The 144,179-nt window shown below is 46.5% G+C and overlaps 1 protein-coding gene across 4 annotated transcripts; it reads right to left on the bottom strand.

Moving 5' to 3' along the window:
* Positions 1–55,038: 55,038 nt before the first annotated feature.
* On the bottom strand, positions 55,039–120,770 carry MRPL39 (mitochondrial ribosomal protein L39). Of its 4 annotated transcripts, none has more exons than XM_029578638.1 (10): positions 120,403–120,770; positions 119,540–119,737; positions 118,613–118,752; positions 118,177–118,276; positions 90,420–90,487; positions 89,555–89,667; positions 70,631–70,696; positions 69,943–70,096; positions 56,232–56,279; positions 55,039–55,172 (listed from the first exon to the last, which is right to left on the bottom strand). In XM_029578638.1, the coding sequence occupies exons 1-10, from the start codon at positions 120,452–120,454 to the stop codon at positions 55,143–55,145; spliced, it is 969 nt and encodes a 322-aa protein (XP_029434498.1). In that variant the 5' UTR covers positions 120,455–120,770; the 3' UTR covers positions 55,039–55,142. The 4 variants fall into 4 exon arrangements, with proteins under 4 accessions (XP_029434498.1, XP_029434500.1, XP_029434499.1 ...); XM_029578640.1 differs by having other exon boundaries at positions 120,338–120,468; XM_029578639.1 differs by lacking the exon at positions 120,403–120,770 and adding an exon at positions 120,212–120,350.
* Between the last annotated feature and the right edge of the window lie 23,409 nt (positions 120,771–144,179).

Raw genomic sequence — 144,179 nt, 5'->3', positions numbered from 1 at the left:
GTGCTATACCGGGATACAAATTATATCGCAATGACAGAGAGGAGCACCCGGGAGGCGGTGTGGTGCTTTATGTCCGGGATGGCATAGAGTCCAACAGGATAAACATCCTGCACGAGACTAAATGCACAATTGTAATAAGTCACTGTTATGAACCACGGAGTTGCCAATATAATAATTTTGACACATTGAACACGTTTGGAATAAAATACTATTTACTGAAACTGTTGGTGGTAGTAAGATTTGTCCCTGCACCAGTGTTTCCTAGTACTTGCGGATGTGCAAGGGTTTCGCTTCTCTTTAACTTTAGACTTCAATTACCCCAATATTGACAGGGTAAATGGATCATCGGGACACGCTAGAGAGATAACGTTCCTGGATGGAATAAATGATAGCTTTATGGAGCAATTGGTTCAGGAACCGACGAGAGAGGGAGCAATTTTAGATTTAATTCTCAGTGGAGCACAGGACTTGGTGAGAGAGGTAACGGTGGTGGGGCCGCTTGGCAATAGTGATCATAATATGATCAAATTTGAATTAATGACTGGAAGAGGAACAGTATACAAATCCACGGCTCTCGTGCTAAACTTTCAAAAGGGAAAAATTGATAAAATGAGAAAAATTGTTAGAAAAAAACTGAAAAGAGCAGCTACAAAAGTAAAAAATGTGCAAGTGGCGTGGTCATTGTTAAAAAATACCATTCTAGAAGCACAGTCCAGATGTATTCCACACATTAAGAAAGGTGGAAAGAAGGCAAAATGATTACCGGCATGGTTAAAAGGGGAGGTGAAAGAAACTATTTTAGCCAAAAGATCTTCATTCAAAAATTGGAAGAAGGATGCAACAGAAGAAAATAGGATAATGCATAAACGTTGGCAAGTTAAATATAAGACATTGATAAGACAGGCTAAGAGAGAATTTGAAAAGAAGTTGGCCGTAGAGGCAAAAACTCACAGTAAAAACTTTTTAAAATATATCCGAAGCAGAAAGCCTGTGGAGTCAGTTGGACCGTTAGATGATCGAGAGGTTAAAAGGGCACTTAGAGAAGATAAGGTCATCGCGGAAAGATTAAATGATTTCTTTGCTTCAGTGTTTACTGAAGAGGATGTCGGGGAGGTACCCATACTGGAGAAGGTTTTCATGGGCAATGAGTCATATGGACTGAATCAAATCACGGTGAATCTAGAAGATGTGGTAGACCTGATTGACAAACTGAAGAGTAGTAAATCACCTGGACCGGATGGTATACACCCCAGAGTTCTGAAGGAGCTAAAAAATGAAATTTCAGACCTATTAGTAAAAATTTGTAACCTATCATTAAAATCATCCATTGTACCTGAAGACTGGAGGATAGCTAATGTAACCCCAATATTTAAAAAGGGCTCCAGGGGTGATCCGGTAAACTACAGATCGGTTAGCCTGACTTCAGTGCCAGGAAAAATAGTGGAAAGTGTTCTAAACATCAAAATCACAGAACATATAGAAAGACATGGTTTAATGGAACAAAGTCAGCATGGCTTTACCCAAGGCAAGTTTTGCCTCACAAATCTGCTTCACTTTTTTGAAGGAGTTAATAAACATGTGGATAAAGGTGAACCGGTAGATGTAGTATACTTGGATTTTCAGAAGGTGTTTGACAAAGTTCCTCATGAGAGGCTTCTAGGAAAAGTAAAAAGTCATGGGATAGGTGGCAATGTCCTTTCGTGGATTACAAACTGGCTAAAAGACAGGAAACAGAGAGTAAGATTAAATGGACAATTTTCTCAGTGGAAGGGAATGGGCAGTGGAGTGCCTCAGGGATCTGTATTGGGACCCTTACTTTTCAATATATTTATAAATGATCTGGAAAGAAATACGACGAGTGAGATAATCAGATTTGCAGATGATACAAAATTGTTCAGAGTAGTTAAATCACAAGCAGATTGTGATAAATTGCAGGAAGACCTTGTGAGACTGGAAAATTGGGCATCAAAATGGCAGATGAAATTTAATGTGGATAAGTGCAAGGTGATGCATATAGGGAAAAATAATCCATGCTATAGTTAGTTACTCAATGTTATGTTCCATATTAGGTGCTACAACCGAAGAAAGAGATCTAGACGTCATAGTGGATACATTGAAATCGTCGGTTCAGTGTGCTGCGGCAGTCAAAAAAGCAAACAGAATGTTGGGAATTATTAGAAAGGGAATGGTAAATAAAACGGAAAATGTCATAATGCTTCTATATCGCTCCATGGTGAGACCGCACCTTGAATACTGTGTACAATTCTGGTCACCGCATCTCAAAAAAGATATAATTGTGATGGAGAAGGTACAGAGAAGGCTACCAAAATGATAAGGGGAATGGAACAGCTCCCCTATGAAGAAAGACTAAAGAGTTTAGGACTTTTCAGCTTGAAGAAGAGACGGCTGAGGGGGGATATGATAGAGGTGTTTAAAATCATGAGAGGTCTAGAATGGGTAGATGTGAATCGGTTATTTACTCTTTCGGATAATAGAAAGACTAGGGGGCACTCCATGAAGTTAGCATGTGGCACATTTAAACCTAATCGGAGAAAGTTCTTTTTTACTCAACGCACAATTAAACTCTGGAATTTGTTGCCAGAGGATGTGGTTAGTGCCGTTAGTATAGGTGTGTTTAAAAAAGGATTGGATAAGTTCTTGGAGGAGAAGTCCATTACCTGCTCTTAATTAAGTTGATTAGAAAATAGCCACTGCTATTACTAGCAACGGTAACATGGAATAGACTTAGTTTTTGGGTACTTGCCAGGTTCTTATGGCCTGGATTGGCCACTGTTGGAAACAGGATGCCGGGCTTGATGGACTCTTGGTCTGATCCAGTATGGCACGTTCTTATGTTCTTATGTAAGTCTCTGGTCGACAACACCCATTCCCCTGGATCCAGACTCTCCCTTCTGAGAAAGTCTGCTCTGACATTGTCTTTTCCTGTGACATGGGAGGCCGAGATCCCTTGTAGATTTAACTCCACCCATTTCATAAGGCGGTCTATCTCCAGAGACACTTGGTGGCTTTTGGTTCCTCCCTGGCAGTTGATGTAGGCTAATTTTGCTGCCTGTCCCTGGAGCCTGTGGCTGAAGTGCAGACATGCTAATCTGACCTCTCGTGCTTCCAGGCAGTTTATGTTTCAGTGCGCCTCTTCCTTGGTCCATCGCCCCTGGGTAGTCAATTCCTAACAGTGAACTTCCCACCCTCGAAGACTCGTGTTCATCGTGAGGATGATCCAGTGGGGACAGGCTTACACCCTTGCTTAGGTGAACTTCCTGTAGCCATCACTGGAGCCGACAACATACTTCCATTGGTAAGTGGAAGTGAATCAAATAGTCTTGAGACAGTGGGTTCCAAAGTGACAGCAGGGAGCGTTGGAGTGGCCGCATGTGTGCCCTCTCCCATGGTACTACTTCCAGGGTTGACGCCATCAAGCCAAGGATCTGGAGATAGATCTACACCCTGGGGCGCATTATGGTTGTCAACTGATGCACTTGGTACATCAGTTTCCTTATCCTCAAGGGAGGGAGGAAGACCTTGTCCCACTTGGTATCGAACCGGACTTCCAGGTACTCTAAAGACTGGGAGGGCTTGAGGCTGCTCTTGTCCATGTTCACGACCCAACTGGGTTCCTGTAGGAGGGACCTGACCCTGCTGGTTACCTGGAGGCTCTCTTCCAAGACTTCCCCCGGATCAGCCACTTGTCTAAGTAATGTCTTCCCCAGAGAACTCACAATCACAGTGGCCAGGTTGATCTTAGTGGGATCCAAGATGTATTGAGGACGTTCCTCCTCCTCTAACTCAGAAGTACGGGACAAAGCATCCGCACGGATATTTTTGGATGCTGGCCGGTAGCAAAGGGTAAAATCAAAACGGTTAAAAAAAAGAGACCACCTGGCTTGTCTGGGGTTCAGCCTCTGTGCTTGACACAAGAATTCCAAGTTTTTATGATCAGTGTAGACTGTGACAGGATGGATTGCACCTTCTAGCCACTGCCTCCATTCCTCGAAGGCCAACTTAATTGCTAAAAGCTCTTTGCCCCCTATACTGTAGTTGTACTCGGCTGGTGATAATTTTTTGGAGAAATAGGAGCATGGAAGCAACTTGCCTGTGTCTGAGTGCTGACTGAGTATCGCTCCTACTGCGATGCTGGACGCGTCTACCTCCACAATAAAAGGACGTTGTGGATCCGGATGATACAAACAAGTATCCATAAGGAATGCCTGTTTTAAATCCTCAAAGGCTCAACAAGCTGTTTCGGACCATTCCGTGGCATCCGCCCCTTTATGAGTCAGTGCAGTGAGGGGTGCAACTCTCAGTGCAAGCCTTTCACCCCCACAGGACGGGGCTAGTTTGTGATTGCTGATACTTTCTCTGGATCCATTTGAAAACCAGTAGATGACACGATGTACCCCAAGAAGGGTACATTTGTATATTTGTTTAATTGTTCAATCTGTTTGATGTAATTTTCTGTTCCTTGTTCTGTGTAAACCGAAGTGGTATGCACAAGTGCATGAACTCCGGTATATAAAAGCCTTTAAATAAATAAATAAATAAAGAAGGGAAGCGACTCACATTCGAACATACATTTCTCAAGTTTGGCATACAGGTGATTGTCTTTCAAGACTTGCAACAATTATCTAACATGTTGGCGGTGGGACTTCAGATCTTGGGAATATCAGGAATGTCTCTGGCAGCCAACTCATCCTTGATGCGACCAGACAAACCTTCCAAAAAGACTTCCCACAAGCTGTCATCACGCCAGCCTACTTCCATTGCAAGAGTACAAAACTCAATAGCATAGTCTGCCAGGGACCGAGATCCCTGTCTTAACTGTAACAGCTCTGTAACAGACGTGTGGGTTCGTCAAAGGCTTGTTTGAAGTTGTGAACAAACTGCTGTAGATTGTTCAACAAAGGATCCTGGCGTTCCCACATCGGTGAAGCCCAATTCAACGCCTTCCCTTCCAGTAGCGACATGATGTAGGCAACCTTCACTGAATGTGACGGGAACTGACCCGGAAGTAGCGAGAACCTAATATTACACTGGTTCTGGAATCCTCGGCAACCCTTGGCTTCGCCCGCGTAGCAGGAGGGAGCTGGAAGCTGAGTGGGTGCAGATAAGCTTACTGTGGGAACCAGAGGAGGTACCGGTGGTGGCTCTGGCGGAGTGGCATCCAGCCGATTCACCAATCAACTGGACGGGTGGCAGCCAGGACCTCGAGACAATGTTGCTGCTGCTGCAGTCATTGGGCCATCCCGGGAATGGCTTGCAGTCCGGAGATGTCCACTGGGTCCATGGTCTAGCAAACTGTTGCGGACAGAACGGTGGACCCTTGAGCCGGCCTGGCGGAGTGCACAAATGGGAAGAGCGAATTCCTTGGAGATGGCACAGGCCGGGAGGCGGAACCAAGACAGAGATGAAAAGTGGAATCTTCACCCCGGAAGCCCGAGATCCCCCTGAGAGGAGCTCGTGAGGACCCAGACCACTGGGACTTAGGTGACAGCAGCGAGACTGAAGAGTAGATAGAGTCTTCACCCTGGAAGTCCGAGGTCCCCCCGAGAGGAGCTCGTGAGGACCCAGACCGCTGGGACTTAGGAGAAGGAACGAGACGAGAAGACATGCCAAGGGTTGAGGCAGGCGGCAGACACAGAGAATCGGTGACAGAGCCAAAGTCAGAAACCAAAGAACTAACCGAGAGGAATCCTGAAGCGGAGTGGGATCTGGAACAGCAGGATCAGGATCAGGAGCGGCAAGACCAGGATTAGGATCAGGATCAGCAGGATCTGGATCATCAGAATCAGGATCAGCAGGAACAATGGAACAGGAACAGCAGTAACAGCACAAAACACTCAAACACTGAGTAACTTTGTTGCTAGGCAACCTCCACAGGGCAGACGCTGGCCTTAAGTAGTTGCCGCATCTGATGTCACCAAAGGGGGCGGGCCGGAGCTCCCTGCAGTTGGACCATTAAAAGGTCCCCTCTCACGTGTGCGTGTGCCCCGGGAAGGGGCGGAGTTTTACTCAAGGCTCGGCGGTGTCTCCCTCGTGGGGATGCGGCCGCAAAGAGACCCAGTAGGCCCGGAAGCACCGCGATCCCGCCGCAGTCCTCTGCGGGAGGCAGCAGGTAAGGACCCGGTCGCTAATCTAGCGACCGGGATCGCAACATATATTGGTACAGCAGTGCTCTTTTAATCCAACAAGGCAGTGCAATAGGCGTCAGTGGGCAGTTTCCCAGACTCACATATATTGGTACAGCAGTGCTATTTTATTTATTTATTTATTTAACAGTTTTTTTATACCGACCTTCATAGTAATAACCATATCGGATCGGTTTACATTTAACAGGGAATAACTGGAGTAACAATTCAAGTAAACGAGAGCTAAACAATAGGTGGGAAAAGTTACAATCAACAATCAAAGTTACAATCAACAGGGAAAGAGAACTTGGAAGCTTGCGACAAGCTGGAAGGAAGATAAGGCAGGAGAAATATAAAGTGTTACCGTAGAGTGTACGGTTAAAAGCTTAATAGGTGCTTTAACCCCGGAAGAGGTCAGAGTCCATTCTTGAGTGTAAATGCCAGGTCGGGTAAGAGTGAAGGTCAAACTAGTGAATGTCTGGTGGATCGGTGAAGGCTTGGAGAAAGAGCCAGGTTTTAAGTCTTTTTCTAAAAGTTAAAAGGCAGGGCTCCAGTCTGAGATTTGATGGGATGCTATTCTAGATAGATGGGCCAGCTATCGAAAAAGCTCTGTCTTTGGTTGTAGAGAGGCGTGAGGCTTTAGTGGGGGGAAATTTCAGAATGCCTTTGAGAATATCCCTAGTTGGTCTGTTGGAGGAGTGGAGTTTGAATGGGATTTCCAGGTCGAGTTGAAGATGATGATGGATGGTTTTATGAATTAAGGTGATTGATTTGTATAGAATTCTGAAATTAACTGGTAACCAATGTAGGTTCCTGAGGATGGGTGAGATGTGTTCGCCGCGGCTGGTACTGGTCAGCAATCTCGCTGCCGCATTTTGAATCATCTGCAGTGGTTTGGTAGTGGATTTGGGGAGGCCTAGGAAAAGGGCACTGCAGTAGTCTATTTTGGCGAATAGTAGCGCTTGGAGGACTGTCCTGAAGTCATGGAAGAATAAGAGTGGTTTAAGTCGTTTTAGAACCTGTAGTCTGTAGAAACAGTCTTTGGAAGTTGTGTTGACCATTTTCTTTAGGTTTAGTCGATTATCTAGTATTACCCCAAGGTCTCTAACCTGCTTGCAGGTAATGTGAGAAGAGTGTGGTGATGGTGGGGCGATATTGTTTTCATTTGAGGAGATATGGAGCAGCTCTGTCTTGGAGGAGTTGAGAACCAGGTTTAAGCTGTTGAGTAGATTAGTGATGGAAAGAAGGCAATTATTCCAGTGAGTGAGCGCTTTTGATATTGATTCTGTTATAGGGATTAGAATCTGCACGTCGTCTGCGTACAGATAATGAATTAGGTTGAGATCTGTTAACAGTTGGCAGAGGGGGAGGAGGTATATATTAAAGAGGGTAAGGGATAAGGAGGAGCCTTGTGGTACACCCAGAGTTGATTTTGTTAGGGGTGACTCTTTATTGTTGATTTTGACTTTGAAAGTCCTATTGTTGAGGAAGGACTTGAACCAGTTGTGGGCAGATCTGGAGATGCCGATATCTGCTAGGCGATCCAGCAGGATGGTATGGTTGACGGTGTCGAATGCCGCCGAGATGTCTAACAGGACTAGTAAAAAGGAGTGTCCTTTTTTAAGCCAACAAGGCAGTGCACTGGGCATCAGTGGGCAGTTTCCCATATATTGATACAGCAGTGCTCTTTTAAGCCAACAAGGCAGAACACTGAGCGTCAGTGGGCAGTTTTGCAGACTCACATATATTGAGACAGCGGTGCTCTTTGAAGCCAAATCCCCAGTAGGCCTCTATTGGAAATAATTCTTTTAATTGAAATCCCTAGTAGGCAGTGACATTAAATCCATGATGTCAGGGAAAGCTAGACATGGTCGAGTGATTGGGACTGGCAGAGGAGGCACTTCAAAAGGCAATGCCAGTCTCCCATTAAAGTTAAAAAGGGACCTGTTCCAATCAAAATCTCTGGAGGGGCAGGCAGTTCCATCCAGAAAAAACTGAAATTTAAAGATGATGCATCGCCACAACCTGTTTCTGATCCTCTAGTTTTGGAGGTGAGAGAAGGGGAGGCTGAGTCATGCAAGATACAAGGGCGAGACCCAAAAGCAGCAGTGCGACAGCAGACTCAACTTAGCGTTGAAAATGTAGCGCAGGCACTGTTTGCTTCTGATTCTGATGAAGAATCATCTTGTGTGGGATTCTCACCATCAGAAATGGAAGAAGTAATAATGAAGAAGGTTTAGGAGGATTAATTAGTTCTGTCTTAGCCTCCACTTCAGTGCTGCAGGGGAGAGATGAAACTGATGATGATGAGGATGAAAAGCAGTCAGCGCAGGCACAGAGTGTGACGATGCCTTTGGCATTGCTTCTCAGGGTGCACCCACTACTTCAGCTCCAATGCCAGCATCCACTCCGAAGGCTATAGAGAAGGGATCACGAAAGAAATCTGCGATCTGGAGCCACTTTAAAGTGATGGAGGACCCGCGTTTTGCTCAGTGTAATTACTGTGCCAGGGCTATTAGCAGAGGCATGCAAATGGGACATCTAATTAATTTTGGGATGCTGTATCACATGCAGAAGCAACACCCAACAGTACTGCCATCTGGTGGCAGTACCAGTCAGAGGACACATTTTTCCAAGCAGCGAAAACTGGTTGAAAAGGAGCAGAGTCACTCCATGCCCTCAGCCCCTTCTAGCAGTCAGGTGGCAGGCCAGCAGACGCCTGCCATCTGTCAGAAGCAACAACCCACCATGAGGGAAATGGGGTGGTGTTCGGTAACACTATCCCGGGGAAGGAGGCAGGCAGCCTCAAAAGTTGTAACCAGGAACATTGGGGAAATGATTGCCCTTGATGACCAGCCCTTGCAGATAGTGCAGAATGTGGGTTTCAAGCATTTGCTGAAGGTCGTACTTCCAAATTACAAAGTCCCCTCCAGAACCACATTTAGCAGAAAGGTCATCCCCAGCCTGTACAACCAGTATCACAGTCGCATCCAAGCGCTGCTAGCTAAGGCAGAAGGGAGAGTGCATTTCACCTGCGATATCTGGACCGCCATGAATGCTGCACACTCTTACCTCTCCCTGACAGCACATTGGTGGGACCTGGCTGAGGCAGGGGCAGGCAGCAGCGCTATTAGTGAACAAGTATCAGGGTGGAGGTGGGCTTTACTGCACACCCACCTGACAGACGAGGCCCATACTGCAGCCAATATTCTAGCATGCATCAGACAAATGCTGGCGGGTTGGCAGCTACACCAGAGAGACAGGAATCTTCAGGCCGGTTTCTTGTCACAGACAATGGTGCAAACATGGTAAAGGCAATATCCGACGAGGGCTTTCAGAACATCTGATGTTTTGCACATACTCTGCACCTGGTAGTGAAGTCAGCTCTGGGGTTGGAGTCCAAGCACCAAGAGAATACCTGCAGGACTTAATACACAAGTGCAGGAACATAGCAGCGTTCATCCAGGCCTTACGTCCCTACAAGGGCCTGACCTCTAACACTGTGTCTGTCTGTCCAGCTTGGAGCTTTGATATTTCATATGCTCAATAGTTTTCATGACCTTCATAATGCGGGCCATTTTCCCTAGATGTTTCTTAGGTGCCAACATTAATGTTTCTAGTGCTATAGAAAACTGGTGGTAGTTGTACTCTAGTTCATCCTCTGTGTTCCCATAGTTTACAGAGGCACTGTAGGGTACAAAGTCAACATAAGTTGATATTGTAGATTTGGACTTGAGTATCAGTTTTTTTTTATTTCTCAGAGCTCTTCAAGTTCCTTTGTCATCAACTGAAGTGCATAAGTATAGTTAATGGCTTCTGGGTATTCACTAGATACCAACAGAACCACCACACTCTAGAGGCCAACCCATTCTAGGGAGCCCTTTCCTGTGCAAAGGAAAGGGAACTCTCCCCGGGTGTAGCCAGTCTATCTCTTAGCACCTGTTGTCCCATGTTGAACCTCTGTTCACATGGAAACCTCCTCCACGTCGAATCGCCACGCTTGAAGGCTCGTGCTACACTCTAGGGGCCAACAATCCATTCTAGGGAGCCCTTTCCTACGCAAAGGAAAGGGAACTCTCCCCGGGTGTAGCCAGCCTATCTCTTAACACCCGCTGACCCATTTGAACCACTGTTCACATGGATACCTCCTCTGCCTCGGCCTTCAAAAATTCTCGTTTGTATATCTGCTACGTCCACCAGATTTTAAAAGACCAGCGAGAGCTCACTAGATGCCAACGGAAACACCCCACTCTAGGGGCGAACCCATTCTAGGGAGCTCTTTCCTGCGCAAAGGAAAGGGAACTCTCCCCGGGGCCAGCCTGTCTTGCCCCTATCAAAACCACAGGGACCAGACTACCTCCATTTTCCCAGCCTGCCTTGCCCCTATCAACTTTCTGCCACTCTGCCTTGTGGTGTTCTTGCCACTATCATGGTTCCTCAGTGTGTTGGTGCTAGTCTTTCTGCTTGCTATGTTCCCCTTTCATTGTGCTGTAGGATGTTGATGCCACTTGTCTTGCCACTTTGCCTGTCGTGCTGCCTTTGAGGGTTCATGCACCTGTTATTGGTGCTCTCTTTTGAAGCTGTGGTGTGTTTTTGACACTCTTGCTGCTGTTTTGCACCTCTGTTAAAATACTCTTGCCACTCCTGGTACCCCTTTGCCCCTTTACAGTGCCTTAGGTTATTCATGCCACTTTGGTTCCACTTTGCCACAGTCTAAGTACCTTGCAGCTATTTTCTCATTCTGATGACTGCTCCCCAGAAGTTTCATCAGAATTGATAAGAAAACCCCAATTCTGCAGCCAAAAATAGGCTGCAAATACTTCCCCCATTGACTTTAATGGGAAAATGGAAAACGAATAAAACTAATCAACGAATTGTTTCCTCCCCCCCCCCCCCCCCCTATGAAACTAATGCAACAAATTTGGGTCCCGGCAAAACGAAAACCGAATCGAAACAAATTTTATCCTTCTGCACATCCCTGCTAGTTCTGCTATTGCTTGTGCCATGGTTTCCTGATTCCAGTGCTTGACCTGAAGTTCCAGTCTGTTTCTTGTACCTGTTCCAGGCTTGCAAGCTGACTGTTGATTCAGTTCCTGGCCTGTAGCCAAACTCCAGATCCAATTCCTGCTAACTCCAAAGCCCAGGTCTTTGTCTACTTGAGTGAAACTATTGACTCCTGGGTGTTTCCCAGCCATTCTTGACCCAGCATACAAGCTAATGCCCAGGGCTTGACCCCTGCCCAAGCACTGTAAATACCTAAAGGGAGAGTATGTAACAATAAACTACTAAAGAGGATGTAAGGCAGATACCCCTGCCAGAAGTGATATTTAAAAGAAATGAAATGAATCTCATAAGAACAGAAGAAATTACCATGCTGGGTCAGACCAAGGATCCATCAAGCCCAGCATCCTGTTTCTAACAGAGGCCAAACCAGGCTACAAGAACCTGGCAATTACCCAAACACTAAGAAGATCCCATGCTACTGATGTAATTAATAGCAGTGACTATTCCCTAAATAAACTTGATTAATAGCCGTTAATGGACTACTCCTCCAAGAACTTATCCAAACCTTTTTTGAACCCAGCTACACTAACTGCACTAACAACATCCTCTGGCAACAAATTCCAGAGCTTTATTGTGCATTGAGTGAAAAAGAATTTTCTCCAATTAGTCTTAAGTGAGCTACTTGCTAACTTCATGGAATGCCCCCTAGTCCTTCTATTATTCGAAAGTGTAAATAACCGAGTCACATCTACTCGTTCAAGACCTCTCATGATCTTAAAGACCTCTAGCATATCCCCCCTCAGCCGTCTCTTCTCCAAGCTGAACAGCCCTAACCTCTTCAGCCTTTCCTCATAGGGGAGCTGTTCCATCCCCTTTATCATTTTGGTTGCCCTTCTCTGTACCTTCTCCATCGCAACTATATCTTTTTTGAGATGCGGCGACCAGAATTGTACACAGTATTCAAGGTGCGATCTCACCATGGAGTGATATAGAGGCATGACATTTTATGTTTTATTCACCATTCCCTAATAATTCCCAACTTTCTGTTTGCTTTTTTCACTGCCGCAGCACACCGAACCGACGATTTCAATGTGTTATCCACTATGACACCTAGATCTCTTTCTTGGATGGTAGCTCCTAATATGGAATCTAACATTGTGTAATTATAGCATGGGTTATTTTTCCCTATATGCATCACCTTGCACTTATCCACATTAAATTTCATCTGCCATTTTGATGCTCAATTTTCCAGTCTCACAAGGTTTTCCTGCAATTTATCACAATCTGCTTGTGATTTAACTATTCTGAACAATTATGTATCATCTGCAAATTTGATTACCTCACTCGTCGTATTTCTTTCCAGATCATTTATAAATATATTGAAAAGTAAGTGTCCCAATACAGATCCCTGAGGCACTCCACTGCCCACTGCCTTCCACTGAGAAAATTGTCTATTTAATCCTACTCTCTGTTTCCTGTCTTTTAGCCAGTTTGTAATCCATGAAAGGACTTTTTACTTTTCCTAGAAGCCTCTCATGAGGAAGAGACTCCCCCTTCCCCAAAAGGTTCCCTCTTCTTTGCACCATCATCTCATCCATGCATTGAGATTCTGTAGCTCTGCCTGCCTCTGGGGACCTGCGCGTGGAACAGGGAGCATTTCAGAGAATGCTACCCTGGAGGTTCTGGATTTAAGCTTTCTACCTAAGCGCCTAAATTTGGCTTCCAGAACCTCCCTCTCACATTTTCCTATGTCGTCGGTGCCCACATGTACCACGACAGCCGGCTCTTCCCCAGCACTGTCTAAAATCCTATCTAGGTGACACGTGAGGTCCGCCACCTTCACACCAGGTAGGCATGTTACCAGGCGATCCTCATGCCCACCAGCCACCTGGCTGTCTACATTCCTAATAATCGAATCACCAGCTATGATGGCTGACCTAACCCTTCCCTCCTGGGCAGTAGGCCTTGGAGACACATCCTCAGTGCGAAAGGATAATGACCACCTGGAGAGCAGGTCGTTGCTACTGAATCCTTCCCTGCTACACCAAGTCGATGCTCTCTGATCATGAGACCTTCTTCCTCCAAGGCAGCACAAGGGCTACCAATCTGAAATTCGGACTTGGCTACTATGCCCTTGAAGGTCTCATCTATACCTCTCTGTCTGCCTCAGCTCCTCTGAGAGACAGCTCCTTTGAGAGACAGGAGCTCTTTGCATTGTATGCACATGTACAATTTCTCACCGGTGGGAAAAAAATCATACATGTGACACTCGATGCAAAAGACTGGAAAGCCTCCCTCTTGCTCACTATTATCTACATTTATTTGAGGGCATAAATAAATATGTGGATAAAATCTCTTCTAGAGGTCTTCCTGAAAATTCACTAGAGGTGCTACAACTTCTGAAGAACTCCGCGGCAAAGGTTATTTACAGGTTTTTCAAAATACGATCATATCACCCCAATAATTTCATCATTGCATTGGTTACCTATTAAATTTAGAATCAATTATAAAATTCTGACACATACACAAAGTAATAGATAATGAGGTCATCCTATGGTTGGGTGCATCATTGCATATGTATACTCCACAACGTTCATTAAGATCATGGAGTAAGGGTCTGTTGGTAGTTCCAACTTTAGCATGGGCACATTTAGGAGAAGTAAGAGAACAAGCAATATCTATTGCTCGTTCTATTTTGTTGAATAAGCTACCAGATTATAGATTCACAGTGAGAATAAAGCTTTTAAAAAGTTATTAAAAACCTGGTTATTTCAGCAAGCATTTGAGGATAACAGTAACTATGGGTAGGAATCTTATATTTGTGATCTATTAGTTTATAGTTAATTGTATTTAATTATTTTATTTTATATTCTTATAATTTGGTTTGATTTATTTTATATATGATTACTTGCATTTAAATTTTGATGTTATTGTGATTTTAAGTACTTTGTGGCTTCTTACGTTTTACTTTTTATTGAATTGTAAATTGCCATGCCTGTAGGAATGGTGATTCATAAATATTCTCTAAATAAAATCAAATAAATACATAAATGCACAAAAACTTTTAAAGCACTCCTGAAATCTTTTTTGCTAGAACTGGCTTTTGCTTGATTTTGTTTGATAGAACACTTCCAAGTTTACAGATTATTTGATTACAATCCTGGTTATGGCTGCTTTTGCCTTAGATTATAACTTGTCTTATTTGTTTGTTTATCTGTCTTAAGTTTAAATTTTTCTGTATCAATTATGTATGTTACTATGGGCCTAGACACAAGCAATTAAATTTTAATAAATACAAATACAAACCTCAGATCTTCAAAAGAATGGTCCTCCGCTAAGCAATGTTTAACAATAGGTGCAGTGATCTTATGAGTGTTTATTATTTTATTTATTATTTTTTTTATTTTTATATACTGCGGTTCCTATATGAGATACAGATCGCCTCGGTTTACAATAAACAGAAAACTTCGCTCAAAGGCAGTACATAAAACAATAGAATACTAAAACGGTACAACTGGTGCAGCTGGTACAACAGGTACAGCTGGAACAACTGGTACAACTGGTACAACTGGTGCAAATGGTACATAGAAAACTAGAGCTGATACAATAGGTATATAAAACTTGTGGAACAGGAGCTGGGAGCAGGCAGTGGAGTTGGAGGAATGTACAGGAAGAAACTGTGAAACTGGTCTGGACGACCGCCTCGTATATTGATGTACCATCAACAAGAAACAGGAGACAAATGCGGGAAAAATAAATATGCTTCAAGGAATCGGAAGGGATTAGCATCGAGAACATAAGGGAGAGGGAGGGAAGAAATGTGAAGGGCGGGACTGTTATTAAAAACCAGGGCAAAGATTAAGTGTCAGGGAAAGCTTGGAGGAAGAGCCAAGACTTAAGATTTTTTTTGAAGGTCAAGTGGCATGGTTCGAGTTGTAGGTCAGGAGGGAGAGCATTCCATTGGTGAGGGCCAGCTGTAGATAGAGCTCACTTTTTTCTTGAGGTTTTCGCTGGCGGGGCATAAAGTGTGCCTTTGTATGCACTTCTGATGGGTCTGGATGATGTGTGAGGTCTCAGTTGGGTGCTTAAAGTGAGTGGCGAGAGGTTGTGCGTTGCTTTATGTATGATTGTGAGCACTTTGAATAGAATCCTGTATTTGACGGGCAGCCAGTGAAGAGTACGTAAGATAGGGGTGATGTGATCTCTTTTATTGGAGTTAGTGAGGATTCTGGCGGCGGCGTTCTGTACCACCTGTAGTGGTTTGATGGAGGTGGTAGGGATGCCGAGCAAGAGGGAGTTACAATAATCAATCTTGGATAGAATGATGGATTGTAGCACTGAACATAAAAGCTGTTTAGCAACAGCTTTTATGTTCAGTGAGTCTTATTCAAAGCATGGTCAAACCACTTCTTGGTCAAACCACTTCTTATAGCCAGTTCCAGATGCTGTTGACATCAGCTCAACAACTCTGTATTCAAAGAAAGAGATAATGAGGTCATACATATTGTAATGACACTGATAGTGTACTGTGTGATTGTGAGAGGGGACCAGTCTAAAATCTGAAGGAAAGGTATATTCACTTTGCCCGAGATGCAGAGGGCCTCCGAATCATAATATTGAACATAACAAAGTAACATAGAAAATGATGGCAGATAAAGACCATCTGATTTTCTACCATTCTTAAACTACCCCCCCCCCCCCCCCCATGTCCACTATCTTTAATGATCATGCTTGGGACAAATTGAATGTTATGTTGAAAACCAATGTTTCTTCTAATTTTTTGTGATCTGTGTGAGCCAAAACATTCCCATGTGCAATATAGTATAGAAATTTGTGCGCAGTGTTCTTTGAAACACCATTCTATTTTCCTTTTCTTACGCATGTTGTGTTCCCATGTTGTTTTACGACCTATGTGCACATGCACAGTATACGGGGGAACACTCGCTATAACCAACGCCGCTCCATGCAGATTACCACAGATATCTTGAAAACCCAATGCAGACATACCCACTGATGTTATATAGTTCAGAATAGTTATGCTCTTCTGGATTATTATAATTTTTTAAGATTTATGTTTAAATGTTTTATAATGATGTTTTAAATTTGTTTTTATTATTTGTGATTATTTTGATTGTTTTAAATCTATGTTGTAAATCGCTTTGGAAGACTCATTTGGAAAGCAATTAATACATGATTTTAAATAAATAAATAAATAAATAAATAAATAAATAAATGTTAATCTTTCAAGATCTGGCCAAAATCAATAAATGCACCAAAATCGTAAATTTATTTCTGCCTGAAAATTTTTGAAGTTCTGAATATGGAAAAATTAAGCACACTCACATTTAGAGGTCTGTATTCAGTTACTGGCCAGATTGCAAAGTTGGCTGGATAAGCTTATCCGGCTAATTTTGGAGGCATATTCAGTAATGCAGCCACACTATTGAATAAAGCTGGATAACCGTAGGACAGTTCTATGGCATGATGAGAGTTCGTTGGATATAGAATCTGGCTAACCTAATCTCCCAGAAAGCATCCAGAATGCCTCTATGTTATCTGGTTAAATTTCATCTGTATAATGAGATATCCAGCTAAAGTTAGCCAGATAACTGCCCAAAATATTCAAAAGTTGGCATTTAGCTAGATAATTTGTGAGTTATCTAGCTATATGCCTCCGAATATGAACTTCTAAGTTTGAATTTTTTGGGGTCTGGGAGGGCAGTGGCAGGAGATAGAGTTGGAAAGACACTGCTATTCATCAGAAACAGAATTTACATGTAGAATATCAATCAATAATTCAGGGCAAATGGCCATGTTTGTAAATTGGGTTTGCTTGTTAACTGCTTCACAGATCAGACCTGACAAAATTCCACACCGCTACAGCAGCTTTCTGGGAAGGATAGTCTGTATTTTATTCACTTTATAAAGAAAAATGGATTTATATTTTTAATAGCTCCTACTACTTAATCTTTTTATCACCTACTTTAGTAACCGAGTGCCCTCCTATGCTGACCTGCTTCACAATGCAATTCAGTCATCACACCTAAAGCACGAAAGCAACATGAACACATGAAAGAGATATTAAAACATTTGGGATGTGACCGTAGTGTAAAAAAATAAATTAATAAGTGTGCAAATTTAATCTAAAAGTATAAGAAGATAAGTTATAAAATAGTAGTGCCGAAAAGAAAGGTAGCCTAAGAAGAAGATCAAATAAAAAATAAGTCAAAATCAGTCATGACAACATGAGATGAAGTCACTACTACCTCCACTCACAATCATCTCAGTTCTGTGACAGGAGTATACCGACAATTCCCTCATTCTACCTTAAGAGCCCGGTTCAGGCTTTTAACCCAGGACTCCTTAAGGCAGAAGGCCACAAGATATTCTGGGTGAAGGGAGCTTCCCTTCACTGGCCATGAGCCCAGGCTTGGAGAGCTTGAGGAGGTGCCACCAGGTGTGCAAATTGTGCAATTGCACAGGGCGGCACATCCAGAGGGGCGGTGTCGGGAGCAGAGAGAAGTCTGTGCTGCTGCCGGTGGACCCAATCCCACCAGTGGCAGAAGAAGAAGATGCCCGTGCTGCTGCCAGCTGACCCGATCCCACCAGCGGCGGGAGGCCTGTGGTGCCGCCGATGGACCCAATCCCACCAGCAGCAGAAGAGGTGATTACAGCAGAGGAAGCCCTTCTGCAGCTCCTCCTCTAGGGCTGGCCCCACGGTATTGAACACTCAAGGTGCTACAACTTTCTGTATTCTCACAAGATAACAATACAGGAAATGCTAGCACCATAAGTATTGAATTACCGCGGTGCCAGCACAGGAAGAGGAGCTGCAGAAGGGCTGCTCTCCACAAAGTAAAAGGTACAGGCAGCCAGCAGTAGCAGCAGAGGAGGAATGAATATATGTGTGTGAGTGAAATGGAGGCTGCCTGTGATGAGTATGTGTGTGTGTGAGCGGGAGGCTGCCTGTGATGAGTATGTATGTGTGTGTGTGAATGGGAGGCTGCCTATGATGGGTGTGTGTGTGTGAGTGGGAGGCTTCCTGTGATGGGAATGTGAGTGTGTGAGAGTGGGAGGCTGCCTGTGATGGGAATGTGAGTGTGAGTGTGTGAGAGTGGGAGGCTGCTTTTGATGGGTGTGTGTGTGTGAGAGAGAGTAGGAGACTGCCTGTGATGGGTGGATGTGTGTGTGAATGGGAGACTGCCTGCGATGGGGGGGGGGTGTATATGAGAGAGAAAGAGAAAATGGGTGGTGCAGGTGGATTCCAACCTGCCAGCAGCTGAAATGAAGATGAGTACCTGGGACTGCTGGTAAATCCAAACCAAAGAAGAGCTGGAAATGCATGCTGATTTTCTGAGTGTGTGTGTGGGTGTGTGTGTGTAAGAGAGGAGAAAGTTTGTGATCCCACTCCCACTACTCCACGACAATCTCAGGGCAACTGGAAATAAGAAGTTCCCAGGTACAGACAGCATGAATTTTTAAAAATCTTTTTTTCTTTTTTTTCAGATGTTATTTGATGTGTCTGCTGTTTTGAAATATTTCATTGGTGTTTGGGACATTTAAAAAAAAACTTTTATATGAGTTTTTAATTATTTGATCTTTTATTCATCTTTTTTTGAAATATTATTAGTATGTTTTTAGTATTATGATTATGTATTTATTTTATTTCTTGATTTTATTGTTTGATGTTTGAGGAATGGTGATGGTTCTGTTTTTTCATTGTTGCACTGCATAGAGTGTCTGGTTTCTTGTGGTTTCCAGTTCAGTTTTTGTCTGCGTGTTTGTATTTCTACTTTATGGTTGCTCAATTCTGTATTTGATGAGGGTCTGTTTAAGTACTACATGTGAGTGAGGTGAGGCATTTTCCTAATAGGAAGTGTATTACTGAATTTAGGCTTTAAGAACATAAGAACATAAGAAAATGCCATACTGGGTCAGACCAAGGGTCCATCAAGCCCAGCATCCTGTTTCCAACAGTGGCCAATCCAGGCCATAAGAACCTGGCAAGTTCCCAAAAACTAAGTCTATTCCATGTAACCATTGCTAATGGCAGTGGCTATTCTCTAAGTGAACTTAATAGCAGGTAATGGACTTCTCCTCCAAGAACTTATCCAATCCTTTTTTAAACACAGCTATACTAACTGCTCTAACCACATTCTCTGGCAACAAATTCCAGAGTTTAATTGTGCGTTGAGTAAAAAAGAACTTTCTCCGATTAGTTTTAAATGTGCCCCATGCTAACTTCATGGAGTGCCCCCTAGTCTTTCTATTATCCGAAAGAGTAAATAACCGATTCACATCTACCCGTTCTAGACCTCTCATGATTTTAAACACCTCTATCATATTCCCCCTCAGTCGTCTCTTCTCCAAGCTGAAAAGTCCTAACCTCTTTAGTCTTTCCTCATAGGGGAGTTGTTCAATTCCCTTTATCATTTTGGTAGCCCTTCTCTGTACCTTCTCCATCGCAATTATATCTTTTTTGAGATGCGGCGACTAGAGATGTGAATCGTGTCCTCGATCGTCTTAACGATCGATTTCGGCTGGGAGGGGGAGGGAATCGTATTGTTGCCGTTTGGGGGGGTAAAATATCGTGAAAAATCGTGAAAAATCGTAAAAAATCGAAAAAACGTAAAATCGCAAAACCGGCACATTAAAACCCCCTAAAACCCACCCCCGACCCTTTAAATTAAATCCCCCACCCTCCCGAACCCCCCCCCAAATGACTTAAATAACCTGCGGGTCCAGCGGCGGTCCGGAACGGCAGCGGTCCGGAACAGGCTCCTGCTACTGAATCTTGTTGTCTTCGGCCGGCGCCATTTTCCAAAATGGCGCCGAAAAATGGCGGCGGCCATAGACGAACACGATTGGACGGCAGGAGGTCCTTCCGGACCCCCGCTGGACTTTTGGCAAGTCTTGTGGGGGTCAGGAGGCCCCCCCCAAGCTGGCCAAAAGTTCCTGGAGGTCCAGCGGGGGTCAGGGAGCGATTTCCCGCCGCGAATCGTTTTCATACGGAAAATGGCGCCGGCAGGAGATCGACTGCAGGAGGTCGTTCAGCGAGGCGCCGGAACCCTCGCTGAATGACCTCCTGCAGTCGATCTCCTGCCGGCGCCATTTTCCGTACGAAAACGATTCGCGGCGGGAAATCGCTCCCTGACCCCCGCTGGACCTCCAGGAACTTTTGGCCAGCTTGGCGGGGGCCTCCTGACCCCCACAAGACTTGCCAAAAGTCCAGCGGGGGTCTGGAAGGACCTCCTGCCGTCCAATCGTGTTCGTCTATGGCCGCCGCCATTTTTCGGCGCATTTTGGAAAATGGCGCCGGCCGAAGACAACAAGATTCAGTAGCAGGAGCCCGTTCCGGACCGCTGCCGTTCCGGACCGCCGCTGGACCCGCAGGTTATTTAAGTCATTTGGGGGGGGGGTTCGGGAGGGTGGGGGATTTAATTTAAAGGGTCGGGGGTGGGTTTTAGGGGGTTTTAGTGTGCCGGCTCACGATTCTAACGATTTATAACGATAAATCGTTAGAATCTCTATTGTATTGTGTTCCATAACGGTTTAAGACGATATTAAAATTATCGGACGATAATTTTAATTGTCCTAAAACGATTCACATCCCTAGCGGCGACCAGAATTGTACACAATATTCAAGGTGCGGTCTCACCATGGAGCGATACAGAGGCATTATGACATTTTCCGTTTTATTCACCATTCCCTTTCTAATAATTCCCAACATTCTGTTTGCTTTTTTGACTGCCGCAGCACACTGCACCGACGATTTCAATGTGTTATCCACTATGACACCTAGATCTCTTTCTTGGGTTGTAGCACCTAATATGAAACCCAACATTGTGTAATTATAGCATGGGTTATTTTTCCCTATATGCATCACCTTGCACTTATCCACATTAAATTTCATCTGCCATTTGGATGCCCAATTTTCCAGTCTCACAAGGTCTTCCTGCAATTTATCACAATCTGCTTGTGATTTAACTACTCTGAACAATTTTGTGTCATCTGCAAATTTGATTATCTCACTCGTCGTATTTCTTTCCAGGTCATTTATAAATATATTGAACAGTAAGGGTCCCAATACAGATCCCTGAGGCACGCCACTGTCCACTCCCTTCCACTGAAAAAATTGCCCATTTAATCCTACTCTCTGTTTCCTGTCTTTTAGCCAGTTTGCAATCCACGAAAGGACATCGCCACCTATCCCATGACTTTTTACTTTTCCTAGAAGCCTCTCATGAGGAACTTTGTCAAACGCCTTCTGAAAATCCAAGTATACTATATCTACCGGTTCACCTTTATCCACATGTTTATTAACTCCTTCAAAAAAGTGAAGCAGATTTGTGAGGCAAGACTTGCCCTGGGTAAAGCCATGCTGACTTTGTTCCATTAAACCATGTCTTTCTATATGTTCTGTGATTTTGATGTTTAGAACACTTTCCACTATTTTTCCTGGCACTGAAGTCAGGCTAACCGGTCTGTAGTTTCCCGGATCGCCCCTGGAGCCCTTTTTAAATATTGGGGTTACATTTGCTATCCTCCAGTCTTCAGGTACAATGGATGATTTTAATGATAAGTTACAAATTTTTACTAATAGGTCTGAAATTTCATTTTTTAGTTCCTTCAGAACTCTGGGGTGTATACCATCCGGTCCAGGTGATTTACTACTCTTCAGTTTGTCAATCAGGCCTACCACATCTTCTAGGTTCACCGTGATTTGATTCAGTCCATCTGAATCATTACCCATGAAAACCTTCTCCATTACGGGTACCTCCCCAACATCCTCTTCAGTAAACACCGAAGCAAAGAAATCATTTAATCTTTCCGCGATGGATTTATCTTCTCTAAGTGCCCCTTTAACCCCTCGATCATCTAACGGTCCAACTGACTCCCTCACAGGCTTTCTGCTTCGGATATATTTTAAAAAGTTTTTACTGTGAGTTTTTGCCTCTACAGCCAACTTCTTTTCAAATTCTCTCTTAGCCTGTCTTATCAATGTCTTACATTTAACTTGCCAATGTTTATGCTTTATCCTATTTTCTTCTGTTGGATCCTTCTTCCAATTTTTGAATGAAGATCTTTTGGCTAAAATAGCTTCTTTCACCTCCCCTTTTAACCATGCCGGTAATCGTTTTGCCTTCTTTCCATCTTTCTTAATGTGTGGAATACATCTGGACTGTGCTTCTAGAATGGTATTTGTTAACAATGACCACGCCTCTTTCAGCAGATCAAGCCCACATCACAATAAGCCTAATACCATATGGGTTCCAGGTGTGGTTTTTTTTTCAGGAATTTCTGGTTGGCATCACAGCACTGCATGTAAATGTAATGTAATATAATGTAAGTGATATTTTTCTTTCCTCAGAATACTGTACTTTGCGTTGTGTAAGGCTATAAGGTTCACCTGGGGCACCTAATACCCTTGCACGAGGCATTGGTACGGGGGAGGGGGGGTGTCAGTTTTTAAACTTTGTATCACTGAAGGAAGCTGGGCTTTTTTTTGGTGGGCCCTGGACAGAGAATGAATGAATTGGGGGGGGGGCAGCACAGTGATTGTTCGCACAGGACAGCAAAAACACTAGCACTGGCCCTGGCCCCAGGGAGCTGGTAGGACCTCACAATACACTCACTGTGGACATTTACCTGTAGTTGTGCTTGTCACAAGGTGAGCTACTATTTTGATTTTTGTGTCTTTGAAGCACTGTAAATAAATACTTGCACCATAACTAAGTTGGCCCAGTCTTATTGCATTCCTGAACTAGTCCTGTGGCCAAATATACTACATGTAGTGTCAGTTCAGGATTTTATTTTGCTTAAGTGGGAAGCACAAGTAAAAACCCACAGCCTCCAAAAAAAAAAAAAAAAAAAAGGTATTTAAACATCTCTATCATACCTTCCCTATCTTGCCTTTTCTCTAGGGTATATATGCTCAGATCTTTAAGTGTGCCCCTATATACTTTAGAATGAAGACCACTGACCATTTTAGTAGCCACCCTCTGGGCCAACTCCATCCAGTTCATATAATTTTGAAGGTGGGGTCTCCAGAATTGTACTCAGTATTCCAAGTGAGGTCTCACCAGGGACCTAGACGGGGGCAATATCACCTCCCTTTTTCTGCTGACCAGTCCTCTCCCTATGCAGCCATGCATCTTTCTGGCTTTTACTGTTGCTTTAGCCACGTGTTTGGCCACCTTAAGGTCATCAGAACCCAATTAGAAAAATTTCACTCCCCAATACTGTACCTCTCCCTTGCAGTCAGGGAGGGTAACTTTCAAGCAACTGCACACAGTGGCATATATATATGTATGGGCCCTATGTAGTTTTACCATAGTAATTTATAACATGCGCATTGCCATCCCGGAATGTCCCTATACCTCTCCTTTTTTACACACATATAGGGGCGGATTTTCAAAGGCCCGCGCGCGCCGGCGCGCCTATTTTGCATAGGCCGCCGGCACGTGTAAAGCCCCGGGACGTGCGTAAGTCCCGGGGCTTTTGTAAGGGGGCGTGTCGGGGGCGGGGCCTTTGGACCAGCCCCCGGGACCGGAGGACGGAGCGGGGCTGCCGGCCGACGCGCGCAAAGGTAAGGGGGGGTTAGATAGGGCCGGGGGGGTGGGTTAGGTAGGGGAAGGGAGGGGAAGGTGCGGGGAGGGTGAAGGAAAGTTCCCTCCGAGGCCGCTCCGAAATCGGAGCGGCCTTGGAGGGAACGGAGGCAGGCTGCGCAGCTCGGCGCGCGCAGGCTGCCGATTCTGCGCAGCTCGGCGCGCGCAGGCTGCCGATTCTGCGCAGCCTTGCGCGCGCCAACCCCAGATTTTATAAGATACGCGCGGCTACGCACGTATCTTATAAAATCAGGCGTACTTTTGTTCCCGCCTGCTGTGCGAACAAAAGTACGCGCTCGCGCAACTTTTTAAAATCTGCCCCATAAAGTACACATGGAAGTGAAAATACAGGCATATTTATATTTATAAAATATAGAGTATGCGAGTAGAAGCTACTTACTTTAAATGCTTAACTCTACATTTTTTAGCATTAAATCTTAGCTTCCTGACTCTAGACCATTTCTCAAGTTTCACTAGATCTCTCATTTTTTCCAGACCTTCCTGTTTTTCTACCCTGTTGCAAATTTTGGTATCATTGGCAAAACAACAAAACTTTTCCAACAATCCTTCTGTAATTTAATGAAAATGTTGAAAAGAACCTGTACAAGGGCCAATCCCTGAGAAACACTGCTAGTAACACTCTCCCTCTTCAGAGTGAACTCAATTTACTATTACCCTTTGTTGCCACCCATCCAGTTCATATAATTTTGAAGGTGGGGTCTCCAGAATTGTACTCAGTATTCCAAGTGAGGTCTCACCAGGGACCTAGACGGGGGCAATATCACCTCCCTTTTTCTGCTGACCAGTCCTCTCCCTATGCAGCCATGCATCTTTCTGGCTTTTACTGTTGCTTTAGCCACGTGTTTGGCCACCTTAAGGTCATCAGAACCCAATTAGAAAAATTTCACTCCCCAATACTGTACCTCTCCCTTGCAGTCAGGGAGGGTAACTTTCAAGCAACTGCACACAGTGGCATATATATATGTATGGGCCCTATGTAGTTTTACCATAGTAATTTATAACATGCGCATTGCCATCCCGGAATGTCCCTATACCTCTCCTTTTTTACACACATATAGGGGCGGATTTTCAAAGGCCCGCGCGCGCCGGCGCGCCTATTTTGCATAGGCCGCCGGCACGTGTAAAGCCCCGGGACGTGCGTAAGTCCCGGGGCTTTTGTAAGGGGGCGTGTCGGGGGCGGGGCCTTTGGACCAGCCCCCGGGACCGGAGGACGGAGCGGGGCTGCCGGCCGACGCGCGCAAAGGTAAGGGGGGGTTAGATAGGGCCGGGGGGGTGGGTTAGGTAGGGGAAGGGAGGGGAAGGTGCGGGGAGGGTGAAGGAAAGTTCCCTCCGAGGCCGCTCCGAAATCGGAGCGGCCTTGGAGGGAACGGAGGCAGGCTGCGCAGCTCGGCGCGCGCAGGCTGCCGATTCTGCGCAGCTCGGCGCGCGCAGGTTGCCGATTCTGCGCAGCCTTGCGCGCGCCAACCCCAGATTTTATAAGATACGCGCGGCTACGCACGTATCTTATAAAATCAGGCGTACTTTTGTTCCCGCCTGCTGTGCGAACAAAAGTACGCGCTCGCGCAACTTTTTAAAATCTGCCCCATAAAGTACACATGGAAGTGAAAATACAGGCATATTTATATTTATAAAATATAGAGTATGCGAGTAGAAGCTACTTACTTTAAATGCTTAACTCTACATTTTTTAGCATTAAATCTTAGCTTCCTGACTCTAGACCATTTCTCAAGTTTCACTAGATCTCTCATTTTTTCCAGACCTTCCTGTTTTTCTACCCTGTTGCAAATTTTGGTATCATTGGCAAAACAACAAAACTTTTCCAACAATCCTTCTGTAATTTAATGAAAATGTTGAAAAGAACCTGTACAAGGGCCAATCCCTGAGAAACACTGCTAGTAACACTCTCCCTCTTCAGAGTGAACTCAATTTACTATTACCCTTTGTTGCCTGCCACCCAACCAGCTTCCATCCCAGTTAGTCACTCTAGGGCACATACCAATAGTGCTCAATTTATTTATAAGTCGCCTATGTGGTCTTATAAATGTGTCAGGCACATATTGGCGGAGTCTGGGATCAGGCCTCCTCTATAGCTGTCTCAACCTTGTGGAACACCCTGCCGGAGCAACAAAGGCATTCAAGAGAGGTGTAAAATCCTGGTTGTACATACAGGAGTTCGTAGTAGGAATTCCATCTTAATGAAGAATGGCATAAGAGTAAAAAACCAGCAGATAATATTGTATTGCCCTCCCCCCTTGGTTTTTTTTTCTTGAATTTGTATATACATAAGTGTATTTTATTATGTATGGCATGTCTGTAAACCGCTACAATTTATTGAATAGCAGTATAAAAAAATCTTTAAATAAAAATAAAACAAACATACATTACATTTAGCGCTTTCCTTTGGTCCAACTCTCTGGTCACCCAGTCAAAGAAATTGATCAGATTCGTCTGACAAGATTTGCCTCTGGTAACACCATGCTACCTCGGATTTTGCAAACCATTGGAGACCAGAAACTGCAGTCCTCTGTTTTAGCAGCGATTCCATTAATTTACTCACCACAGACTAAGTAGCCTGAAGTTCCCACACCTCCTCCTCACTTCCAGAACCATATCTGTCCATCTCGGATCCTCCAGAACTATTCCTGGCGGAGCTGCCAGTGTTCAGTTCGGAGTTAACAGTCTGCTGGGAATTAGCAATCTGTTGTTATTTAAGAGAGTTGTGGGTGGATTCTTGGACTGTTGGCAGATGACCACGCCCCCGGGGGAAGATCCCGAGAGGGACCACCGGTCAGGCTCAGAGTATGGAGACAGACACATGCTAGTTCTTTTATTAGACAGTATACTGAACCACCAGAGGTGGCAGTAGTGAGCTGGAATGCCCGGCTGGGCTGTAATCCCTCAGATACTGGAACAGCGATCCCTGGAGGCTGAGCTGTAGCGAAACTGAAATATAGTGAGTAGGCAGGGTATGCAGAGTTCATGTACGGAACCAGATGGTAACACTCACACAATGTCTCATAGAAGCCCAGGAGCTGGAATGTATAGGCCCTCGAGGAGCGAGTACCCGGTTCCAGGGAAAGCTCTGAGAGAGTGATGGTAACTCACAGATGTAGTTGGCAGAGATGACTTCCAGGCAGAAGAGAGTACTGAGTAAGTCTGGTAACGAGGGCCCTTGAGGAGCGAGTACCGGTTCCAGACTGTCACCTGAAAAACAAAGGAGAGAGCGAGGCCCCTGAGGAGCGGATACCCCTAGTAAGTCCGAGGAGGCAGAGTAGCTTAGGTAGAGTAACCCTTGCTAACTCCAAGGAGGCAGAGTAGCTTGGAAAGTCGAAGCAAGTCCATAGTCATTCCTTGCTAACTCAATCTGTTAGCAAAATCTAAGACCTTATATATCCGTCGCGGGTTACGTCATCTTCGGGGGACGCCCCCGAGGTTTGCTCCATCGCCGGTACTTCAGTCGGGGCCGCACTGCGCGCGCACCCTAGGCCTCCAGGAAACATGGCGGGTTGCAGCGTCTAGCCAATCCGGGGATGCCGTAGATCCTCGGCAGAAGGACGCCGCGACAGCCAATCTTCCCGCGGACGAAGAGGGAGGCGCCAAAGAGGTAAGGAGGGCGGAGAGAGGGCGTCGGGAACCAATGGACACAACAGCCAGGACTTCTCTAAGTTCCCTTATTACCCTCGGATTTATCCCATTAAATTTAGTTAACTCCTCATGAATGCAGTTCTGAAAATTGATTAAGATTTATCTCACTTCTAATCTTATGTGTTTGTTTTATTTGGTCCTGCTCCAGGCCCTTCCACAGTGAACATAGAAGAGAAATATTTGTTAAGCAATTTTGCTTTTTCCTCATCAGCCTCTGCATATTCCTCTCTCTCATCTCTAAGTCTCACAATGCCACTTTTGCACATCCTTTCAATATTCGTTTAGAAAACCTTAGCAGCCTTTTTTTCCTCTTATTTTTGTTTACTTTCCTAACAATAAGGTTACTTACCCTTATAATATCTCATTTTAGTTTTGCCCACTGCTCTTCTGCTTCCCCTAGATTTTCCCAACCAGCTAAAGACTCCTTGAGATACTCCCCCATTTTAACAAAGTTAGTTTTCTTGAAATCTAGGAACCTCTTCTTGGAATGAATCTTCATCTCCTGGGCGCTAATACTATTTTTCCCCGTCTCTTCTTTGTGACTTTGAAGACCTTCATTATCATGTAGAATTACATAAGAGTAGTCAAAACAATTTCATTTGTAGACAAGCGCACTCCGAATACAGATGGTCCTTGAAACACCTTCCAATCCAAAGTGCATCTCAAAAATTACGCTCAGGATTCCTTACAGTATTCATGCCTGCTGCCAAGCTGCCTTTCCTCACAATATAATGATCATTCTTCAGAGAGATGTGGGTTAGACCAGCTGTTACATGAAGCAAACGTGAAGCATTCTTGTGAAAATAGATTCTTTAGCTGAATCAGAGGACAGTGAGAAATATTTGGCTTATTGTTACATCAACTATACCACACTAGAAGGCGGTCGGATGTCAACCAAACAAGTTATCTGATTGGCTCAATAATTCATGGTATTTTATAATTTCCTAATCTGGCCCTCTAAAATGTGTTTTCATTACTCTAGTTATCTAAATTAAAACAGAAAAAAAATATTATACTGAAAAATTGTTCACTTTGTTCAAATAACTGTATAATACACATTCTAATCATAGTTAAGGCATAAATAATGCTTTCATTTATTTAATTACATGTACAGCCACATAACTCCCATTTCACACAGTTCTGCTCTGAACATGTCCTTAGTATGATATACGTCTTGGTTCATTAGCTTTCAGGTAGTTACTCTTCCACAGTCACATTGTTATGATGCTCAAATTTCTTTATGGCAGCATCACAAAACTATCATCAGCATATCGGCAAAATACAGAGTAGCTTCCTGTCAGACCAGTCCTGGATACTTCTGTATTCATAGCTCCAGGCCTGTTATCTAGCAGATCTCTTGTACAATTTTTATCTCATCTCATTTATCAGGCCTTGAACACAGAAGTCAGTACAATCATCCAGCTAGTAGGCGCAGGAACAGGAACAGGTCCTGACCTCTATAAGCACATTCTCCTGGGCACAAAGTGGAAAAAAAAACTTCAAGAAATGACACTTTTTGTGCTGAAGGGTAGATCACATGTAAATTATTTCACTGTTACCCTGACACAAGTCTTTTCAATAGTAATAGTTTTTATATTAGAGCAATACAATAAAGAATCTTCTAAAGTGTCTTTCAAAACTACACTAAAATTCCTTTCATCAAGAATCAATGTAATACCCTGCCCTAGATGACTGGATAAAGGGGGAAAGGGGGAACTGGATTCAGACAATAGCTAACGCTGGGCCTCAACTTTTATAGTCTGGGGTACTGATATGCAGACATTAGGGAGAAAGCACTGGACTGCTTCTATGGCCAAGTCCAAAAACAGAGCACATTCAAGCAGTATTGTCTGAATTATCAGGAAGGCTGCTCACCCTGTAAAAACATTGCTGGCAATAATTTTGTAATGGGTTTGACAGTTGCTTGGTTTGGATTGCAACCATAAGGTTTGGGGGGTAGCTTGCATGGAGCAGCAGTTAATGCCATAAGAAACTTGCTGGGTAGACTGGTGGACTATCTGATCTTTTTCTGCCACCATTACTATGTTACAATGGTAAAATTAAATAGACAGCAGTAGATTAGAAGTGATGTAGAAATACATGCAGCAGTGAAAAGAAAAGATAAGCCTTCACAATATGAGAATGGTGAGTCACTGAAAAAGATTTACCACTCTCTACTGCTAATGAGAGGGAGGGATGGCTCAATTTAGAGAGGTGGACAGCACATAAATAAAACCAGAAAGATAAGCAGGAAGCTCTATCGAGCAGGCACTGTCGTTTGTGTGTTTGTACAGTGCTGTGTATGTCATGTACTGCTATAGAAATGTTAAGAAGAAGAAGTAGTAGTAAAGTAGTAGTAGTAGTAGTAGTGGTAGTGGTAGTAACAAGTACAGCACAGATTTCCAACCAATGAAAACATGGATTTTGGGAGATGCTGAAGGGTACACAGGAAGTTCTCAAATGGCCAATAGACTATGATCCTCATTTTTATGGAGAATGAGGAGAGTGACAGCATAGGAAACAAGGATGAAAATTTAGGATATATTACAGTAAATATAGAATTATTAGAGATACAACAAATTCTCTTGAATGAAACAAAGAACAAGAAGGCCAATAAGTACCATGCAGCCCTTGCAGTCTGCCCATCTGCTTCTTCTGCTCAGCCTAAAGTCCTTTCTTCTCTCTCAGAAATCCTTTATGCCTGCCCGTTTTCTTGAATTCTGATACAGTCCACAAGGAGGCTATTCCATGCAAGATGCCAAATTCAGTATAAAAAGGGTCTATATCTAAAGAAAAAACCAGTCGAGGTAAAAATCAGCCAAAATATTGTAAATAAAAGAGAAGCAGCTCAATCCAGGACCAGGATATGAGAGTCACTCAGGAACTGCAGAGAGCTGAGCCCTGGACCAGGTATGAGAGAGTCGTTCAAGAACCCCAGAGATCCCAGTCCTGGACCAGGGGATGAGAGGGTCACTCAGGAGTCACAGCGAGCCCAGCCTAGGCCCAGGGTATGTGACATATTCATAAGCCACACAGATCCCATCCCTGGACCAGGGGATGAGAGAGTCACTCAGAAGCCAAACAGGACCCATCTCTAGACTAGGGGATGAGAAAGAAACCACACAGATCCCAGCCTAGGACCAGGAAATGAGAGTCTTTTAGCTCTGACAATTGATAGCAACATGAAGTATTATCTAAATATACATCAATTCACAGCTGTTAATCAGAAAGATTTAATGGAAAAAATCTAAAGCCTTAAAGCAAGTCTTCTCTCCTCCCTCCCATTGAAGGGTTAATAATTTCAGCTCACAGTATACCAGAGCATCACGCTCCTTGCCTGGATTTTTACAGAATATTTCCTTCAGCTGTTTGGAAGGATTTGCTCATTGCCTCAGTATTTCTCTAGTCTCCCCAACAAGCCACCCAAACCTCGAGACCCCTAGATATTATTTGGTTTCTTACAGTAATTAATAGCTTAGAATATGTTTCCAGAGATGTTTTTGGGACTCAAACTTTTACTAAATATTTTAGAGTTCTAAACACAAATTTTCATCTTTTCTGTAGAAACCAGATGACAAAAAGGTTTTAAGCACATTGGAAGGAAAGTACAAAACAAATAAGGCAGCAGAAACTAAGGCACACAACGGGATTTTTCTTGTTCCTGACTTTTTTCTTGAAGTTGAGGTTCCGAGAAAAAATGCAGAGGGAAATTACTGAAAGTAAAGTCTGTTGCTTGGTTTATGAGTCACCTCCATCTGCTTTATAAAAGGGTATCAGGTTGGCGGGAGCAGTTTTCTGCAGTAATTCTGCTGGAGCACTACAAGACTGCAGGACACACAGACACAGAGCTGATGTCTGCTCCTGCACTTGGTGTCTCATTCTGGTGTTTTCTCACTTCAGAATAATTGTTAAAAACCAGCCGTATTGTTTCATGCATGGAAGAACAGAGGAAATCTGAGCCCTCAACACAGACAGTGGAGTTTTTGCATCTTTGTGTAGAAACGACTATGAACAGGTACAGTGTATCGTACTTTTTTGCTCTGTTCTTTTGACTGAAAATGCCACAAGCTGCAGCAGCTGAAGGGCCAGAGATTGAAGAGAGACAAGGGGAGAAGGGACAGGCACAGCTAACTCAGCAAGGTCTTGTTACCCTGAGGTTCTAGTGACGCTGTTTTAAGATAAGGTGATCAGATAGCTCCATGGTATAAGGGACAGGCTAAACCAGAGCTGCTTTTTGCAGTTCCAAGGACTACAAGTCCCTGGATGCACTGGGGTAAAACCAGGCTTGGCTCAGACTGTCTCCTGTGACATGGAGCTACCTGGTTACTTTCCTCAACCACAACTCCCTTTCAGTCTCAGCCAAATAGAGTTTAACATTAAAAAAACAAGAACTTCCAAAAAAAGGGAAAATCTGGTACGTGTTGGCTCTACTTTTCTTAATACACCTATTAGACTGTGCGGTACACAGTTTTAGAAAGTGATCTCCAGATAGCTCCTGATTATTAAGGACAGAATAAGCCAGTTCTGGCTTCAAGCCCATGCTGCTGAGTCCATGGGCTCTTGGAATGGCTTTTATTAGGGACAAGAGAACAGCAAGACCCAATATGAAACAGGGGCTTCTTTATAACAAGCAGGCTGAAAGCCAAAAAATGTGTTTATTATAAGAAGGATTTGTTACTGGAATGTATGATGGGAAAAGTGATCGGTTTATGATTAAACAGGAAACTGGGATATAGTTCTCACACAATAAAGAAAAGGTATTTTCTATTTCTTCTTTCTCGTCCAACCCATATAAGTGGATGCAGCGAACCACTTTTGATGCTCTAGGTTAAATAATGTCTGCACACCTGCTAGACACAATAGCAGTGCCAGGAAGATAGAAATATGGCAGTCAGACTTGTGTTTTAAGATGAGTGCAAGTAGAGAATTTGAGAGTAGGAAAAAGCAGTAAGGAAGCTGATTTAATGTGGTTAGGAACCTGCAGCCTCTCTCTTAAGGTGGGCTGAAGAAAATTATCAAAGTCAATATCGTGTCAAAAATTGTGAGGGAACAACTCTCCAAATCCCTGGAACAATCATAAATCATATTTATTTATTTATTTATTTATTTTTAATTTTTATATACCGATGTTCCTGTAAAGAATACATATCGCACCGGTTTACAAGGAACTGAACAGTCGCCTCCAGGGCGGAAATACATTAAAACAGTCGCCTCAAGGCAGAATACATTAACACAAGTATACAGGAAAACTATTAAAGAGAACTTTCATAAACTCAATTAAATGTAACTGGGAACCATAAATCAGGAACATATGTACAGAGGTAGGTATATCGTCTGTCGCTTCACCAGATTTTAGCTCTCAATATAATTGATATGACCTGTCAGAATAGGCACTATCGGCAGAGTCTTGCTTTTATTGCCTATAATTAATGATTGGTCATAATATGAGTGACTGAGAATTTCTTCAATATATTTTTTACACATTTTTCATTTGCAAATAAAAATTCCAAGCAATCATTAATTATAAGGTAATAAAGGCAAGACTTTGCTGGTAGTGCCTATTCTGACAGGTCATTTCAATTATATGATTTATGATTTTATATTTTTCTGTAATTTAACCTTTATTCCAATTCTTTACCTTTTCTTTTTGCTTGTTAATAATTTAATTAAGGGAGGAGGAATAGCCTAGTGGTTAGAGCAGTGGACTATGAACCAGGAGACCAAGGTTCAAGTCCCACTGTTGCTCCTTGTGACCTTGGGCAAGTCCCTTTACCCTACATTGCCTCAGGTACAAAAACTTAGATTGTAAGCCCTCTGGGGATAGAGAAATACCTACAGTACCTGAATGTAAACCGGTGTGATATCTCAATTGAGATGAATGTTGGTATATAAAAATAATAAATAAATAAATTAAATTCGAAATGTTCATTGTATTAGACTATGGAAATTTATTTCCTGCTATTCTGTTTAATGTAAACCGATTTACATCGGATGTAAGAATGTCGGTATATAAAAAATAAAATAAATGATTGTTCCAAGGATTTGCAGAGTTGTTTAACGTGTGGGCTCTGTCATTAATGCTGAAGAAAATTATGCCATACATACCCAGTTTTAATTTACTTAATGTATGCAACGGATTATTGTTACTCTACTTTAAATTATCAATGAGCACTGGCAAAAATGAAAGAAATGTGTGCAGTGCTAGAACAGTTACATTATAAAGGTTTTATACTACAAAGCATAAGCTACTTTACTGTTTTGTTTTAAAAAACAAAAGAGCTAGTAAGGATGGACATGGGTACAGCCCTAGGGCAGCTTTTGGACCAATTTTGTTGGATAATGTACTCGGTCCCTTAGTGTCCTAAGGTGACTTCACACTGTTATGCCCAGTGAAAATGTAAGTCACGTGTGTAGATTCATAATACCTTTTCCATGTGGCCACATTTAAGCATGCTGCGAGTTTAGTTTTAGGTGGATAAGAAGCCACTTAAGCACATTCAGCCAAGTTCTCTGCATAGGTACCATCTAAGCTTTTGAAAATGTACCCTGCTCTGTAACAGCTCCTTAAAGGGAGTTTCAAGGGTTAGTATTAGACTGCTTCAACCCAGAAATAAAGTGGCAAATTGGTTTGCTGAAGGCCCAACAGATATTGAGCAATGGAGGCAGATTTGCTAGTTCTCCTGCCTGAAGAACCTTTCACCTCTCAGCTGTGCCCAGGAGGCAGCAGCAATATTTGGGGAGGTGGGAGGAGCAGCAATGAAGGAAGCATGAAAATTACCCCTCTAACGCCCCAAGACTCAAACACCACTTGTGGGGGTGGAGCTGCAGGAAGGAAGGCCGGAAGGATGCTTTTTCTTTACCTGATAAGCTGCAGCCAAAAGATACTAGAAATGAGAGACAGGAGACAGGGCCTCAGCTGCAATACAAAACACATTTCAGTTAGAAACCTTCAGTGAAAGGAAACCATGCCACTTCCTGGCAACGAGGAACTCAAAGTTAACCTCAACCATAGAATGTTTGCAGATCTAGAACTATTCACACACACGCTTTCCTAAAAGCACACGCATTCACTTCCACGCTGCATGCCGGCCATCGCAAGGACACATCCAGGTCTTCTCACACACGCTTTCCTAAAAGCACACACACTCACTTCCACGCTGCATGCCGGCCATCGCAAGGACACATCCAGGTCTTCTCACACACGCTTTCCTAAAAGCACACACACTCACTTCCACGCTGCATGCCGGCCATCGCAAGGACACATCCAGGTCTTCTCACACACGCTTTCCTAAAAGCACACACACTCACTTCCACGCTGCATGCCGGCCATCGCAAGGACACATCCAGGTCTTCTCACACACGCTTTCCGAAAAGCACACGCATTCACTTCCACGCTGCATGCCGGCCATCGCAAGGACACATCCAGGTCTTCTCACACACGCTTTCCTAAAAGCACACACACTCACTTCCACGCTGCATGCCGGCCATCACAAGGACACATCCAGGTCTTCTCACACACGCTTTCCTAAAAGCACACACACTCACTTCCACGCTGCATGCCGGCCATCGCAAGGACACATCCAGGTCTTCTCACACACGCTTTCCTAAAAGCACACGCATTCACTTCCACGCTGCATGCCGGCCATCGCAAGGACACATCCAGGTCTTCTCACACACGCTTTCCGAAAAGCACACGCATTCACTTCCACGCTGCATGCCGGCCATCGCAAGGACACATCCAGATCTTCTCACACACGCTTTCCTAAAAGCACACACACTCACTTCCACGCTGCATGCCGGCCATCGCAAGGACACATCCAGGTCTTCTCACACACGCTTTCCTAAAAGCACACACAATCACTTCCACGCTGCATGCCGGCCATCGCAAGGACACATCCAGTTCTTCTCACACACGCTTTCCGAAAAGCACACGCATTCACTTCCACGCTGCATGCCGGCCATCGCAAGGACACATCCAGGTCTTCTCACACACACTTTCCTAAAAGCACACACACTCATTTCCACGCTGCATGCTGGCCATCGCAAGGACACATCCAGGTCTTGTTCACAGAGAACGGAAACAGGGAAATGGTTGAAAATACAGCTACTGTGCTGCTTTTAATGGCACAACAGTTTCCTCCTGCTCAAATTGCCACTGGTTCTAACTGGACTAACACAACATAAACTTTCTTTTGCAGTTTTGCCAGAGTTTCCCCATTCCATTTCCCTCCCATCCAGGTCAGCCAATACAGTGACAATCCTAGTTCAGAGACAGGGTTTCTACCTGTTCTCTCCATGTTGTGTGACGACCACAATTCCCTACCGCCTTGGGGCTGTGAACACTGCCTCTGCATTATATCCAGCCCCAATGGGCCTGAGATGCAGAAACCAGGCTCAGGAACCACAGCTGGGTCTCTCACACTGCCAATGGGCCATCAAGCTAGTCCCACGGGAAATGTTTTTCTAAAGTGTGCACCTATGTTCACTGCATGACAATTCACAAGCAGGTACTCCATATCAATGTAAAAGCCCTTGCTGGGCAAAATCTTAAAAATATATTTTGTTTAAATATACGGTAACTATCTCCATTTACTAGCAAGCTACCATTCAGAACCCCTCATAGGGAGACTCACCAAGCTGCAGGAGGGACCTGCGGTGCCACGGATCATATCTGACAGAGCAATGCTCATCTTATTGCACAAGCACAGTCTAGTGATATGAACAGCTTGGCAGTGAGACTTTTCTAAAAGCTCTGCCTTCTGCCACAGCTGCTTCTCTCTTCTAGTGCTGGTCTTTCCCTGAATACTGCAGCCAGGCTCCCTACAATTTGTGCTCTATATCGTCGCTCAGGAGTTATATGCAAAACTTCAAGCCAAATCCTTCTTCCTGGTTCTTATAACAAGCATGAAACCAGGCCTAGTACACAAGCCTTTCCACTAAAAGACCCAGACAGTATCTAACTTGTTTCTTTAAAAGCCCCTATCCTCATCCTGGATAATCTGTAATAATATTGTGTTATATAGTGAGTATAAGATGGGTATTGAATCTTTATTCTTTTTCTCTTAGGTGTTGTAAAAGGAAAGCTGTAATCTTTGCCTCCCTCTTCCCAGCTTGGAATCTGTCCAAGGACCATATGATGTTAATGCTAAATGTGATAGGGGTTTTAAATCTGAAGGACTCCTACATCTTAGCATTAACACTGTATGATGCCGATTACACATGGAATAAACTTCAGCCTGTGGAGGATGCCTGAGTCACTGTTGTAGCACTTACATTCCCCGATCTCACAGAAAAGCAGTGTCAACTTCACACTCAACTGCAGACTGGGTCTGGGCAATGACTCGTCCCGCTCTTCCACTCACACGTGAAAAGGAATCTCCATTCTGCTCATCTTGTAAATATGGCTACATTACATCTGTATTCTTTTTGTGAAATTCTCTGAGAGGGCTTGGGCTCTCCACAATACAGTATGCTGATTAGTCATAAAAATCCTAGATTTGATCCATTTCATGTCACTCTTTAGAGTTTGTTCTCATAAGAAGAGCAGTGAGTAGGCAGGCGATGATCTCGCAGATGAACTGACAGAGATCAGCTCACATCTCTTCTCCTTTCCTACACACATGGCGGAGGGGCATTAGGACAAGCAGCACATACCGCCAGAAGGCTTTCCTCTGAAAAATGGTAATGCTGTCCATGACTGGGGTTACAACACAATGCAGACCTCGGCGTGACAGCATTACCACTTTCAGATGCTCCACAGTCCTCTGCAAGAATTAGCAGCTTTTCAGATCCTGGGCAGCTACTACCAAAGAAAAGACTTGTAGTTTTCTTACATGGCCAGCTGCTTGATTCCTTAGTTACTAGGGCGCTGCTGGTTCCTAAAATATTCCGCAGAGGTACAGTAGTTACATTTATGATAAGACAGAAGTGACAAAAAAAGGTCTTTTTGACTTTTTTAAAATTCTAAACTTACTTTACTGTTTACAGGACACAAAAAATATATACAACTCAGTTTTATATATGAAAAGAAAAACTGTATGGGATAAGGCATGTATTCTTTCAGCTAGAGGCTGCACTGTACAAAGTCCTCACCACCATATCACAGGAGCAGAGTCCCAGATTGCACTCCTGAACCAAATATCTGCAGATCTGTATTCTGCAAATATAAATCAACCCAAAAATATTCATTTCAAAATGATAATATAATCTCACTTTATATGAATGTTAGAGGGAACGGAATACACAGGATCTTAAAATGTGACCTTCATATGGATATGGGATGTGTTCAAATTGTCCATTCATTGCACCTCAATTTGTAATCATTGGTCTTCAAACATCCAGTGTGATTCTCTGTTTCTCAATTGTTTAGTTCATACAAATATTTTTCAAGCATTTTTTGTCCTTACCACTTTAAACCTTATAAGATTGCCCTTATCTTTGTGCTTGGAGGTCCGGGAAGGCAGTGTGCAGTATGCGTCAATGTGTCAGCATTATTAGTTGTCTATTGCACTTTTACTTGCAACCAGCCCGATACTGCAATGTTTCAGAAGGAAAACTACCTTCTTCAGGGGTTGGTCAGCTCACACAATATTCATTTTAAAATCCCGGGTGTTAAACAGCAGGCTCTATATGGGTAACACAGTTGCCATTACTGTTGCCTGCATGAAAGGAAAATTAGTTCTTACCTGTTAATTTTTGTTCCTCTAGTACCACGGATCAGTCCAGACCATGGGTTGAGCCTCCTTTCCAGCAGGTGGAGACAGACCAAAACTGAAAGGGTATCCTATATGAGGACAGAGCCTACCCTGTAGCCCTTCAGTATAACCATTGTCAAAGCAGAGAAGAAAAAACACTATGGAACAAGCAAGTAACAGAAGAACTTGAGCAAACAATAAGAGAACTCTGAAAATATTGAACAAGAGAAAATAGTGGATGAATGAATGAACTCCGTGCATGGACACTCTTGCATGAATGCCCACAATCATCACATGGATGCTTCTGGTGCCTCCCATGAAGGGACACATAGAATAAGGATCTTCGAGTGGACAGGAAGATAGAAAGGGAAGAGTGTCTGGACTGATCCGTGGTACTACAGGAACGAAAATTAACAGGTAAGAACTAATTTTCCTTTCCCTGTACGTACCCGGATCAGTCCAGACCATGGGATGTACCAAAGCTTCCCTAGACAGGGTGGGACCTTGACAGGCCCGCTCGAAGTACCTGCCGCCCAAAGAAACCAAAAGCTGGTGCCTGAACATCAAGGCGGTAATGTCGAGCAAACGTATGCAGAGACTTCCAAGTAGCTGCCCTGCATATCTCCTGCGGGGAGTTCTGAAGGAACTAAAAAATGAAATTTCAGACCTATTAGTAAAAATTTGTAACTTATCATTAAAATCATCCATTGTACCTGAAGACTGGAGGGTGGCTAATGTAACTCCAGTATTTAAAAAGGGCTCCAGGGGTGATCCGGGAAACTACAGACCGGTTAGCCTAACTTCAGTGCCAGGAAAAATAGTGGAAAGTGTTCTAAACATCAAAATCACAGAACATATAGAAAGACATGGTTTAATGGAACAAAGTCAGCATGGCTTTACCCAAGGCAAGTCTTGCCTCACAAATCTGCTTCATTTTTTTGAAGGAGTTAATAAACATGTGGAAAAAGGTGAACCGGTAGATGTAGTATACTTGGATTTTCAGAAGGCGTTTGACAAAGCTCCTCATAAGAGGCTTCTAGGAAAAGTAAAAAGTCATGGGATAGGTGGCGATGTCCTTTCGTGGATTGCAAACTGGCTAAAAGACAGGAAACAGAGAGTAGGATTGAATGGACAATTTTCTCAGTGGAGTGCCTCAGGGATCTGTATTGGGACCCTTACTTTTCAATATATTTATAAATGATCTGGAAAGAAATATGAGTGAGATAATCAAATTTGCAGATGACACAAAATTGTTCAGAGTAGTTAAATCACAAGCAGATTGTGACAAATTGCAGGAAGACCTTGTGAGACTGGAAAATTCGACATCAAAATGGCAGATGAAATTTAATGTGGATAAGTGCAAGGTGATGCATATAGGGAAAAATAACCCATGCTATAGTTACACAATGTTAGATTCCATATTAGGTGCTACAACCCAAGAAAGATCTGATAACACATTGAAATAGTCTGTTCAGTGTGCTGCGGCATTCAAAAAAGCAAACAGAATGTTGGGAATTATTAGAAAGGGAATGGTGAATAAAACAGAAAATGTCATAATGCCTCTGTACCGCTCCATGGTGAGACCGCACCTTGAATACTGTGTACAATTCTGGTCACCGCATCTCAAAAAAGATATAATTGCGATGGAGAAGGTACAGAGAAGGGCTACAAAAAGGATAAGGGGAATGGAACAGCTCCCCTATGAGGAAAGACTAAAGAGGTTAGGACTTTTCAGCTTGGAAAAGAGACGGCTGAGGGGGGATATGATAGAGGTGTTTAAAATCATGAGAGGTCTAGAATGGGTAGATGTGAATCGATTATTTACTCTTTCGGATAATAGAAAGACTAGGGGGCACGCCATGAAGTTAGCATGTGGCACATTTAAAACTAATCGGAGAAAGTTCTTTTTTACTCAACGCACAATTAAACTCTGGAATTTGTTGCCAGAGGATGTGGTTAGTGCAGTTAGTATAGCTGTGTTTAAAAAAAGGATTGGATAAGTTCTTGGAGGAGAAGTTAATTACCTGCTATTAAGTTCACTTAGAGAATTGCCACTGCTATTATTAGCAACGGTAACATGGAATAGTCTTAGTTTTTGGGTACTTGCCAGGTTCTTATGGCCTGGATTGGCCACTGTTGGAAACAGGATGCTGGGCTTGATGGACCCTTGGTCTGACCCAGTATGGCATTTTCTTATGAGACCGACTGGCTCTCCGCCCAGGAAGCAGCCTGAGAACACAAGGAATGGGCCTTAAGGCCCTCCAGGACCGGACGTCCCTGACAGATGTAAGCCGATGAGATTGCTTCCTTCAACCAGGACAAACCGGGGCAAACAGACCTCTTAGAGGTCTGTTTGCCCCGGTTGGGGCTGCTCCATAAGACAAAAAGGTGATCCAACATTCGAAAGTCATTAGTTACCTCAAGATAACGCATGAGAACGCGTTTCACATCCAGACGGCGTAGATCATCCCCGCCGGGGCTTGCAATGTCCGCAGAAGAGAACGCGGGGAGCTCCCGACTGATTGACATGAAATGAAGACACAACCTTCAGTAAGAATGATGGGACAGTGAGAGACCCCGGAATCCGAGAAACGTAAGAAGTGCTCGCAGCAAGACAACTCTTGGATCTCAGACACCCATCTGGTGGAGCAAATAGAAAACAGAAATACCGTCTTGAGCGTCAAATCCTTGAGGGTGGAACGGCGAAGGGCTCAAAAGGAGCTTGACAGAGCGCCCGAAGGACCAAATTCAAACTCCACGAGGGACAAGTAGGATGCAACAGAGGCTTCAAATGTTTGACCCCTTTGAGAAAACGGGCAATATCCAGATGAGAAGCAACCACGTAGCCATCGAGGCTTCCCAAGAGAGAACCGATGGCAGACACCTGAACACGGAGTGAGCCAAAGGAGAGACCCTTAGAGAGACCCCGCTGGAGGAACGAGAGGACTAGCAAGACTGGGGCCGACCACGTCGTAACGCCCGCTTCCACGCAGGCCAGCTCGAAAACCTTCCAGACCCGGACATAAGCAAGGGAAGTAGAAGTTTTGCGGGCCCGCAAAATAGTGGAGATGACGTCCTCAGCATATCCCCTCCGCCTTAGCCTTCACCCCATAAGCTATGGCGTCTTCCAACCTGTCAGCCTGCTCTGCCTCTGCAGACGGGAGGTCTTGGGTGCTGAGTAATTGTTGTACCCACCTAAGGCTTGCCCGATGCATGAGACTGCTGCAGATGGACGCCCGAACACACAAGGCTAGGATTTCAAAAATGCACTTGAGATGTAATTCCAGCTTACGATCTTGGACATCCCTCAAAGCCGTAGCCCCCCACGACCAGGATGGTGGTATGCTTAGTGACAGCCGTCACAGAAGAGTCCACCGTAAGCATTTTCAATAACTCTAAACACTCCTCCGGGAGGGGATAAAGCTTTTCCATGGCCCTCCCGACCCGGAGGCCCATCTCGGGGGCCTGTCATTCCCTAAGGAGCATTAATTTGTGCATGGGATGGAAGGGGAAGGAGCACGGCAGGGCCCTAAGTCCTGCTAGAACCGGATCCGAAGAAGCTGGCATTGCTGCCGAAAACTCATCCACCGGGGGACAGTCAACCCCCAATTCCTGGGAGATGAAAGGGAGGAGAGGCTCCAATTTCTCCCTGCGGAAAAGATGGAGGACCCGGGGGTCATTCCTCTCCGGGGGGGGGGGGGGGGACATTAGCAGAATCTGGGTCCTGGTCCGGATCCTGGGCAGGCGGGGGAGCGGTAGGATCTGGTGGAGGAGACGGGGGTGGGGGGGACCCCCTGGACCACACGGACACGGGTCGCCCCCTGCCCATCAAGAGCCGTAGTGGAGGGAGGGACAGAGAGCCGAGGGACCTTAGCTGGAGGGGGGGCCGCTTCCTCCTGCAAACTTGCTAAATAGGATTTGTGCAGCAAAAGCACAAATTCAGTGGAAAAATGGGTCCTAACGCCCCCAGGGAGGAGGTCGGGGGTGTGGGGGGAGTCTGGATCTGGAAGAGGAGAGTGTGCGGGGCTCAAATTGGCGGGGGGGGAGGGGGGGGGGCAGACCGAAAAAAATCAGGTCCGGAGCTTCAGGGTGCTCCGAGAAAGAAACTGGAGAAAACCCCAAAATGGCTGCGTTCCTGCGGTTTGACAGCCCGGGAACAGTGGGGATAATCGCTTTGGAGGCCTGGCCTGGGTCCCTGAGGGCATCAGGGACTCAGAGGAACCTTCCCCCCCCCCCCCCCCCCCCCCCCCCCCGGTAGGCAGCAAGAACAGAGCCCCTCCCCCACCCAGTGGCATGGCTGCTGGGTGGGGGAGGGGCAGCACTAAAAATAAGCTGCGCTGCCGGTGCTGATGGAGCAGAGGCACAGAATGAACTGTGCACGCTCACAGTTCTCTCTCGAGCTGCAAGAGTAAAGAGGGAAGGCAGGAGCCTTCTCCTGATCCTGTCAGGGACTCCTTTTAATTAAAATCCTTTTTTTTTTTTTTTTTTTTTAAACGGTCCCTGTCAGCAGCTACAGAAGCAATGGATCCCAATGAAGGGAGAGCAGTACAGGAGAGAGGGAGAAAGAGCTGAACAGGGGGAGTGACTGGCACCACCAATTTCCACCCCTGCAGCCGAGGACACCGGGAAAAGGGAGCCTAGGCTATATAAAACAAGGAGCCAAGCCCCCTAGGCCCCTGCAAGAGTAAGGAGACAGGGACTGTCTCCCGTGAAGGATCCAAAGAGTTCACACAAATCAAGGAACAAACTGTTTTTTTTTTTAATTAATAACTCAGAAATACTTGCTTGATCCAAACACGACAGACACACAGAAGGGAAAAAATGCCCAAAAGGGACAAGCAGAAGTTAACAGGGAACCACAGGGTGAGCTGTTCCACCTGCTGGAGACAAATACTGAAGGGCTACAGGGTAGGCTCTGTCCTCATATAGGATACCCTTTCAGTTTTGGTCTGTCTCCACCTGCTAGAAAGGAGGCTCAACCCATGGTCTGAGCTGATCCGGGTACGTACAGGGAACTTGCAGACGAAACAGTTCTGAATTTGAACACAGATAGTTGTGTCAGTCCCACAGTCGTATGAAAGTCATATTTTAAGATCCTATGTGCTCCGTTCCCTCTAACATTCATATGCATATCCAGCGCAGCTCACTGCTTCAGGGGGAATGAAGAAATAGGATTTACATCCAGCCAACATCTAACAAGGCTTTGATCTGAGCAGTATGAGTATACAAACATCGGGGTAACTTGCTCGATATGACGGTAATTACCCTCAAACATTAAGCCTTATACTTTACTTTGATACAGCTCCAACACTGCTCTCTGCATCAATGGCAGGGGGTGGAAGGAAATTAGAATCAAAAAGCTACCAATAAGGGCCCCGAACTCAGCGGTCGGAGTAACAGGTAAGTATGAGAAAATAAATGTGAAAGCTTGCTGGGCAGACTGGATAGGCCTATTGGTCTTCTTCTGCCGTCATTTCTGTTTCTATGTATGAAGTGAGATTATATTATTTTCAAAATGAAAATACACATATGTAATAAAATCACAAAATATATTTAACATTGGACTAATTAAACATAGAAAATTGTTTTGGTTATGACTTTCTTGTTTTCCCTGTCCTTCCTACTGCCTCTCTGTTCTACCCTCGCCCAGTTACATTCCCCTTGTTGAAATGTATTTTCCAATCTTTCAGTTATTATGTGAACCGGTATGATGTCCCCACTAATACCGGTATATAAAAGTTTCTAAATAAATAAAATAAAAACATATGGCCTACTCTGTCTGCCCATCCACACCAACACACCAATCATGCAGACACAAAGGGACTAGCTGTACTAGAAAGAGCTAAGAGGGTAATATTATAACTCCCACATACTTACGCATTTCCTTATGAAACATTCCAATGACGGGCTGGATGCAAGTAAATGTGTAATAGACAACTAAGAATGCTGACACACTGACACGTACAGCACGCTGCCTTCCCAGAACACCATTTCAGGCACAGAAGAGTGGAGGACCAAACCATCAATAATAATGCAATCAAGCAAAAAGGAGTGGTCAGAAGTAGAATGTCCAAAGCTTTTGCAAAATTAAATCAAGGTTTTATTTAACCTCAAAGATTTGTCAGGTAAACAGTACATTTATAATCCACTTTCACAGTCCCCTGACTTGGACTGTATTTCGATTAGCTGTGTCACACATCATTTTAAGAGAGAAAATATTTTAAAAGATGTTTTTCCAATTGTTCCATTTCTGACCGTGCAAATAAAACAGAAATAAAACTTTTTTCCAAACTTTTTACCATTTTTTCCAGGTCTTCAAACCTCTGCTCTGAGGTTATAAGTTTAAGAAGCAGAACAGGGGAGTTACAAACAGAAGTAAAGCCACAAAAATTTTAGTCAAATTTATTTAATTGCCTGCAGTGTCAGAAAACATTTCTATCACTCTGACAAGAGGGCATCACAGAAAGCAGCAATTATAAAAGGGAAGCCCATCAGAAAGGAATTGAGTGAGCACTGCACACAATCAAATCACAAAGTGACTGCCACTAGCATAGAGCAATGGTTCTCAGCTAGTGTGTCGCAGAGTCAGCAGAAGACTGATCTTTCCTCAGCAGTCTGGGCAGGAGCTGGCCGACTTCTCTTTTATTGGGTATGACAGGAAGCTGCTCTTGCTTCCTTCTCTTCCTGGCCAGTGGGAGGTTATTCCCTCTTCATACACCCAGATCAGAGCACGATATCACCAACATTTACTCATATGTGCCCGGGAGGACACCAACTTTATCTTCCCCTGCCTGGCCGTGAGGCTGTTGATGCTCTCTTCACCCCATGGAGCCTGGATGTGGAAGCAGGAACATTAGGGAGAAAGGTGCATCCTCTATAGATCATCTGCTGCTGCTGCCTCCTCATCTTCCTCTCCTCAATGCTTCCTGCCTTCATCTGCTGCCAATAAAGAGGGAAGGAGTCTCTGGATTGGACTAAAGTCTTTTCTGCTGGCTGGGAGCCAGAAGAAGGGGGAAATGTACTGGGCAGGAAGGTGTGGGAAGATAGGAGTTCAAGAGTCTACTGGGCAGGAAGGCATGGGGAGATAGGGACTCAGGGGTCTGCTGAATAGGAAGGGTTGGGGGCTACTGGGCAGGAGAGAGAGAGATGGAAATATGGGGCTGTTGGGTTGGGGGAGAGGGGAGAGAGAAGCAGGGGATGCTGAGCAGGAAGGGGTAAGAAAGAGTTGAACAAGGGATAGAGAGAGCACAGGGAAGAGGATGTGGGGTGCGGTATCGGGAATATTGGGCAGGGATATGAGTATGTGAAGGGATGACTGAGTAGTTGGAAGAAGTAAGGGATGATGGGGGCATGGAGGGGAGTGACTGGGTACAAGGGCCATACTATGTCCGTTTTGAGAATATACATTTCTTCTCTCTTTGAACTCTGCTTAGTGGAGGAGGAAATATATTTTTGTTTCTAGTCTCCAGTTTTGCACAGCAAGCAGAAGGTGATCTTGGGGTTTCCAGTCCAGGTTTTGTTTGCACATTTGTAATTTGTGGTCTTTTATTCTATATTTGGTGAAGGCAGGTCTGTCTGTGTTCTGTGTGTATGTGACTGAGATGAGGTACTTTACTAGAGGTTTGTATCAGCCCTTATTTGCTGTATTTTCTCAATATTATATTGCACTGGTGGATAACTGCTGCCTTTTCATGGGTAAGACTATTGCTGTTTCATTTCTTGGAGTTTCTACTGCTGAGGTATGGCAGGTTTGAGAAACATGTATAGAGTGAGGTTTGTTTGTATTATTTTACAATGCACCTGGTAGTAGAGGGAGTTTGTGATCTGTTATTAAGATGACACCAGAATCAAAATATCACTTCCTAACAATGTGTGCAGAGCAAAACTAAGACATTTCCCTGTACAACTCACCATATAAAAAAGATATTTTGGAGGGGGCGCGCTGAAGTCACCGACGGGAATGGCTGCCTAGTGCGGAAGCTCCCAGCGACAATTTTTTAATCAGCCGAATCACCTGCATCCAGCTGGTAAAAACGCCGCAAGGATCTCCAGATCGCTTACCGGAGTGCCGCGATGGCATCCAAACGAAAAAACCCGGATTTAGCACAATTTTCTTATGCAAAATCCAACGAAGTTCATGGCGCGCCAGTGCAGGAACAGGCCGAGACCGAGGCCCCGGAGCTGGAAATGGACCATGCAGAGCCCATGTCGCTCTCCGAGCTGACTACCTGCGTTGAACTGCGGGAGTGGTTCATTGATCTGTGAAAGGACCTCAAGCAACATAAGCAGGAGCTCCTGCATTCAATATCAGAGGTTCGGGAGGAACTTGCAGTGGTGGGTCACAGAGTGGACGACCTAGATGCCCGAGTTTATTACCTAAGAAGAGGTAATAAACAAAATGGCAGACCTAACAACGATCGCTGAAAAATTAGAGGATCTTGAAAACAGATCCCGGTGTAATAATATACGTATTCGGGGCATCCCAGAACTCCAAGAATACGTTGACTGCAGGGAGGTAGTCACCAAAATATTTAAATTCCTACTAGCAGATGGGGACAAGGCAGACAAGGACACTGAGCCAGGATCTGCGGCCTTTCACATTGAGAGAGCTCACAGGGCGCAAGGGCCGCGAACATCTGAAAGGCCTAGGGACATCCTGACATGTTTACAAACATTCCAGGAAAAAACACTCATTTACAACGCCTCGCGAAAAAGAGAGAATGGCTCTGGGAAAGCCATAAGATTTACATTTATAATGATCTGGCAGCCACAACCTTGCAGAAGCGCTTTGACCTGAGAGCAGTGACCGCAGTCCTACAGGAACATAATATACGCTACAGATGGACATTCCCTTTCAGTATGATGTTCACGGTGGATGCAGTCACGCATCCAATGAAAGACATGGGTGAGGCGAAGGATGCTTTTTGCAAGGCCAATCTACCACTGCCAGACCCCGCTCCGACTGCTCAAATGAGACCTAACAGAGCAATCAACACACCCAGGTGGCAGAGGGCGGGTAACAATCGGCATTTGGAGCGCCAGAAGGGATCACTCCGGGATCCACAGCAACCACCTACTCGCTAAGGAAAGAACAGCATCCATCTCAACTCACAGTCAGGTCAATACAGTAAAGTGCGGCCGCAGTTACCCTGCTCCTAACCCTCTTTCTACTCACTTTCCGGCTGCGTTAGCCCTTCCTGCGATACACAATCCCCTTTAACCGATTCTTACCGCCTCTTTAAATCACCGGGTAACCCCTTCCGCCCGCGGCATGTATATTAGATGTAAACGATCGAATTAGCTATTCCCTCCCATACAGTAACGCGCGCCCCGACTATGGCTTTTTTTACCCTGCCGTTTTGCCGTGCGTTTAACCTGCTAACTTACCGCCTACTCTTACCCCTGCGTTAGAGGCAGGGGTAAGGGTAGGCGGCAAACTTTCCCCCAGCCCCCGCTCACCTGCCCTGGCCGCGTCAATGGGTGCTGGTCTCCGGGGCAGCCCCAGTCCTCTCCCCCATCCTCCCGAAGCAACGAAAGCGGAAAAAATCTAAAAAAGCGAAAAAGCGAAAAAAAAAAAAAGTAGCAACGAAGTGGACGGTTCTCCTACGCTTGGGATTGCCAGTCCTCTCTCCCCTCCTCCCGAAGCAAGGCGCGTAAAGCAGCCTTGCTTCGGGAGGAGGGGAGAGAGGACTGGCAGTGTAAAGCAACAACTTACTTTTTTCACAGCCCTCCTCCGGAGACGGACATCGGCGGAGACGGACCGCTGCTCCCCTGCCTCCCGGAGGCGAAGATGGATGCCTGCACGGGCGAAAGCGGCCCCTGTGCGTGCAATTGGGCCGCTCAAGGCGTGACGTCATGACGTTTGGCGTCACGACATGTGACGTCACGCCTTGAGCGGCCCAATTGCACGCACAGGGGCCGCTTTCGCCCGTGCAGGCATCCATCTTCGCCGGGAGGCAGGGGAGCCGCGGTCCTTCTCCGCCGATGTCCGTCTCCGGAGGAGGGCTGTGAAAAAAGTAAGTTGTTGCTTTACACTGCCAGTCCTCTCTCCCCTCCTCCCGAAGCAAGGCTGCTTTACGCGCCTTGCTTCGGGAGGAGGGGAGAGAGGACTGGCAATCTCGAGCGTAGGAGAACCGTCCACTTCCTGGTACCTGTCATTTCAAATGTCATTTGAAATGACATTTGAAATGACAGATACCAGCGTGTCCGTGAAGCGTTAGGCCAGCGCACCCAGGATACTGTATAGCGCTCTATACAGTAAAATGGGTTGCGCATGCCGGACGCTTCACGGACGCTTCTTGGACGCGGCTTGCATTTGCAAGCAATTTAAATACAGTATCGAGCGGTAGGTGAGCCGGACTGTGCGTGTGGCAACCGCGGTTGCGTCCGGCACTAACGCAGCTCTTCCTACCGCTCTTTACTGTATTGGCCTGTAAGGTTGCCTGCTGGATGACACTACAGTGACTACAACAGCACGAGACATAGAACTTGGATTCGGGACTGAGGACTATTACTAGCTTAGATAATCACATGTCGCGGGGAATGAGACTCACTCGTTGGTGACTGAGACCCCTGTGATTGGAGGTATCCATAGGTGGGATACACATGACCTTTTGGGGGGGGGACGGGACGAGGGGCGATTTACATCCATGAGCACCCTGTGAGGATATATATGCAATTTTTTTTAGAGTTATATGTGGGGGTGGTTATTTTCCTGGAGACGGGAGGAGGCGTTTGCGCTGGCTTAATTGGGAGAGATATGGCTTTGAAAATTTGGTCCCTTAACGTTAAGGGACTTAATTCTCATGCTAAGAGGCAGTCTCTACAACGAGACTTGCTCCATCAACATGTAGATATCGCTCTGATACAAGAAACGCATGTACGTAAATGCCACGAAAAACATTTACAGTTTAGGGGATTCCCATCAGTCTATCTTGCGGCTAGCATGAAAAAATCCAGATATGCTGGAATATTTAACCATGAAGTTCGGTATAGAAAAAAAAAAAAAAAATGCTAAATAAATAAATATTGTTGGCTCAACGGGTGACCTTTGCTTTTAAATCCCACTTCGTTGATCCCTTGGGCCGCTACCAATTTTTGAAAATCCAAATTGATAGGAAACTATTTACTATTGTTAACCTCTATGCCCCAAATACTGGTCAGAATACCTTTTTACAAACTCTGAACGAGGCGCTTACTATATTCGCTGAAGGAGATATATTTTGGGGAGGAGATCATAATTTAGTACAAAACCCCAGGATAGACACATCTAACTATAGAAATGCAGAGGACTGGAAAGCCACCTCGGAACTGTCTCACCTTATGCGTACTTGGGGCATTGTTGATATTTGGAGGCAGCACTACCCTACCGATAGGACATACACATTCTACTCCATCTCACATGATACATATTCTAGGCTTGATTTCTTACTCATTGACAAAGGTTTGCAAAATCTTGTTGACGAAGTGGTATCGGAAATATCATGTGGTCTGACCACGCTCCAGTGTGGGCTTCAGAGAGGGTCGCTGCCCCAGATTCAGGCCTACAATTTTGGCGCCTACGTGAGGACCTGTTGAAAAACCTGGACAATACTAAACTCATCCAGGATTCCTTGCGGGAATATTTTATTCTAAATAAGGGGTCAGTATCAGCGGCGAGCTCAGTATGGGAATGCTCCAAGTTGGTAATCCGGGGATGTCTCATTGCTCTCTCTTCAGCCCTCCGGAAGAAGAGGGATAAGAGGCGGAATGAGTTGATCCATATTATCAATACTTTAACATACCAGCATTCCAGGACTTTTCAGGGCTCTACACTGCATGCATTGAGGGCTGCACGCACGGAATTAAAACATTCTGGACTCCACCCAAATAGCTCACGCCTTAGACAGAACTAAAGAAAAGCACTTTGAGGGCCACAACAGAGCGGGTCAGATTTTAGCCAGACAATTGAAGCAGCGCATAACTCTTAACAACATTGCTAAAATCAAGGATAGTAAGGGGAACATTCAGACTTCCAGCCAGGATATTAGAAAGTGTTTTACACAATTTTTCTCGTCACTCTATAGCAAAGATCAAACAGTATCACAGGAAGCTATTGACCAATATCTCCAGACGGTCACGCTCCCCGACTTAACAATGCAACAACAACAATATTTAGACACCCCAATTACAATAGCGGAAGTACAAACAGCTATCCAAGACTTAAATTCTGGAAAGTCTCCCGGGCTTGATGGATTTACAGGAGGTTATTACAAAAAATGCCAAGCACAGCTGGTAGGCCCACTGGCAGAGTTTTTTTTAATAGTTTGCATGAGGATTCCCCTTTACCGCTCCACTCTAATGTTGCGGGTATTACAGTTACTGCGAAACCGGGGAGGGACCCCACTCAATGCGGGTCCTACCGCCCGATATCACTCAAATATTGACCTCAAGCTTTTAGCCAAAGTGCTGGCCAATAGATTAAATGCCATCCTACCGCAGCTGGTCCATAAGGACCAGGTTGGCTTTATCCCACAGAGAATGGCGGCAGACAACGATAGAAAAGTTACTGATATATTATGGTGGGCCAAAAGTGAACAGGTGCCTCTGATTCTTTTAGCCGTCGATGCCGAAAAGGCGTTTGACCTTGTTCATTGGAATTTTTTATTTGCCACACTGGAAAAGATGCATTTTGGGTCTAGGTTCTTGGGATGGATAAGGAGCTTTTATCATAACCCAGTAGCCAGAATTAAAGTCAATGGAGGATATGGGGACCCCTTTCCCGTACAAAGAGGGATGCGACAGGGTTGTCCATTATCCCCACTCCTGTTCGCTCTCTTTTTAGAACCATTTACCACCAGAATTAGGGAGACTGACCAGATTGAGGGAATAGATCTAGGGACGTCACAACTTAAACTATCATTATTTGCAGATGATATCCTCATGACCCTTACTAACCCCCTTAAGTCCTTACAAGGCGTAGCTGCAGAAATATGAGCATTTAGCAGCGTTTCTGGATTTAAAATTAACCTTGATAAAACTGAACTACTGAACGTCACGGCGGACCCTTCGGTAATCCAGACGGACCAGCGGAGCTATCCATTCAAGCTAGCGCATAACTCGCTTAAATATCTCGGAGTGCATATTTGTCCAGAAGTCCGGAAGCTATTCCACCTCAACTATACTCCTCTTATAGGAGCATTAAAATGTGACCTTCAAAAATGGGAACGGAATCATACTCCTGGCTGGGACGAGTGGCTATAATGAAAATGAACATTTTACCTAGACTTCTATATTTGTTTAATACTTACCCATTTTTATTAGTAATGCCATTTTACGATCCTGGCAAAAGATTTTATTTGATTTTATCTGGCGCAGGCGGCCGCCGCGGATAGCCAGACGACTACTTTACCAACCAAGGGATAGAGGAGGCCTCAGAGTGCCTAACTTGAAGCATTACTACGCAGCCGCTCAGCTAACCACCATTACGATATGCATAGAAAGGGCTATGTAAAATAGTGGGTACAATTCGAGGAATATTTACTAGGAGGGACTCCCTTGATGATGCTGTTTTGGCAGCCGAGTGATACTTGGCCTCCCCAAGGGAAGCAGACTGTGGCCCTCGCAACGACCATGAAAATCTGGAACAAGTGGAAAGTGCGTTTAGTCGGCGCTAGGACTTATTTTTATTCTACACACCTTTATTTCAACACATACTTCATCGCAGGACAGAGCAACAGCTCCTTTCGTAAATGGCAAGCGAAAGGTATTTATACTGTAGAACATTTATTTAGAGGGGGCTCCCTTATGTCTTGGCCAGAACTGCAACAAATGTATCAGCTGACAAGCGGATTTTCTGGCAGGCAGCCAGATAATCCATTTTTTGCGTATGCCTTCCATTTCTAAATCTTTGGCGATGGGCAAAACACTTTTAGAACATTTATGCGAGGACATTAAGAAGAAGGGGGTGATATCCAAATTGTATGTTTTATTATTGGGTATTGAGACTCAGCCATTTTCCCATGTTTTGAAATGGGAAAAGGACTTGGGCAGCACTATCAGTCCCGATGATTGGACACAGATATATATTTCGGCCCGAAGATGTTCTCTGTCGGCTACACTCCAGGAGAACGGTTATAAACTCATCACTCGGTGGTATATAACACCGCACACCCTACACCAACGACTTACCCACGTGAGTGATCGTTGTTGGAGAGCCTGTGGCCAACTTGGGACCTTCTTTCACATGTGGTGGTACTGTGACAAAATACAGCCTCTATGGAAGCAGGTTGCGTTGTGGATAGAGCAGCTTTTAGGCTTACATGGAATTCTAGACCCTGGCTTCATGTTACTCCACTACCCCCACATTCCCTTGGAGAAACCACACAGAGCATTTTGTCAACAAGTCTTTATTGCCACCAGGCTTATAATAGCCAGCCTCTGGAAGCAGACTGAAGTGCCATCTTTAGCCATGGTACAACAGAAAGTACATTTTTATTGTAAAATGGCTGTCATCACAGCAGAACTACACGACACTTCCTTAAAGTTCTGAGAGACATGGACCCCGTACCTACAATGGGAAACTGGGCAATCCAGCTCAAAGACTCCTTCTGCATTGGGTGCAACCACCTGCACTTAAGAGACTGAACAACCCCTACACATAGATTTTGCAGTTTCTCACTTGCTTTGTTGCCAATCGCAAGTTTTCTGAATCATCACAGTTACCATTTGGCTGGACTCATGGATGGGGGGAGGGGGGGGACTGGGGGGAAATAGGGGAGCCAATTGTTATGTATACCGTGGTTCATATTGTTCTCTATGTTATCACATTATAACGCAATGGTTCATTGTTTTTGCCTTATTGTATGCTTGCTCCACTTTTGAATTCTAATAAAAGTGTAAATTGAAAAAAAAAAAGATATTTTGATTCCTGTGTCATCTTAATAACAGATCACAAACTCCCTCTACTACCAGGTGCATTGTAAAATAATACACACAAACCTCACACTATACGTGTCTATCAAACCTGCCATACCTCAGCAGCAGTAACTCCAAGAAATGGAACAGGAATAGCCTTACCCATGAAAAGGCAGCAGTTATCCACCAGTGCAATATAATATTGAGAAAATACAGCAAATAAGGGCTGATACAAACCTCTAGTAAAGTACCTCATCTCAGTCACATACACACAGAACACAGACAGACCTGCCTTCACCAAATATAGAATAAAAGACCACAAATTACAAATGTGCAAACAAAACCTGGACTGGAAACCCCAAGATCACCTTCTGCTTGCTGTGCAAAACTGGAGACTAGAAACAAAAATATATTTCCTCCTCCACTAAGCAGAGTTCAAAGAGAGAAGAAATGTATATTCTCAAAACGGACATAGTATGGCCCTTGTACCCAGTCACTCCCCTCCATGCCCCCATCATCCCTTACTTCTTCCAACTACTCAGTCATCCCTTCACATACTCATATCCCTGCCCAATATTCCCGACACCGCACTCCACATCCTCTTCCCTGTGCCCTCTATCCCTTGTTCAACTTTCTGCCCTTCCCTCTCCCCTTTCCTACCCAGAATACCTCTACCTGCAGCTTCCCCCGCCCCAGAAGCCCCATACTTCCATCTCTCTCTCCTGCCCAGCAGCCCCAACCCCTCCCTACCCAACAATCCCAATCTCCTTTCCCCAACCCTTCCTATTCAGCAGACCCCTGAGTCCCTATCTCCCCACACCTTCCTGCCCTCCCCTTCTGACTCCCTCCAGCAGAAAAGACTTTAGTCCAATCCAGAGTCTCCTTCCCTCTTTATCAGCAGCAGATGAGGGCAAGAAGCATTGAGGAGAGGAAGATGAGGAGGCAGCAGCAGATCTAAGAGCACGCACCTTTCTCCCTAATGTTCCTGCTTCCACATCCAGGCTCCATGGGGTGAAGAGAGCATCAACAGCCTCACTGCTAGGTCAGGCAGGGGAAGATAAAATTGGTGTCCTCCCGGGCACATATGAATAAGAGTTGGTGATACCGTGCTCTGATCTGGGTGTAGGAAGAGGGAATAACCTCCCACTGGCCAGGAAATGAAGGAAGAGGCAAGAGCAGCTTCCTGTCATACCCAATAAAAGAGAAGTCAGCCAACTCCTGCCCAGACTGCTGAGGAAAGATCAGTCTTCTGCTGGCTCTGTGACACACCTCCCGGGAATTTGCGACACACTTGTTGAGAACCATTGTGCTAGAGTAACCTGCACGTATACCAAGAGTCCCCTCTCCCCTAGAATCCCACATTCTGGTAGCGCATGTGTAGAATGTTCCCCACCAGGCACCATTCCTAATACCTCTTGATTCTCTGCTTGGAATTTGTATCAGGGTTATAATTGCAGCACAAACATCCTTATGTATAGGGTTACCCGATGAAGATTCCAAGCAGGGAATCAAAAGGTGGGTCTGACATGTTGCAATAAGATGTTTACTTACCAACATATGCTGATATGTAACCTTTCATAACTAAGCAATAAAATTTCCTATTTTGCTACTGACTCCCACTAGTTTTTTTTTTGAACGATGATAGTCTGATAATAGAATATAAACTGAGAAGACATGCTTGACAATTCTACTTTTACAGCTGTTTAAATGGAGTCACAACCATATAATGAGGGAATTGCTGACGGCGCTGCTATGACCTTCAGGCATCACAGTATCACTGGTTAAACAAGGCATATAAACCCATGGCACTCACATCCACTGCATGGGTACAGTGCACCATGGACAGCTGGCATTGTCTCACACTGTGGATAGCTGTCAGAGTGCAGTTGGAGTGTGCCATGTAGAGCCACGGCAGAGTGAACGTAGCCTGTTACCGAAGGCCTTTCAAGCTTTATATATTGCCTCATCCTGCAATGGAAACCAGCATTAAGTGCAATTGGTGGCCTCACACAATAAGCACACTTTTACTGTGACACTAGCTTCAAATGTTTATTCAGTGTTTACACATACAGATGAGTTGAAAATTTTGCTGTAACATAACCTACATATAAAAATATTAGAAAACTCCTAAACTATGTAGGGGCTTCCGTTTCTTCCATGACCTGTAAAACAGAATAAATATTAAGTGTTCTTCCTTCCTTCATTTGTTTTTCTTGTTAGCTGGCAATTTCCTCCGCCTTCTATTTTTGGGCTTCCAGCTCAGTCAGAACCAGGACTGGGACATGAACCTGGGATGTTTGCCCCTATTTTATATTTCTTTCCAACTCAGCCAGAGACAATGCGACAGGGCTCCTTCTGAGCCCTACAATCATGGGCCTTAAATCTCTCCACTAAGTATTCCCGCTCCCCCCAAGGGCGGTAAAAGCTGCCTTTGCAGCACCCCCAGCCCTACCCAGCCTGGGAAGCAGAAGAACTGAGGCAGGAATTAAATCCAGGATCTCAGTATGGCAGTGTACTCAGCTGGCCCTTTAAGAATTCTTTCTAACCTCAGGGACGTGGGCTCTCCATAACCCCAGCATTATCAGAAAAGCAGAAGGGCAAAGAATGATTCTGAGTTCTCCTGCCTTGGCACCATTAACATATTAACTGGTCCAGCAGCTCTCACAGAGCTCAGATTTAATGCTTTATTACCACCCAAATAACATCCTGAATGCTGTAAAAGGAAGGCCTTCCTAATAGAAAACAGCAAAACATTTGTTACGCTGCTTATCACTCTTCACACTGAATGGCTCAGACACAAAAGAATTTTGTTTTACTATTGACAGTAACAGCATCAGGACCTGTAACTGGCACCAGGACCTGTCATGTCACTATTCTGCAGCAGTATCTTCCCAAACTGCTTTGGGAAGTCTATAGAAGCCTTTAAGTTGAAATGTCAAGAAATTACTAACATTCAGAAAATACTGCAAACAGTTGCTACTTCTCAAGTCCCAACTAAAACATGAAAAAAAATGGAAATATAAGCTAAGAGCCAATCTCTTGGTAATTACGGCAGAATGGCTAACTCAGAGTCCTGCGTGTCGGCATTTGTTAACTGTGCCTGCCAGGTTATTTTACACTTTGCATACTGCCTCCAAGCACTGCACCACTCTATATAATGTTCACTGCACTGTAGATTAGTAAAGTGAAAATCCTCACATACAATAAAGTCAAGCACATACCAGAGTCTGCGAGCGCTTCACCAACCTGTGCCACACAGTGTGATGGGCCTGTGAGAAAAACAAAGAACCTCAATGAGTTGCACACATCTCAATGCACAGACAGACATCCTTCACCTCCTACACTATCAAGATTCCATTGGTATTTACTTACTAAGGGAAACTTGGTTCTTACCTGCTAATTTTCGTTTCCTGAAATACCATAGATCAGTCCAGACTAGTTAGTTTTGCATCTCTACCAGCAGATGGAGTCAGAGAAACAAAACTTTGAGGCACTGCTACAAAACAAAGTGCCACCTGCAGTCCCTCAGTATTAACCTGTATCCAAGCCAAGAGTAATCAAATCACCCCTCAAATCGGGAGAAGGGATCAAAGGGTTGGAAACCCCTAAAAACTGTAAACTTTGCGCATCCGCATCGAAACAAAACAAGAACTGGAACACCACAGATCCTGTCCAACCAAGACACTCCTTATAGCAAAAATTTTGCTTATTAATATCTTCACTTTCTCTCCTCTTTTCTTCTTTTTTTTTTTTTTTGGAAGGGGGCAGGAAAATTCAGTCTTTCGGAGTCAAGTGGGTTGGTCTTTGGACTGATATGTGGTATTACAGGAAATGAAAATTAGCAGGTAAGAACCAATTTTCCTTTCCTGAACATACCCAGATCAGTCTAGACTAGTGGGATGTACCCAAACATCCCTAAACTGGGCGGGAACCCGAAAGAGCCCCGCGCAGAACACTCTCACCAATAGACACCTCGTCTTGTGCCTTCACATCTAACCAATAATGTCTGGTGAAAGTATGAATCGAGGACCACACCGGAGTCCTACAAATCTCCTGCGGCGACAGAAGCTGACACTCAGCCCAGGACGCGGCCTGCGCCCTTGTGGATTGCGCCCTCAAACCCACAGGAATCGGCCAACCTTTACAAATGTATGGTGAACAAATTGCCTCCCTAGGCCATCGAGAGATGGTAGCCTTAGAAGCTTTAGAGCATAGCCCTCTCGAATTACCTCCAGCACCTAGCGGTTCGAGGTAATCCTTTCCCACTCCTCATAAAAGTTGGACAATCTACCTCCTACAGCTTCTTCGAGGGTGTGGGGACCCCTGGCTTCATTGGGTTGACTTTCCACCACCAGAGCCCTGGCTTCTCCCATCTCTGATTGGCCTGCGGGCTCCACAAAAGGACTGCTGACGTCCAATGCTCTGCTTTGCTGTGGAGCCAGAAGAGGGCTTGCCGGACTGGAACCTACGAGAATCCCTAAAACGGACCCGAGCTGGAAACATCTTCCTAGTGAGTTTCCTGTTCTTCGGCAACTAGTTCCCCTTCGACTCCCCCCAACACCATCAACTGATCCAAGTCCTCTCCGAACAAAAGCTTCCCCTTGAATGGGAAATTACAGAGCTGGACCTTGGACGATAAGTCCGCCGACAAATTACGCAACCACAGATGTCTACAAACCGAGACCATGCTACGAGCCGACATATTCACCAAGTCATACAGCGCATCTGCCACATAGGTGATCCCAGCTTCTAGATGAGCCGCCTGCAGAGAACCACCATCTCCTGCCACCGTATGCTCTGGAGCCTTTTGCACCCAGCACAGACAGGTCCTCTGCATGTTTTTGCCCAAATAACTATGTATATGCTCAATAATGATATGTCTTTGCTCCCTTATCCTCTCCCATCCCTGCTCCAATAATGTTATGTATATGTCCAAATAACCCCCTGCACTTCTTCCCTCCTGCTCCCCACTCCTCTGCCCCAATAATGTTAAGTGTATGCTGAATTAACCCCTTGCACTATCTTGAATAAGGTATTTCCAATTATATTGTTCCATGCTTTTCCCCCCTCCATCCCCCAACATGTTCTCCCAAATTATTTACTTTATTTATACCTCACTTGCCTGCCCCCTGTGTACCACGATAATGTATATCTCCTACCCCTGTACATAATCTAAATCAAGTTCTCTGTAAAGTGTTATGCTACCCCCTCCAAGTTTCGCTCCCCGTTCTTCGTACAGTGTTCAAGTTATATGTAAACCGATATGATGTACCCACGAATACCGGTATAAAAAAGCCTTTAAATAAATAAATACCATCGCTCAAAGACTCAACGCAGAGACCTCAAACATCCGCTTGAGCTGCACCACCAGCTTGTGGTCCTGAACATCCTTCACAGTGGCCGCCTCCGCCACCGGAATTGTAGTCTTCTTGGTAACAGCCGAAACAGCAATGTCCACCTTCAGAATCTTCAGCAGGTCAAGGGCTTACTCCATCAAGGGATAAAGCTTAGCCATCGCTCTGCCCACCTTCAGACCCGCGTCTAGGGAGTCCCACTCCCGGTTCACCAGCTTCTGGATCTTCTATGGCAAAGGAAAAGCACTTGGGGACCCTCGAAGACCATCCAGGACCGGATTGACTCCTTCATTATCAGACTTCTCCTGAGCAACCTTCAAGCCTAACTCCTCCAAGATCTGAGGAATCACAGGCCGTAGCTCTTGCCGCCTGAACAAACGCACCACCCCCTTCAGGCACCAGAAACTTATCCAGATCAGGGTCATCCTTGAAGCCATCTGCATTAGGGGCTGGTGTCGCATTTGGATCTGTCCCATAACAATTGAGAAGTTCCTTCTGCGAGTGAATGGACTCCTCACCATCCCTGGGATTGCCTTTGGCTTCCGCTTAACGCGACCCCAGATGCTGTGGGATCTCATTAGCCCCTTGTGAGGCCTTCCTGAGCTTCTTCTCCGAGGGTCAGCAGGGTCTTGCTGCAGTCTTTCTCCCGGAACCTTTCCTGGCTAGGTAGGCCTCATGAAGAAGGAGAATAAATTCTGGGGAGAAATGCCCTGAATCAGCCTCCCCCAAACCTGGGGTTTCTTCCATAGAGTCCCCTCCCCATTAGAGGCTCTCAACCCCACCGGGAAAAGAGGGGGCAGGGAATCATGGCGAGCCGCATCTTCCTGAGTTTCCTCCTTAGCAGGAGCAGAAACGAGCCCAGCCGAAAGGAGGCCTGGTTTCCTTCCCCGGCCCCCATCGAAGAGCCCTCATGTCCAGATCTGCACTCCAGGCAGAGGGACCAGTTGTCCAGCCATGCCACAGAGGAGCCACAAGCGTGGCATGCAGCCATTTTCTGTCTTGGCGCCAATAGGGCCTCCATGCGGCGCAGCACCCGCTAGGCCGTGGACAAGCTCTGACATGGGACAGCAGCTGCGCCAACCACCAACTTCCGCTGGCATACTCACTCAAAATGCAGTTGTCGACCAGCCCACCTACAAAAAAAAAAAAAAAGACAGCGAGGGAAAGAATGGTTGCACCATGGCCCCCCTCCCCTGAGCCGGTGCTGCTCACCACACAAATCCGGAGCCATGGGCTGTCCGATGCCCCTGCACAAAGATAACTCCTCCACCCCTCAGCACTGGCCAACAGCCCCCACTGTCCAGGTCCACCACAGACAACTATAGACAGCCTTTCCTGCAGAAAAAAACTCTGTATTTTATTATTATTTTCTTTTAAGAAAGAAAAAAATTGAAGAAATACTCTCCTGACAGGATCAGTAGTGACCAAGAAGGGAGCCTTAGAGGGTCAAGGGAGCCAGATCCCCTGGCTCTCTGACCCTCCGGTACGTTGCGGATCAAGCCCAGTTAGAGGTATCCAAACCCTCCGTTCACTCAGCTCCACCTGAGGGATGGCCCACAAAGGTGCCTAACACCTCAGGGAGCTTCCGTCGTCCCCTACTGCCCTACTACTAACACCTTAAAAGAAAAAATGTATTGTTGAGATTACTTACCTGATAATCTCCTTTTCCTTAGTGTATGCAGATGGACTCAAAACAAATGGGTATTGTGTGCTCGTGCTAGCAGCTGGAGACGGATCTGACATCAGCACGGGTACATATACCCCCACAGGAAGTGTAGCTATTCAGTAATCTTCTTAGCAAAAGCTTTATGGATATATGTGTGACTGACCGATCGATTAATCAACAGGATTACCCTGACCAATTGATGGTAGCTGGAGACCGCCAGTGTTCTCAACCGGAAGGCGTCGACACCCGGCAGGGTGGAAGCCCTATTATAAGCAAAACATGGCTTACCGTGAGTCGGCGAATCCCCATGTATACCGGCAGCCGGGCGGGATGCTGAGTCCATCTGCATACACAAAGGAAAAGGAGATTATCAGGTAAGTAATCTCAACATTTCCTAGCATGTAGCAGATGGACTCAAAACAAATGGGATGTACAAAAGCTACTCCCGGACTGGGCGGGAGGCTGCCCAAGGACCGTGTAGGATCGCCCTCGCAAATGCTGTCCCCTCCCTGGCCTGGACGTCCAGACGATAGAATCTGGAGAAGGTATGGAGGGAGGACCACGTCGCCGCTTTGCATATCTCTGCAGGGGACAGCAGCTTAGCTTCTGCCCAAGAGGCTGATTGTGCTCTGGTAGAATGAGCCTTGACCTGTAGAGGTGGTAGTTTTCCTGCCTCTACGTAGGCCGCCTTGATAACCTCTTTAATCCAGTGGGCGATGGTTGGCTGTGAGGCTGCTTCCCCTTGCTTCTTCCCGCTGTGCAGGACGAACAGGTGGTCCGTCTTTTGTACTGCTTCAGACATTTCCAGGTATCTGGACAGCAGTCTGCCGATATCGAGATGGCGTAGCATTCGACCTTCCTCCGACTTCTTCAAACCTTCCGTGGTAGGCAAGGATATGGTTTGGTTGAGGTGAAAGTGTGAGACCACTTTGGGTAAAAAGGAGGGAACTGTACGAAGATGGATAGCCTCTGGAGTGATTCTGAGAAATGGATCACAACAGGATAGTGCTTGTAGCTCTGAGATGCGGCATGCTGAACACACAGCCAGCAAGAACACCATCTTCAAGGTTAGTAAACGGAGGGACAGGCCTTGAAGGGGCCTGAAGGCGGATCCCGCTAGAAATTCCAATACTAGGTTGAGGTTCCACAAGGGCACTGGCCACTTCAGTGGCGGGCGAATGTGTTTAACTCCTTTCAGGAAGCGTGAAACGTCTGGGTGTTTGGCAATGGAGTTGCCGTCACTCCTGGGACCGTAGCAAGACAGCGCTGCTACCTGAACCTTGATGGAGCTGAGGGACAGACCCTTCTGAAGTCCATCTTGTAGGAAGTCCAAGATGAGAGGAATCTTAGCGGCATGTGAATTGGTGCTGTGAGAGTCACACCAGGCTTCAAAAACTCTCCAGATCCTGATATATGTCAGTGATGTGGAGAACTTGTGTGCTCGGAGGAGTGTATCTATTACCGGCTCCGAGTATCCTCTTTTCTTCAGTCTAGCCCTCTCAATGGCCAGACCGTAAGAGAGAATTGAGCTGGATCCTCGTGGAGGATGGGACCTTGCTGCAGCAGGTCCCTGTGTGGAGGCAGGTGTAGAGGATTCCCTGCCAGTAGTCTTCTCATGTCTGCGTACCAGGTTCTTCTTGGCCAGTCCGGGGCCACTAGAAGAACTAGGCCTCTGTGTCGCTGAATCCTGTGTACAATGGCGCCCAGCAGGGGCCACGGAGGAAAGGCGTATAGCAGGATCCCCTGAGGTCATGGTTGTACCAGGGCATCAATCCCCTGGGCTCGAGGATCCCACCTGCGGCTGAAATAACTGGGAACTTGAGAGTTGGACCTGTCCCCGCTAATAGGTCCATGGCTGGTGTCCCCCATCGATCCACAATTATCTGAAAAACTGTGGGTGACAGCTGCCACTCCCCCGGGTTTAGGCTTTCTCTGCTGAGGAAGTCGGCCGTCGTGTTGTCCTTCCCGGCAATGTGGACGGCGGAGATGTCCTGAAGATTTGCTTCTGCCCAAATCATCAGGGGAGTTATTTCTAGGGACACTTGTTGGCTTCTGGCTCCGCCCTGTCGACTGATGTATGCCACTGTGGTGGCGTTGTCTGACATCACTCTGACCGCTCTGTCGCGAAGTCTGTGGGCAAATTGCAGGCATGCAAGCCTGACTGCCCGTGCCTCTAGTCGGTTGATGTTCCACCTTGACTCTTCTCTGGTCCACCGCCCTTGGGCGGTGAGTTCCTCGCAGTGTGCTCCCCATCCGTTCAGGCTGGCATATGTGGTGAGCAGAATCCAGGTTGGGGAGGACATTCTTGACCCCCGGCTTATGTGGCCGGGCTGTAACCACCACCGTAGCTGAGTCCGCACTCTGGCCGGCAGAGGTAGGTGTATGGTGTAGTTCCGCGATCGTGGACTCCATCGAGATAGAAGGGCGCGTTGCAATGGTCTCATATGAGCCCGCGCCCAAGGCACCACTTCCAGAGTGGATGCCATGAGGCCGAGGACTTGTAGGTAATCCCGAGCTGTGGGCGGCTGGCGCTCAGCAGGACCTGCAGATGATTCCGGAGTTTGGACTGTCTCTTGGAGGTCAGACTGACCTTGTCGTCTTGGGTGTCGAATTGGACCCCTAGGTATTCCAGCAACTGGGATGGCTGTAGGGAACTCTTCTTTATGTTGACTACCCATCCTAGGCTTTCCAGAAGAGCTATAACTCTGTTGGTTGCCCGGTGACTCTCCTCCGGTGACTTTGCCCTGATCAGCCAATCGTCCAGGTAGGGATGGACGAGGATTCCTTCCTTCCTGAGTGCCGCCACCACTAATACTATTACCTTGGTAAAGATCCGCGGCGCGGTGGCTAACCCGAAGGGTAAAGCTCAGAACTGGAAGTGCTGATTCAGGACTTTGAAGTGTAAATAGCGCTGGTGATCCCGATGGATTGGGATATGCAGGTAGGCTTCCGACAGATCTAGGGAGGTGAGAAACTACCCTGGCTGTACTGAATTCTTGACAGACTGTAGAGTTTCCATGCGAAAGCTGGGGACCCGTAGGTGTCGATTGACTGACTTGAGGTCCAGGACGGGCCTGAAGGTGCCCTCCTTCTTGGGTACTATGAAATAAATGGAATAATGCCCAGAAGTTACCTCTTCCGCAGGTACTGGGATTATGGCTTTTAGGGCCAGGAGCCTCTGTAAGGTCACTTCTAGTGCCACTGTCTTGAGTGGCGAACAAGGAGATTCCACAAACTTGTTCAGCGGAAGCCGAAAGAAATCCAGGTAATATCCTTCCCGGATGATGGCGAGGACCCACTGGTCCGAAGTGATCTCGACCCACCTGTGGTAGAAGAGGGTTAGCCTGCCCCCTATGGCTGCTACCCTCGGATGGGTCGGCTGATTGTCATTGTGGGTTACGGCCGGGGCCAGAACCCGGGCCGGTTCTCTTCTTGGTGTGCTTAGCCCGAAAGGGCTGGTTCCTGGCCTGAGAATGAGGTGCTTGATAGCGAGACCTGTAGGGGTTGAAGCGCTGCGAGGTTCTACCTCTGGCTGGTCTAGAAACAGAACGCTGGCTCCTCCTCGACCTGTCTTCTGGTAGACGGGGTAATGGAGAGGCACCCCATTTAGTAGCCCAGTTCTCGAGGTCGCTGCCGAACAGTAGGGATCCCTTAAAGGGCATTCTTGTGAGTCATGTCTTGGAGGACGCGTCGGCCGCCCAATTGCGTAGCCAAAGCTGTCTCCTGGCTGCCACTGAGGAGGACACTCCCTTGGCTGCCGTATGGACGAGGTCGGAGGCTGCTTCAGTGAGAAATGCGAGAGCTGATTCCATGTCTTCTCCCGAGGTGTTGTTTCTTGCCTGTGATAAACAGGAGCGCGTCACCACGGTGCAGCAAGTCGCGATTCGAAGGGACATGGCTGCTACCTCAAAAGCTTGTTTCAGAATGGTGTCCATGCATCGGTCATGCGTATCCTTGAGGGCCGCTCCCCCCTCCACTGGAATGGTGGTGCGCTTCACAATTGCGCTAACTATGGCGTCTACCCTGGGGCACGCCAGCAGCTCCTTGGACGCCGGATCCAGAGGGTACATGCCCGACCCCCTTTGAATGAGGCCTCCGGTGCCTTCCATTCCAGCTCGATTAGCTGCTGTGCTGCTAGTAGTAGGGGAAAATGGTGAGCCGTTTGGTGCAGGCCCTCTAGCAGGGGGTTCTTTATAGGGTCCCCTGGGGGGTCCTGGCCCGGAATGGCCAGCTCCGATAAGCATTGTGAGACCAGGCCTGGCAGATCTTCCGTCCGAAAGAAGCGTCTCATGGTGCGATATGGTTCTATATCCGAGGGAAGTTCACCCTCCTCGGGGGGCTCCTCACTTACCTGGGAATAATCCGAATCCCCATAAGCGGGGCTGTCGGGTGGTGAGTGGCTGCGCCTAGGTCTCGAGGGTCCAGGGACCGGATCAGCCGGAACGGGAGGACCCATTCGAGGAGCAGACTGCATCTGGACAAAGGCGTGAATCCCCTTAAATAATTCCACCCAGGAAAGCGAAGCCGGATCTGGCCACAGGGGCACCAGGTCTCTCGGGTTCCCTGGCTGCTCGCCGTGGCCTGCGAAGTCCGGTGTGGTCCCTGAGGAACCGCTGGGCTGGGACCGGTCTTGTCCTGGGACTCCCATGGCTTCCTCACATTGGGCACATAGGGAGTCTGCTTCCTCGCTCTGTGTGGCTCTGAGGTTGCATGCTGAGCAGAGGCTTAGAGCGTTCATGCCTGATTCTGGAGGTGCCGGCTCTGCGGACACCTGGGCTTTCTTATGATCCATTCGCCTGAAATGCAGCGTCACCCAACGAGGTGCGCCTAATACGTGCGCCTAGAACGGGCGTCTTAGAACGTGCGCCTCATAAATGTGCGCCTCTAACGGGCGTCTTAGAAAGTGCGCGAATCCTAGTAGCGTGCGCTAACAACGTGCGCCTATCGCGTGCGCTAACAACGTGCGCCTATTGTGTGCACTAACAACGTGCGCGAACAACGTGCGCCTATCGCGTGCGCGAACAACGTGCGCCTATCGCGAGCGCTTTAGCAAGCAAAGTGCGCTGAATTGGAAAAGATGAGTAGGCAGGCAAATGGCGACCTCCCAGGCGGGCGGCCTTGTAGGCAGGCCCAGTTAGTCCACACTTCCTCGGAGACCAAGTAAAGATGTATGCCTTACCTGGTCTTCGGCGCTTCCCGGCTGCGACCCGGGCGGTCTCCGGCTGCGGGGGGAGAGGGGAATACCTTCACCGCTGCGCTTTAAGGACGTGCACCCGCTGCCTCTAGGCCACGCCCAAACTCGTCTCGCTCGGGGGCCAAGTCCACGCCGGGACCGAGGCTGCCTCTAGGCCGCGCCCGAACTCGTCTCGCTCAGGGGCCAAGCCGCGCCCAAGCCATTCTCACTCGGGGGCTGGGTCCCTGCTGCGAACCGGCCACCGGACCGAGGCTCTTACCTCCGAGGGACCACGGAAGTCAGCTCGGGAAACTCAACTGGGTGAGTGACCGCCTGGTATCACCACAGGAGTGCGGGGCTCGTCTTCGGTAGGTTTCTTCTATGAATTTAGTCGTTAGAATTTGGAAACACGCTCAGCGAGCGTGGGGTAGCTCCAAACTGCTTTGGAGACGGAAATTACTGAATAGCTACACTTCCTGTGGGGGTATATGTACACGTGCTGACGTCAGATCCGTCTCCAACTGCTAGCACGAGCACACAATACCCATTTGTTTTGAGTCCATCTGCTACACGCTAGGAAATAACTATTTTCTCTTTTCTTTTTTTAACTAACACCTAGACTGCAGGTGTGCACCTCTACTATTTTCTGGAGAAAGAGAAATACTGAGCGATTGCAGGTGGCACTCTCAGTTATGTAGCAGTAACTCACAGTTTTGTTTCTCTGACTCCATCTTCTGGTAGGGATGCAAAACCCACTGGTCTGGATTGATCTGGGTATGTTCAGGAAATTTCTATACCGTCTACCATACTGTCTAAGTGGTTTACAATTAAAAAAAAACACACACAGTTATCACATTTAATACAAACAATAAAACTAACCAAAAAATAAAAAGAATAAAATGAACCTGAAAATAATTAAAAGAATAACAACACTTCAAAATAAAAGCTCAAAAACCTAGGAATATACATAGAAACCCTTGCTGCAACTGCTGCTCCCAATTTAATACCATCCTGAAATTTACTAATGCTTTAATCAAAAAAATAATGCATAGTTCATTTCTAAACTCCAGTCCATTCTCCAAGCCTAACAAAACTCTGAGTCATACACACTTCATCAATGTGGTACAGATTACAAACAGACCACCTCCGCACCCCGCACATACACACCCTAACATAAGAACATAAGAAATTGCCATGCTGGGTCAGACCAAGGGTCCATCAAGCCCAGCATCCTGTTTCCAACAGTGGCCAAACCAGGCCACAAGAACCTGGTAAGAACCCAAATACCAAGAAGATTCCATGCTACTGAAGAAATTAATAGTAGTGCCTATTACCTAAGTAAACTTGATTAAAACATGACCTCAGACAAAAAGAAAGAAAGTGGCGCAAAGAACCCTCAGACTCTACACAAGATGACTACAAAACCTCCTTACACCACTATAAAACCTCCATACGTAAGACCAAACGAGACTATTACGCTATCTACAACCCAAAAGCCCTCTTCATATACGTAGCAGAACTCACCAAACCATCACCCCCCCAAATCTCTGAAGAGGACACAAAAGTGAAATGCGAACAGATCGCCGACTTCTTCAAAGAAAAAAATCGCAAACATCCTTCGACGATTCTCAGCACCCTCTCCCTCCATGTCCTCCTCTAAATACACAAACGCCATACTAGAAGCCCTCGACACCACCACGGCTGACACTATCCCCAGTAAAGCTCTCCTACCCATTGCAAGCATAATTGCCAAACCCTTGGCTGAGATAATCAACTGCTCTCTCTCCCATGGCATAGTCCCCAATTCCTTAAAACATACCATAGTTAAACCCATTCTAAAAAGACACAACCTCAACCCTGCTGACCTAGCCAACTACAGACCGATCTCCAACCTCCCCTTCCTGGCGAAAGTAATGGAAAAAATTGTCAACACACAACTCACCGATCACTTGGAGATCCACCACATCCTATCCCCAGCCCAATTCGGCTTCCGTAAATTTTTCAGTACTGAAACCCTACTCATCTCCCTCTCCTTAAAGGCCTTGACCAAGGACACTCATACATACTCGCCCTATTAGATATCTCCGCCACCTTTGACACTATTAACCACAGCATTCTCATCAAACACCTCACAGAAATCAGGATCTCTGGATCGGCCTTACTCTGGTTCATATCCTACCTGGAAAACAGGCAGTATACAGTCCAAATCGCCAACACTGAATCTAAACCCGTTCATCTCTCGCAAGGAGTCCCCCAAGGCTCATCTCTCTCATCCACCCTCTTTAACATATATCTCCTGCCCCTCTGCCAACTTCTCACAGACCTCGGCCTCACCCATTACCTCTATGCAGATGATGTACAAATACTCATCCCTATACAAGAATCCCTACATAAATCCCTTGAATTCTGGGATAACTGCCTCCACTCTATAAACTGCCTCCTCACCAACTTCCACCTTGCTCTTAACACTGCGAAAACCGAACTCATCATCATCTCCATCTGCAATGACCCCCCACCTCTTCCCAACCACAACCCCCACCCCTGCCCAACTTCTCTCCACAAAATGTACGAAACCTTGGTGTCATATTTGACAACAACCTAAAAACCTTCATCAATACTACCATTAAAGAAGGCTACTACAAGCTCCATGTACTCAAAAAGCTCAAACCTCTCCTCCACCTCAATGACTACCGTACCATCCTCCAATCCTCTATATTCTCAAAAATCGATTACTGTAACGCCCTGTTACTAGGTCTCCCCGCCTCAACCCTTAAACCCCTCCAAATGCTACAGAATGCAACTGCAAGAATTCTTACAAGCACCCGCAAAACAGACCACATCACTCCTGTCCTCAAGCAACTTCACTGGCTCCCTATTTCCTTTCGTATCACCTACAAATGCCTCTCCATTATTCACAAAACAATCCACAACAATGACTTTCATTGGCTCGACAACTCTCTCCGCCTACACACTTCCAGCCGCCCAATCAGATACACCTATAAGGGAACCCTCCACACCCCTACCCTCAAGTCCACACACCTCTGCACCACAAAAGACCGCGCCTTTTCCCTAGCCGGACCCACCCTCTGGAACTCGATGCCAACTGATCTTTGGCTAGAGCCAAGTACACAAACATTAAAAAAAAAAAAAAAACTCAAGACTTGGCTATTTAAACAAGACTTCCCTGAATAGTACCACCCCCTTACCCCCCTCCCTGCCCCTCCTACCGCTTCACTGGACAATTGCAGAAGCCCTTGAAACCTTTCCTACTATAATGTTCCTCCCACTACCTCCTAAATTCTTATTTTACTCTCCCCCTAAAGCCCTCCTCCCTCTTCTTACCCCTTACATGAATATCACTGTACCTTAGTATATAACATGAATATCACTGTACCTTTGTATATATACAAATTTCACTGCACCTTTGTATATAACATGACTATACTCATGTATATATTTCCATACCCTCGATTCTACTATATATTACCGTACCCTATTATCTACTGTATATACCTGTTCCCATTAATACTGTACAAGTTATTCCCCTCAGTTCCGATCCCCCTGATTTTTGTATTTTCTCTGTTCAGTTCCATATAAACCGATATGATGTTTCGACGAATACCGGTATATAAAAACGTTTAAATAAATAAATAATAGCAGTTAATGGACTTCTCCTCCAAGAACTTATCCAAACCTTTTTTGAAGCCAGCTATACTAACTGCACTAACCACATCCTCTGGCAACAAATTCCAGAGCTTCCGTTATCTATGTAAAGCCTGTTGCTGTCATTTGTTTACATCCTGTAAAACCTGTTGTATGTAAAGCCTGTTGCTAAGTTATTGTTTACTGTAAACCGAGGTGATGTATATCTATACGTGCCGTGGTATATAAGAATCACTAAATAAATAAATAAATAAATAATTGTGAGCTGAGTGAAAAAGAATTTTCTCCGGTTAGTCTTAAATGTGCTACTTGTTAACTTCATGGAATGCCCCCTGGTCCTTCTATTATCCGAAAGTGTAAATAACAGATTCACATCTATTCGTTTAAGGCCTCTCATGATCTTAAAGACCTCTATCATATCCCTCCTCAGCCGTCTCTTCTCCAAGCTGAACACCCCTAACCTCTTCAGCCTTTCCTCATAAGGGAGCTGTTCCATTCCCTTTATCATAACTTCAATAACCTCAATCAATCATACACATCTCATTAGCATTTCAGAGACCATACACAAACTCCCCCACCCACCCCAATCAAGAACCCATAGGTGATGGTAATGAAGGTTAGAGAGACTCTTTCAAGGCTCACAATGCTGCTGAAGTCTAGGAATCAGAGCTCCAATCAAAAATCTGTGATTTCAAAACCTAACTCTCAGTGCTATGTGTAACTGCGACGCATGCCATGTGAAAGTTATAGGGAGAGGAACCCAGCTCAGGGATGGAGTAAAGCAGTCACTAATGAGTAAAACAGGTCACAGCACCACTTAAAGAATCCACCTTCCATATCTCTCTGCTGCCTGCAAGCTCTTTATAGTTTCAATATTACACCACCAGTCCTCCTCAAGAGAATGGAATGCACTTTCTCCATGCCTTCCATTTTAGTATTCAGTGTGAAAAACACAATAAAATTAAATTTTCTATCGTAAACATGTTTAATAAAAGAATGGCCTTTGTCTCCTAGTAATGATGGAAAATGCTGAAATGTTTGTAGCCAGGTCACCTCCCTTGCCCTTAACAGCTTGCCTTTAGGTGTCTGGGCAAAGAAAGCCCCTGGAACCTTCGGATGTGCGGGATACGATCATCAGGAAGGTAATGAGCAGCGGTCACTTGGTACTGCAAACAGAAGCTTGTCCTTGGGATATGAGGTCCTTCACTGAGATCCACAAAGTCACCGCATCTGATTTATAACAACAATAAATCAGTGAACTGTGTTAAACACCCAATTCCCATGCTCCTTGCTCCAAATCATTTTTCTGAAGGATAAGCAAAGATCTTACTGCAGGCACCCACTCTCAGTCTGAAATCTCCCTATATATAAATCATAGAAAGACAGGCGCTGATGCACTTAAATCAGCACACACAAGGGGCACGTGTACTGCGTTCTGAAGATATATTCCCATAATGAAACCAACACCAGCTTCCCCAATGTGTTTTCCCGATTTCTCAACTCTGCTCCTATCACTGTTCTCCGTATCCATCCCAAGCACATTCCTTAATGTTAGCGCTGTAACCATGGCCATTCCAGCCTTCCTGTACATCTCATTCAGCCGTACTGCTGACATTAGGATTGTAACATCAGTGTAATACTACTTGCCTTGGTAACTTACTCTAAGTGTTTAACTACTCTCTTCCTAATGTCATCCTACTAGGATTTTTTTTATCCTATGCAGATCTCTGTTTGGTACACAGAGATCTGCTAAAGACCAATTACCTATGTAACCTGACCATTCCTGTGGGGTCATGGGAGGCTCTCTCTTCTACCATTGCCAGTTTGTACCTAAAATAAAACAAAATAAGAGTGACCTATAAATTGTGGGGCTTATTATTTATTTATTTATAACTTTTTCTATACCGAAGTTCAGGTAACAGAGTTACTTATCACTCCAGTTTTCATTGCAACAGATATAAATAAACATTAAACAATGACAAGTGTCTTACAGAGAACAGGGAGAGAACAACTTGGATAACATAACTGGGAACAAGAACATTATGTTAAGTGTTATGGGCTGGATGGTTCACTAGATATGAAAACTGGTTCTTACCTGCTAATTTTCATTCCTGTAATACCACAGATCAGTCCATAAAAGTGGGTTGTGTATCCCTACCAGCAGATGGAGTCAGAGAGCAAAACCTTTGGGCACTGCCATATATACAAGAGTGCCACCTGCAGTCCCCCAGTATTGTCCTGTACCCAAGCACATGCGAACAGAACTAAGGAACGAAGGGTAGCAACCAACAAAAAACTAACTACCACTTCGCCCTAAGAAAAAACATAAACCGAACCAACTGCTCCACCAATCACTTCTGCAAAAAAGGAGCATCATGAAAACATAGTCAAGTCTAATCAAGACAGTCTTTCGGAATCTGAAGAAAGGGGTGGGCCTCTGGACTGATCTGTGGTATTACAGGAACGAAAATTAGCAGGTAAGAACCAATTTTCATTTCCTGAACATACCCAGATCAGTCCAGAAAAGTGGGATGTACTCAAGCCACCCTTCACTGGGCGGGAACCCAAAAGACCCGCACACAAGACACTCTCACCAAAGGATGACTCTTCAGTAGCTTTAACATCTGATCGATAATGCTTAGTGAAAGTGTGAAAAGAGGACCAAACAGCTGCCCGACAGATCTCCTGAGGAGACAGGAGCTGACACTCTGCCCAGGAAATAGCCTGGGCCCTGGTGGAACGAGCTCTGAGACCCAAAGGAACTTGGCATCCTTGGCCTATGTATGATGAACAAATGGCTTCTTTGATCCACCGCGAGATGGTCGCCTTGGACGCTTTGTCCCCTTCTCTTTGGACCACCAAAGATAATGAACAAATGATGGGAACGCCGGAAGTCACTGGTAACCTCCAGATAACGCAACAAAACACACCGTACATCCAAAAGATGAAGGTCTTTATCCTGCAAAGACTCTCGGGAGCCTTTAGGGAACCCCGGGAGCTCCACAGTCTGATTTACGTGAAAGGCCGAAACAACCTTAGGGACAAAGGATGGAACCTTGCGCAATGACACTCTATCATCGTAAATCCGAAGAAACGGGTCCCGACACGACAGCGCTTGTAATTCTGAGATCCAACGCGCCGAGGAAATGGCTACCAAAAATACTGTTTTCAAAGTCAGATCTTTCAGCGAAGCCCTGCGGAGCGGTTCTAAAGGGGCTCCACATAACATACGCAGCACTACATTCAAGTTCCAATCTGGACACACAGAACGGACAGGAGGCCGCAAATGCTTGACCCCCTTGAGAAACCAAGCAATATCAGGGTGTGCGGCAAGCGAACAGCTGTTAAACTTTCACCGCAAAGCCCCCAGAGCCACAACTTGAACATGAAGGGAATTGAACGCTAAACCCTTAGCGAAGCCCTGCTGCAGAAAATCGAGAACCAGAGGAACATCAACTGCTAATGGATTGCAGGAACGCTGGTGACACCACGTCTCAAAAAGCTTCCAGACTCTCACATAGGCCATAGAGGTGGACGGACGTCATGCCTGCAGCAGTGTGGAAATGACCTGTTCGGAAAAACCCTTCAAACGTAAACGTCGCCTCTCAAAAGCCAAGCCAAGAGAAGTGATCCTCCCAATCCGAAAATATTGGACCCTGCCGAAGTAGATGGGGCAGATGAGCAAGCTGCGATGGACCCTCTAGAGCCATGCGAACCAGATCCGCAAACCACGGTCGACACGGCCACTTCGGCACCACCAGTACCACCCTTCCTGGATGGAGTTCTATGCAGCGGAGAAGCCGGCCGATGAGGGGCCAGGGAAGGAAGGCATAAAGTAGAATTCCCATGGGCTAGGGGCACACTAGGGCATCGAGACCCACCGAGCCCTGTTCCCGTCAATGGCTGAAGAATTGTTCCTTCTTCGCATTCGCCCGCGTTGCCATCAGATCCAACTGTAAAACGCCCTATCTGGTGCAAATGAGGCTCCACACTTTGGGGGTCAGCTCCCATTCTCCAGGATCGAGTTGCTGTCTGCTGAGAAAATCCGCTTGCACGTTTCTCCACCCCGGCGACATGAGAAGCGGCAATGCCCTTGAGATGACGCTCTGCCCAGGTGAACAGGAGTCACGTCTCTAGCGCCACCGCGGGGCTTCTCGTCCCACCTTGCTGGTTGATGTACGCCACCATTGTCGCATTGTCGGAGAACCATTCTGCCCTGGATCCAGGAGAGGAACGCCTGAAGGGCTAGACGCACCGCTCTTGTCTCGAGCCGATTGATAGACCACGATCCTTCTGTTGTTGACCAGAGACCGTGGGCGGACTTGTCTGCACACACTGCTCCCCAACCGGAGAGGCTGGCATCGGTGGAGATTATCAGCCAATTCGGAGGGTCCAAGCCCACCCCCCGCTCCAGATTCTCGCGCGATAACCACCACAACAGACTGACTCTGGAAGCAGCAGCACTGGAAGATGGAATTGTTCCGCCACCGGACTCCAACGCAACAAAAGCACCCGCTGTAACGGTCGTAAGTGAGCGAATGCCCATGGAACCAAATCCAATGTGGAAGCCATGGAACCCAGGACTTGCAGATGATGCCATACTGTGGGAGTCCCTCCGATGAAGGGCGTGGATCTGGCTTGTAACTTCATCACTCGGTCCACTGCCAGAAATACCTTGCTGCGCAAGGTATCAAACCGTGCTCCCAGGTAAATCAGCTCGTGTGGGTTCCAAGTGACTCTTCTGCAGATTGATGACCCACTCCTGCGACTGTAAGGTGAACATCACCAGACGAACTGATCTCTCACAATCCTCCCGTGACTTTGCCCGAATCAACCAGACGTCTAGGTCAACGCTTCTCAACCAGTGTGTCGCCAAGCACCGGCAGGTGTGTCGCGTGCTCCCGGTCTCTCCCACTGCTCTTCCTTCCCTGCTGCCGTTGCCACTGGGCTATCAGTACGTTCAAGCCCAGTGGGAACAGCAGCGGTGGTAGAAGAAGCAGTGGCACCTGCGGCTGGCCTTTTCTTCTTCCCGCGCCCCCCCCCCCCGTGACCCGGAACAGAAAGTGATACGCGGTGTGCAGGAAGGAGAAAGAGCCGTGCCGTGTGGAAAAATAGCAGTGGCGGCAGCAGCATCGGCCCCCAAATAATCGAAGCAGCCGGTAATCGGGAAACGAGACAGCAGCATGAGCCTCCCGCGGCCGATGAGATTCTTCCTTCTTGGCCTGTAGGGGCTGGAGGAGGAGGCTGCTGCAGCTACCATTTGTGCTTGGGGTGGGGGGGGGGGGGGGAAGTAAGAGGAAGTGAATGAGCCAGCCAGCCAGTGTGTGATTGAGTGCATGTGTGTGACTGAGAGAAACTGGTCAGAGAGCTGATGTGTGTGTATATGTGAGAGACAATGAAAGTGACTGCTCAGGGAGATGACTGATGTGTATGTGAGAGTGAGAGACATTAGTCAGGGAGGTGACTGGTGTGTGTGTGTGTGTGTGTGTGTGAGAGAGAAAAAGCATGGAAGTGAGAAATCTGGGTATGTGAAAAAGCATGGGAGTGGGAAGCCTGATTATTGAGAGAGAGCATGGGAGTGGGAAGCCTGTGTGTGTGTGCATGCATGAGAGAGAGAGACTGGTTGGTAAGGTGATGGTGTGTGTGAGAGAAAGAGACTGGTGTGTGTGTGTGAATGTGAGAGAAAGAATGTGATTCAGGGAATGAGAAGCCTGTGCACGTGGAGAGCGAGCATGGAAATGAGATACAGACTGGTGTGTGTGTGTGTGTAACAGAGAGAAAGTGATTATGGGAATGAGAAGCCTGTGCATGTGAAGAGTAAGCATGGGATTGAGAAGCCTGTATATCTGAAAGAGAACATGGGAGTGGGAAGCCTCTGTGTGTGTGTGTATGCATGAGAGAGATCAGGTGACTGGTGTGTGTGTGTATGCATGAGAGAGATCAGGTGACTGGTGTGTGTTTGTGTGTATGTGAGAGAGAGAAAGAAAGTGATTATGGGAATGAGAAGCCTGTGCATGTGGAGAGAACAAGTGTGTGTGTGTGTGTGCATGTGTGTGTATGACAGAGAAAGTGATTATCAGAGTGAGAAGCCCATATATGTAAGTAGAACATGGGAGTGAGAAGCCCATATATGTAAGTAGAACATGGGAGTGGGAAGCCTCCTCCACTACCAAACCCTTACAGTTGCTCCAAAATGCAATTGCCAGGGTTATCACCAACACTCGGAAAACCGATCATATCACCCCCATACTCAAAGAACTCCACTGGCTCCCCATCGCATCTCGTATTCTCTTTAAAGTCTTAACTATATTACACAAATCTATCCACTCTCACAACTCTAACTGGCTGGATGAACCCTTCTGTCCCATACGTTCTGACCGACCTATTCATTCTGTCAACATAGGTACCCTCTCCATTCCCCCTTTGAAAAAAGCCCACCTCTCCGCCACCAGAGATCGCGCACTATCCATTGCAGGCCCTAAACAATGGAACGCCCTCCCTACCACGCTCAGGCTTGAGCCATGTTACTCCAAGTTCAGAAAAAAACTTAAAACATGGCTCTTCCAACAAGCCTACCCTGTCTAATCTCCACCCTCCTTCATTGAACCTCTTGTATATAGACCCTTGGGCCCTTGTAAGTATATAGACCCTGTAAGCAACACGTTTAAGCCTGTATATCCAGACCTGTAAATAGCCTGTATATCCAGACCTGTAAATAGCCTGTTACAGTTTTAATGCTTCTTTTTCATTGTCTCCTGCACTATGTATATTCCTCCCTGCTTCCCCTCCCTGTTGATTGTAATTTCAGCCTTTCAGTTACAATGTGAACCGGTATGATGTATGCTTACTAATGCCGGTATATAAATGTGTATGGCATGAGAGAAACTGTTCAGGAAGGTGACTGGTGTGTGTGTGTGTCAAAGACTGGGAGATGATTGGTGTGTGAGAGACAGAAACTGGTCATGGGAGCATGACTGGTATGGTGTGTGTGTGAGAGACATGGGCACTAAGGAAGAGGACCATGAGTATAGAGCTTAGCTTCTACTGCTGCTTCTGGTGTGTGCCACGGCCTGCATGGAAGGGGAGTAGGAGAGCTGCTGGAGGGGGTAAGTAAAGGTGGCTTTTTAAGTTTATTTTTCTTGATTGACTGCCATTTTAATTATTTAATATTATGTGATGTCTGCTTTTTTAAAATATTTTATTGGTGTCTGGAGAATGTTTAATAGTTTTTATGAGTTTTTAATTGTTGGATGTTATTCTGTTCATAGCTGTTTTGAAACATTTATTCTGCTTATTAGTATAGCTTTACAATTATTTCTGTGTGGGGATCTATAGCTGCTTGCTAGTTCTGTTTTCCTAATAAGATGTGTATTGGTTTTTAGGGCCTGATTTAATATTTGTAGTGTTGCCTTTTCATAGATAGGGTTGCTCCTGTTTGAGTGTATTCCATAATACAGGTGTAACTGTGTGCGGATTAGTTTATGTGCATTACTACAGATCCTGGGAGTATGTTAGGTCGGTTTTGTGTCTGTTACTGAGATGAGATATTTTACTAGCATGTAAGCGTTTGTATCAGTCTTATTTGTTGTGTTTTCTCAAGAGGACATGCATTGGTGGTAAACTGCTGTCTTTTCATAAGTAGGGCTATTTAGCCTGGAAGTAGAAGGAGTTTGAGTTGCTGTTACTGAGATGACACCAGAACCAGAATATCTTTTTTGTAGGGTGAGTTGTATGGGGAATGTCATAATTCTGCTTTACATCCATTATTGGGGTCAGGGGGTTCCCGTGGATGCAAACTGTACTTTTACATCTAGCCCTGTGACAATCATGGGTCAGTGTGTCATGCAAGTGAGAACCATCTATCAGGTGTGTCCTGACAGAAAAAAGGTTGAGAACCACTGGTCTAGGTAAGGGTGGACTAAAATCCCCTCCTTCCGAAGAAAAGCCGCCACCACCACCATCACCTTGGTGAATGTTCGAGGAGCTGTCGCGAGACCAAACGGGAGGGCTCGAAATTGGAAGTGCTGCCCCAATACCTTGAAGCGCAGAAATCTCTGGTGGCTCAGCCGGATCAGTATGTGTAGATACGCCTCCGTGAGGTCCAGGGATGCTAGAAACTCCCCTTTCCGTACCGCAGCCATTACCGTTCTCAGAGTCTCCATTCGAAAACGAGGGACCTGAAGACAACATTCACCTTCTGCAGATTGAGGATGGGATGAAAGGTACCCTCCTTTTTGGGGACTACAAAATAAACAGAGTACTGTCTCCGTCCCTGCTGTATCCCTGGAACTGGGACAGTCGCTCTGAGCTCGAGCGGTCGTTGCAGGGTGTCCCGTACCACGTTGCGCTTGGTGCGTGAGGCCACGCGGGACTCCACAAAGACCCCCCGAACCAGCCATGAGAACTCCAGAGTGTAACTGTCTCTGATCACCTCCTGGACCCAGTGGTCTGAGGTAATCCTTGCCTATTCCATGTAAAGGTTGGATAATCTGCCTCCGACAGCTTCGACACAGGAATGGGTGTTCGTGGCTTCATTGGGAGGATTTACTGGTTCCTGCCGCGAGGTGTCCAGAGTCTCTACCAGAGCGGCGAACCCCGTGAAAGGACTGCTGTCAACCTGGAGTTTGCTTTGGACCAGAAGACATGGCATATCTGCCATCTCAATAACGGCGAGAATCCCGAAAACAAGCCCGAGGAGGAAAAACCTTCTTAGAAGATCTCCTATCTTCTGGCAACTTATTGCCCTTGGACTCCCCAAGTAGCTTAACCAGCTGATCAAGGTCTTCCCTGAACAGGAGCTTGCCCTTAAAGGGTAGATTGGAAATGGAAAATTAGTTTCTTACCTGATAATTTTCGTTCCTGTAGTACCAAGGATCAGTCCAGGCTGCTGGGTTATGCCTCCCCTCCAGCAGATGGAGTCAGAGAAAAGCTGAAAAGCACCCCCTAGATACACTGGTGTGCCACCTGCGATCCCTCAGTATAAAGAATATCAAAGCAGAAGAAATATGTAAAAAAAAATACACTTCTGCTGAATAATAAACTGTTTAAAACCCAACCAATGACTAGATCAAGTAGGACTATTGCCAGGGGCGGATTGACCTATTGGGGGATAGGGTTTCCCCCAGTGGGCCGGTCACTCCTGTCACGTGATTTTTTTTTTTTTTGTATTATAAAGTTTCCAAACAAAGTATTAGGGGGTGCCGCGAGCAGTGGTATCCCGAGGGGAGCCAATGCCCCAGGGCGCAAGGAGGCTCATGCGGCCGCTGAGCAGCGACACGTATATAGCAGGCAGATCGGCAGGGCCGAGGTGAGGCTCACGTCACCACGGCCCGAAGAAAAAGATCGTGTTTAAATGCGCTAATGCTCTTCCTCCTTCCTGCCTGTGCGACCCCGGAAGTAAATGTTGCCGGAGCTGCGTGGGCAGGAAGGAGGAGGAGCATCAGCGCGTGCAGAAGAGGAGTAGCGCTTACGGGCCGAGAAGAGGAAGAGGCCCGGTAACAGGGCCGCCTCGGCCCGAGAAGAGGAAGAGGCCCGGTAGCACGGCCGCCGTGGCCCGAGAAGATCAGGGCCGCTGCAGGGGCCCATCCTGCGGTGACTCGCGAAGAGGAGGCACAGAGGTGAGAGAGAGGCTGAGGGTCTGTAGAGGGTGTGCGTGTGTATGAGATGAGTTGAGAGATTGTGTGAGGGAGTGAGGATCTGAATATTTGCAGAGACAGCATGTGAGAGCCTCTGTGTGTGAGAGAGACAGCATGTGACAGTGAGAGCCTGTGTGTATGAATGATTGTATGAGAGACAGCATGTGACAGTGAGAGCCTGTGTGTATGAATGATTGTATGAGAGAGCATGTGACAGTGAGAGCCTGTGTGTATGAATGATTGTATGAGAGAGCGCATGTGACAGTGAGAGCCTGTGCTTGAACAAGACAGCATGTGGGAGTGAGAGAGAGCCTGTGTGTGTGTCAGACAGCATGTGCCAGTGAGAGACTGTGTGTATGAATAGAAACATAGAAACATAGAAATGACGGCAGAAGAAGACCAAATGGCCCATCCAGTCTGCCCAGCAAGCTTCACATTTTTTTCTCATACTTATCTGTTTCTCTTAGCTCTTTGGTTCTATTTCCCTCCCACCCCCACCATTAATGTAGAGAGCAGTGATGGAGCTGCATGTGACAGTGATGGAGCTGCATGTGACAGTGATGGAGCAGCATGTGACAGTGAGAGCCTGTGTGTTTGTGTGTGTGTGTGTGTGTGAGAGAGAGAAATGCATGTGAGAATGAGAACCTGACTGTGTGTTTGAGGGAAGAAGATGGAGAGAAAAGAAATAGAAAAAAAGATAATATAAAAGGAATTGGAAAAAAAATAAGAAAGGGAAGGTGGAAAAAAAAAAGCCTGTGGCCAACCGATTAGAAAACTAAGATCAGCCAGCAAAGGTAAAAAAATAAATAATTTTTTAGTGATTGGCACATGTAATCTTTGGGAATGTGGAAGAATAACACTTTCTCTATGTGGATCTCACAATGTACGAGATCAGCATGGAGAAAGTGGAAGCCCACAGGGCCTGCACAGAGGAGGCAGCAGAATGGGCTTCGGTGTCAGTAGCAGCAATCGACGCCTCCCCAATAGCCATGTGGCAGCAGTGACAGTGGCAGCAGAGGAATGAGAGAGGTTCTGAGGTTGCTGGCAAAAGAAAGAGGGGGATCTGCCTTTAGTGTGTGCATGTGTATGAATGGGACTCTGCCTGGGTGTGTGTGTGTGAATGCATAGGTGCCTGCCTGGGGGTCTGTGTGAGAATTAATATGTGCATGCCTGGGGGATGGGGAGGGAGTGGTGTGAAAAATGAATGGGAGCCTGCCTGGGGGTCAGTGTGTGAGTGTGAGAGCATGAGTGTGTATGAGAAAATCCAAGGGAGTAAGAGTTTGTGTGTGTGTGTGGGGGGGGGGGGGGGGGGGGGGGGGGCGGGGTGTTTGGAGGGAGAGAGAGTGTCAGAGCCTGAGAGTGTGTCAGTGAGAGCGAGAGGTTATGGTGGGTATAAGAGCATGAATGTGTATGTATGTGACAGTGTATGTGTGAGAGAGAATGGACATGTGAGTATGTGTGAGAGAGAGATGATAACCTCCTAATCCTCGACAATATCAGGGTGACTGGAAATAAAGAGCTCCCACAGAAAGCTTTTTAAAATCCTTATTAGTTTTAATTATTGAATGTTATTTGATATATGTGCTGTTTTGAAATATTTTATTAGTGTTTGGGACATTGTAAAAAATGTATATGATTTTAATTAATAGAAATTCTATTTATCAGTAGTTCTAAAATATTCTTTTATTATGGTTTTACTATTATAATTGATGCTTTATGTTTCTTGATTTTATTTGTTTTATGAGGAATGGTGGTTCTATTTTTCTATTGTTAATACACGGAGTCTGGCTTCTTGGAGTTTCCATTTCAGTTTTTGTCATTTGTGCTCCTTCATTTTGTATTCTGTATTTGGTGAGAGTTTGTGTTCTGCATGCAAAGACTGAGATGAAGCATTCTTTTAGCATGTGGTTTCTCTGTAGGGATCTGTTTTCCTGATAGGAGGTATATTGATATTTTAGATTCTGGTATAATATTTGTGGTATTCTTTTTATTTATTTATTTATTTAAGTTCTTTTAATATACCGATGCTCAAGACCAGGTCTTATCGTACCGGTTTACAATAAACTTTTATTTATTTATTTTTTCATAGGTGGGGTTGTTATTCTTTGAGTGTTGGCAAATAGTACTGTGTTGATATGGGAGGACCATACCGAAATATAGGGGTGTGTACATATTTATGTAAATTATATTGTATATGTAATTGGGTACCCATGGGCCAGTATGGAGAAAAATCCCCCGGGCCACTATTTTCCCACAATCCGCCCTTGACTATTGCCCTAACAAAACAAACAATCCTGTCTCTCAAATCGAATAGGAGAAAGGAAACCCTGTAAAACTTGCCAGTAACAATGAACGATCACTTGTGCCGATGCTCTGTAATTGTAATAACTGCAACCGCGGCAGTAGTAGCGGAAAACGAGCGGACTTTCATGTAGCATACTTGGGCAGGCGTCTGGACTGATCCTTGGTACTACAGGAATGAAAATTATCAGGTAAGAAACTAATTTTCCCTTCCCTGTACGTACCAGGATCAGTCCAGACTGCTGGGATGTACCCGAGCCACCTTAAATGGGGTGGGACCCAGAGAGTCCCGCTCGAAGCACACTGCACCCAAAAGCCTCTGTCAACGGACCACGAACGTCCAAGCGATAATGCCTAGAGAACGTATGCAAGGACTTGCAAGTGGCCGCCCTGCAAATCTCTTGGGAAGACACAAACTGGCTCTCAGCCCACAAGGTCGCCAGAGAACGCAGCGAGTGAGCCTTAAGCCCATCAGGTACAGACTTTCCGCAACTGATGTAATCGCGCCTTTCAACTAGCGGGCGATAGTCGTTTTGGATGCCTGAAGACCCTTCTTGGGCCCATTCCACAACACAAATAAATGATCCGACCTTCGAAATTCATTAGTCACCTCCAAGTACCACAGGAGTACCCGACGGACATCCAAACTCCTCAAATCCCGACCTTGAGAAGACTTGATGTCCTCCTCCGGAAAGGAAGGTAACTCCACCGTTTGATTAATGTGGAAGGCCGATACCACCTTAGGTAAGAAGGAAGGTACTGTGTGCAAGGAAACCCCGGACTCAGAAATACGCAAGAACGGTTCCCTGCACGAAAAAGCCTGAAGTTCCGAAACATGATGCGCGGACGAAATGGCCACTAGAAATACTGTCTTGAGAGTTAAATCCTTCAAGGTGGCTCTCCTAAGTGGCTCAAAAGGAGAAGCGCAGAGACCACAGAGAACCAAATTCAAGCTCCAAGATGGACATGGATTCCTAACGGAGGGACGCAAATTCCAAACCCCACGCAAAAAACGCACGACATCAGGGTGACATGCAAGCGAGGAACCCTCAACTTTACCTCTCAGACAGCCCAGGGCTGCTACCTGAACCCGCAGAGAACTGTACACCAAGCCCTTCTTCAAACCTTCCTGCAAAAACATGAGAATATGCCCCAAAGAAACCTTTCGCGGGGACAGTTGTAAACCACTATACCATGATTCAAAGACCTTCCAAACCCTGGCATAGGTAAGAGAAGTCGAAGACCTGCGAGCCCGAAGGAGAGTAGAAATTACCGGTTCTGGATAACCCTTCTTTCTCAATTGTCTCCGCTCATAAGCCAAGCCGCCAGACAAAAGCGATCCGCCAGATCGAAAAATACTGGGCCCTGACAGAGTAGATTTGGAAGATGAGCGAGACGCAGGGGCCCGTCCACCGCTAGGTTGACCAGATCCGCGAACCACAGCCTTCTTGACCACTCCGGGGCTACCAGAATGACTAGACCCCGGTGGGATTCTATGCGCCTTAGAACCTTTCCCACCAGAGGCCACGGGGGAAACACGTAGAGGAGGATGTGCGGAGGCCACAGGAGCACTAGCGCATCCACCCCCTCCGAACCGTGCTCTCGCCTTCGGCTGAAGAAATGAGCCGCCTTGGCATTTAACCGCGTCGCCATCAAGTCCAGGCGTGGAATCCCCCAACGTCGAGTTATGAGGTGCATCGCCTCTGCCGACAGTTCCCACTCTCCGGGGTCCAGATGTTGTTGACTGAGAAAATCTGCCTGAACGTTGTCCACACCCACGATATGGGCGCCGCGATGCGGTTCAGATGGCGTTCCACCCACGCCATCAACAAGGCCGCTTTGGTAGCCACCGGGCGACTTCTTGTGCTGCCCTGCCGGTTTATGTAAGCCACGGTGGTCGCGTTGTCTGACAAAACTCGCACCGCCCGATGCTGCACCAACGGTAAGAGTTGTCGCAAGGCCAGACAAACCTCTCTGGTCTACAACCGATTGATAGACCAAGTGGTCTGCCGAGGAGACCAACGTCCCTGTACCGCCCGGGACGGACATACTGCCACCCACCTTGATAGGATGGCATCCGTTGTCACTACAGTCCAGCATGGGGGTTCTAAGTCCACCCCCTGAAGGAGATGGTCCAGACTCAGCCACCAAGCAAGACTGGACCGGGCCAGTTCCAACAAGGGCAAGAGCAGATCGTAGTCCTCGGACCTGGGATCCCAGCAGGAAAGGAGCTCCCTCTGCAGAGGTCGCATATGAGCAAATGGCTAAGGAACCATTTCCAGGGTAGAGGCCATATGCCCAATTACTTGCAAATAATCCCAAGACGTAGGCAATGGCCACTCCAACAGGTTCCGTACCTGATCCATTAGATTCACCATCCTTTGGTGGGGAAGGAATACCTTGCCCACCGAAGTATCGAACCGGGCTCCCAGGAACTCCAAGTGCTGGGTTGGGTCCAGATGGCTCTTGGAAAAGTTGATTACCCAACCTAACTTCTGTATCTGCTCCACCACTAACCGAACCGCTCGCTTGCACAGAGCTTGTGACTTGGCCCGGATGAGCCATTCGTCCAGATATGGAGGCACCAATATCCCTTGACGTCGAAGGGAAGCCGCTACTACCACCAGAACCTTGGTGAAAATCCTGGGGGCTGTCGCCAACCCGAACGGCAGAGCGCAAAACTGGTAATGGTCCCCCCATCACCATGAACCTGAGGAACCGTTGATAATGCTCCTGAATTCCAATATGGAGATACGCCTCGGTTAGGTCCAAAGAAGCCAAAAATTCTCCCTTGTGGATGGCCGCAATGACAGACCTTAGTGTCTCCATGCGAAAACGCGGAACTTGTAACGCCCTGTTGACCTGTTTCAAATCCAAGATGGGCCGGAACGTCCCTTCCGTCTTCGGGACCATGAAGTAAATGGAATACCGGCCGGTACGGTGCTCGGCGGGCGGAACCGGGACCACTGCACCCAGTGCCTGTAGACGAACCAATGTCTGCGCAATCACCTGTTGTTTTGCCAGAGGCCCACAGGGCGATACCAGAAATAGATCTCGGAGCGGTCAAGCAAAATCCAAAGCGTAACCGTGACTTACAACGTCGAGGACCCACTGGTCCAAGGTTATCTTGACCCATTCCTCTCGAAACAGGGATAGCCGACCCCCGATGCACGGAACGGAGGAATGGGTCTGCGCTTCCTCATTGTGTTGACTTATTGGGGGTAAAAGCATGCGATGTGCCCGATCACTGAGGCCTTCTGCCACGAAAGGAATGTGACCAAGGTTGGGAACGAGACGCCTGTGGCCTCTGAGAGAAGGAGCCCCCTCTCCCCATACGGAAACGACGTTGTCCCCGAAACCGACCCCTTGAATTCCCAAAGGGGCGAGACTGTTTGGGCTTGTCCTCTGGTAACTTATAAACCTTGTTGTCTCTTAAGTCCTTAATGAGCTGTTCAAGTTCGTCGCCAAACAACAATTTCCCCCTGAAGGGAAAGGAACCTAAACGCGACTTAGAGGAAGCATCCGCCACCCAGTGACGAAGCCAGAGCAACCTCCTGGCGGAAACAGCCGAGGACATAGCGTGAGCCGAAGTCCGTAGAAGATCATATAAGGCGTCTGCAGTATAGGCAACCGCAGCCTCCATACGGTTGGCTTGTTCCGCCTCCCCCGGCGGAAGGTCCTGGGCCGTAAGCAATTGTTGGACCCAACGAAACGTGGCCCGCTGCATGAGACTGCTATAAACGGCCGCCCGGACGCAGACACCTCAAAAATGCGCTTCAATAAGCTCTCCAATTTCCGATCCTGGAGATCCTTAATCGCTGTGCCTCCTGTCACGGGAATAGTAGTGTGTTTTATCACCGCCATGACTGCTGAATCCACTTTGGGAATCTTGAGGAGGTCTAAGGACTCAGCCGGTAGGGGGTACAACTTATCCATAGCCCTGCTGACTCGCAAGGAAGCTTCCGGAAGTTTCCATTCCTTAGAAACAATTTGAAACAATTTTGGGTGAAATTTGAAGGTTTGTGGGGGACCCCGGAGCCCCGCCAAGACTTCATCCCCTGGGGAAGAATCCGCATCCTGGGGAGGCGCCGGAATCCCCAATTCCTTCAAAACAAGGGTGATCATGTGATCAAGCTCGTCCTTGCTAAATAATCGCAGGACCTGGGGATCATCTCCCTCCACGGACACCTGCCCGTCCAAATCCCCTCCCCCGACTGCCAAAGGATCCTGTAAGGGATCCAAGGGCTCCGGAGGCTCCAATTCTCGTTGTGGCCAGGGACAGCGAGACCCCGCCGTGCTCTGATCCGGATTCACCCTTGGAACCTTAGGTGGGGAGGGCCCCGAGTCCTCCGAGCCTGCTTCTGCCTCCAAAAAAGCTTTGTGCATCAAGAGCACAAACTGTGAGGAAAACGGAACTGGCCTTTTTGAAGCATCCCCCGCGGGTCGGGAGGGCGTGCCCCAAAATCCTGAATTCGCTGCGGACTTAGTGCCGGCGGGGAAGGAGAAGGGAAGTCCCGCTCCTCCGATGCTGACTCGTCCGAGTGCCGCATAGTCAAAATGGCCGCTGCCCCTTCGGCGGCAGGAGGTGGGCCCGATTGCCGAGGGACCGCGGCTCTCCGCGGCCGCGAAGCAGAAGACGAAGTAGACGAACTGCGGGCAGTGCTCGGCCCCCAAGGGGGTCCCTCGCCCCCAGGAAGACCTCGGGAGCAGAGACCCTCTCGGGAGAGTCGCGCAGGCCGAAGATCGCGCATGAGGCCGCAGGCAGAACAACCACAAAAAGCGCGCCAAACAAGTAAGACAGTGAAACAGCGCCTGAGAATGCGTCGGGCGACTAAGCTACCCCCTCCGGAGTCCCGGGACCGAATGTGGCAGGCTGGGGCTGAAAATGAGTGTGCTCTGCCTGTCCCCAACAGGTCTTACAGGCACTTGTTTCAGGGAAGCGTCTCTCCTTATTTTATTTTATAAACAACAAGCCCCCTTCAGAGGAAAACCTCTGGGATACGCAATCTGGGGGGGCGATAGTGACCGGCCCACCGGTAAATACTTCCCCCGGTCCCCTAGGAACTAACTACCTCCGGATATGTGGCCATAGGGCATTGCCCTGCCAAGCCTGCCCTTAACAAGACCCCCTCACAGCGTTAGAACAAAAAATCAAAGATTTCACCTTTATTTTTAACTATGTAAATACACTAATTGATCTAGTCAGGGTCACTCCAACCTGTACACCCAAAGTAGAAATTTGGAGAGATCAGGACCGCAGGTTATGCCTCTCAATCTGCTGGAGTCAGAGAAAATACTGAGGGATCGCAGGTGGCACACCAGTATATCTAGGGGGTGCTTTTCAGCTTTTCTCTGACTCCATCTGCTGGAGGGGAGGCATAACCCAGCAGTCTGGACTGATCCTGGTACGTACAGGGAAGCTGGGATTTTGAGGACAAATCCGCCACCCAATTCCTCAGCCAGAGGAGTCGACGCGCTGTTACCATGGACACCATACTCCTCGCCGAGGTCCGCACCAGATCATACAGCGCATCTGCTACATATGCGACAACCGCCTCCCAATCGGGCGGTCTGCAGCCCCCCGCTGCTGCCGATCCCAGAACTGGAAGCAGCGTCCTGAACCCAGCACAGGCATGCCCTCTGCATAAGGCTAGCACAAACCGTGGCCCGAAGGCTCAAAGCGGCCACCTCAAATGCCCGCTTCAACTGAATCTCTAGTTTGCGGTCCTGCATATCCTTCAAAGCGGAAGCCCCAGCCACTGGGATAGTGGTCTTCTTTGTGACCGCAGTGTGCACCTTCGGAATCTTCAGAAGGTATAAAACATCAGACGATAGGGGATATAGCTTTGCCATAGCCCTGCCCACCTTCAGCTCTGCATCTGGAGCCTCCCACTCTCAGGTCACCAGCTTACAGACTTTCTTAGCCAGGGGAAAGGAAGTAGTGGGACCTCTAATCCAATCGAGGACAGGATTAACTCCTTCATTGTCTGACTCCTCTTGAGAAACCTTAAGTCCCAGGATGTCCAAGACCTGTGGAATAAGGGGCCACAGCTTGTCCCGCTTAAAAAGTTGAACCACGATGGGATCATCTCCCTCAGCAGGCGGTAACTCATCATCTGGGTCGTTCGTATCCACATCTCCCAGAACAGGAATTGGATCCGGGTCTGCACCCGTGTCCGTCCCTGGAGTTGGCAGAGCTCCTGACCCAGAAAGAGAATCCTGTGGCCCCCAGGTATTGTCTCCCCCCGGACGAGGCTGCTCCGCAGGAGGCAGCCGAGACTCTGAGCCCTGACCCCTCTTTACTGGTAGTTCCGACAGCTCCCCAGGGTGACCAGGCCTTTTAAGCACCAAGTGCTTCCTAGCTAGGAAGGCTTGGTGCATCAATAGAATAAATTCCGGGGAAAACCTCTCCGGGTCCCCATCCCCCTCCAGGGGATCGCGTGGTGCCAAATCACCAGCCCCCAAGCTGCTCTCCTTCCCCACCGGGGCTAAAACGGGAAGGGAGTCCTCCTCCCGCGATCTGGAGCGCGAGGCCCTCTCCCCCCTCCCCGCGGGGGGGGGGGGGGGGGGGAGGGGAGGGGGCAACGGGTCCCAACGAGCCCTCAATCCTCGGGCACTAGGCCGAGCACTGGGAGCCCGTTTCATAGCGCTGATCGCGTGTACTACACACACTGCAGGCCGACGAACTGAAGCGGAGCCGAAGATCCAGGCCACGCTGCCATGCAGCTCTGAGGGGAGATGTAAAGTCCTAGTCTGCCGCTGGTGCGCGCTACTGCAGCACAGGAAAAAAAGGCAGGCAGAAATAAAGCTGGCTCTGCGAGTAGACGCGCATTGCCATGGTGCGGCAAAACAAATTAAGGGCAGACAGGCCCCGACTGAACTTGCCGAGATCCGACCATGGGGTAACGCACTACAAACGGGACCAACAAGTAAAAACTTATCCCTTCCCTCTAAGGCACTCCAAAGCCCCAGGAGCTGAGGGAAAACGCTGCCAAACTCCCTGAACGGCCGCTGAAGAGCCGGCCCTCCCCCTGCAATGACTCCTTACCTCAGTGAAAGGCAGCAGCCGATTAGACTCTCAATCAATATCTTTTTTTTTTTTTTTAAACAAATTTTATGGAGTCCACTGATTGGTATTGCAGAGGCCAAGAGAGCAACTGCAGCAGTGTTGGTGGTGAGTAACCAGGAGCCCCTGGCCTTCACTCACCGAACTGAGGCGGGCGAAACCTGACAGGGATGTCTAACCCCCCGGACGCCCGGCTTCCACTGAGGGATGGCCCACAAAGGTGCCTAACACCTCAGGAAGCGACTGCAACAAAAGAAAAAACTCTGCCTATCTAAACTACAAAAACCAAACCAAAAAACTAACGAAGACTGCAGGAGTGCATCTCTACCATCTGCTGGAGCCAGAGAAATACTGGGGGACTGCAGGTGGCACGCTTGTATATATGGCAGTACCCAAAGTTTTTGCTCTCTGACTCCATCTGCTGGTAAGGATACACAACCCACTTTTCTGAACTGATCTGGGTATGTTCAGGAAGTAAATTTACATCAATTTTTTAAAAAATGTACAAAAAATGAAGACATTTCAAATATTCTAACCTGCTTGTGAACTTAGTCCATGAACCATATCCCCAGAAAACTAGTCCTGTTTGGCTTGCATGTAAATTGAAAACAGTGTGGACATGTTTCAGAAGCACTACCCAAAGACAAAAAGGAGAAATGTAACGCAGCAGCAACTCACCAGGGGTCACTGTAATCCCTACCCTCATAAAGCCCCCAGAGTTAACAACCATAATCCAACACAGGTAGCTCTTCACTCCTACCCCAACAGCCCAGTACTGCATCATCATTACCCTTTCTCTTAGGCAGTCCTGCACCCCAGCGCTGATACTCGCTGTCTCCACAGAGACAAACTCATTGCATTAGCAAGGACCAGCTTTTAGTAATGCTAAAAAAATGTTTCCTCCAGGTTATGTTCATCTGGGTGCCTGTTTCTATAATACACTATCTGCTTTGGTACAAACTTTCAAAGTTTGTACCAAAGTACCAGTAAGTCTGTACCAAAGTTTGATACAAACTTTGGTACAGACTTTCAAAAAAACTCTTAAGACGTGGCTGTTCAGACAAGCCTTCTCTAACCAGGGCTAACAACAGACACATAGCATCAGCCACATCTAGATAAGATCATGACTCTCTTGCACTTACTTCCTCTTCTATTAGTTCATGAGTTATCTGTCCCCTCTATGCTCTTCCTCCCCAGTTACATACCCCTGTTTTATTGTAACTTTAAACTTCCACTAATTAAGGTTATGTTATTTCTTTGTTCCTTGTAAACCGATATGATATGATCTTTTTTCATGAATGTCGGTATATAAAAATGTTAAATAAATAGATAAATAAACAAACAAACTCCATGAGTACTTTTTAACCCAAGGACTTTGCATCAACTTTCAAAGGGATAGAACACCTGTATTTTCCCTTTGAAAAACTGCCAGGGTTACTATGTACCTACTTTTTGTGAGGGTACAATTTTAAAGGAAAAGAACGCACATGTATTTTTCTGATCCACCCTAAACATGTCTCCTAGATGCCTCCACCAATTGTGGCAAGACACACACACATTATGGCACCTGCATGTACTTTTAGGTGGCTTCAGGATGGGCAATTCTCAAGACGGCTAATTTACCCATGGAAATTTCTTTGAAAATTCTCCTGCCAGTGTACGTATATTTATATCATGAGCACTTACTTATCATGCTGAAACATCTCCATTGCCACTTTAGCTTTTACTTCCAAAGGTTCAAATGGCAGGTCTTGTGAATAAGGTTTCTGAGCGTCTCTGGTAAGAGAATGTAGGTTCTCCTTAAATACAAATACACCATGATGAGCCCATAACCTCCCTCCTTACCTCAATCAGTCCGTGTACCCCTCTCCCCACCAGTGCCTTGAATAGACGTGTCCGTTCTCTTCATTAGCCCCTCTGTACAGAACCCTCTTACATCCTCTCCCACCCTTCCACTCCTGATAAAGCAGCAGTGATTGCCAATGCTAGGGATTCACATGAATTTCTCCTTCCCACAGTTCATACATAAGCAATTTTCCTGAAGCTCTGCAGAGTCCTTCCCACAAGCAGAGCAGCAACAAATCAGTTTCCAAGGAGACAGATTCAACCACTCTGCACCTAGGAATGCATATAGAGTGCTTATATATATATATATATATACCTATAGATAGATATACATAGATTATAGATATATGCAGTCCCAAATCCAGAATCATTTGTAGGTGTTGCCTAACAAGCCTAAACCATGTCTCATGTAACTGTCAGTCATTGTGATTTATTGTATAATACAATAAACACCATAGTAGAAAGAAAAGAGAAGCAACATATTTCTGGGATCCTAATGAGCTATGGATGTTTTAATGGCTTGCATTCAAACAGTGACTTCTACACAATTATTTAAGTTCCAGAATGCTGCATAGTGTTGAAGATGAAGGAAAGCATGTTTTACTGCTTGCTTTCATACTTTTGGCTTTAATATTTTCCTGCTTTAGCACTATAATATTTCCAAGGAAGGAGTGTGTGATGAGAGTGAGTCTGAACTTAGTCTTACCGCTGATGGTGACCAGCCATCAAGTTTCTCGTCCAGAACGACATCATAGCAAAAGGCTCCAGAGATGACTGCATACCGCATCCAGCCAAAATCAAAAAGATTTATCAAGAACAGTGTTATTTCTAAACTATTCTGATAAAACCAAGACAATCCATCATAGCATGCAGTGTGTGTCCAACACAGTAGATGATGGAAGAAAAAGACCAATTGGCCCACCCTGTCTATAATGAATGGTAATTGGGATAGATCCTGCCATTAAGGCTTGGCTATCCACTCAGTTTTTGGTTTCTTTCTCCTTTGTTCTCTACCCTCCCAGGTAGATGAGCATACAATATCCCAAACTTTATTCAATTCCTACATCCAAGCTTTGTAATAATCTCAACTACCACCAAAACCAGAGTGACTGTTGCCTAAAAATCCTGTTTCCTAGTCCCCCAAGTCTTGTGAACAGCATCCAGTTACAACTAACTTGCTAGCATCAACACAGTTGGTTTCTGGAGCACTGCAAGCTGCTAGTATCAACCTGACTACCCCATGGCCTGCTCTATCATTTGATAATACTTCATTTATCTGCCCTTTCATCCTCATCACCTCTTCTCCTGTCTTAGTTTTCGAGGGAGTGAAGAGTGGACTCTTTGCAATACTGCAAACTTCCAATCCTGTTCATATCACTCACATAGAATATTTATTTAGGCGTTTTATATACAGTCATTCCAAATGAAGATCACAATGGTTTACAATATCAGTATTCATATTCTTGGTCAACAATCACATGCTGTGTGTTCACATTCACATTCTTGGTTAACACCACAATAACTATATATATTCTAGTTCATATTCACATATATTCTAGGACATTGTAATAGTCAGGATCTAATCTAGTTCATATTCGTACATTTTTAGGTCGACCCAACAGTAAATTCAACTAACAAAACACTTTACATTGTTCACTACTTATTGCTCTCTATACCAACATTCTCTCTGGTACTGATGTTGAGATTATCAGCATATTGTTATTTTACGTTAAATCATATGCTTTTCTAAAGTGTTACGTTTTCAGGTCTTGCTTGAAATTCTTTCTTTCTGTTACCTGGCATATTGACTCTGGAAGAGAGTTTCACAATTTGGGGCCCGCTATGGAAAACATTCAGTCTCTTATGTGTGTTAGATGTGTGTTCCGAGTAGAAGGAACCATTAGGAGTCCTTTGTTTTGGATCTTAGGGCTCTCTGTGGTGTATAAAGTTGAAGTGTAACTCTTAATAAACCTAGGTTAATATTGTTCATGATATTGAAAATTAGAGTTAATACTTAATAATAAATTCTGGATTGTATAAGAAGCCAGTGCAGTTCTATCAGCGAGGGGGTGATGTGTTCGAATTTTCTTGTCCCTAATAAGAGTATAGTGGAGGCATTTTGTAGTAACTGTAGTGGTTTTAGTATACTTAATGGTAGGCCTAGTAATAGGGAGTTGCAGTAGTCCAAGTTCAAGAATATAGTGTTTGTTAAGATAGTACGGAAGTCCTGTATTGTTAGCAGTGGTTTCAGCCAATGTAATATTCTCAGCTTGGCGTATCCAGTTTTGATTAATTTGTTTATATGTTTTTTCATATTGAACTTTTCATCGATCTGAATCCTAGGTCTTGTACTTGAAAGGAAAATTGGTTCTTACCTGCTAATTTTCGTTCCTGTAGTACACAGATCAGTCCAGACAGCTGGGTTTTGCCTCCCATCCAGCAGATGGAGACAGAGAAATTTTGACTGACTGTGTTACTTAACCCAAGGCGCCACCTGCAGTCTGCCCAGTATGGAACTATACCCAAGCCAGATACAAACAAAACCTTGAAGAGAACCAATTGAACTATCTTACAAGAACAACGAACAGTGCCTGCAGCAACCCCTGTGCAGGATTATCAAGAACCTGAGCCATTCTTCATAGCAGCACCACAAGTGATTAAGCAGGCTCTGCTGAGAAAACAGGCAACCGAGCAGACTCTCCAATACCCCCTTCCCAAACCGGGCGGGCATCTGGACTGATCTGTGGTACAGGTAAGAACCAATTTTCCTTTCCCTGTACGTACCCGGATCAGTCCAGACAGCTGGATGTGTACCAAAGCTTCCCTACTGTGGGTGGAACTAAAAGAGTCCCACTTGGAGTATACTTTTGCCAAAACCGCCAGACTCCAGAACCCGGACATCCAAACGGTAATGCCTGGCAAAGGTGTGCAAAGACTTCCAAGTAGCCACCCTACATATTTCTTGCGGCGATAAGAAAATTGGTTCTTACCTGCTAATTTTCGTTCCTATAGTACCAACGGATCAGTCCAGACTCCTGGGTTTATTCATCACTGCCAGCAGATGGAGACAGAGAAAAGCCTTGCTGACACTGCTTGAAAAGCCCTGGTGCCACCTGCAGTAGCTCAGTATTGATCTGTACCCAGGCTGAAAACATTATGTGCAATAAACTGACTAACAAACTTGTCAAAAAACTTGAAAAAATTTGTAAATTAACAACAAAGAACAGAAGTTTGCTGAAAAGATTATAGCTGAGCGGAAAGACTCTCCCCTCCAACCCGGGTGGGTTCTGGACTGATCTGTTGGTACTACGGGAACGAAAATTAGCAGGTAAGAACCAATTTTCTTTTCCCTGTACGTACCCGGATCAGTCCAGACTCCTGGGATGTCCCAAAGAGATGTACCAAAAAGGATGGGGTGGGACCTGGAGAGTCCCGTTCGCTTCCCCAAAAAGACCTGGAATCAGAGAATCCCAAATCCAATCGGTAATGCCCTTGCAAAAATATGCAGCAACTTCGAAGTCGCCGCTCTGCAAATTTCCTGCAGAGACACCAACCGCACCTCCGCCCATGAAGCGGCCTGAGCCCGCGTCGAATGGGCCCCCAAACCCTCAGGGACTTGACGACCCTTGAGAATGTACGCCGACCCAATAGCCTCCTTAAGCCATCTGGCATTAGTTGCTTTGGAGGCATGGGTACCCTTCTTTGATCCACTCCATAAAACAAAAAGATGGTCAGACCTCCTGAAATCATTAGTAACCTAGAGATAGTGAAGCAAGGTTCTGCAGACATCCTACAGTTTAAGCTCCCGAGCAATCTGCATAGAATCATTCAAGTCTGCAAACGCTGAGAGCTCAATAGTCTGATTAACATGAAAGGCAGAAAATTCCTTTGGGAAAAAGGAAGGAACCATATGCAACGTAATACCGGAATCAGATATTTTAAAAAACGGATCCCTACATGACAAAGCTTGCAATTCCGAAATCTTCCTGGAGGAACAGATGGCCACCAAGAACACCACCTTGAGAGTCAGATCCTTAAGGGTCGCTCTCCGAATTGGTTCAAATGGAGCGCTACACAATACTCGCAGAAGAAGATTAAGGTTACAGGGAGGACATACTTTCCGCATCGGAGGACGCAAATTCTTAACTCCCCGAAGAAACCTCTGTATGTCCGGATGAGAAGATAAGGAATAACCCTCAATCTTTCCTTGCAAGCAGGCAAGAGCCGCTACCTGCACTCTAAGAGAATTAAAGGCAAGACATTTAGCTAAACCCTCTTGTAGGAAAGATAAGACTTGAGAAATCAAGGCCTGAACCACATGTATCCCTCGGGCGGTACATCAAGCCTCAAACACTTTCCAGACCCGAACATACGAAAGGGAAGTAGACTGCCGCCTAGCCTGTAAAACAGTAGTGATCACTGGCTCTGTATATCCTCTCCGCCTTACATGACGTCTTTCAAAAGCCAAGTCGCTAGACAAAAGCGATCTGCCAGGTCGGAAAATACGGGACCTTGACGGAGAAGATCCGGAAGATGACTGAGGCTCAGTGGACCGTCCACCGCTAAATTGACTAGATCTGCGAACCATGGTCGACGTGGCCATTCCGGAGCCACCAGGATCACTTTCCTGGGGTGCCTCTCTATGCAACGCAACACTTTGCCCACCAGAGGCCACAGCGGAAACACATACAGCAAGATTTCCCGAGGCCAAGGCACTACTAGAGCATCGACTCCCTTGGCCCCGTACTCTCTCCTGCGACTGAAGAACCGAGGAGCTTTCGCATTGAGCCGAGTTGCCATCAAATTGACGTGGGGACAGCCCTACCTTCTTTGGATGAGCCGCATCGCGAACTCTGTCAACTCCCACTCGCCTGATCTAAGCTCTGACGACTGAGGAAATTGGCCTGAATGTTGTCGACCCCTGTGAATTGAGAAGCCGCTAGCTGAACCAAGTACCGCTCTCTACCCATTGAAACAAACTCCTGAGCTTCCAGAGCCACCCCCTGGCTCTTGGTCTCGCCCTGACGATTGATGTAAGCAGGTGTTGTCTGATAGAACCCTGACTGAACGACCCTGAACGAGGGGGAGAAAGGTTTGAAGTGCCAGCCGCACCGCCCTGGTCTCCAACCGATTGATAAGCCACAAGGCTTCCACCGCCGACCAAGTGCCCTGGGCCAACTGTCGCTCGTAGACCGCTCCCCAACCAGAGAGAGACTGGCATCGGTAGTGAGAACCACCCACTTCGGGACTTCGAGACTGACTCCATGCGGTAGATTGGACTGTAGCCACCACGAGAGGCTGATCCATGCCGAAGCATCCAGCAAAACCGGTAAATGAAAAGCCTGTGATAGAGGATTCCATTTGTCCAACAGGGCCCTCTCTGAAGTGGGCGCATATGCACGAAGGCCCACGGCTCCAATTCCAGTGTTGAGGCCATCGATCCCAGAACCTGCAAAAAATCCCAGGCTCGAGGTACCTTCAACGACAGAAAGCGGCAAACTTGTGACTGTAGCTTGAGCATTCTCTCGTGTGTGAGGAACACTCTGCCTTGCCTCGTGTCACAACGATCCCAGAGGTAGTCTAGCATCTGCGACGGCTCCAGATCACTCTTCTCCCGATTGACCACCCAGCTGAGAGACTCTAGCAGACAAACAACTTTCTGAACCGCCGAACGGCAACCCTCCAATAATTTCTCCCGAATCAACCAATTGTCGAGATAAGGGTGCACCAACACTCCCTTGCGCCGAAGAGCTGCCGCCACCACCACCATTACTTTGGTGAACATGCGAGGAGCTGTGGCAAGTCCAAAGGGAAGCGCTTGAAATTGGAAATGCTAGAACATAAGAACATAAGAAAATGCCATAATGGGTCAGCATACTGTTTCCAACAGTGGCCAATCCAGCCATAAGAACCTTGCAAGTACCCAAAAACTAAGTCTATTCCATGTTACCATTGCTAATGGCAGTGGCTATTCTCTAAGTCAACTTAATAGCAGGTAATGGACTTTTCCTCCAAGAACCTATCCAATCCTTTTTTAAACACCGCTATACTAACTGCACTAACCACATCCTCTGGCAACAAATTCCAGAGCTTAATTGTGCGTGAGTAAAAAAGAACTTTCTCCGATTAGTTTTAAATGTGCCCATACAAACTTCATGAGTGCCCCCCTAGTCTTTCTACTATCCGAAAAAGTAAATAACCGATTCACATCTACCCGTTCTAGACCTCTCATAATTTTAAACATCTCTATCATAACCCCCCTCAGCCGTCTCTTCTCCAAACTGAAAAGTCCTAACCTCTTTAGTCTTTCCTCATAGGGGAGATGTTCCATTCCCCTTATCATTTTGGTAGCCCTTCTCTGTACCTTCTCCATCGCAATTATATCTTTTTTGAGATGCTGTGACCAGAATTGTACACAGTATTCAAGGTGCGGTCTCACCATGGAGCGATACAGAGGCATTATGACATTTTCCGTTTTATTCACCATTCCCTTTCTAATAATTCCCAACATTCTGTTTGCTTTTTTGACTGCCGCAGCACACTGAATCGACAATTTCAATGTGTTATCCACTATGACGCCTAGATCTCTTTCTTGGGTTATAGCACCTAATATGGAACCCAACATTGTGTAATTATGGCATGGGTTATTTTTCCCTATATGCAGCACCTTGCACTTATCCACATTAAATTTCATCTGCCATTTGGATGCCCAATTTTCCAGTCTCATAAGGTCTTCCTGCAATTTATCACAATCTACTTGTGATTTAACTACTCTGAATAGTTTTGTGTCATCTGCAAATTTGATTATCTCACTCGTCGTATTTCTTTCCAGATCATTTATAAATATATTGAAAAGTAAGGGTCCCAATACAGATCCCTGAGGCACTCCACTGTCCACTCCCTTCCACTGAGAAAATTGTCCATTTAATCCTACTGTCTGTTTCCTATTTTTTAGCCAGTTTGCAATCCACGAAAGGACATCGCCACCTATCCCATGACTTTTTACTTTTCCTAGAAGCCTCTCATGAGGAACTTTGTCAAACGCCTTCTGAAAATCCAAGTATACTACATCTGCCGGTTCACTTTTATCCACGTGTTTAACTCCTTCAAAAAAGTGAAGCAGATTTGTGAGGCAAGACTTGCCCTGGGTAAAGCCATGCTGACTTTGTTCCATTAAACCATGTCTTTCTATATGTTCTGTGATTTTGATGTTTAGAACACTTTCCACTATTTTTCCTGGCACTGAAGTTAGGCTAACCGGTCTGTAGTTTCCCGGATCGCCCCTGGAGCCCTTTTTAAATATTGGGGTTACATTTGCTATCCTCCAGTCTTCAGGTACAATGGATGATTTTAATGATAGGTTACACATTTTTACTAATAGGTCTGAAATTTCATTTTTTAGTTCCTTCAGAACTCTGGGGTGTATACCATCCGGTCCAGGTGATTTACTACTCTTCAGTTTGTCAATCAGGCCTACCACATCTTCTAGGTTCACCGTGATTTGATTCAGTCCATCTGAATCATTACCCAAGGTCTACCAAAGCGTCGCCCACGAAAGGACTGAGTGTACGCTTGCTGCCTGCTGGCGTTATGCCGGAAGGAAGAGACGGATCCTCTGGAAGTCAGAGGCCTCCGACCTCCTCGGAAACGAGAGTGCAAAGCAAAGGACCCCCTGGACCGTGGCCTATCCTCCTATCCTCCGGTAAGCGATGCGTCTTATTCTCACCTAAAGACTGAATCAGGTCCTCCAGCTCTTTGCCAAAAAGCAGCTTACCCTTAAAAGGTAAAGAACCCAGAAGATTTAGAAGAAACATCTGCTGCCCAGTTACGGAGCCACAACAAACACCGTGCAGACACCGCCGACACCATAGATCTGGCCGAGGTGCGAAGCAGATCATGAAAAGCATCCGCACTGTAGGCAATCACGGCCTCAAGCCTGCCTGCCTGAAGCGCTTCTTCCTGCGAAAGTGACTCGTTGGCTAGCAGCTGTTGCACCCAACGGAGACTAGCACATAAGGAAAAATTACTGCAGATAGCCGCACGGACTCCCAGAGCCGATACTTCAAAAATCTTCTTAAGTTGGACCTCTAATTGCGATCCTGCAAATCCTTAAGGGCCGTTCCCCCCTTAACCGGGATGGTAGTCTTTTTCGTGACTGCTGCTACTGCCGCATCCACCTTAGCTCTTAATAATTCCAAGGCGTCCTCCGGCAGGGGGTAAAGCTTGTCCATTGCCTTCGTTACCTTAAGACGTAATTCTGGAGTATCCCATTCCTTGAAAAGTAAGTCTGTGGCAGAAAAATGGAAAGGAACAGCCGTAGGGGAACCCCCTCAGGCCTAGGACTACCGGATCTGTAGCCCCTAACCTGGATTCTTCTGGGGAGCTGGATCCCCAGTTCCCCCAGGATAGCAGGAATTAGTGGACCCAGCTCGTCTTTCCTAAAAAGACTGACAACCTTCGGATCATCGCCGAAGAACCCCGGAGAGCTCCCTGCCGGGAATCTGACTCCCCCTCAACACCCCTCGGAGGCTGGGAGGGTACGTCCAGGTCATCCTGGCCATCCGTATCCGAAGAAGTAGAATCCGGATCACCGATCGGAGGCCGTAAGCCCAAAGGACGCAGTCCCCCCAGTGGACCCGAATCCTGGGCTGGCTTGGTGCGCTTGCGGACCCAAGAGGTAGTCCTGACTATGACCCCTCTTTTTTACCAGCCCTCCGGGCCTTAAAAGCCTTGTGCATGAGTAACACAAAGTCAGAAGAAAAGGAGGAATCTGAGGAGAAATCATCCTCATCCACATCGGGGTCCGCATCAATAGGGCCTTCAGACTCAGCAGGTTTGTCCCCCTTGGGGACCTTGCGCTGCGGTGACAAGTGAGGGGGAGGGTCTTCCTCCTCCCTCGCAGGGTGCTCTGCTGAGACCGCTGGCACAATCGGGGGCAAAATGGCGCCCGCCGTCTGAGGTGCCGAGCCGAGTGCACCCAAAATGGCGCCCGTTCCCGTGCATCGCGGGAACGGGACGGAGGCTGTAGGTCCCCGAACGCGCCGGTCACTGTTTGGACCCAAAGGAAGACCCGACCTCGGGTCGTAGAGGCTCTCTCTCCCCCCGGGAGGCAATCCGCACAGACCCTGTCGCACGGCGCCGCAGGCCCTACATGCGACCCGGCACGGCATGCTGCCACTCACCAACAGCCTGAGCCCTATGAAAACTGCGAAACACGAAAACGGAGCGCCCGAGCCCCCCCCAAGCTGAACGAAAAGAAGGGAGAGTCAAGCCCCGCAAAGAAAAGGAGTTAGAAATTAGACTTTTTTTTTTTTTTTTTTTAAATACCTGAACAAGCCTCCGGGTCCTGGATCAAACTGGGGTGAGTGAGCCAGGCTCCCCGGTATCACCCCCAGTATCACCCCCCAGTGACCTCCACAAGCTGGCAAAACCAGTGTAATAACCCCCAGTACCTCAGCTGCCTCTGAAACAAGGGGGTGGGGATGGTCCCCTCAGAACCTCATCACCCCCGGGAGGCGTAAATCGTGACATGCAGGGACACTCTGCAGTCTTAAGAACTCCCTATGTCTCTTTCTTTCTTTCTTTTTTTTTTTTAAATGACCTAACTACCATGTCACCAAACAACCAGCTAGGCCCTAGCACAGACTGTAGGTTTTGCACTTCCTCCACCGCTGGAGTCAGAGTTTTGTTTGATTAAACTTCTGTCTCCATCTGCTAGAGGGGGGGGGGGGGGGGGGCAAAACCCAGGAGTCTGGACTGATCTGGGTACGTGCAGGGAACCATGCTTTGTCAGGCGAGTTGGATCCCCATGAAGAATCAGACCTTGTTGGAGAAGGTCCCTGTCCGGGGGGGAGGCAAAGGGGACTCTCCACGAGACGCTTCTGCATGTCTGCATACCATTGGCATCTGAGCCAATCCGGGGCCACCAGAAGATCCAGCCCTCCGTGGTGTTCAATCTTGCGGATGATCTTGGGCCACGGAGGAAAGGCGTACAGTAAGTCCTCCTCCGGTCAGGTCTGGACAAGGTTATCGATCCCTTGGGTGCACTGATCTAGTCTGCGACTGAAGAATTGTGGGATCTTCGCATTGTGAGATGTAGCCAGTAAGTTGATGGATGGGAGGTCCCAGCGATCTACTAGGAGCTGGAAGGCTCTGGTCGACAATGTCCATTCCCCTGGATTCAGACTCTCCCTGCTGAGAAAGTCTGCTCTGATGTCTTTTCCCTCGATGTGAGAGGCCAAGATCCCTTGTAGGTTTAACTCCGCTCATTCCTTAAGGGGGTCTATCGCCAGAGATACTTGGTGGCTTTTGGTTCCTCCCTGGCAGCTGATGTAGGCTACCATTGTTGCATTGTCTGACATCACGCGGACTGCCTGTCCCTGGAGCCTGAGACTAAACTGCAGGCAAGCTAATCTGACCGCTCGCACTTCCAGGCAGTTTATGTTCCAGCGCGCCTCTTCCTCGGTCCATAGCCCCTGGATTATCTATTCCCGACAGTAAGCTCCCCACCTACGGAGGCTCACATCCGTCGTGAGGACAATCCAGTTCAGTGGGGACAAGCTTACATCCTTGCTTAGATGAAATTCCTGTAGCCACCACTGGAACCGAGAACATACTTCCATCAGTAGGTGGAGGCGAATCGAGTAATCTTGAGACAGTGGGTTCCAACATGACAGCAGGGAGTGTTGGTGGAGCCACATGGTGCCCTCACCCACGGTACTACTTCCAGGGTTGACGCAATGAGGCCGAGGTCCTGGAGGTAGCTCCACACCCTTGGGTACATTGTGCTCATCAACTGACGCACTTGGTACATCAGTTTCCTTATCCTCGAGGGAGGGAGGAAGACATTGTCCCTCTTGGTGTCGAACCAGACTCCCAGGTACTCTAAGGACTGGGAGGGCTTGAGGCTGCTCTTGTCCATGTTCACGACCCAACCGAGTTCCTGTAGAAGGGTCCTGACCCCGCTGGTCACCTGGAGGCTCTCTTCCAACGACTTCGCCCGGATCAGCCAAACATCTAAGCAAGAGTGCACCAGGATCTCTTCTTTCCTCAGTGCCGCTGCCACAACTACCATGATTTTGGAGAATGTTCTGGGAGCGGTTGCCAGGCCGAAGGGCAATGCCTGGAACTGGTAGTTAATACATATATTGTGACATCAATCCAATTCAATAATCTTTATTGGTGAAAAATTCATGAAAAATATTCACAATTAATCCATAATACCCCACACAATAGACATAATATCTTTATAAAAACAATAGACAAAATTCACACACCACCCATACTACACATATACACATCCGTTCTACATTCAACTCCTTATAAAAATCATTTCCAATTTTCTAAACATTCAAATATAACCATTAAATATAAATCTTCACATAACATATCATCAGATGTTAATACATTTCACTTCGTAAGCAGAAAGAGTTATATTGCACTTTAATTCTTGCGTTACAAGATTGACGTTCTTGTAACGCAAGAATTAAAGTGCAATATAACTCTTTCTGCTTACGAAGTGAAATGTATTAACATCTGATGATATGTTATGTGAAGATTTATATTTAATGGTTATATTTGAATGTTTAGAAAATTGGAAATGATTTTTATAAGGAGTTGAATGTAGAACGGATGTGTATATGTGTAGTATGGGTGGTGTGTGAATTTTGTCTATTGTTTTTATAAAGATATTATGTCTATTGTGTGGGGTATTATGGATTAATTGTGAATATTTTTCATGAATTTTTCACCAATAAAGATTATTGAATTGGATTGATGTCACAATATATGTATTAGCTGCAATTGGTTTGTGATATATAAATAATTAGCCAGGATTGGGTATCTTGGAACTGGTAGTGGCAGCCCAGTACTGCAAAGTGTAGGAAATGCTGGTGATCTTGACGGAATATTCAGGCAGGCTTCTGGGAGGTCTAGGGAGGTTAAGAACTCTCTTGGCTGTATGGACATTATGATGGAGCAAAGAGTTTCCAGGGGGAAGTGAATTATCTGCAGATGACGACTGATGCTCTTGAGATCCAAGATGGGTCGGAATGAACCCTCCTTCTTGGGTACGATGAAATAGATGGAATAATTCCTCGTATTTACTTGGGGTGTAGGTACCGGGTTAATAGCCCTCAGACTGAGGAGCCTTATCAACATGAATTCCATTGCCAGTTTTTTGTGAAGAGAAAGTGGCAAGGTGAGATCATGACCATGTCCCGAGGGATACTGCGAAATTCCAGAGCGTATCCTTCTCGATGATATCCAGTAGCCATTTTTCTGACATAATCTCAACCCACCACTGAAAGAAGAGGGATAGTTTGCCCCCTATCTCCTCATGCCATGGATGGGTTGGCCAAACTTCATTGGGAACCTCGGGTCGACCCTGAGCCCGAACCCGGTCCTCTTTTTGGTTGTCTGTTCCGAAAGACCTTCTCGAGGGCAGAGATGTCTGAAGCGCTGGGAGCCCCTGGCCCAACCCTTCATGGGTGAAGGGTGCTGCAACCTCTTTTTCTTATCTTCTGGTAGCCTAGGCACTGGAGATTCACCCCACTTACTGGCTAGCTTTTCCAATTCATTTCCGAATAGGAAGGATCCCTTAAATGGCATCTTTGTGAGGTTTGCCATAGAGGCCACGTCCGCTGACCAATTTCGCAATCATAGCTGTCTTCTGGCCGCCACCACTGAGGCCTCTCCTCTGGCCGAGGTGCGAACTAGGTCCGAGCGTACAACCGCTAGAAAGGCCGCGACGGGCTCAATCGCCTCTCTGGCATGCGCCCCTGAGTTATCTCCCTCTCTCGAGAGAAGCAGACAGGAACGAGCCACCAGGGCACAAAAGGAAGCAATCTGCAGTGTCATTGCTGTCACGTTGAAGGCTTACTTAATGATGGATTCCAACCGCCTATCATGGGCATCCTTCAAGGCCAGTCCTCCCTCTATTGGGATAGTTGTTCGCTTCGAGACGGCGCAGACTAGGACGTCCACTTTCGGGAAATGCAGGCGTTCTTTGGCTGCCGGGTCCAGAGGGTATAAGGCCTCCAAGGCCTGACCTCCTTTAAAACTGGCTTGCGGGGCACCCCATTCCAGGTCAGTCAACTCCTGGATGGCTTCCAGCATCAGGAAATAGCAAGAGGCTTGCCATAGAGACACAAGGTTGGTATTCTTCTTTGGTTCCAACATAGGGTCTGTGCCAGGAATTCCCAGTGTCTTCAGGGTCTGGGAGACCAGGGCTGGTAATTCATCTCTGTGGAAAAATCGAAGCATGGACCAGTATAGCTCCTCGCCTGCAGGGATTTCCCCATCCTCCAATGAGTCCACATCCCCTTCGTCATCCGTGGTGTCTGGGTACCTGTCAGGTTTACCCTTGGTGAGGCGAAGCATGTCCTGAGGCATGCTGATAGGGTTGGGGAAGGGTGAGGCCCTCCTAGCTGGGGCTCAGACCGGCCAGGAGCAGTAGCCGACTGTGCCTGAACAAAGGCTTGTAGTCCCTGAAAGAATTCCAACCAAGAAAAGGCTGCTGGGTCCATATTTAGCCTAGGAGGAACTGGGGAAGGTGCCTTTGAACTGCCCTCTCCCGGGGAGGATGCCTCCCCGGAATTGCTCAGGTCTAGAGTGCTACCAGATAAGGTTATGGCTGACCCATCCTCCAACTGGGGAGGGGCCGGTCTTGGAAAAGTTCTGAGAGTCCAGCCCTCCCTGGGCTTCCTCACAGTGCTAACACAAGAATGCGCAGCCCTAATAAGGCAGGCAGCACAAAGGGAGTGTCACTTGAGCTTCTTTGCTGCCCTTGCCATAATACTCTGTAGCTTGTGCGTTCAGCTGGTTAGTGCTTCTCGAGCGCGCACAGACCTGCCTCGGCGCACATAAATCTAAGCGGCCGGTTGTGCGTGGAGTTATGCGCATGGTTATGCGCACGGTTATCCGCGGGCATTAGGCGCTGTTGTGTCCGTCGGTTCCGGATGCCCTCTCTCTGCCCTCTTCACCTCTTTGGCGCCCCCTCTTCATCCGCGGGAAGATTGGCTGCCGCGGCGTCCTTCTGCCGAAGTCCTCCAGCGTCCCCAGACCGACTAGATGCTGCAACCCGCCATGTTTCCTGGAGGCCTAGGGGCGCGCGCGGCCCTGACTGAAGTACTGGAGATGGGGCGAACCTCAGGGGTGTCCCCCTGAGATGACGTCACCCACGACGGATATATAAGGTCTTAGAATTTGCTTACAGATTGAGTTAGCAAGGATATGGATTTGTTCTATCTACGCTACTCTGCCTCCTCGGACTTACCAGGGGTACCCGCTCCTCAGGGGCCTCGCTCTCTTATTTTGTAGATTGCAGTCTGGAACCAATACTCGCTCCTGGAGGGCCCTCGTTCCCAGACTTCTTCGGAATTCACTTCTGCCTAGAAGCCATCGCTGCCTACTACATCTGTGAGTTACCATCGCTTTCTCAGAGCTTTCCCTGGAACCAGGTACTTGCTCCTCGAGGGCCTACTTCATTCCAGCTCCTGGGCTTCTATGAGACTTTGTGTGAGTGTTACCATCAGGTTCTGTCCATGAACTCTGCAAACCCTGCCTACTCACTGTATTTCAGTTTCTCTACAGCTCAGCCTCTAAGGATCGCTGTTCCAGTATCTGAGGGACTACAGCCCAGCCGGGCATTCTAGCTCACTACTGCCACCTCTGGTGGTTCAGTATACTGTCTAATAAAAGAACTAGTGTGTGTCTATCTCCTAACTCTGAGCCTGACCGGTGGTCCCTCTTGGGGTCTTCCCCCGGGGGCGTGGTCATCTGCCACCAGTCCAAGGATCCACCCACAACTCTCCTAAATAATAACAGATTGCTATCTCCCTAGCAGACTGCTAACTCCAAATAGAACAGGTGCACAAAGGGCCAGCCAGCACTGTGCATACCAACAGACAATGGGGAAAATGGCGCCACAACAAACTGTGTGCAAGATGGCGCCATTGCAGCCTGCCATGTGGAGTGCCCACTGAGCCTGAAGCGGGGCCTAGGACATCAGGGGGCCGCTCAACAACCCCCTTCTCTAGCCCTAACAGGATCGGGAACAACTTTGGTACGGCGCGCCGAGCAAGGAGACCGGGGGAAAGACTTACCGAAGTCCTTCCGCGTCTCTGGATCGTTCTTCTCTACTTACATGGGCTCAGCGCTTACCGGCTGAGTACAGAGATGGTCTCCAGCTGCGGTAGGAGAGGGCTTAGGCCGTCACCGCCGCACTTGGCTTCCTGCACCCACTGCCTTTCAGCTGCTTCAGCAACAAAGTCCATGCTGGGAACCGGCTACCAGATCAAGGCACACCTCTGAGGGATCTCAGAAATCACCTCAAGAATCCTCAACTGGGGGAGGGACCCTTAGGTATCACCGCAGGAGAGCGGGGCTCGATCTTTCTCCCAATTTAGAGGTAAAGTTTTGAATTTCTTCTTCCAAGTAGTGCTGCAATCCCGCTAACACCACTGCTGGTGCAGGGATAGCATGTCGACATTTGCTAGGAGACGGAGAGATACTGAATGGCTGAGGTCACTGCAGGGGTATATCTAGGATAATGTTAGTTTTGAAATCTGACTCCTCCTCCATCTGCCAGCAGGGGAGTACATAACCCATTGGTCCTGAGTCCATTTGGCTACATGCTAGGAAATCATTGATTCTGCCATTTTATTTTTTTGGATTGGTTTGATCACTGCTTGTTTGGCTTTATCAGGGACTAATCCCTCAGCTAGCAAATGGTTTATTATGGTTTTAAATATCGGAATTATTATGCTGTTTTACTGTTTTCGGCGTATTTGCAGGGATAGAGTCTAGTGGGTGGGAAGCAAGTTCTCATTTTTATGATGATTTGGTTTATTTCAAATTTAGTTACTGGGTCAAATGAGGTCCATTTCACTTGACCATTTATCTTCAGGCTCTTTTGTTGGTATGCAAGTGGAGAATTGGTGATTTTAGTTTATTTATTGTGTTTAATAGCGAGGTAGCATATTCGTTGCATGAGTTTTTTGAAAAGTTGTAGTTATTTGAGATGGAGAAGGAAGAGTCCTTGATTAGGTTTTTAACTGTTTCAAAGAGCAATTTGAAATTTAAAATTACACCATGAATCTGTTTTGCGTAGTATTCTTTTTTTGCTTTATTGATTTGCTCACGGTATTTTGTTAATAGGGATTTATATTTTTCTAAGGATATCATAGACTGGCATTTCCGCCATTGCTTTTCAGATTTTATCAGGGTTTGTTTACTGTGTCTTAGCTCCTCGCTATACCAAGGATTCTTTTGTTTAGTTGTGTTGCTGTCCTTTTGGAATTTTTTTTCTGGATTAGGCATTGGGTATCCACTATTTCATTGATGATTTTACCCCAGAAGTCGAAGGATGAGGTGGCATTATAAGAACATAAGAAAGGAAAATGAGTTTCTTACCTGATAATTTTCGTTCCTGTAGTACCAAGGATCAGTCCAGCCTGCTAAGTTATGCCTCCCCTCCAGCAGATAGAGTCAGAGAAAAGCTGAAAAGCACCCCCTACATATACTGGTGTGCCACCTGCGATCCCTCAGTTATAAAGAATATCCAAGCAGAAGGAAAACTAATCATACACTTCCGCTGATGAATAAACCTTTTTAACTCAACCACTGACAAGATCAAGTAGTAACATTGCCCTAAAGACATAAACAAACCTGTCTCCCTATTCACAAAAAATAGAAACGAAACTCAGAACAACTTACCGGAGAATATGCAGCAATACTTAGCACCATAATCCGCAGATGTAGAAAACTGCAAAAAGAAAGGAAAAACAGATAGAACCACGAGCGGACTCTCCCTAAACTGACTTGGGCGGGCATCTGGACTGATCCTTGGTACTACAGGAACGAAAATTATCAGGTAAGAGACTAATTTTCCTTTCCCTGTACGTACCAGGATCAGTCCAGACTGCTGGGATGTACCCAAGCCGCCTTAAATTGGGTGGGACCCAGAGAGTCCCGCTCGAAGCACGCTGCTCCCAAAGGACTCTGTCGATGGACCAAGAACATCCAAGCGATAATGCCTAGCAAATGTATGCAGGATTTCCAAGTGGCCGCCCTGCAAATCTCCTGGCAAGACACAAACTGGCTTTCAGCCCACGAAGCCGCCTGAGAACGCAGAGAGTGAGTCTTAAGCCCCTCAGGAACAGACTTTCCGTAGCCAATGTATGTGGACGTGATCGCGCTCTTCAACCAGCGGGCGACAGTCGTCTTGGATGCCTGCAGACCCTTCTTGGGCCCATTCCACAACACAAACAAGTGATCCGACCTTCGAAATTCATTAGTAACCTCCAAGTACCACAGGAGTACTCGACGGACATCCAAACGCCTCAAATCCCGACCTTGAGAAGACCAGAGCTCCTCCTCCGTAAAGGAAGGCAATTCCACCGTCTGATTGACATGAAAGACCGATACCACCTTAGGCAAGAAGGAAGGTACTGTGCGCAAAGAAACCCAGACTCGGAAATACGCAAGAACGGTTCCCTGCATGAAAGAGCCTGAAGTTCCGAAATGCGACGCGCGGACGAAATGGCCACTAGGAATACTGTCTTGAGAGTTAAATCCTTCAAGGTGGCCCTCTTAATAGGCTCAAAGGGAGCCGAGCAAAAGCCACGGAGAACCAAGTTTAAGCTCCAGAAAGGACACAGAACCCTCACAGGGGGACGCAAATTCCTAACGCCACACAAAAAACGAGCAACAGCTGGATGATATTCAAGAGAAGAACCTTCAATCTTGCCCCTCAGGCAGCCCAGAGCCACCACCTGAACCCAAAGTGAACTGTAGGCCAAACCTTTCTTCAAACTGTCCTGCAAAAACGTAAGGATATATCCTACAGAAGCCTGCCGTGGAGGAATCTTTAACTCACCACACCAGGAGTCAAAGACCTTCCATACTCTAGCATACGTAAGAGTAGTCGAGGATCTGCGCGCCCGAAGGAGGGTAGAAATCACCACTTCAGGATAACCTTTCTTTCTCAGCTGTCTCCGTTCATAAGCCAAGCCGCCAGACAAAAGCGATCCGCCAGATCGAAAAATACCGGGCCCTGCCGAAGAAGATTTGGGAGATGACCGAGACGCAAAGGTCTGTCCACTGCCAGATTGACGAGATCTGCGAACCACGGGCGCCTTGGCCACTCCGGAGCCACGAGAATTACCAGACCCCAATGGGATTCTATGCGCCTTAAAACCTTCCCCACCAGGGGCCACGGAGGAAACACATAAAGGAGAATGCGAGACCATGGAAGCACTAGCGCATCCACCCCCTCCGATCTGTGCTCTCGCCTTCGGCTGAAGAAACGCTCCGCCTTGGCATTTAGCCAAGTTGCCATCAAGTCCAAGCGCGGAAACCCCCCCATCGTTGAGTTATGAGGTGCATCGCCTCGGCCGACAGCTCCCACTCTCCTGGGTCTAGGTGTTGCCGACTGAGATAATCCGCCTGAACGTTGTCCACACCTGCCGCTATGCGAGATAAATGGCATTCCGCCCAGGTCATCAACAAGGACGCTTCGGCCGCCACACGGACAACTTTTTTGTGCCCCCTTGCCTGTTTATATATGCCACAGTGGTCGCGTTGTCCGATAGAATTCGCACCGCCCAACGGTGCAACCATCGGTAGGAGTTGACGCAAGGCCAGATGGACCGCCCTGGTCTCCAGGCGATTGATGGACCAAGTGGACTGTCGAGGGGACCATTTCCCCTGCACTGCTCATGACTGACATACAGCCCCTAATCCGGACAGACTGGCATCCATCGTCACGGACTGACCAAGGTGGAGGTTCTAAGTCCACCCCTGCAGAAGATGGTCCGGATCAACCACCAAGCGAGACTGAACCGGGTCGGTTCCACCAATGGTAACAGCATGTCGTAGTCCTCGGACCTGGGATCCCAGCGGGAAAAGAAGTGCTCTTTGTAAAGCTGCATATGCGCAAAGGCCCAAGGCACCATTTCCAGAGTAGAGTAGACGCCATATGCCCAATGACTTGTAAATAATCCCAGGCCGTAGGCAGTGGCAGGTCCAACAGGTTTCGCACCTGCGCCATCAGATTGACCATTCGCTGATGCGGCAGGAACACTTTGCCCACCGAAGTATCGAACCTGGCTCCCAGGAACTCCAATTGCTGTGTCGGTTCTAGACGGCTCTTCGCGAAGTTGATTATCCAACCTAACTTATGAAGTTGTTCCACCACTAACCGAACCGCTCGCTTGAACAATGCTTCCGACTTTTCCCGGATGAGCCAATCGTCGAACTTGACGGCGAAGAGAAGCTGCCACGACCACCAGAACCTTGGTGAAAACTCTGGGGGCAGTCGCTAACCCGAACTGAAGGGCACAGAACTGGTTCCCCCTATCACCATGACCTCAGGGATGGCTGATGATGTTCCTGGATTCCAATGTGGGAGATTCGCCTCGGTTAGATCCAAAGAAGCCAAAAATTCTCCCTTGTGGACGGCCGCAATAACAGACCGCAGCGTCTCCATACGATAACGCGGAATGCGTAAGGCCCTGTTGACCCGTTTTAAGTCCAAAATCAGTCTGAAAGTGCCTTCCTTCTTCGGAACCACAAAGTATATGGAGTACCGGCCAGTCCGACATTCGGCAGGCGGAACTGGGATCACCGCCCCCAGTGCCCGCAACCGGTCCAACGTCTATGTAATAACGAGCTGCTTTGTCGGAGGACCGCATGGCGACATCAGAAACAGATCCCGGAGCGGGCGAGCAAAATCCAAAACGTAACCGTGACTTATAAGGTCAAGAACCCACTGGTCCGAGGTTATCTTGGCCCATTCTTCCTGAAATAGGGACAACCGACCCCCGATGCGCGGAATGGAGGAATGGGCCTGCGCGTCTTCATTGTGTAGCTTTGTTGGGGGTAAAGGCCTGCGAGGATCCTGACCGCTGAGGCTGTCTGCCACGAAAGGAAGGTGTCCAAGATTGGGGCCTCGATGCCTGCTGTCTCTGAGGAAAGGAACCACGCCTTCCCATATGGAAACGGCGTTGGCCCTGAAACCGGCCCCTGGAATTTCCGAAGGTTCGACACTGTTGGGGCTTGTCCTCTGGCAACTTATAAACCTTGTTGTCCCCCAAGTCCTTGATGAACTGATCCAGCTCGTCTCCAAACAACAACTTTTCCTTGAAGGGAAAAGAACCCAAGCTCGACTTAGAGGAAGCATCTGCCGCCCAGCACCAGAGCCAGAGCAACCTCCTTGCGGATACAGCCGAGGACATAGTGCGAGCTGAAGTCCGTGTAGGCGACCGCAGCCTCCATGCAGTTAGCCTGCTCCGCTTCGTCCGGCGGAAGATCCTGGGCTGTAAGCAATTGTTGAACCCAGCGAAGTGTGGTCCGCTGCACGAGGCTGCTACAGACCGCCGCTCGGACACCTAAAGCCGAAACTTTCAAAAATGCCGCTTCAATAAGATCTCCAACTTTCGATCCTGGAGATCCTTCAGAGCTATTCCCCCTGTCACGGAAATGGTAGTATGCTTTATCATGGCCGTGACCACCGAATTCACTTTGGGAATCTTGAGAAGGGCCAAGGACTCAGTCAGTAGGGGGTACAACTTATCCATAGCCCTGCTGACCCGCAAGGAAGCTTTTGGAAGTTCCCATTCCTTAGAGACAATCTGAAACAGGTTTGGGATGAAATGGAAAAGTTCGCGGGGGGGTCCCAAAGACCCGCCAAGCTACATCCCCCCGGAGAAGTATCCGCTTCCTGATGTGGTGCCGGGATTTCCAGCTCCTTCAAACGTGCGGGATCAAATGATTAGCTCGTCCTTGCTAAATTTTATTATTTTGTGTTTCCTCACACTTGTTATGTGTAAACCGGCATGATACAATTTCCTTCGTGTATGGCCGGTATAGAAAAACTTAAATAAATAAATAAATAAATGAAGAACCTGGGGATCATCCCCCTCCACTGATACCTGACCGTCCAAATCTCCACCCCCAACTGTGTCCGGGAGGTCCTGAGAGGGATCCAGGGCCTCCGGAAACCCCGAGCCCCCCCTGTGGACGGTTACCACGAGCCCCCGCTTTCCCCTGGTCTGGGGCTGCCTTGGGAATCTTGGGTGGAGAGGGTCCAGCAACCTCCCAACCCGCCTCTGCCTCTAAGAAGGCTTTGAGCATTAAAAGCACAAACTGCGAGGAAAACAGGGCTGGCCTTTTAAAAGTGTCCCCCGTGGGTCGGGAGGGAGAGGGGGACAGAGGGGCTCCGAAATTGGCGTGCTCTGCGGGCTGAGAACCGGCGGAGAGGGAGGGGAATCCTCCTCCTCCGATGCCGTCTCCGACGGCAACGTGGTCAAAATGGTCGCCGCCTCCTTCTCTGTGGGAGGCGGGGCTGACGCCCAGGTCCCAGAAACTCTCCGCGTCCGTGAAGAAGTAGAACTGCGAGCAGTGCTCGGTTCCAGAGAGGGTCCCTCGCCCCCGGAAGCAAAGACCCTCTCGGGAGAGTCGCGCCCCTGCCCCCCCCGCAGGCCGAAGATTGCGGCATGAAGAGGCGGGAAGAAAAGGAGGAAGAAAGCGTGCCAAAAGGTAATTACTGCCTCTGAGCAAAGAAGCGCGCCCGGTGAGCCAGCCACCCCCTCTGGAGACCCGGGACTGCAAGACGGCAGGCTGAGGCTGAAAGCAACTTGTACACTGCCTGTCACCAACACGACTGAGGTGTCTGTGCAACCAACCTCTGGGATACTTCAACTGGGGGGAGGGTGACCGGCCCACCGGTAAACTCTCCCCTGGTCACCTAGGGATTACCTCTGGGAATATGGCCTTAGGGCATTGCCCTGCCAAGCTTGCCCTGAATCCTGTCCCCTTGCTGCACGGGAAACACGAAAGAACGAAATGACTACCTCTTCTTTTTTTTTTTTTTTTTACATACAAGCTAAACAAACTAGTTGATCTAGTCAGGGTTATTCAAAATAACTGAAAAACCTGTACAACCAAGTAGAAATGTGGAAAGATCAGGACCGCAGGTCTCAATCTGCTGGAGTCAAATACTGAGGGATCACAGGTGGCACACCAGTATATCTAGGGGGTGCTTTTCAGCTTTTCTCTGACTCCATCTGCTGGAGGGGAGGCACAACCCAGCAGTCTGGACTGATCCTGGTACGTACAGGGAACATAAGAAATTGCCATGCTGGGTCAGACCAAGGGTCCATCAAGCCCAGAATCCTGTTTCCAACAGAGGCCAAAACCAGGCCACAGGAACCTGGCAATTACCCAAACACTAAGAACCACCCATGCTACTGATGCAATTAATAGCAGTGGCTATTCCCTAAGTATAATTGATTAATAGCCATTAATGGACTTCTCCTCCAAGAACTTATCCAAACCTTTTTTGAACCCAGCTACACTAACTGCACTAACCACATCCTCTGGCAACAAATTCCAGAGCATTATTGTGCGTTGAGTGAAAAAGGATTTTCTCCGACTAGCCTTAAATGTGCTACTTGCTAACTTCATGGAATGCCCCTAGTCCTATTATTCGAAAGTGTAAATAACCGAGTCACATCTATTCGTTCAAGATCTCTCATGATCTTAAAGACCTCTATCATATCCCCCCTCAGCCGTCTCTTCTCCAAGCTGAATAGCCCTAACTTCTTCAGCCTTTCCTCATAGGGGAACTGTTCCATTCCCTTTATCATTTTGGTTGCTCTTCTCTGTACCTTCTCCATAGCAACTGTATCTTTTTTGAGATGCGGCGACCAGAACTGTACACAGTATTCAAGGTGTGGTCTCACCATGGAGCGATACAGAGGCATTATGACATTTTCCGCTCTATTAACCATTCCCTTCCTAATAATTCTTAACATTCTATTTGCTTTTTTGACTGCTGCAGCACACTGAGCCGATGATTTTAAAGTATTATCCACTATGATGCCTAGATCTTTTTCCTGGGTGGTAGCTCCTAATATGAAACCTAACTTCGTGTAACTACAGCAAGGGTTATTTTTCCCTATATGCAACACCTTGCACTTGTCCACATTAAATTTCATCTGCCATTTGGATGCCCAATCTTCCAGTCTTGCAAGGTCCTCCTGTATCTTGTTTGAACAGTTATTTTATTGTTTATTTTTTCGAGTATTTCAGGTTCTACCTTTTTTCTGTATGTGAAGGACTGATTATTAGGTGGGTTTGTTTGTCGTGTGGTGAGGAGGATTATTTCTGCTTTGGTTGGTGATCTGACCAGAGTATTGTGTTGTGCGCAGTATTGATAATGCAGTTATTGTGATTGGCAAAAATTAGGTTGAGGATGTGTTCTGCTTTGTGAGAAAGGCTAGTTACATATTGTGACCATCCCATTGCTTCCATGGTGTCTAAAAATATTTCACACGGTGTGGTTTTCAGTATGCTGTCCACATGTAAGGTAATATACCCTACTATTCGAGTTGATTCGGGGGTTGAAAACGCTTTAGTGAAGATTTCGATTAGTGGTGAGCAGTCTTTTTGGAATGTTCCTGGTGGGCAATAGACTAAGCCAATGTTTATTTGGAGTGATTTTACTACTGCCACTTTGTGGTGAGGAATGATCTCAACTTTGTAGTGTTTAAGTTCTTATTTACAGATTATTAATAGACCCCGCCTTTGCGTTTTTGTCTGGGGAAGTGGAAGATATCATAGTTGGGGTGATCAATTTGATTTAATAGGACGTTATCGTTTTCTTTCAGCCATGTTTCTGTAATACAGAGGATAGTGGGATTTAGTTCCTCTAGTACAGCGCTTCTCAACCGGTGTGTCGCCAAGCACCAGCTGGTGTTTCGCGTGCTCCCGGTCTCTCCCGCTGCTCTTCCTTCCCTGCTGCCGTTGCCGCTGGGCTATCAGCACGTTCAAGCCCAGCGGGAACGGCAGCGGTGGTAGAAGAAGCAGTGGCACCTGCGGCTAGCCTTTTCTTCTTCCTGCGCCTGCCCCCCCCCCGTGACCCGGAACAGGAAGTGATACACAGTGTGGTGCGCGGGAAGGAGAAAGAGCCGTGCCGCGTAGAAAAGTAGCAGCGGCCCCCGAGCAATCGAAGCAGCCGGTAATCGGGAAAGGAGACAGCAGCATGAGCCTCCCGTGGCCGATGGGATTCTTCTTTCTTGGCCTGCGGGGCTGGAGGAGGAGGCTGCTGCAGCTACCATTTGTGCTCCAGGGGAGGGGAGAGGAAGTGAGTGAGAGAAAGAAAGAGAAGCAGCCAGCCAGCCTGTGTGTAAGGGAGAGAATGTGTGTGTGATTGAGAGCCTGTGTGTGATTGAGAGAAACTGGTCAGAGAGCTGATGTGTGTGTATATGTGAGAGACAATGAAAGTGACTGCTCAGGGAGATGACTGATGTGCATGTGAGAGTGTGAGACATTGGTAACGGAGGTGACTGATGTGTGTATGTGTGTGAGAGAGAGAGAAAAAAAGCATGGAAGTGAGAAATCTGGGTATGTGAGAAAGCATGGGAGTAAGAAGCCTGGTGGTGTGGGGGTGTGTGTGAAAGAAAGCATAGGAGTGAGAAGCCTGATTTTGTGAGAGAGAGCATGGGAGCGGGAAGCCTGTGTGTATGTGCATGCATGAGAGAGAGACTGGTTGGTAAGCTGACTGCGTGTGTGAGAGAAAGAGACTGGTGTGTGTGTGTGTGTGTGTGAATGTGAGAGAAAGAATTTGATTCAGGGAATAAGAAGCCTGTGCACGTGGAGAGCGAGCATGGAAATGAGAGAGAGACTGATGTGTGTGTGTTTAACAGAGAGAAAGTGATTATGGGAATGAGAAGCCTGTGCATGTAAAGAGTGAGCATGGGAGTGAGAAACCTGTGTGCGTGTGTGAGACACAGCATGGGAGTGAGAAGCTTGTATATCTGAAAGAGAACATGGGAGTGGGAAGCCTGTGTATGTGTGTGGGTATGCATGAGAGAGATCAGGTGACATGAGAGAGATCAGGTGACTGGTGTGTGTTTGTGTATGTATGTGTGAGAGAAAGAAAGTGATTATAGGAATGAGAAGCCTGTGCATGTGGAGAGACCAAGCATAGGAGAGAGAGACTGGAGAGTGTGTGTGAGACAGAGAAAGTGATTATGAGAGTGAGAAGCCCATATATGTAAGTAGAACACGGGAGTAGGAAGCCTGTGTGTGTGTGTATGGCATGAGAGAAACTGTTCATCTCCCAAACAGTCAAAGACTATTTGAGAGATGATTGGTGTGTGAGACAGAAACTGGTCATGACTGGTATGGTGTGTGTGTGAGAGACATGGGCCCTAAGGAAGAGGACCATGAATATAGAGCTTAGCCTCTACTGCTGCTTCTGCTGTGTGCTATGGCCTGCATGGAAGGGGAGTAGGAGAGCTGCTGGAGGGGTAAGTAAAGGTGGCTTTTTAAGTTTATTTTTCTTGATTGACTATCATTTTAATTATTTAATATTATGTGATGTGTCTGCTTTTTTGAAATATTTTATTGGTGTTTGGAGAATTTTTAATAGTTTTTATGAGTTTTTAATTGTTGGATATTATTCTATTCATAGCTGTTTTGAAACATTTATTCTGCTTATTAATACAGTTTTACAATTATTTCTGTGTAGGGATCTATATATAGGATATATATCCTGCACGGAGCAGGAGAGGGACCTTGGGGTGATAGTGTCTAATGATATGAAGTCTGCGAAACAATGCGACAAGGCGATAGCTAAAGCCAGAAGAATGCTGGGCTGCATAGAGAGAGGAATATCGAGTAAGAAAAGGGAAGTGATTATTCCCTTGTACAGGTCCTTGGTGAGGCCTCACCTGGAGTACTGTGTTCAGTTCTGGAGACCGTACCTTCAAAAAGACAAAGACAAGATGGAGGCGGTACAGAGAAGGGCGACCAGGAAGGTGGAGGATCTTCATCGGATGACGTACGAGGAGAGATTGAAGAATCTAAATATGTACACCCTGGAGGAAAGGAGGAGCAGAGGTGATATGATACAGACTTTCAGATACTTGAAAGGTGTTAATGATCAAAAGACAACGACAAACCTTTTCCTAAGGAAAAAAATCAGCAGAACCAGGGGTCACGATTTGAAGCTCCAGGGAGGAAGATTCAGAACCAATGTCAGGAAGTATTTCTTCACGGAGAGGGTGGTGGATGCCTGGAATGCCCTTCCGGAGGAAGTGGTGAAGACCAGAACTGTGAAGGACTTCAAAGGGGCGTGGGATAAACACTGTGGATCCATAAAGTCAAGAGGCCGCCAATGAAGAGTAGGTGACTCGCCAGAATGATGGCTACTGCCTGGAGACAATACCCTTATTCAATAAACATACACATGGTTACTGTGACTCCAACATCACTCTAAGCTTCAACAGCAAGAGGAAATGTGGAAAAAAGGATTTGCACTCTCAAAGACGGGAGTAGCTGGCTTGTTACGGCGGTTACTACCCCAAACCAAATATCCAAATTACTACCTCCACCTTCCTCTATTCCTGATGCCTTTCAACTAGCTTGATCACTCCATTCTTATACTTCACTTTCAATGCATATCCAGCATAGTTCTCTGCTTCAACAGCAGGGGAGAAGAAAAACTGTTACTTCACACATCCAGCAGAGCTCTCTGCTTAAACGGCAGGGGAGAAGAAAAAAGGATTCACACTCACAAAGCGGGGAGTAGCTGGCTTGTTACGGCGGTTACTACCCCAAACCAAATGTGCCTGATACTTCACTTTCAATGCATATCCAGCATAGCTCTCTGCTTCAACGGCAGGGGAAAAGAAAAACTGATACTTCACGCATATCCAGCATAACTTCAACGGCAGGGGAGAAGAAAAAAGTATTCACACTCACAAAGCGGGGAGTAGCTGGCTTGTTACGGCGGTTACTACCCCAAACCAAATGTGCCTGATACTTCACTTTCGATGCATATCCAGCATAGCTCTCTGCTTCAACGGCAGGGGAGAAGAAAAAAACTGATACCTCACGCATATCCAGCATAACTCCCTGCTTCAACGGCAGGGGAGAAGATAAACAACCAATAAGGGCTGTATAACATAATCTGGGTAAAAACAAATAAGCATGGATGTAGCTTGCTTATTGCGGCGGTTACTACCCCTACTACCTCTAACTAATCAAGCTAGATATTTCACTTGGATGCAGCTCCATCACCGCTCTCTACATTAATGGCGGGGGTGGAAGGGAATTAGAACCAAGAGCTAAGAGAAACAGATAAGTATGAGAGAAAAAATGAGGGAAGCTTGCTGGGCAGACTGGATGGGCCATTTGGTCTTCTTCTGCCGTCATTTCTATGTTTCTATGTTTCTATATAGCTGCTTGCTAGTTCTGTTTTCCTAATAAGATGTGTGTTTTTAGGGCCTGATGTGTGTTTTTACGACCTGATTTAATATTTGTAGTGTTGCCTTTTCATAGATAGGGTTGCTCCTGTTTGAGTGCATTCCATAATACAGGTGTAACTGTGTGCGGATTAGTTTATGTGCATTACTACAGATCCTGGGAGTATGTTAGGTCGGTTCTGTGTGTGTTACCGAGATGAGATATTTTACTAGCATGTAAGCATTTGTATTAGTCTTATTTGTTGTGTTTTCTCAAGAGGACATGCATTGGTGGTAAACTGCTGTCTTTTCATAAGTAGGGCTATTGAGCCTGGAAGTAGAAGGAGTTTGAGTTGCTGTTACTGAGATGACACCAGAACCAGAATATCTTTTTTGTAGGGTGAGTTGTATGGGGAATGTCATAATTCTGCTTTACATCCATTATTGTGGGTCAGGGGGTTCCCGTGGATCGTTACGGGGCTAGATGTACTTTTACATCTAGCCCCATGACAATCATGGGTCAGTGTGTCATGCATGTGAGAACCATCTGTCAGGTGTGTCCCGACAGAAAAAAGGTTGAGAACTACTGCTCTAGTAGATCATTTATAAGTGGGATTTTCTTTGATAGTGACTAAATATTTAATAGGATGAGCGGAAACAATAGGCAGCATGGACTGATACGGGTTCATACAGGGAATGGAGAGTTGTTACTCATCTTGGGATAGATCAGGTTTGCACTCTTTCTTTATTTTAGTTTTGAGATTCTTTGAAGATTTTAAATTTCTTCCATATCCTGTGATGATTTCAATGCAGTGGGCTGGCTCCATTATGAGACCTGTTTGGTAGGACATGTAGATAAAGGATTCTTTAGGCATCTACTCAGGTGCGCACAAAGGAGCAAGCTCCTTTGTTGTGCTCCTTCACGCACGCGCCTGCCAGCACAAGCGCCTCCGGCATTGCTGCCACTCCAACGAGGATGCTGGGCGGGCCTCTTGCCATGGACAGGCAGGGGGAGGGCTTTACTTTCGGCGCCTGCTTCTTCTTTCACCACGTAGGGGGGGGGGGTGCACCTCATCATCCAGTTACATTTTCCAGGTACAGAAACTCCTTCTTGATGTCAAGAATGCGACAAAGGACTGCAGTCAACCAGAGTCTCACACAAGCACATCACAGAGTAAAAGTAGAAAACAAGGCTCATATTGTCCATACCTGGTACTTCCGGGGCTCGCACCAGCTCCACACTGTACTCATCTTTGAAAGCCTGCTCTAACACACAGCCCAGTAGCATGGCACAGGAACGCCAATAGGCCTGGAATAAACCACAGTTTGTCAGACCCTGACTTGAGTGAAGCACAGCCTGAGGCACAAATTATTCAACTGTGACAAAACTTGTAGCTTTCCCATCTTCCCTACCCAGACTCTGAGACCCTTGCCACATAGAAATTTAAATAATTTTCTGGAACTTGGATGCCTTCAGTCTGACGACTCACTTGTGTATATATGTGCTAGAGTCACTAACATCTGCACAACTATTGAGAAATTTCAGGCTAAGCACTATGAGAAGGGAAGCACTGATATTGAGTTGTATGCATCCTGTGTCTTTGGAAGAGGAACAATGATTCTAGCTACAAAATCAGGCGAGTACCTTATTCACTTCCTCTGGATTTGTATCTTTGAAAGTTAGGAATTGGATTTCACAAGATTTGGTCAAAGGTCTGTACATGTCCCATATTTCTCCATCCACGAGTGCAAGCACAGATCGCTGACAATGCCACTCACTGAGATCTGAGCAAGAATCAGAAGAACAGAAAATATTAGGATATTCAGTGCTTGCTCGATATGGTAAGTCTACTGCACAGCCAGAGGCCAATGGTCTAAAGAAAGACTTTATTTCAGATTAAAATCTACATTATAATATATGTTTGTGTCTGTAGCTGTTACGGTTTGAAATCCTAATTCACAAAGCTGGCATCCTATAAGCAATAGCATAGAATCACAGCCAGTCTCCAATGCTGATCCTGCACCCAGCTCTTCAAGGGAGAAAACTGGAGACTAACTGGAAAAATATTTCTTTAAGCAGCTATCAAATAGGTGCTAATGCGGCATTACTTCACATATATAAGCATTTCATAAGCTTATGGGTTTTAATGGCTCATTGTTTTCATTCAGTAAAACATGCTTTTTGGGGTTACAATATAAAACAAAACAATGATAAAAATAAGACCCCCAAAAAAGGAAGCAAGAGAGCTGAGAAAAAATGTCAATGTGAAAGGCAGACAGGAGTGTATAGATACAAAACTTTGAGTTTTAAGTTTCAGCACGATCCTCAATTTTTGCTCCTCTGCATGCAGCACTGAGCTAGAAACCTCAAACAATAATACACATCCTTCTGCCATTCTAAAGGCTTACGGTATGCATCATACACTTGAGCATAGGCACTCTCATTGCTTACCATTTTCTCAAGTTATTATACCAGCACCTTCTAGGCGAGGTTCTGATCACTGAGACTCTTTAATCATTTACAATTAATATTACACATGGAGTCCAGCACTATCATACAGCCTTTACTTACGCATAGCGCAGTTATATGGAGTGGACAGCCCTCTGTTCATTACAAAGGTGGTGCTAGGATGTGATTTGCCCACATATGTGACCTCAATCTTCTCGATGCGAGGGTACAAGGCCTGCTGTTGCTCCTTTTCTCTAAGGAACAGGTCACTGCGCAGCTGCATGTTCCTTGGTCTGGGAGCCAGGGATGTGCAGAGTAGCTCTGGAATAGCAAAGACAGCTTCTGTACCCTGGGGAAACTGTATATTGGAGCAATAAGAGGATCCTAGAAAGACCCACTGTACAACATCCTCACAGACCATACCTGCCTCCCATCATGTGCTTCACATAGACACCCCTGAGAATGAGGGAAATGCAAAGGATGCCAAGAATGGTGTTATCCCAGGGAAGGGAGAAAGGAAACTCCCTATGATACCTAGCAGGGGGGGTGGGGGGGGAGGAAGAACTGTACCATGATAGTTCAGGGAGGGGGGATCTGCCCCATAATTCTCCAGGAAGAGGTGCTGCTCCTTCAAATCCCAGCTGCCCGGTGACACCCTAGAGTTGGGGTGTTCTCTCCCAGAAGTGCCTCAATGATGCTCTGAAATGGTTGGGGGTGTGGAATTACCTTGGTAAAATCCCAATGAAACCCAGGGTGGGGGATAGATTTGCCAGGTTGATCCAGTCTTAACTTTACCTCACTGCCTGTGTGGATTTGTTGCTCTGATGGCCCTAAGAAAAAGATGACTACAAGTTCAAGAAAGCAGCAGGATAAAACCAGGACTGGATCAGCCTGTCAGCAATCTTAGAGCGCATTCTCTACCAGATGAGATGGGGGAACTGCCTCGGTGAGTGGCGATCTCTCGAACGGGTGATTACAGCACTCACTAGTCCCAAATCCTGGGGAAAGGCGGAGGCCCCGAATCCCAGTCACTGCCATGGTGCAGGATTAGGCAACCCACACGGAACCACGATCGGAAACTGGAGTCCAAAATTAACGTTCCGCCTCAGTCCTGGGCCGGAGCACATTCATCGGGCACCTGCGATGACAGTGCTGCTAAGTAGGTGGATTTCCCGCCAGAGTGCCCTACTTTTTAAAATTTGTACGGAGGACGGGTTTTGTTGTTTTTTTATTACAGCGCTACCCGCCAACAATGTGCTACAACTAATTCTCTCCTTCCCTGTTTCCAAGTTTTGGCGGACGTGCAGTGCTGATTAATATTGCGCATGCTGTATGCTTCCAGACGGGCGGTGATGAATTGCGCATGCTCTGTGTTGGCAACTTCCGGACCGGCAGTGATAAAATGCGAATGCTCCATGGTGGTTGCTTCCGGGCCGGTGGTGGTTAACTGCGCATGCATCATATTGGCTGTATCTGGATTGAGGGCAATTAATGTTGCGCATGTTTTACAAGGATGATAAAAACAAAATTGCAGAGATGCAGTCCCCCTCTAAATAATCACTCCTCACCTTCTCCTGCACTTTAGTTGATTCCCTCTCAGCCTCCACTCCTGTCGCAGGGTGGTGAGCTGTAATCAAAGAGCACCCCAACAAAAGTGGCATAGGCAGGAGCGTAAGTGATCTTCTGCCTAGCCAGCCCCCTCCCCCAGAGGGTGACCCCTCTTTGGTTCTGGGGCCGGTAGGATTTGTCCTTTTGAGAACATCATGGCTGGTGCACGGTTCAGACACAGACTGGGAACAGGATACAGACAGGGCTGAAGGTAAGGCTGGTATTAATGGCAGGCAGGACTAGAGGCTGAACTGATACTGAGGGCAGGCAGGCGCTGGATATAGACAGGGATGGAATACAGTATGGACTAGGAGCTGGGACTAGGTACTGACAAGGCCTGGACCAGAGGCAAGGGCAAGGCCTGGGAAAGCATACAAAGGACTGGACTGGGCAGGGTAAAAAAAAAAAAAAGACAGGATTAGACATACAACAGGAAACAAAGCCAAACATGGCACAAGATAGGCCCAAGAGGAATCAGAGCAAGGTAGGTGGGCCTGAAAGGCAGCAGGGCAAGGCCAGGAAGCCTGGAAGGGCCCAAAGTGAGGCAGGTAAGGCTGGAAGGCTGCAGAGCAAGGAGGTAGGCTTGGAATGCCACAAGATCAGAAAGCCCTTTTCACATTCCCCCGTCTTTACCTCTCTCACCCAAGCCCTTCTTATAACCCCCAACTGATCTTGTCAACCCCTTCCTCTCATCCCATCTCCATTCCCTCACCCCCTGCTTCACCTCCTCCCCTCCAGCCCTTTCTTCACATCCCCTCAGTTGATCTCCTCTTACCCTTACCTCGTCTTACATCCCCAGTTGATTTTCTGGCATTCCTCCGCCAATCTTGTTCCACCTTATCCAACCCTCAACCCCTCCTGTATGTCTACCTTCAAGTAACCCATCCTCTAAACCAGTAGTTCTCAACCTTTTTTCGGCTGGGACACACCGGACAGATTGTTCTCACATGCGTGACACACTGAACATGTGACCATCATGTGGATAAAGTAAATACACATTGCCTGTATGTACCCGGATCAGTCCAGACTGTGGGTTGAGCCTCCTTTCCAGCAGGTGGAGACAGACTAAAACTGAAAGGATATCCTATATGAGGACAGAGCCTATCCTGTAACCCTTCAGTATTTGTCTGTCTCCAGCAGGTGCAGCACGTCTCCCTTCGGTCTCCTGATCTAGGCTAGTCAGCCTTCTTTCTCTTCCTTCCTTCTGGGATCAAGCAAGTTCTTATTCCTTAGGGATTTTGTAGTTGTTTTCTTCCTGTTACAATAAAGTTAAAAAGTTTAGTCAGGAAGTTGTGGATTTTTTCTTCAGGAGATGGTTCCGTCTCCTGGCTCTTGCCGGACTCAGGAGGGGCTTTGCCCCTTGTGCAGTGCATAGCCTGTGTCTGTTACCGCTTCCAGGTGTGGGGACCGAGTCTGTCCAGGGCTCGTCTCCCCCCCCCCCCCCCGGCTGCCGTCGGGTCTTAATGTTATGCTGCTGTGCTCAGTTTATTTACAAAAAAAAAAAAAGTGACACAGAAACAGGCTTAAGTTTAAAAGTGCTCCCAGTGCTTTTAATACTTACCTACAGCAGCAGACCAATATTCTGTGTCTTTCTCCCCCACCTGGGTTGAACAGACAGGCAGGAGTCAGCAGGTTTCCCCCCTGCTTCACTCCGGGTCTCCAGGCTGTCAATCAAACTTTTTCTCTGCAGCCTTTTTTTCTTCAGAGCGGCTCTCTCTTTGCCGCGGCAGGCAGCCTGCCTCTTCTCTGCCAGCCCTTTCGTGTTTTTTTGCGAGGGGACCTCTTCTCTGCCTCCCTGCCGGGTGGGGTAGGTTCCTCCTCGGCAGGGCTGGCAAATTTAGCCCAGGGATCAACTCCCCAGAGCTTGACCAGGCCGGGAAAGCCCGGGAACGGTGGCCATTTTGGATTTTTTGTCGGTTCCGTTTTCGGAGCTCCCTGGGGCTGGGGGGCCGATTTTTTTTTTACCTCCCGATTTCAGCCCCTTGGCCCCCCAGGATGGGTTTTCTGTCACCCTCTTGCCTCTCCGGGACTTCCAGGGCTCGTTTTGTATCTGATTTTGCCCTCCTCCTGCGAAGATTTTATTTAGCTAGCCTGCAGGAGGAGGAGGAAGGTTCCCCCCCCCCCCCCCCGGCAAAAAAAAAAATGTCCTCGCTCCGTGCCGTTGACGGTTAGACCGGCTGCGGAGCCCCCGGGGTCCCTTGGGGTGTGGGAGTGCCCCTCCCTCGACCTCCCGGAGGATCCGGTACCCTCGGATCTTGCCGCTAATCCGGATGCGGAGGATACCCTTCCACCCCTTACGGCCTCTTTGCCCAAGGATATGGACCCGGTCCTGGCGGGAATCAGGGATCCGGCAATCGCCTTCCTCTCTCATCCCACGCACAAGTTGTAGCGCCTGCGGGAATGGAATGTTCCCAAGACGGGACTCTAGGTGAGCCGTGCACTAGATAAGCTCCCCCTCCCGGAGGTATGCTTAGATTAAAAAAAAAACAAACCAAGACAATAATCCCTCCGGGGACTACTTATGTGATCACAATACAGGAGGGTTTCCCGGCTTTTAAAGCCGCACAGGTCCGCATGCTCAAAGCTCATGTGATGCGCATTTTTGATGTCCTGGTGCTGGGGGTGCGTGCGCCTATTTGTAGCAGTCTCATGCTGCGGGCAGGTCTCAGGTGGGTTCAAAGTTGCTCTGCACCCAGGACCCCCCGTGGGCAGAGGCTGTGCTTACGACCTTCTCCACGACCAGGAAAAAGCAATGGCTATGGCGAGGTCCGCCAAACGGCTCCTCTGGCTGCGCCATTGGTCGGCCGATCCGTCCTCCAAAGCCCGGTTGGGCACGTTGCTGTTCAAAGGTAAGCTGCTCCTTGGCAAGGGCCTTGAGAAACTATGGATTCCTTGGGGGAAAGTAAGGTCCATAGGCTTCCGAAGGACCCTCCGAAACCATCCCGTTCCTTTACACCCTCTTGTCCACGTTATCTAGGCCAGAGACAGTATACTCCACGCGGGCAGGGTGACTCCTCAGGGTTTTTCCGTCTGGCTCACAGTCTTGGTTGCAGCCTTCCCGTGGGCACCATCCCTTTTGTGAGGGCCAGCCCACGCGCTCCATCCTTATGCCTGCCACACAATGAAGTTCACTTGACTCTTTCCTCTGTCCCCTTCCTAGGTGGTCGACTCTCCCTGTTTTTCGTGACATGGGTCAAATTTATGTCGGACCAGTGGGTCCTCGACGTCCTCAGAGACAGGTACGCCTTCGCTTTGCTCGAGATTTGATCCTTTTTCTATTTCCCCGTGCGGTTGGTCCCAGCGGCAAGCTGTGGAGCAAACCCCCGCCTGGCCCCTGTGTCTGGGCGTGGTGGTCCCTGTTCCAGACAGCAAACTTGCCGCAGGCCAGTATTCTATTTACTTCGTCGTCCGATCTTAGACCTCACAAGAGTCAACCGGGCCCTCAAGATCCCGCTTTCCACATGAAAACTCTGCGAGTGGTCCTTGTGCCGTTTCACCCCGGAGAGTTCCTCGCCTCACTTGCTTTGACAGAGGCGTGTTTCCATATTCCGATTCATCGCGGCTACCGTAGTCTCTTCGCGTTCACATCCTCCACCGGGACTTCCAGTTCAGGGCGCTTCCCTTTGGTCTCGCGATGGCACCTCGCGCCTTCACCAAAGTCATGGTGGTGGTGGCAGCAGCTCTCCGCCGGAAAGGGATCCTTGTTCACCCCTACCGGGACGTCTGGCTCGTCAGGGCCAAGGCGGAGGCTCTTGCCGGCAGGCGGTGGATCGCGTGTTACCTCTCCTTGCGTCTCTCGGGTGCATACTGAATTTCTCCAAGAGCTACCTTCAGCCCTCCCAGGAGTTAGGATTCCTGGGAGCCCACCTCGACAACTGGGTGGGCAAGGTCTTCTTGCCTCGCACGCGGGCTCTCGAGTTGATCGGCCGGTTTCAGAGTCGGGTCATGCTGCCTTCTACGGCGGCCTGTGTCTGCCTGCAGGTCTTGGGCCCCTTGGCTTCTGCCATCGACCTTGTCCCTTGGGCTTTTGCTCATATGCTACCGTTCCAGAAAGCTTTGCTGTCCCGTTGGCAGACAGTGTCGGAACAGTTTCACACAGTCCTCCCGGTTTTTTTTGGGCCTTACCGTCGCCGACTTGTAGTGGTGGCTTTCCCTTCCTCATTTGCCACAGGGAAAGCCTCTCCGAGTCCCTCAGTGGACGATAGTAACCACGGACGCCAGTCTCTCGGGCTGGGGTGCGGTCTGCCTCTCCCAGTACGCCCAGGGGATCTGACCGGCAGCTCAGTCTCGCTGGCACATCATTCGGTTGGAGGCTCGGGCGATGTTCCTAGCTCTTCTGGAGTTTCTCCCCCTCATCCGCGGCAAGGCGATATGGGTCTTGTCCAACAGCTTGGACACTGTGGCTTGTCAATCGCCAAGGAGGCGCCCGCAGTCCGCTGATGGCCCTGGAAACCAGCAGTCTCTTTGCCTGGGCAGAGCAACATCTACAGTGCCCGGCGGCCTCCCACATTGTGGGCAAGGGGAATGTTCAGGCCGATTTTCTCAGTCGTCAGTCGCTCAATTCTGGGGAGTGGGAACTCTGACGCAGCCATGAATCTCATCGTTGACAGGTGGTACCCCACCACCTGGGCCTCATGGTGACCCTTTGCAATGCCAAGGCAAATGGTTCTTCCGCCGCTGGAGGGAACACAGCTCGGAGGGCGTAGATGCTTTGGCTCTACTTGGCCGGTGGACGTCCTTCTGTACGTGTCCCCCCCCCCCCCCCCCCGTGGCCCCTGGTCGGGAAAGTTCTCAAAAGAATGGATCTCCACCGGGGTCCCGTGGTTCTGGTAGCACCAGAGTGGCCACTCAGGCTGTGATTCGCGGATTTTCTCAACCTACCGCCGGACGGACCTCTACAGCTACGCCATTTTCCTCGGTCCTTCGTCAAGGACCTGTATTTTTCGACCAGGCCGATCGCTCCTGTATAGCGGCCTGGTTTTTGAAAGATGACGCCTAAGGCGCAAGGGCTATTAGGAGGAGGTCATCTTCACCTTGTTGCGGGCCCAGAAACAGTCGACTTCCCTGGCGTACGCGCATATCTGGAACGTGTTTGAAGCTGTTTGTGCGGAGTCGGGTATCTCAGCGCTCTCCGCCCCGATCTTGTTAGTCCTCTCTTCCCCAAGAAGATCTTCTCACCTCTCGGCTCTCTCCTGGGTCAGGTAGAATGTCATCACTGAACGGGCCACCCAGATGTGATTGGTGCTTGAAGGGTGTCAAGCATCTACGTCCACCTTCTCGGCCGCTTGCCCGTCGGGGAGTTTTAGTCTGATCCTTCGGGCCCTCTGTGCGGCTCTGTTCGAACCTCTCTGTCACGCTACCTTGAAAGCTCTTACGCTTAAGACTGTCTCTTCTGCTCTTCGGATCTCGGTGATCCACGCGCTGTCTTGTCGGGAACCTTTTGTTTTGCAATTTTCCGATTCCGGGGTATCCCTCGTGACGGGCCCTTCCTTCTTAGTGAAGGTTCTTCTAACCTCCATGTCAACCTGTCGGCAGAACTCCCTGCGTTTTCCCCTGCGACTGGGGATGATTTCCGTAAACTTGATACTATACGAGTTCTACTTCGCTATCTCCAGGTTACCCATGGCTTTCGGGTCTTGGTTCATCTTTTGTCCTCTGGAGTGGGCCCATTCGGGGTACGTCGGCTTCTAAGACCACTATCGAGCGGTGGTTGAAGGAAGCGATCTCCTCGGCCTCTCTTTGTAGAGGACGGGCGGTTCCCGAGGGCCTTACAGCTCATTCACTGTGTTCTCAAACTACTTCCTGGGCGGATAGTCAATCGATCTCTCCGCAGGAGATTTGCAGTGCCGCCACTTCAACGTCCTTGCATACTTTCACTCGACACTACCGTCTGGATGTGCAAGCTCCGCTTCTTGGTTCTTTTGGGCTACAAGTGCTTCGAGCGGGACTGTCTCGGTCCCACCTGGTTTAGGGAAGCTTTGGTACATCCCACAGTCTGGACTGATCCGGGTACGTACAGGGAAAGGAAAATTAGTTCTTATCTGTTAATTTTCGTTCCTGTAGTACCACGGATCAGTCCAGATGCCCTTCCCTGTTTGTCTTTTTTTCTGTCCTCTCGAAGCTTGTTTCTCTTGCAGATTTGTAGATTTCCACACATCTTTTTTGTGCATGAATACTGAGCAAATACACCGGAAGCTTTGGTTGCCCAGCACCAAGTATATGCAAGAGCGGTTAGTCATACCATATCTATTACATTGTTCTACATCTTCTCCATTGAGCTTTATGGTTACTTGCTTGATCCTACTCTGGTTTTGTTATTTTCTGCTTTGACATTCGTTATACTGAAGGGTATAGGATAGGCTCTGTCCTCATATAGGATATCCTTTCAGTTTTAGTCTGTCTCCACCTGCTTGAAAGGAGACTCAACCCACAGTCTGGACTGATCCTTGGTACTACAGGAATGAAAATTAACAGGTAAGAACTAATTTTCCTTTCTGCATCCACAGGAACCTCCTCGACCCCCAACAATGCGTGCAGAGCAGAATTAGGGCATTACCCATACAACTCACCATAGAAAAAAGATATTCTGGTTCTGATGATATCTCAGTAAAAGCAAAACAAACTCTCTTTACTGGCAGGCACAATACCTCTCCTTATGAAAAGACAGTAATTTACCACTAATGCATGTTCTATTGAGAAAACACAACAAATAAGATTGATACAAATGCCTACATGCTAGTAAAATACCTCACCTCTGTGACACACACAGAACCGACTTTCACCAAGTACAGAAGGACCACACATTATAAATATGGACACAGAACCTGGAATGGAAAACCAAAAAAAGCCACTCTGTACTAGGTGCAAACCTGGAGAAATGGAAAGAGAAATATAGCACCTAACACAGTCCCAGGATCTGCAATAATGCACAGAAACTAATCTGCACAAAGTTACACCTGCATTATGGAACACACTCAAACAGTAACAAACCTTTCTTTGAAAAGGCAACACTACAAATATTAAACCAGGCCCTAAACCAGAGCTTTCCAAAGTGTGTGTCGCGACACTTTAGTGTGTCGCCTGCAGTGTGCCACGCAAGCCCGGAGCAAGTGGTATACCGAGGAGAGGTCAGAGGAAGCCAATGCGGCCGCCGGTGGACCTCATCCCACTGGCGACTGAGTAGTGAAGTATCGCTGTGCTGTGCCAGAGACACAGCAGGAAGATCGGCAGGGCTGTGGTGGAGCTCACGTCACCATGGCCCGAAGAAAAAGGTCACGTCTAAACGTGCAGGTACTCCTCCTCCTTCCTGCCCGCATGGCCCCGGAAGAAAAATGTTGCCGGAGCCACGTGGGCAGGAAGGAGGCGGAGCATCAGCCGCATGCAGAAGAGGAGCAGCATTGATGCAGTGGGCTGAGAAGAGGAGGAGGCCCGGTAGCAGGACCACCACCACGGATCGGCCCAAGAAGATCGGGGCTGCCACCGCGGATTGGCCCGAGAAGATGAGGGCCGCTACAGAACCCATCCTGCAGCGACCCGTGAAGAGGAGGCCCAGAGGCAAGAGAGAGGCTGAGGGCCCGTAGAGTGTGTGCATGAGTTGAACTGAGAGATTGTGTGCGTGTATGAGATGAGTTGAGAGACTGTGTGTGGGAGTGAGGACCTGAATGTTTGCAGAGACAGCATGTGAGAGCCTGTGTGTGTGAGAGACAGCATGTGACAGTGAGAGCCTGTGTGTATGAATGATTGTATGAGAGAGAGCATGTGACAGTGAGAGCCTGTGCTTGAGCAAGACAGCATGTAGGAGTAAGAGAGAGCCTGGGTGTGTGAGAGACAGCATGTACAAGAGAGAGTCTGTGTATGAATATATGAGAGAAAGCATGTGAGAATGAGAACCTGACTGTGTGTTTGAGGGAAGAAGATAGATGGAGAGAAAAGAAATAGAAAAAAAGACAATATGAAAGGAATTGGCAAAAAAATAAGAAAGGGAAGGTGGAACAAAAAAGCCTGTGACCAACCGATTAGAAAACTAAAAAGACAGCAAAGGTAAAAAAAAAAAAATTAATTTTTACTGATTGGCACATGTAATTTTTGGTAATGTGCACTTTCTTTTATGCGGATCTCACAATGTACGAGATCAACATGTGGAAACCCACGGGGCCTGCACAGAGGAGGCAGCAGAATGGGCTTCAGTGCCAGTATCAGCAATCAGCGCCTCCCCAATAGCCATGCGGCATCAGTGACAGTGGCAGCAGAGGAATGAGAGAGGCTCCAAGGTTGCTGGCAAAAGAAAGAGAAGGGGGTCTGCCTTTAGTGTATGCATGTGTATGCATGGGTGCCTGCCTGAGGGTGTGTCTGTATGAGAATGAATGGGTGTCTTCCTGGGGTTTGTATGTGTGAGAATAGGTCCCTGCCTGTGTGTGGTGTATATATGTGTGAGAATGAATTGGTGCCTGCCTGGGGGTCTGTGTGTGAGAATGAATGTGTGCATGCCTGGGGGATGGTGAGGGAGTGGTGTGAAAATGAATGGGAGCTTGCCTGGGTGTGTGTGTTTGTGTGTATGAGAGGGAGCCAGAGAGAGTGAGAGCATGAGTGTGTATGAGAAAATCCAGGGGAGTAAGAGTTTGTGTGTGTGTGTGTGGGGGGGGGGGGGGGGTGTGGGGGGGGGGTGTGGAGGGGGAAAGAGTTAGAGCCTGAGAGTGTGTCAGTGTCTGTGAGAGCAAGAGGTTATGGTGGGTATAAGAGCATGAATGTGTATGTATGTGACAGTGTATGTGTGAGAGAGAATGGACATGTGAGTGAGAGAGGATAACCTAATCCTCGACAATATCAGGGTGACTAGAAATCGAGCTCACACGTATGGAGAGCAGGGGCTTTTTAAAATCCTTATTTTAATTATTGGGTGTTATTTGATATATGTGCTGTTTTGAAATATTTTATTGGTGTTTGTAAAAAATGTATATGATTTTAATTAATAGAAATTCTATTTATCAGTAGTTTTAAAATATTCTTTTATTAGTATGGTTTTACTATTATAACTGATGCTTTATATTTCTTGATTTTATTTGTTTTATGAGGAATGGTGGTTCTGTTTTTCCATTGTTAATACACAGAGTCTGGCTTCTTGAGGTTTCCATTTCAGTTTTTGTCTAATTTGTGCTCCTTTATTTTGTATTCTGTATTTGGTGAGGGTCTGCCTCTGCTCTGTGTGTGACCATGATGAGAGATTCTGCTAGCATAGGGATCTATAGCAATCTGGTTTGTAATATTTACCCTTGCTTTTTCACAGGTAGGGTTATTGTTGTTTGAGTCCTTGGTGTTATTACTGTTATGTTACAATGGGATTGCAGTATAAATTTTGAGTGTCTTTTTTGCGGGGTTTTGTGTTAGTTCACAATGTGCCTGGCGGTGGAAGGTGTTTATGCTGCTGTTACTGTGAGGTGACACCAGAATTTGAAAATATCTTTTAGTATGATGAGCTGTAAGGAATATGGAAAAGAAAATTAGGTCTTACCTTTGTTAATTTTCGTTCCTGTAGTACCAAGGATCTGGACTGATCCGGTACGTACAGGGAATACTCCTTGTCTGGAACCACTTATCTACGGGGTCCCAAAAAGAATGCAGTCAGGATGTATAAAACAAGAATTTATTTATAAAGGGTTGAATTGACATACACACACAATCATCATATTAGAACATAAGAAAATGCCATACTGCGTCAGACCAAGGGACCATCAAGCCCAGCATCCTGTTTCCAACAGTGGCCAATCCAGGCCATAAGAACCTGGCAAGTACCCAAAAACCAAGTCTAGTCCATGTTACCATTGCTAATGGTAATAGACTAGATGCTTCACCAGCAGTACTTGTTTCAAGACCTTATATTTATAAAGGATTGAATCGATATACACACACAATCATCATATCACAAAGCAATGTAATAGACTAGATGCTTCACCAGCAGTACTTGTTTCAAGACCTTACCATCCGATTTCCTCAAGCCAAGAAGCCGGGGCTGCCATCAGGAACGGGTACTGTGGGAACTCCCAACTTGCATCCACGTTGCAGGATCTGCTTTTGACTTTGCCCAGGCTGCTCTCTGTATTTAAACAGGTGTATTTGCGAAGAAGCTCGTGATTACTAATCCCTTAGGGGAGTGATAGCATTGTTACTGGAAACTCAAGCTGGCTGCGTCAGCAGGATTGCACAAGGAGGCCACCCTTGTCAAACTGCTATTGCCCAGCACATAGCCTTCCTGCACAGTGCTTAGAATTTCCCCCTCAAGAGCTGTAAGGGAAACATCCAAGCTCCATTGTTTAGGGCAGGGGTCAGGAACCTTTTTGGCTGAGAGAGCCATAAACGCCACATATTTTAAAATGTAATTCCATGAGAGCCATACAATATGTTTAAAACTAAATACAAGTAAATGTGTGCATTTTATGTAAGATCACACTTTTAAAGTACAATAAGTCTCTGAAAATATTACACCAGGCCTTAAGACACCAATACATCTCCTATTAGGAAAACGGACCAAGTCAGGCTGCTATAGAGTCCTACACAGAAACTACACGCCAGCAGAAAACCTCACCTGAATCACGTGCTGTCCCTCACCTAACATAGAATAAAGAGACCAAAACGCATAACAAGAAGCATGCAGACAAAACTGAATTGGAAACTGCAACAAGCCAGAGTCTCTGTATGCAGTGTAACAAAGGAAAAAAGAAACATCACACATCCTTATAAAACAAATCAAGAAATATAAAATCATCAGCAGTAAAACTGTACTAACAAAAAGAACATATTTAGAAACAGCTGATGAGTGGAATATCCAATAATTAAAAACTCATATAAAACATTTCCAGATACCAACAAAATATTTCAAAATAGCAGACACAAAGATCCAGTAATGAAAAATAATAAGGATACAAAAATTTTTTTGCTCTGCATACCTGGGAACGTTTGATATCCAGGTGTCCTGAGATTGTTCTGAATTAGCAGGAGGTGGGGTGGTTTGCTTGGAACTTTCTCCTCTCTGTCACATACCAGCGCTCTCTCTCACACTGGCTCTCAATGACACACCTATACACACATGCTCTCAGTCACTCACATATACAAATGTTTTTTCTCTCTCACTTATATAGGCTCTTAATTACACATTTACACACATGCTGTCTATCTTTTCACGCTTACACACACACAGGCTTTCAATCACATAAATACATGCTGTCTTTTTCTCTCACACACAGACTCTCATTCACATGCTTACAAACATGTCCTCTCTTTCTCTCATTTACACACAGGCTCTCAATCACATACTCACATGCTCCCTCACCTAAATCAGCTCTCAATCACACACAGACACACATGGTCTCTCTCTCTCATTTAAACACAGGCTCTCAATCACATACTCACATGCTCCATCACCTAAACCAGCTGTCAATCAGACACAGACACACATGATCTCTCTCTTACTTATACACACAGGCTCTTAATCATACATACACATGATCTCTCTCACACACAAAGGATCTCAATCATACACACATACTCTTTCAAACAAACAGGTTTTCAATTACAAACTTACACATACAGGTTCCCAATGGTAAACTTACATTCATGCTCTCTCTCTCACAGGCAGGATCTCAATCACAGACATACTCTCTTTCACATATACAGGCTCTCAATCATTCACATACATGCAATCTCTCACTCACACACACAGGATCTCAAACACACATGCTTGCTCGCTCATTCACTCTCTCTCCCCCCCCCCCCCCCCCGGGAACTCGCGGCAGCAGCAGCCACCTCCCAACGCTAACCTCCTTCATTTTCAGCCCTCGCGGAGGCGAAGGCGGAGTCCCATCGGCCGCGGTGGAAGATTTTCATTTTCCTCCGAGCCGCGCTGCAGTCTTCTTCCCGCGCAGGCACCCGATGCTCTCCACTTCCTCTTCCGGGCCGCGGGAAGAAGAGAGCACGCCGGTGCTCTCTTCTTCCCGCGGCCCGGAAGAGGAAGTGGAGAGCATCGGGTGCCTGCGCGGGAAGACCCGCGCAGGCACCCGATGACTCCAGCGCTGGCACCCGGCTGACACCCGATGACTCCCGCGCAGGCACCCGGATGACTCCAGTCGGCGTGCTCTCTTCTCCTCCCCCCCGCGGCCCGGGGGGGAGGAGAAGAGAGCACGCTAGTGTGGTCTCTTCTTCCCGCGCAGGCACCCGATGCTCTCCACTTCCTCTTCCGGGCCGCGGGGGGGGGAGGAGAAGAGAGCACGCCGGTGCCGCTGACTCCAGCTGTCCTGCCGCGTTCCGCCCGGGCTGACAGCATTTTAAGCCCGGGCGGCGGAGGACCGGGGAGCAGCTGGGTCAGCGGGGAACCGCGAAGTATGGCGACACGTGTCTGCGAGCCAGATGCAGCCCTCAAAAGAGCCATATCTGGCTCGCGAGCCATGGGTTCCCGACCCCTGGTTTAGGGGAATTTCAGTTCTGTGACTCTGTACAGAGTCACAGAACTGGAGGTGCAGGATTTATATTGACATTCTGTCCCTTCCTATAAATTCCAGACTTTACTCTCATAGCCACATAGAATTAGTTGAACGAGGCTATCAAATAATTTTATAATGTGAAACTGGTCAGCTTTTTAAAATTATGCAGAATACCCTTTGGACTTTTTTATTAACACCAAATATTCAAAAGCTGTGTTCATCCCATCAAGCTCATATATCTCATTAAAAAGGTAAATTGAACAACACAATAACTTTGTTTTATTATTGTTACTCAGAAATTATAACAATAACATTAATCTTGAAATATTATATATATTTAATATAAATGAAAGGTTTTCACAAGATAGGTTGTGTCGTGAAACATTTTATTATGTATATATTTAAGGAAACATACATAAATTGTCGAAATACATTTCATTTGTAACCGTCAGTAAAAAGTCAGGAAAGAGGTCCAGACAACTGATCCGTAAAGATAGACTTTTATTGCCAGCAAGATGCAGGTAAGACAAAGGCTTAGTACAAACTGCATGCCACTCCCCGTGGGGAGTGAACTTTTATACATTCTTTCAAGTAGGTGTAGCTTATAATCAGACCATTGCACACATCATTTAACAGACATGATATGTTAGACATTTTATAGCAGCAATCGTATTAATACAATACAAAATATTATTACAAAATGGTAGTGCGTTTCACTGAATGTCAGTACGTAAGTGCGTAGTGCATGCCATTGCGTATCAAATGTTAGTACATTCAATATGGCCGTGCGTTTCAATGCGTTTCAATGCTGGCGTTATTAATTAGAAGTTCTCAGTTTTCTCATTCAACGATCTCATTCAACGATTGTTCATAGGATTGAGCTCCTACATTCCCCCCTTTGATACTTCAACTTCTTTAGAAGGCGTAAGTATCATCATCATGTATGAGGTAGCTGAAAAACAAACAACAATTAGTATCATGATCATTTTCTGTGGACCCTAATATTCTGTTAGGTCGTTGGTTACTTCACCGGGGTTGAGACGAGGGGTCCCTAGGGGAGCACCCCCCCCTTTGTATCCGGACTTAACCCTAACAAGAATGATGGTCCTTGTATTTTGATTATATTAAAAGTTAGTTAAAGTATCTTCATCTTCTGAATCTGAGGGAAGTGTTGAAATTGAAGTATATTGGTTCATCATCATGATTTGGGCTGCTGCTCTTCGATCAGCTATAGTTTCCATCATTGTACGCAAGTACCTGAGTAAAAGAGGAAAGCATAAAGGGATTAAAACACAAGAAATTAAACAGAATATTACAGGAATGAATAGTTCCTTGAGTCCTGGAATGGAAGATATCCAGTTGGGCATTGACGAAGTCCAATCGAGGGCCCCAGACCAGGTCTGTACGGGAACATGAGCTAGTCGCACCATACGATCAGTGATTTCTTCAATAACTTGACTCTTATCATCAATCTGTAAACAACAATTAAAAAGATTAAATTTTCCACATACTCCGCCTTCCTGGGCTAGAAGTTAGTCTAGTGCCAATCGATTCTGATATACAGCAGTGATAAGTTTTGTGTTTTGTTTAGCTAGAATATTAAGAGCCATTGCTGAGTCATTGGTAAGAAGTTCAAGTACTGCTTGGAGTCTGATGATACGATTTAACATGTAGATTGGTGTTCTATATCCATATGAACCAATATTATGGACCAGCCCATATTAACGATTTAACATGTAGATTGGTGTTCTATATCCATATGAACCAATATTATGGACCAGCCCATGTAGCTGGTCCATAATATTGTACAATGCGTTCCGGTGGCCAATCTTTATCAGTCCAATCACCAATTGGAACTTTAGCACTTCTCCGTCGTTTGTTTGGTTTCATTGAGCTGTATATGGGAATACCTAATGTTTCACCTGCTGAAATTGGTAAAAGGAAGAAACTAGGACGTATGGTTGCCAAGAAACATGTTCCATACCATTTTGAAGGTAATTGTTCATAAGCCCTTCACCCACATACAAAGTAATATCCATCAGGGGCTATGAATTGTGTTGAAGATTTTCCAGCTGCTTCCCATGTAGCATTTAGAATTGGTTCAGTCCAGAATGAAGTGGGTATGGTAAGATTCTCTGTTTGCCACCATTTATAACTATCTGTTGAAATTGTAAGAACTCCTGTACACGGTGAATTACCAATTGATACAGTATACAATTTGGAATATTCACGTGATAAACATTGTCTTCCAATGACATCAGTCTGAAGGGCCCATTCATATGGATTGTTCTTTCGGTTATATGTTATGGTAACATTTAAAGCATTTAGGTCAGATTGGAAGATTTCTTTAGCTTCCCAAGGCCATTGTTCTCCAATATTTGTTCCTCCGCATACGAAACAATTCTTCACCCCTAAAAGGGCTATATTCTCGGCCAAATTTACGAACATATTCTTTGCTTGATGCGAAGTAGTATGTTTCTTGAGTTCCTCATCAAGGTGAGATACTTCATCAAAGAATGATTGATATCCAACTATTGTAGTTTGATGTATAATAGGACGTTGCTTTTCTCTTCGTTGTGTGATTGTAATATAAGTTTTAGGATCTTCTCCTGTACCATCGATTCCAAATCCCCATGTATCTTGCCAAGGGGATCCTTCAGTCCTAATTATCCAGTCTAAAGAAATAATGTTACCAGTTCCTCTTTTCAGTTTTCCCAATCCTGGGCAACCTGGATATCCTCCTCCTGTATAGTCGCACACTAATTTCCATCCGGTAAATTGAATATCTCCAGCACAGGGTAACCAATTGGACGGATTGTATGCTCGATTATATGGACAAAGGAATTTATGGTTGAAGGTATATTCTGTTTTCCAAGATGCAGATCCACATTTAACGGCCTTGGGATGTTTATCAATTGCTTCACAGGCATCAAAAGTAAGTGTAGCAATGGAAGGTCCTCCTATTAGGACTCTTGTAGAATTAACATAGTATAGTATTCCTTCACCAGCTGGTATGATATGAGTTGTCGGACTTTTTGGAAGACCTGTTGTAATTGTTACGTTGTAATATTTAGGAGTGGTTGGAGAATGACAAATAATTTTGTTGTTCAAAGTACATCAATGAAAAGATTGATATCCTTGAGTAGTATTCAAAGAACAAGCAGGTTTTGATATACAGGATGATGGAGGCTGAGATTGGTGTATTATTGTGAAAACAAGTTGAAATCCATCTTGAGTTGTAGTGCGCACTTGTTGATACATTCAGAGCAATTTTGATTTAATGGAGAGTTGAGAGATCTTGGTATTGTGCACATGATTATCATTAGTAACTGAATAATTCTCTGAAGATAATGAAAGTAATCCATAGTAGAGCAGAACTGATGATGTAAATAGCGCAGATGAACCATTTCCAAGAACTTACAGATGAAAACTTAAAGTGATGATAAGGAGAGCACAGATGGCCCACTTCCAAAGTGATGAAATCATGTATTATTATGCCTGTAAAGAAGGAGAAGAAATAAACACATTATTTGTATTCTTCAGAATCAACATTTGTATTACTCAGCTTTTGGTATGTTTCTGGTGAATTTTAGTTGTTCTCCAATCCTGGAGACCTGCCAAGTATTGGAGGCAGGTTTGATCCGGGTCCAATGTATCCATGATGGATAACCAGAGACTTTTACAGCAGTAGGAGTAGTCAACAGTATGGTATATGGTCCTTTCCATCGAGGTTTGAGGCAGTCAGATTCATCCCATTCCTTTACCCACACTGTGTCTTCAATGTGAAATTTATGAGTTGGGGTAATTAGAATTAATGGTTCAGTTTCACATGATTAGGTGTGGATTGCCATCACTGTATCATGTAATCCTTTTAATTGTTTGCTGAGTAACATTTCTCCTTGGATTTGTAATGATTCAGGGAACGATGGAAGTGGTGGTGGTCTTGCATACATCATTTCATAAGGTGTCAGGCCAGATTTCCTTGGAGTACATCGGATGTGTAGCAGAGCTAATGGTAGGATATCTGGCTATTTGGTTTTTGTTTCTTGACATAATTTTGCTAATTGACTTTTCAAAGTTCTATTAGCTCGTTCAACTGCTCCGCTGCTTTGTGGTCTCCATGTGCAATGCAGATGCCAATTAAGGCCCAAAATCTTGCTTAATTGTTGAGTAACTTCACTAGTGAAGGTTGGTCCATTGTCAGAATTTATTTGTCTTGGAAGTCCATATCGTGGTAAAATCTGACATAGAAGTAAAGTAGTAACTTCTTTGGCTGTTTCTGTTCGTGTAGGTATAGCTTCAATCCATCCAGTATAAGTGCAAACTGCCACTAATATGGCTTTGTATCCTTTTGATGGAGTCATGTGGGTAAAATCAATCTGACAGACTTGAAAAGGTATAGTTCCTCGAAGAATATGTCCAAGGGCAGGAGCAGGTCCATTTCGAGGATTGTTCTGAGCACATGTGATACATTGGTTAATTGCATGCTTAGTTAATTGAGTGATTCGGTTGATATAATATGTTTTTCCCAGTAATCTTGCTAATGAATCACAGCCAAGGTGAGTCTTATCATGTGCTTCTTTAACTATTATCCAAGCAATAGTTTCAGGTATCCATATTCGACCATCTTGTATAATCCACCAACCATTTTGTTGATGAAAGTTTTCATATTGTGCCCATTCATTCTCTTCTGTAGTATAGATGGGAATTTCACTTGGAAACTGCAAAAGAGGGCATGTTGTTGTGGCTGCTTGAAAATGTTGTTCTCGAGCTACTTCTTTTGCTGCTTTATCCGCTCTTTGATTTCCTTGAGCGATAGGATCTGATTTTCTTGTATGTGCTTTACAATGCATTACAGTCACTTTGCGAGGTAACCAGACTGCATTTAGTAATTCATGTACTTCCGATGCATTAGTTAATTGTTTTCCTTCTGCAGTTAGGAATCCTCGTTCTTTATATAGGGCTCCATGTACTTGAATTGTAAGAAAGGCATATTTAGAATCCGTGTATATATTGACGATTTGTCCTTCTGATAGTTGTAAGGCTCGAGTCAGGGCAATCAATTCAGCTTTTTGTGCAGATGTTCCTGGAGGTAAAGGTTCAGCTTCAACAATTTCATCTTCAGAAACTACAGCATATCCAGCAACACGTTTTCCATTTATAAATTGGCTGCTTCCATCAGTGAATAAGGTCCAGGCTCCTTGCCAAGGTTGATCTCTCAAATCAGGTCTACTGGAATGTACAGTAGCCATGATTTCTTCACAGTTATGAATAACTGGTTCAGGTGCTGGCATTAGAGTAGCTGGGTTCAAGTTTTTACTATCTTGTATTTGAATTTCAGGTGTTTCACATAACAGAGCTTGATACTTGACAAGACGTGAATTAGTCATCCATTTTGGTCCATGAGTTTCAAGTAATCCTTGAATAGTATGAGGAGTTGTCACTTGCAGAGTTTGTCCAAATGTTAATTTAACGGCTTCAGGTATTAGTAAACATGCAGCAGCAATGCTTTGAAGGCAACCAGGCTATCCTTTAGCAACATTGTCCATCCCTTTTGACAAATATGCAACAGGTCGTTCCCATGATCCTAAAGTTTGAGTCAATACCCCAATGGCCATTCCTTTTTTCTCATCTATGAACAGATGAAATGGTTTTGTTATATCAGGTAACCCTAGAGCAGGGGGTGAGATCAAGGCGTCTTTCAGTTGATGCAAGTTTGCTAATTCTTGTTTTTCCCACTGGAAGGGCTGAGATTCTGCTTCTTTGCCTCGTAGTTTATCATATAATGGTTGAGCAATAATTGCATAGTTAGCAATCCAAAGTCTACAATATCCTGCAGCTCCCAAAAATGCACGGAGTTCCTTCTTGCAGGTTGGTACAGGTTGATCTCTTATAGAACTTGTACGAGAGATTCCAAGATGACGAGTGCCTTCTTTGATACGAAAGCCCAAATATTCCACTTCTACTTCACAAATTTGCGCTTTCTTTTTACTTGCACGATACCCTTTCGAGTACAAAGTCTTTAACAAGTGTAGGGTCGATACTGCGCATTCATGATAGGTTTCCCTAAATAGCAAGAGATCATCCACATATTGTACAATGGGTCCATATATAACCTGGTACATCTTCAGGTCTTTTGCCAGTTGTTCTCCAAACAGAGTAGGTGAATGCTTGAATCCTTGAGGTAAACGAGTCCAAGTATACTGTTGTTTTTCTCCAGTTTGGGCATTTTCCCAAGTAAAGGCAAAAATTTTCTGACATTTCTCCGCTATTGGAACGGCGAAGAAGGCATCTTTGAGATCAATAACACTGTACCATTTGGAACTAGAAGAAACTTGAGCCAGGATGGAATACGGATTTGGCACGAGGGCTACCAAATCTGCCACTTGATTATTCACTTTTCTTAGATCTTGCACTGGTCGGTAATCATTAGTTCCAGGCTTCTTTACTGGTAATAAAGGAGTGTTCCAAGCAGATCGAATTCGTCTAAGGATACCCAAATCAAATAACCTTTGAAGATGTATTTGTATTCCTTGTCTGGCCATATATGGAATGGGGTATTGAGGTTGATTAATGATCTGAGCATTTTCTTTCATTTCGATCCATATAGGGATAGCTTCATTAGCTAATCCTCCTGGGTTATTTTCAGACCATACCTGAGGTATACTGTCCATCAATTGTCTTCGTTTTTCATTGAGAGGTGTTTCTTCCTCATATCGATGTTCAATTGCTTTTTCAATAACCGGAAGATGAAGTCTCCATTCTTCTTGAAGAGGACAAATTAAAGAGACTGGGTTATCAGCAAAGGAAGCTTTAATTTCACCAGTTGGTTCGAATTGTAAATTTGCTCTTAGTTTGCAAAGTAGATCTCTACCAATTAATGGCACTGGACATCCTGGAACATAAAGAAATTGGTGAGATACTAATTGTCCTCCAATTAGAATCTGTCGATTTTGAAGAATAGGAGCTGCTAGTGGTTTTCCAGAAGCTCCTACAATGGAAATACTTTTTGATGTTGGAGTAGTTATTGCAGTAGTCATGACTGATCGTTATGTTCCTGAGTCCAATAGTCCTTTAAATGTCTTTGTTCCCACTTTTATTTCCACTAAAGGATCAAGTGGAAGATCCTCCTTATCTAGTCAGGAACCTCGTCCAGCATCATCACCATCATCTCCAGACATCTCATCTAATGCCAGTTGCCACTCAGGTTCTTGTGATTTGGGATGTTGTTTATATCCTTTTTCTTTTCTTTGTGGTGTTTCTGGACAATCAGATTTCCAATGTCCTTCTTGCTTACAATATGCACATTGATTTTGTCCTAAGGGCACTCTTCCTCCTCTAAATGATCCTCCTCTGAATAACCTTCCTCTGAATGGTGCTCTGAATGGAGATCTGCCTCTTCCTCTATATCCAGGATATCCTTGATGATAATTGTTTTGGTCTCCAAAATTAGTTTCCTCTAAGGCTGCAGCTAAAAGACTAACACCTTCTCTCATTCGACGGCCAGCTTCTCTTTTATCTTTTTTCTCCTCTTCTATTTCCCGATTTCCATAAACTCTATCTGCCATTGCTTTTAATTGGCTAATAGTCATTCCTTCAAATCCTTCTGTCTTCTGAAGTTTGCGACGTATATCTGAGTATGACTGTCCTACAAAACTCATTACTATGATAGAATGATTTTTTGAATCTTCTGGATCAAAAGGACTATATTTGCGATAAGCATCCATTAACCGCTCTAAAAAATCTCCAGGAGTTTCTTCTTTTTTCTGCACAATGTCTTGTATTTTACTCATATTCATAATTTTTCTTTTTCCTTTCTTCAAAGCTTCTAGAAAGGCTTTTTGGTAAGCAGCTATACGTTCTCGTCCTGTTGATATCTGATAATCCCAAAGGGGGTCTGTAAGAGGGGCAAATTCTCTCATTGCTTCATCAGGGCTTCCATCTGAACCAGCTCCTTCTCTAGCTGATTCTTCCATATTTTGCTGTATTTGTCGTCGTTCTTCTGTAGTAAAAAGAAAGGAAGCTAAATGACGAATGTCAGCCCAATTAGGATTATGAGCTGTAAAAATTCCGGATAAAAAATCAATCATCTGATCTGGTTTTTCTGCATATGAAGGACCATGTTGTTTCCAGTTAAAAAGATCAGCAGATGAAAAAGGTACATATTTATTTACATATGTAAATAACTTTATAGTTTGTGTTGTAATAAAATCATTTTCTTCTGTTGGTGGTACTGGCACTATAGTTGCAGTTTCTCTAATTGGTAGCTGTAAACTTACGGTCTTTATTTTACTTCGAGTGCATTCTGAAACGGATGTTCCCATATCTTTTTTAGGTTCCGCCGCTTCTACGTTTCCTGTTTCAAGAGTGGGTTCTGCTAAAGAATCGACTTGTTCATAAGCGGGAGTCGGCGGGAGTTGTGGATATATTGGAACATACGGTGGTGGAGGGGGATTTTCCGGCTCATCTACCAATATGGATTTTACTAAAGAAGACTGCACTTTCACTTTCACTTGATCTCCATTACTTCCTTTCGCTACAAAGATGGCCGCCACAGATGACGTATCTTCTTTTATAGCTAAAATGGCCGTCTTTTCTCTTCTCTTCCGGTATGAGGATTTCCGGTCTTTCGATTTTTGTATATGCGCCATCATTATGAGGGCGGCTCCCTCCACTAACTTTTTTGCCCATGACGGTGGATCAAGAATAACTGCAATCCAGGCATCAATATATGGTATATCTTCGGGACATCCTGGATTTCCTTCTACAATTACTATATTTTGAACTTTGGTGGCTGTCTGAAAATCGAAAGTTCCTTTTGGAGGCCAATTCACAGATTCTCCTAAACTCGGCCATTTATATGCACATCGCTGAATCATTCCTGCTTTCGTGCATTTATGCTTATCGAACACTTCACTAAAGTGTTCCGTCATGGTTTTTAATGGAGTAGAACCTCCCCCACCCATTTTAGAATAGAAACACAGACAAAGGAGGGAAGGGAAAGCGGACAGGTAAGGGGTCCGTATCCGCCAGACACAATAGGGTCACAATCGCCCCGACTAGGACGCGGTCGCCCGGCCTAGAACTGCGAGGCCACTCACTCTCTTTCACACAAGAAACCTATGCCCAAAATCTTTCCCAAATGGCTGTGGGGTTTCAGAACCTAGTTCTTACTCGGCCACTGCGCGGGGCGTGATCAAGGCCCCCTCGATCCTTCGTGATAACAGATCGGACTTAAAATATTTCTTATTTCTTATTCCCCAACATACTCGCCTGCAAAGTTCCAACTTCCGATCGTCAAGAAAGCCTTCTTTCCGGATCACCAGCCCAGAGGTCTCAGAAGAATTTTTGTGGAATGGTCCCCTCAGAAACCTGATCACTGTACTCAGCGGTGGCCACTCACCAGGTAAGTCTGGGGGATCACTCCGCCACCAAACTACTGGACCAACTGGAGGGCTATTATAGCGTCCTCGGCACCTCCTGGCTGGCTCGCCAAATGTAACCGTCAGTAAAAAGTCAGGAAAGAGGTCCAGACAACTGATCCGTAAAGATAGACTTTTATTGCCAGCAAGATGCAGCTAAGACAAAGGCTTAGTACAAACTGCATGCCACTCCCCGTGGGGAGTGAACTTTTATACATTCTTTCAAGTAGGTGTAGCTTATAATCAGACCATTGCACACGTCATTTAACAGACATGATATGTTAGACATTTTATAGCAGCAATCGTATTAATACAATACAAAATATTATTACAAAATGGTAGTGCGTTTCACTGAATGTCAGTACGTAAGTGCGTAGTGCATGCCATTGCGTATCAAATGTTAGTACATTCAATATGGCCGTGCGTTTCAATGCGTTTCAATGCTGGCGTTATTAATTAGAAGTTCTCAGTTTTCTCATTCAACGATCTCATTCAACGATTGTTCATAGGATTGAGCTCCTACACATTTGTTTAACCTTTAACCTCTATTTTGCTAGTAGACTGAATTAGTGTGTCACAAAATTATGTTTGTCTAAAAAGTGTGTCACCAAAATGAAAAGTTTGGAAAGCTCTGCCCTAAACACTAAAACACCTCCTTTTAGGAAACAGAACAAGCCAAGCTGCTATAGATCCCCACACAGAAATAATTGTAAAACATAAGAACATAAGAAATTGCCATGCTGGGTCAGACCAAAGGTCCATCAAGCCCAGCATCCTGTTTCCAACAGAGGCCAAACCAGGCCACAAGAACCTAGCAATTACCCAAACACTAAGAAGATCCCATGCTACTGATGCAATTAATAGCAGTGGCTATTTCCTAAGTCAACTTGATTAATAGCCGTTGATGGACTTCTCCTCCAAGAACTTATCCAAACCTTTTTTTTGACTGCTGCAGCACACTGAGCCGACGATTTTAAAGTATTATCCACTATGATGCCTAGATCTTTTTCCTCAGTGGTAGCTCTTAATATGGAACCTCCCCTCTCGTCCTGGCTTTTCACTAAAGCATACACCCAACCTCCCCTCCCTCCCTTCTGTGTTACCCTACCCCCCCTCCTAAACCTCCCCTCCCCCCCCCCTCCTCCTCTCCTTCTCCCCCTCCCCCTCCTCTCCTTCTCCCCCTCCCTGCACAATTGTTAAATTATGTTATTCCCTATAATTGTACATATTGTATATATCTGCAAACTTTGCCTACAATAATTT

This window comes from Rhinatrema bivittatum, chromosome 15, assembly GCF_901001135.1.
Source record: "Rhinatrema bivittatum chromosome 15, aRhiBiv1.1, whole genome shotgun sequence".
In the NCBI taxonomy this organism is placed as follows: domain Eukaryota; kingdom Metazoa; phylum Chordata; class Amphibia; order Gymnophiona; family Rhinatrematidae; genus Rhinatrema; species Rhinatrema bivittatum.
Note: the sequence above shows the minus strand (reverse complement) of the source record. Positions and strands in the feature narration are given on the sequence as shown.

Excerpts from the sequence above, each read along its gene's own strand:
- MRPL39 (XM_029578638.1), bottom strand. The coding sequence starts at position 120,454 with ATGGCAGTGACTGGGATTCGGGGCCTCCGCCTTTCCCCAGGATTTGGG. Across the intron at positions 119,738-120,402 it reads TTCCCCAGGATTTGGGACTA|AGCTACTCTGCACATCCCTG; the intron begins GTGAGTGCTGTA and ends TTGCTATTCCAG. Across the intron at positions 56,280-69,942 it reads CTTTGCCCAGACACCTAAAG|GCCCATCACACTGTGTGGCA; the intron begins GCAAGCTGTTAA and ends TTTTTCTCACAG.